This window comes from Triticum urartu, chromosome 7A (assembly GCF_056163025.1).
Source record: "Triticum urartu cultivar PI428250 chromosome 7A, HENAU_Tu73, whole genome shotgun sequence".
Taxonomy (NCBI): domain Eukaryota; kingdom Viridiplantae; phylum Streptophyta; class Magnoliopsida; order Poales; family Poaceae; genus Triticum; species Triticum urartu.
The window spans coordinates 699,575,262-699,719,440 of NC_141879.1; the positions used below are offsets into that span (position 1 = coordinate 699,575,262).

General features: G+C 43.4%; 3 protein-coding genes and 3 pseudogenes across 4 annotated transcripts; 5 read left to right on the forward strand and 1 right to left on the reverse strand.

Annotated features, from left to right (window-relative positions):
• Window positions 1-347: 347 nt before the first annotated feature.
• Window positions 348-30,174, forward strand: LOC147961751 (uncharacterized). Its single transcript, XM_087533927.1, has 12 exons — window positions 348-773; window positions 854-1,015; window positions 1,105-1,200; window positions 1,302-1,451; window positions 1,540-1,590; window positions 1,964-2,068; window positions 2,144-2,396; window positions 2,515-2,697; window positions 3,131-3,318; window positions 3,425-3,523; window positions 3,609-3,740; window positions 29,785-30,174. Exons 1-12 carry the CDS (start codon window positions 348-350, stop codon window positions 30,172-30,174), a joined length of 2,235 nt encoding a protein of 744 aa, XP_087390053.1.
• Window positions 30,175-42,403: 12,229 nt separating this feature from the next.
• LOC147961752 (protein FAR1-RELATED SEQUENCE 5-like) lies at window positions 42,404-46,307 on the reverse strand (annotated as a pseudogene).
• A 22,181-nt stretch (window positions 46,308-68,488) lies between these two features.
• LOC125524267 (uncharacterized) lies at window positions 68,489-69,000 on the forward strand. Its single transcript, XM_048689346.2, has one exon. It carries the CDS (start codon window positions 68,575-68,577, stop codon window positions 68,812-68,814), a length of 240 nt encoding a protein of 79 aa, XP_048545303.1. The 5' UTR covers window positions 68,489-68,574; the 3' UTR covers window positions 68,815-69,000.
• A 2,928-nt stretch (window positions 69,001-71,928) lies between these two features.
• LOC147961753 (NADPH HC-toxin reductase 1-like) lies at window positions 71,929-74,038 on the forward strand (annotated as a pseudogene). The gene is made up of 5 exons (XR_015609652.1): window positions 71,929-72,194; window positions 72,305-72,483; window positions 72,760-72,980; window positions 73,122-73,501; window positions 73,751-74,038. The product of XR_015609652.1 is annotated as an NADPH HC-toxin reductase 1-like (transcript).
• Window positions 74,039-77,428: 3,390 nt separating this feature from the next.
• On the forward strand, window positions 77,429-79,343 carry LOC125519372 (NADPH HC-toxin reductase 1-like). Its single transcript, XM_087531410.1, has 5 exons — window positions 77,429-77,643; window positions 77,745-77,923; window positions 78,188-78,412; window positions 78,546-78,925; window positions 79,057-79,343. Exons 1-5 carry the CDS (start codon window positions 77,505-77,507, stop codon window positions 79,214-79,216), a joined length of 1,083 nt encoding a protein of 360 aa, XP_087387536.1. The 5' UTR covers window positions 77,429-77,504; the 3' UTR covers window positions 79,217-79,343.
• Window positions 79,344-94,718: 15,375 nt separating this feature from the next.
• Window positions 94,719-96,220, forward strand: LOC147961754 (protein FAR1-RELATED SEQUENCE 5-like; annotated as a pseudogene).
• The last annotated feature ends 47,959 nt before the right edge of the window (window positions 96,221-144,179 follow it).

Consider the following 144,179-nt stretch of genomic DNA (forward strand, 5'->3'; position numbering starts at 1 on the left):
GGGCTATATGCCTTTTTCATATTCCATCTTTATTGGTTAATTCTCTAGTTTTTCCACTGTCTTATCTGCTGTTTATAATTTTTTTCGTAGCCCGAGTGTTCCCTAGGAAATTATGCAAGCCAACATACATTACCAGACTGTCTTTCAAGCGTTGGAACAAAACTGTGAAGAAGTTTAGTGATATTCAGTTAGGCCATGTGAGAAAGTACAAATTGGAACCTCTCCTTCATATGCCAGTGAAACTTAAAATACCAATGAATCTGCTTGAATGGATAGATTAGCATATGTTTAGAAGTAAAGAGCCATGTTTCAAGCACAAGAATAAAACTATCAAGATTACTAAAGATATGGTCAACAAAATCTTTGATTTTCCTGGTGGCACCGAGCCTTTTGTATTCAGTAGCGATGATCCCCAAGTGAAGGCAGAGGTTACAGAGTTAAGGAACAAGTATGTAGATTATCGGAACAAAATGCCGATCAACAAAATAGAGGAGGTGATGCTTAGTGACGAGACAGAAGATGGATTTATCAGGAGCTTTGCATTTTATTTCCTATCATCTATTCTGTGCCCTGCCTCATACTGCTTTGGTAACATGAAGTTCTTATACTCTCTAAGAGATGTTTCTGCTATACCTTCACTTGACTTTGGGCAATTGGCACTGGATTTCATGCGTGAGGAGTCAGAGCGTCATTTTGAAATGATTATGAACAGACCAAGTGTTGAGGAAATGAATAAGCCTTCATATATTGGTGGATGTCTTCCTATTTGGGGAGTAAGTTCAATCTTCACTTCCACTATTTTTTTATCTCTCTACTTTTTACTTTACTGACCTGTTTATTTTTTAAATAGCAGATCATTTATCTGGATTTTGTTGATTTTGATTTTATTGATAATCATCATTCAAGTGTGAATTATTCTCTTCCTCGGATATCTCATGTTAAGACTGAAGATTTCAAGTATCTCGCATTGGTTGATAGGAATTATGAGTCTAGGAAATTTTTGGGGGTTTTACCAGTAAGCATCATATACTATATATCGTTTCTTGAGTTATCTTTTTAGTTCTAGTACTTTGTTTTCATCATTTGTTTAACTTTAATTTGTAGCTCCGAGACATATCATGCACACCATATGCCAATGTGGTTCCAGTTAACAGTGCTCCTGATGCTCCTGGTGTGTTTAATTCAGTTCCTTCTGTGGAGGTATTTCTTATGAGTAGAATCATTCATTTCTATTTGTTTTATTATTTGTTGTCATTTTTTATCTTATATAGATAAACATTTATTCGTAATGTCAATTGTAGGTCAACAATGGTAATACTATTCCTGAAGCTCTCATTGAAAACAAGTCAATTGATTCAAAAAGTCCAGATATCATTTCAGCAGTTCCCAGTTGCACTGCAAAAGTTGAACCAGATATAAAATTTAAACCAGAGTCACATTTGAAATCAGAGGTATTTTTTTGTGTTGTGCCTTTTTGTAGTTCCTATCTAAGTGTTTGCTTGAAAGGAGTGTCATGTTAGTAATTTTTTTATAATCCAGGCCCCCTCCAATGATGTAGTTAAGAACGAGCCAATCAGACCAAAATTTGAGGTTTGTAAACGCACTTTAGAGCTTACATATTTGTCTCCTTTTCTTCATCTTGACTTCAGAGCTTAACAATAACTCTAGTGCTTTAGCATATTGTGTGCTATGGATATTCGGTCAAGTACCGCTGTTTCTAAGTCTATTGTATTCGCTCATCATCCACAGTGCGTTTTCTAAATGGCCATTTCGAATGCGGCAGGAGTAATTTGATAATACCATTCAATTTTTTTGTTATGACTTATCATGAGCAGCACTTATAATACTTGTTTTGCAAGTAAACTTAAGTGCAACATTTATATTTTTGAGACAAATATTCCATGTAGCTTACTTTCGTTTGCTTTGTTGTTTGCCTGAATTCTGTGTGCTTCCTTTTGTCCAGAACATTTATGTCCTGAATTTGGTGTACCAAACACCAATTTTTCCAGTCAATGGTACATGTCTGAACACCAACCCTGTTGAGCATCCTACCACTTCACTACCTAAGGTACTTTTTCAAAAAAAAAAAATCCAATCATAATTTTGATTAAAATTACGACATCATTTCAATTTCCTTTCTCAGCAGGAAGAAATTTTTCTATCGACTGAAGCACCTGATATCAATTTTTCTAGTGGAGTTGATGCAAAAAGAAGTTTTATATTGATTAGTTCTGCTTCTCCAAATGAAAGAGTGAAACACTTCGAAGGTACTCCAATCATTATTCAGGATGATTCTCCTATCACTCCTGCTGGTTTGACTAATGAAGACATACCAGCCTCTCACTATGATACAAGTGTAGGAATTTCAATGAACATGGACTTTGCTGTCCAACAAGGTTATAATTCTTGCCTATTATGTTGTTTTCCCTTTATGTGTTCTCCATTTTCTTGTATTATGAGTCTGGGCGCATTGCAACATTTAATGTTCAAACTTTTTACATATGTGATATGCAGACTTTTCTACAATGAATAATGCAGAAGTTGGACCGAGTACAGGAACTAACACAATGGAAAAGAAGAACAGAAAGAAAAGAGCAGCTAAAGTTCAATCCCCCGAACCACCAAAGAAACTCAAAATCTCTCACGAAGTGGATATCTTCTTTTCCAAACATCCGAGGAAGCCTATATTCCAAGAATAGTTAATTCTCTTATTCCTTTAGTTATTTTATCATTTCTTATTTCATTAAATTATGAGAACTTTTTTAGTCTACACATCTACCTAGAAAAATAATTGTAGGCATTTTCTAATCTGCAAGCAATTTTATGGACTAAATTAGTTGTAGACATTTTTCATCATATTTGTATTATAAAATCTGAACAAATTTATGGATCACCTCAAAGGTAGTTCAGATCAAAAACTTTGTAGTTCATACAATTTTAGACTAAAAAGAAATCATATGGATACCAAACTAATTTAGTTTACAACTCAATGTTCATACCCCTATAAAAGGATGTTTAACTTTTTGTTTTGACAACCATAGCGTTGTATATGTATTTTTAATTGTTAAACTATATTTTTTAAGATCCTTTTTCTCAATTTAACATTAGTTATGCTTGTTTATTCTGTCCAACACTCTTTTTGTTGACATAGAGGGTTTTCCTGTAAGCTATGAGAATTACTTAAATTCATTTAAAGCAAGGGGTGAGATTGGAGATGAAGTGATGAACTCATTTATTCAAGTTCTTAACTATGAATCAAAGATGTCATCTGAAGTAAAGCCTTACATGAAGAAGTACTGTTTCACTTCGTACTTCACTGTGAGTTTTCCTTCTAACCTGCCTATTAGGTTCTCTTTTGACCAATTTTTATTTTTAGTTACATTCAATGTGAGATATTTACTAATTTTCATTTTGTTGTTCACAGAATAAATTGTTGGTTCCCCCTGAGTTATTTGATCCAATTTCGTGCATACGAGAATTTGACAGGATTAATTCAGAAGAAAGCCTTTGGAAGCAAGACTTGGTAAATCTTTTTCAATGCATCCAGTGTTAACCAAGATCTTTTCTACTTGTTTTTTATACTCATTCTGCTTTTTCTTGTTGAACAGTTATACTTCCCTACTATAAAATCAAACCACTGGGTTGTACTTTCCATCAACTCTCTCTTTGAGAGATCTCACTTTTTTTATCCCTGTGGCACCATTCTGGGAACTACCCAGCGAGAACTTGTCTACAACTTGGTAAGTAATTATTGAGACATAATATCCTTTTGTTTTTCAATGCAAACAAAATTCTTTTCTGATCTACCATTTGTGAATCTCTTTAACTGTGTTTATATTTATAGTAAACAACTTTCCAACTACAACATGCTTTGCAAGCTGAGTAAAAAGCCATCTTGAAAACATGCTTTACATGCTTTGCAAGACTTTCAGTGCGGTACATCTTGAAAACTCTTTGCCTTATTATTATTATTATTATTATTATTATTATTATTATTATTATTATTTCTGTTTATGAAAAACTTAATCCAAAGCAAACTAGTGAGCTAGGCCATTTGATATGTTCAAAGCCGGAAACAGCTGTTGGTTCTTTTTTCTGGCAAATGAACACCATGAAGTCCGTTAAATTTCATGTGCTTTCTCTTTTTAGCTTACTAGGGAATGACCTGACTTATTGCATGCATGGTTGGAATTGATATTTATTCATTTTTTTGAAGTGTTAGTTCGTTTTCTATCGATACTTCTTTTACTGACAATATTTCAGGTCTTGTTATGTGTTGTCACGTGTCGTCCGAGCAGTAATTGTTTCACAATGCTCATATGACTTAGTCAAGATTTTTTCAGCATTTACTATCTCTGCAGCTTCCTGTAATAAATCAGTGATTTAGTACTATATAGTACTTTTTTCTAGTACTTTAAAAAGTTTTCACAAATTATGTACTTCTATGTCTCACATTTTGTCTATATTGTCTTTATACCCAGGCGAACATTCCGAAGTACAGAATGATATCTGCGTTCAAGTTCTTCAAAAGCACTTTGAACAAGCTCAAGGAAGAAGATCTGCCAATAGGAAATTGATTTTCCCGGAACATCCATCTGCAAACATTTTGAATGTGTAATTGGTCTGGAGAAAAGGATGCATTTTTCTGTCTACAACAGTTTCATCTATAATCATATGGTAGTACATAGTACTACTTGTTTAAACATATGTCAGCCTCGAGCTACTGCTATACTCTTGGATATGTACTTTTTCTTTGAATCCAGATGGCATACTATATTTTCCACGAACTATATAGTATCTATGTTGGCGTAATGAACATTTTTTTTGCTAAAAATGCAACTATTAGTTTCTTCATGACCTATAGTATCTTTGTTGCAATCTCTGTTTATAATAAGGGCCAGTTCTTTTTGGGCGGCTTAAGCTACCGCTCCCCGGCTTAAAAAATAAGCCGCGCTTTAAATTTGTTGAGACTTTTCAATTAGTTATCCCATAACTAGTTTAGAAGCCCCAATGAACAAAAGAGGAGGCTTATGGGAAAAGTTGGGGAGAAGGCGGCTTATTTTTAAGCTGCCAAAAGAACTGGCCGAGTATCTCTGCGATGATACAAGAGGAGGCTTTTAATTTTGTTGTTGTTGTTGTTTGGTTGGAACATGTGAATTCCATGCCTCGCATGATTGGCCGTAAGTTGGGCATCTATCTACCTATGTGCAATATAAGTGGAGCATAATGCCTCCTCCGATCCGGATTACTAGCTCTGTCCCATAGTATAAGTAAGTTTTTCACACTACATAGTGTACTATCAAAAATGTTGTTATATTATTGGGACGAAGGGAGTACTTGTTTTAGATTTCTTTTCTCGAATACGCACGAGTGTGCGTATCATTCATTAAAGAAGAGAGAGGGTAAGAGCCCCAAATCCACGGTTACAAGCTTATTTACATGCGGAATTAATCCGGCACCACCCTAGTTCCGACAATGGACTATTCACTTGCACCCCAGACTACTTGTTCCACCTCCAACCCTTCCGTATCACCTTTGAACAATCCCACCTTCGCCCAAAGTCTACCTTCATCCTGTATAAGTTGAATGGTGGGAGGGACCGAAGGCGTCACACCATTGAAGACCACATCATTCCTCTGCTTCCATATCATCCACATCTAATTCAGTTCATGCAAAACCAGGTCAAAATCCATATTAGGTTCTACAACATTCAAAATCCAAATCTAATTCAATTCATGATTTCTGTATTGAAAACCAGGTCAGTTGTTTTTTATTTTAGTTAACTCTTTTAAAAATCCAAATTTTAGTTCACTTCAATAATGTCTACCTCAAAGTTTAGCTCACCGAATTCAAATTCAGTTCATTAAATTTAGTTCACCTGGATTCAAGTTTTTAGTTCACGCAAATCTAATTCAGTTCACGATTTCTGTATTGAAAACTAGGTCAGTTGTTTTTTATTTTAGTTAACTTCTTTAAAAATCCAAAATTTAGTTCATGGAAAATAAATTAGTTCAATCGAAATCAAAAATAGTTCATCAACAGTCAAATTATAATGTACCAAAATCCTTATTCGGTTCTACAACATTCAAAGTCCAGTACACCAAGTTCAAATTTGGGTCATCAAATCACAAGTTTAGTTCACAAGATTCATATTCAATTCAATTGAATACTCATCATAATTTCAAAATTTATTTCACTGAATTCAAATTCAGTTCATCAAAATTAGTTCATCTAGATTCAAGTTCTTAGTTCACGCAAATCAAATTCAATTCAGGAATTCTGCAATGAAGACCAGGCCAGTTGTTTTTTATTTTAGTTAACTTTTAAAAAAACCAAATTATACATTTGATAATCCAGTTCAACAAGTTCAAATTTGGGTCATCAAATCACAAGTTTAGTTCACTAGATTCATATTCAGTTCACTACAATACTCATCATAATCTCAGAGTTGAGTTCACTAAATTTAATTTCAATTCATTAAAATTAGTTCACCTGGATTCAAGTTTTTATTTCACGCAAAACTAATTCAGTTCAGGAATTCTGCAATGAAAACCAGGTCAGTTGTTTTTTATTTTGGTTAAATTTTTTAAAAATCCAAATTATACATTGATAATCTAGTTCAACAAGTTCAAATTCGGTTCATCAAATCATAATTTTTGTTCACTAGATTCATATTCAATTCAGTACAATACTCATCATATTCTCAAAGTTTAGTTCACCGAATTCAAATTCAGTTCATTAAAATTAGTTCACCTGGATTCAAGTTTTTAGTTCACGCAAACCTAATTCAGTTCATGATTTCTGTATTGAAAACCAGGTCAGTTGTTTTTTATTTTAGTTAACTTTTTTTAAAATCCAAATTATACATTGATAATCTAGTTCACCAAGTTAAAATTCGGTTCATCAAATCATAATTTTAGTTCACTAGATTCATATTCAATTCACTACAATACTCATCATATTCTCAAAGTTTAGTTCATCGAATTCAAATTCAGTTCATTAAAATTAGTTCACCTGGATTCAAGTTTTTAGTTCATGCAAACCTAATTCAGTTCATGATTTCTGTATTGAAAACCAGGTCAGTTGTTTTTTATTTTAGTTCACTTTTTAAAAAATCCAAATTATACATTGATAATCTAGTTCACTAAGTTAAAATTCGGTTCATCAAATCATAATTTTAGTTCACTAGATTCATATTCAGTTCACTACAATAATCATCATATTCTCAAAGTTTAGTTCACCGAATTCAAATTCAGTTCATTAAAATTAGTTCACCTGGATTCAAGATTTTAGTTCACGCAAACCTAATTCAGTTCATGATTTCTATATTGAAAACCAGGTCAGTAGTTTGTTATTTTAGTTCACTTTCTTAAAAATCCAAATTATAGTTCATGGAAAATAAAATTAGTTCAATCGAAATCAAAAATAGTGCATCAACAGTCAAATTATAATGTACCAAAATCCATATTCAGTTCTACCACAATCAAAGTCTAGTTCACCAAGTTCAAATTCGGTTTATTAAATCATAATTTTAGTTCACTAGATTCACATTCAGTTCACTACAATACTCATCATAATCTCAAAGTTGTGGTTCACTAAAAAACACCATCTAATCCAGTTCATTAAAATATGTTCATCTGGATTCAAGTTTTTAGTTCACGCAAATCTAACTCAGTTCATGAAATTTGCAATGAAAACCCTGTCAGTTGTTTTTTTATTTTAGTTAATTTAAAAAAAAATCCAAATTATAGTTCATGGGAAATAAGAGTTGTTCAATTGAATTCAAAAATAGTTCATCAACAGCCAAATTATAATGAACCAAAATCCATATTCGGTTCTACAACACCGATAATCTAGTTCACCAAGTTCAAATTTAGTTCATCAAATCATAATTTTAGTTCATTAGACTCATACTTAGTTCACTTCAATACTCATCATAATCTCAAAGTTTAGTACACTGAATTCAAATTCATCTAAATTTGTTCATGGAATAAAAAAATAGTTCATCAACAGTCAAATTAAAATGAACGAAATACATATTCATTTCTCCAACATTCAAAGTCTAGTTCACCAAGTTCAAATTTGGATCATCAAATCACAAGTTTAGTTCGCTAGATTCATATTCAATCCATGAATACTCATCATAATCTCAAAGTTTAGTTCACTGAATTCAAATTCAGTTCATAAAAATTACTTCATCTAGATTCAAGTTTTTAGTTCACGCAAATCTAATTCAATTCATGAATTCTACAATGAAAACTAGGCCAGTTTTTTTTATTTTAGTGAACTTTTTTTAAAACCAAATTATACATTGATAATCCAGTTCACCAAGTTCAAATTCGGTTCATCAAATCATAATTTTAGTTCACTAGATTCACATTCGGTTCACTACAATAATCATCATGATCTCAAAGTTTAGTTCACTAAAAAACACCATCTAATTCAGTTCATTAAAATATATTCATCTGGATTCAAGTTTTTAGTTCACGCAAATCTAACTCAGTTCATGAAATTTTCAATGAAAACCCTGTCAGTTGTTTTTTATTTTAGTTAATTTTAAAAAAAATCCAAATTATAGTTCATGGGAAATAAAAGTTGTTCAATCGAATTCAAAAATAGTTCATCAACAGTCAAATTATAATGAACCAAAATCCATATTCGGTTCTACAACACCGATAATCTAGTTCACCAAGTTCAAATTTAGTTCATCAAATCATAATTTTAGTTCACTAGACTCATATTTAGTTCACTTCAATACTCATCATAATCTCAAAGTTTGGTTCACTGAATTCAATTCATTTAAATTTGTTCGTGGAAAAAAATTAGTTCAATCGAATCAAAAAATAGTTCATCAACAGTCAAATTATAATGAATGAAATACATGTCCATTTCTCCAACATTCAAAGTCTAGTTCACCAAGTTCAAATTTGGGTCATCAAACCACAAGTTTAGTTCACTAGATTCATATTCAATCCACTTGAATACTCATCATAATCTCAAAGTTTAGTTCACTGAATTAAAATTCAATTCATCAAAATTACTTCATCTAGATTCAAGTTTTTAGTTCACGCAAATCTAATTCAATTCATGAATTCTACAATGAAAACCAGGCCAGTTTTTTTATTATAGTGAACTTTTTTTAAAACCAAATTATACATTGATAATCCAGTTCACCAAGTTCAAATTTGGTTCATCAAATCATAATTTTAGTTCACTAGATTCACATTCGGTTCACTACAATAATCATCATAATCTCAAAGTTTAGTTCACTAAAAAACACCATCTAATTCAGTTCATTAAAATATATTCATCTGGATTCAAGTTTTTAGTTCACGCAAATCTAACTCAGTTCATGAAATTTGCAATGAAAACCCTGTCAGTTGTTTTTTATTTTAGTTAATTTTTTAAAAAAATCCAAATTATAGTTCATGGGAAATAAAAGTTGTTCAATCGAATTCAAAAATAGTTCATCAACAGTCAGATTATAATGAACCAAAATCCATATTCGGTTCTACAACACTTATAATCTAGTTCACCAAGTTCAAATTTAGTTCATCAAATCATAATTTTAGTTCACTAGACTCATATTTAGTTCACTTCAATACTCATCATAATCTCAAAGTTTGGTTCACTGAATTCAATTCATTTAAATTTGTTCGTGGAAAAAAATTAGTTCAATCGAATCAAAAAATAGTTCATCAACAGTCAAATTATAATGAATGAAATACATGTCCATTTCTCCAACATTCAAAGTCTAGTTCACCAAGTTCAAATTTGGGTCATCAAATCACAAGTTTAGTTCACTAGATTCATATTCAATCCACTTGAATACTCATCATAATCTCAAAGTTTAGTTCACTGAATTAAAATTCAGTTCATCAAAATTACTTCATCTAGATTCAAGTTTTTAGTTCACGCAAATCTAATTCAATTCATGAATTCTACAATGAAAACCAGGCCAGTTTTTTTTTATTTTAGTGAACTTTTTTTAAAACCAAATTATACATTGATAATCCAGTTCACCAAGTTCAAATTTGGTTCATCAAATCATAATTTAGTTCACTAGATTCACATTCGGTTCACTACAATACTCATCATAATCTCAAAGTTTAGTTCACTAAAAAACACCATCTAATTCAGTTCATTAAAATATATTCATCTGGATTCAAGTTTTTAGTTCACGCAAATCAAATTCAATTCATGAATTCTACAATGAAAACCAGGCCAGTTTTTATTTATTTTAGTGAACTTTTTTTAAAATCTAAATTATAGTTCTTGGAAAATACAATTAGTTCATTTGAATTCATAAAAAGTTCATCAACAACCAAATTACAATGAACCAAAATCCTTTTTCAGTTCTCCAACATTCAAAGTCTATTTCACCAAGTTCAAATTCGGTTCATTAATTCATAATTTTAGTTCACTTCATTCACATTCAGTTCACTTCAATACTCATTATAAACTCAAAGTTTACTTCACTAAATTCAAATTCATCTAAATTTGTTCATGGAAAATAAAAATAGTTCAATCGAATCAAAAAATAGTTCATCAACAGTCAAATTATATTGAACGAAATACATATTCATTTATCCAACATTCAAAGTCTAGTTCACCAAGTTAAAATTTGGATTATCAAATCATAATTTTAGTTCACTAGATTCACATTCAGTTCACCACAATACTCATTATAATCTCAAAGTTTAGTTCACTAAAAAACACCATCTAATTCAGTTCATTAAAATATGTTCACCTGGATTCAAGTTTTTAGTTCACGCAATTCTAATTCAGTTCATGAATTCTGTAATGAAAACGAGGTCAGCTATTTTTTATTTTAGTTAAATTTTTTAAAAATCCAAATTATAGTTCTTGGAAAATACAATTAGTTCATTTGAATTCAAAAAAAGTTCATCAACAGCCAAATTATAATGAACGAAAATCCTTTTTTAGTTCTCCAACATTCAAAGTCTAGTTCACCAAGTTCAAATTCGGTTCATTAAATCATAATTTTAGTTCACTGCATTCACTTTCAGTTCACTTCAATACTCATCATAATCTCAAAGTTTAGTTCACTGAATTCAAATTCAGTTCATTAAAATTAGTTCACCTGGATTCAAGTTTTTAGTTCACGCAAATCTAATTCAGTTCATGATTTCTATATTGAAAACAGGTCAGTTGTTTTTTAGTTTAGTTTACTTTTTGAAAAATCCAAATTATAGTTCATCGGAAATAAAAGTTGTTCAATCGAATTCAAAAATAGTTCATCAACAGTCAAATTATAATGAGCCAAAATCCATATTCGTTTCTACAACACTGATAATCTAGTTCACCAAGTTCAAATTTAGTTTATCAAATCATAATTTTAGTTCACAAGACTCGTATTTAGTTCACTTCAATACTCATCATAATCTGAAAGTTTGGTTCACTGAATTCAGATTCATCTAAATTTGTTCATGGAAAAAATTAGTTTAATCAAATCAAAAAATAGTTCATCAACAGTCAAATTATAATGAATGAAATACATGTCCATTTCTCCAACATTAAAAGTCTAGTTCACCAAGTTCAAATTTGGGTCATCAAATCACAAGTTTAGTTCACTAGATTCATATTCAATCCACTTGAATACTCATCATAATCTCAAAGTTTAGTTCACTGAATTCAAATTCAGTTCATCAAAATTAGTTCACCTAGATTCAAGTTTTTAGTTCACGCAATTCTAATTCAGTTCATGAATTCTGCAATGAAAACGAGGTCAGCTATTTTTTATTTTAGTTAACTTTTTTAAAAATCCAAATTATAGTTCTTGGAAAATACAATTAGTTCATTTGAATTCAAAAAAAGTTCATCAACAGCCAAATTATAATGAACGAAAATCCTTTTTCAGTTCTCCAACATTCAAAGTCTAGTTCACCAAGTTCAAATTCGGTTCATTAAATCATAATTTTAGTTCAGTGGATTCACTTTCAGTTCACTTCAATACTCATCATAATCTCAAAGTTTAGTTCACGAATTCAAATTCAGTACATTAAAATTAGTTCACCTCGATTCAAGTTTTTAGTTCATGCAAATCTAATTCAGTTCATGATTTCTGTATTGAAAACAGGTCAGTTGTTTTTTAGTTTAGTTTACTTTAAAAAAATCCAAATTATAGTTCATGGGAAATAAAAGTTGTGCAATCGAATTCAAAAATAGTTCATCAACAGTCAGATTATAATGAGCCAAAATCCATATTCGGTTCTACAACACTTATAATCTAGTTCACCAAGTTCAAATTTAGTTCATCAAATCATAATTTTAGTTCACTAGACTCATATTTAGTTCACTTCAATACTCATCATAATCTCAAAGTTTAGTTCAATGAATTCAAATTCATCTAAATTTGTTCATGGAAAAGAATTTAGTTCAATCGAATCAAAAAGTAGTTCATCAACAGTCAAATTATAGTGAACGAAATACATGTCCATTTCTCCAACATTCAAAGTCTAGTTCACCAAGTTCAAATTTGGGTCATCAAATCACAAGTTTAGTTCACTAGATTCATATTCAATCCACTTGACTACTCATCTAATCTCAAAGTTTAGTTCACTGAATTCAAATTCAGTTCATCAAAATTAGTTCATGTAGATTCAAGTTTTTAGTTCACGCAAATGTAATTCAATTCATGAATTCTACAATGAAAACCAGGCCAGTTTTTTTAGTTTTAGTGAACTTTTTTTAAATCTAAATTATAGTTCTTGGAAAATACAATTAGTTCATTTGAATTCAAAAAAAGTTCATCAACAACCAAATTACAATGAACCAATATCCTTTTTCAGTTCTCCAACATTCAAAGTCTATTTCACCAAGTTCAAATTCGGTTCATTAAATCATAATTTTAGTTCACTGCATTCACATCCAGTTCACTTCAATACTCATCATAATCTCAAGTTTACTTCACTAAATTCAAATTCATCTAAATTTGTTCATGGAAAATAAAAATAGTTCAATCGAATCAAAAAATAGTTCATCAACAGTCAAATTATAATGAACGAAATACATATTCATTTATCCAACATTCAAAGTCTAGTTCACCAAGTTAAAATTTGGATTATCAAATCATAATTTTAGTTCACTAGATTCACATTCAGTTCACCACAATACTCATTATAATCTCAAAGTTTAGTTCACTAAAAAACACCATCTAATTCAGTTCAGTAAAATATGTTCACCTGGATTCAAGTTTTTAGTTCACGCAAATCTAATTCAGTTCATGAATTCTACAATGAAAACCAGGTCAGCTGTTTTTTATTTTAGTTAACTTTTTAAAAAATCCAAATTATAGTTCATGGAAAATACTATTAGTTCACTTGAATTCAAAAAAAGTTCATCAACAGCCAAATTATAATGAACCAAAATCCTTTTTTAGTTCTCCAACATTCAAAGTCTAGTTCACCAAGTTCAAATTCGGTTCATTAAATCATAATTTTCGTTCACTGCATTCACATTCAGTTCACTTCAATACTCATCATAATCTCAAAGTTTAGTTCACTGAATTCAAATTCAGTTCATCAAAATTAGTTCATCTAGATTCAAGTTTTTAGTTCACGCAAATCTAATTCAATTCATGAATTCTACAATGAAAACCATGCCAGTTTTTTTTTATTTTAGTGAACTTTTTTCAAAATCCAAATTATAGCTCATGGAAAATATAATTAGTTCATTTGAATTCATAAAAAGTTCATCAACAACCAAATTACAATGAACCAAAATCCTTTTTCAGTTCTCCAACATTCAAAGTCTATTCCACCAAGTTCAAATTCGGTTCATTAATTCATAATTTTAGTTCACTGCATTCACATTCAGTTCACTTCAATACTCATTATAAACTCAAAGTTTACTTCACTAAATTCAAATTCATCTAAATTTGTTCATGGAAAATAAAAATAGTTCAATCGAATCAAAAAATAGTTCATCAACAGTCAAATTATAATGAACAAAATACATATTCATTTATCCAACATTCAAAGTCTAGTTCACCAAGTTAAAATTTGGATTATCAAATCATAGTTTTAGTTCACTAGATTCACATTCAGTTCACCACAATACTCATTATAATCTCAAAGTTTAGTTCACTAAAAAACACCATCTAATTCAGTTCATTAAAATATGTTCACCTGGATTCAAGTTTTTAGTTCACGCAAATCTAATTCAGTTCATGAATTCTGCAATGAAAACGAGGTCAGCTATTTTTTATTTTAGTTAACTTTTCTAAAAATCCAAATTATAGTTCTTGGAAAATACAATTAGTTCATTTGAATTCAAAAAAAGTTCATCAACAGCCAAATTATAATGAACCAAAATCCTTTTTCAGTTCTCCAACATTCAAAGTCTGGTTCACCAAGTCCAAATTTGGTTCATTAAATCATAATTTTAGTTCACTGCATTCACTTTCAGTTCACTTCAATACTCATCATAATCTCAAAGTTTAGTTCACTAAATTCAAATTCAGTTCATTAAAATTAGTTCACCTGGATTCAAGTTTTTAGTTCACGCAAATCTAATTCAGTTCATGATTTCTGTATTGAAAACAGGTCAGTTGTTTTTTTAGTTTAGTTTACTTTTTAAAAAATCCAAATTATAGTTCATGGGAAATAAAAGTTTTTCAATCGAATTCAAAAATAGTTCATCAACAGTCAGATTATAATGTGCCAAAATCCATATTCATTTCTACAACACTAATAATCTAGTTCACCAAGCTCAAATTTAGTTTATCAAATCATAATTTTAGTTCACTAGACTCATATTTAGTTCACTTCAATACTCATCATAATCTCAAAGTTTGGTTCACTGAATTCAAATTCATCTAAATTTGTTCATGGAAAAAAATTAGATCAATCGAATCAAAAAATCGTTCATCAACAGTCAAATTATAATGAACGAAATACATGTCCATTTCTCCAACATTCAAAGTCTAGTTCACCAAGTTCAAATTTGGGTCATCAAATCACAAGTTTAGTTCACTAGATTCATATTCAATCCACTTGAATACTCATCATAATCTCAAAGTTTAGTTCACTGAATTCAAATTCAGTTCATCAAAATTAGTTCATCTAGATTCAAGTTTTCAGTTCACGCAAATCTAATTCAATTCATGAATTCTACAATGAAGCCAGGCCAGTTTTTTTATTTTAGTGAACTTTTTTTAAAATCCAAATTATAGTTCTTGGAAAATACAATTAGTTCATTTGAATTCATAAAAAGTTCATCAACAGCCAAATTACAATGAACCAAAATTCTTTTCAGTTCTCCAACATTCAAAGTCTAGTTCACCAAGTTCAAATTTGGTTCATTAAATCTTAATTTTAGTTCACTGCATTCACATTCAGTTCACTTCAATACTCATCATAATCTCAAAGTTTACTTCACTGAATTCAAATTCATCTAAATTTTCTCATGGAAAATAAAAATAGTTCAATCGAATCAAAAAATAGTTCATCAAGAATCAAATTATAATGAACGAAATACATATTCATTTCTCCAACATTCAAAGTCTAGTTCACCAAGTTAAAATTTGGTTCGTCAAATCATAATTTTAGTTCACTAGATTCACATTTATTTCACCACAATACTCATCATAATCTCAAAGTTTAGTTCACTAAAAACACCATCTATTTCAGTTCATTAAAATATGTTCACCTGGATTCAAGTTTTTACTTCACGCAAATCTAATTCAGTTCATGAATTCTGCAATGAAAACCATGACAGCTGTTTTTTTATTTTAGTTAACTTTTTTAAAAATCCAAATTATAGTTCTTGGAAAATACAATTAGTTCATTTGAATTCAAAAAAAGTTCATCAACAGCCAAATTATAATGAACCAAAATCTTTTTTCAGTTCTCCAACATTCAAAGTCTAGTTCACCAAGTTCAAATTCGGTTCATTAAATCATAATTTTAGTTCACTGCATTCACATTCAGTTCACTTCAATAATCATCATAATCTCAAAGTTTAGTTCACTGAATTCAAATTCAGTTCATGAAAATTAGTTCACCTGGATTCAAGTTTTTACTTCACGCAAATCTAATTTAGTTCATGATTTCTGTATTGAAAATAGGCTAGTTGTTTTTTAGTTTAGTTTAATTTTTAAAAAATCCAAATTATAGTTCATGGGAAATAAAATTTGTTCAATCAAATTCAAAAATAGTTCATCAACAATCAGATTATAATGAACCAAAATCCATATTCGGTTCTACAACACAATAATCTAGTTCACCAAGTTCAAATTTAGTTCATCAAATCATAATTTTAGTTCACTAGACTCATATTTAGTTCACTTCAATACTCATCATAATCTCAAAGTTTGGATCACTGAATTCAAATTCATCTAAATTTTTCATGGAAAAAAATTTAGTTCAATCGGATCAAAAAATAGTTCATCAAAAGTCATATTATAATGAACGAAATACATATTCATTTCTCCAACATTCAAAGTCTAGTTCACCAAGTTCAAATTTGGGTCATCAAATCACAAGTTTAGTTCAAGATTCATATTCGATCCACTTGAATACTCATCATAATCTCAAAGTTTAGTTCACTGAATTCAAATTCAGTTCATCAAAATTAGTTCATCTGGATTCAAGTTTTTAGTTCACGCAAATCTAATTCAGTTCATTAATTCTGCAATGAAAACCAGGTCAGCTATTTTTTATTTTAGTTAACTTTTTTAAAAATCCAAATTATAGTTCTTCGAAAATACAATTAGTTAATTTGAATTCATAAAAAGTTCATCAACAGCCAAATTACAATGAACCAAAATCCTTTTTCAGTTCTCCAACATTCAAAGTCTAGTTCACCAAGTTCAAATTCGGTTCATTAAATCATAATTTTAGTTCACTGCATTCACATTCAGTTCACTTCAATAATCATCATAATCTCAAAGTTTAGTTCACTGAATTCAAATTCATCTAAATTTGTTCATGGAAAATAAAAATAGTTCAATCGAATCAAAAAATAGTTCATCAACAGTCATATTATAATGAACGAAATACATATTCATTTCTCCAACATTCAAAGTCTAGTTCACCAAGTTAAAATTCGGTTCATCAAATCGTAATTTTAGTTCACTACAATACTCATTATAATCTCAAAGTTTAGTTCACTAAAAAACACCATCTAATTCAGTTCATTAAAATATGTTCACCTGGATTCAATTTTTTAGTTCACGCAAATCTAATTCAGTTCATGAATTATGCAATGAAAACCAGGTCAGATGTTTTTTATTTCAGTTAACTTTTTGAAAAATCCAAATTATAGTTCTTGGAAAATACAATTAGTTCATTTGAATTCAAAAAGAGTTCATCAACAGCCAAATTATAATGAACCAAAATCCTTTTTTAGTTCTCCAACATTCAAAGTCTAGTTCACCAAGTTCAAATTCGGTTCATCAAATCATAATTTTAGTTCAATAGATTCACATTCAGTTGACTACAATACTCATCATAATCTCAAAGTTTAGTTCACTGAATTCAAATTCAGTTCATTAAAATTAGTTCACTTGGATTCAAGTTTTTAGTTCACGCAAACCTAATTCAGTTCATGATTTCTGTATTGAAAACTAGGTCAGTTGTTTTTATTTTAGTTAACTTTTTTCAAATTTTATTTGAGTTAGTAGTTCACTAATTTTATCCTGAATATTGTATATTGAACCAAATTCAATTTTTAAAGTATGGTACATGTCAAAACAAATTAATTCACCTATATTAAACTCAACAAATTTTAGTCCACAAAAATACAAATTCACCTCATCAAATTTATTTTCTAATTCACTAAATCATCAAATCTTGAATTTTATATAATTTGCATTCAAAATTTAGTTCATAAAATTAGTTTTATTAATTTCAAAACTAGTTCACCAACATTCAACTTTTAGATCATCAAAATTTCAAATTATTTCATTAAATTTGAAAATTAGTTTGATTGGATTAAAAATTTAGTTCACACAAAAATAATTCAATTCATCAAATTTTTAATCAAAGTAGTTCAGTTGTTTCAAGTTTTCTAAAGTAGTTAAGTTGTTTCTAATTTTAATTCACACTAATCAAATTGAATTCATGGAAACTCAAATTAATTCACTGCACTTCAAAATGTTTTTTCATCAAAATTTTCAAATTTGATGAAATGTATTTGTATTCTATAATTCAACTATCCAATATTCAAATTGTATTCAAAACACAATTTCTACACCCACATAAGCATAATGAAAGGTTTTATTTGTATTATAAACCAAAGTAATCCTACTTTATAATATTATAAATTTATTTAACTAAAATAAAAATTTGAAAACTACTTCACTAAAACTGAATTTTTTTATTACTTGAATCCAAACTCAACTTAATAATACTGGATTAAACTTCAAAAAATATACAAGTTCATTTTGTTTGAACACAAACTTGTCTTTTTTACTACCCTTTTTGCACTTCTTCATGTCTCACTATTTTCCTCAATTTTGTTTTTCCTAAAACAAATTTTGTTCAACCCAAAATGTATATTCATGTCTAAATTCAACTGCATCATCTTGAGTATGAAACGAAGAAACAGTACCTCATACATCACAAATGCAACAACTAATTTTTTTGTTTGTAAACACAAATAGTGAGGCGTTTACTATTTGATGTCTACTACGCAACCTTCTTCTTGTAGACGTTGTTGGGCCTGCAAGTGCACATGTTTGTAGGACAGTAGCAAATTTCCCTCAAGTGGATGACCTAAGGTTTATCAATCCGTAGGAGGCATAGGATGAAGATGGTCTCTCTCAAGCAACCCTGCAACCAAATAACAAAGAGTCTCTTATGTCCCCAACACACCCAATACAATGGTAAATTGTATAGGTGCACTAGTTCAGTGAAGAGATGGTGATACAAGTGCAAAATAGATAGTAGATATAGGTTTTTGTAAACTGAAAATATAAAAACAGCAAGGTAGCGAGTGGTAAAAGTGAGCGTAAACGGTATTGCAATGATAGGAAACAAGGCCAAGGGTTCATACTTTCACTAGTGCAAGTTCTCTCAACAATAATAACATAGATAGATCATATAACGAGCCCTCAACATGCAACAAAGAGTCACTCCGAAGCCACTAATAGCGGAGGAACAAACGTAGAGATTATGGTAGGGTACGAAACCACCTCAAAGTTATTCTTTCAAATAAATCCGTTGGGCTATTCCTATAAGTGTCACAAACAACCCTGGAGTTTTTACTAGAATAACACCTTAAGATACAAATCAACCAAAACCCTAATGTCACCTAGATACTCCATTGTCACCTCAAGTATCCGTGGGCATGATTATACGATATGCATCACACAATCTCAGATTTATCCAACCAACATAAAAGTACTTCAAATAGTGCCCCAAAGTTTCTACCGGAGAATCAAGAACGTGGGCCAAACCCTATGCATAGGTTCATGGGCGGAATCCGCAAGTTGGTCACCAAAACATACATCAAGTGGCACGTGATATCCCATTGTCACCACAGATAAGCACGGCAAGACATACATCAAGTGTTCATAAAAGACTCAATCCGATAAGATAATTTCAAAGGGGAAACTCAATTCATCACAAGAGAGTAGAGGGGGAGAAGAAACATAAGATCCAACTACAATAGCAAAGCTCGGGATACATCAAGATCGTGCCATAGAGGAACACGAGAGAGAACACGAGAGAGAGAGAGAGAGATCAAACACATAGCTACTGGTACATACCCTCAGCCCCAAGGGAAAACTACTCCCTCCTCGTCATGGAGAGCGCCGGGATGATGAAGATGGCCACTGGTGATGGATCCTCCCTTCGGCAGGGTACCGAAAATGGGTCCCGATTGGTTTTTGGTGGTTCTGGAGGCTTGCGGCGGCAGAACTCCCGATCTATCTTCTCTTTTGGAAGTTTTAGGGTACGTAGGTATATATGGGTGGAGGGAGAACGTCGGTGGAGCTACGGGGGCCCCACGAGGCAGGGGGGCGCGCCCCCCCACCCTCGTGAGCACCTCCCGTATCTTCTGACGTGGGGTCCAAGTCCATTAGGTGGGTTTCCTTCCAAAAATAAGTTCTCCAGTTGATTTCGTTCCGTTTTGACTCCGTCTGATATTCCTTTTCCTCGAAACACTGAAATAGGCATAAAACAGCAAATCTGGGCTGGGCCTCCGGTTAATAGGTTAGTCCCAAAAGTAATATAAAAGTGGATAATAAAGCCCAATATTGCCTAAAACAGTAGATAAAGTAGCATGGAGCAATCAAAAATTATAGATACGTTGGAGACGTATCAAGCATCCCCAAGCTTAATTCCTGCTCGTCCTCGAGTAGGTAAATGATAAAAAGAGAATTTTTGATGCGGAGTGATACTTTGGCATAATTTCAATGTAAATCTTCTTAATCATGGTATGAATATTCAGATCCGAAAGGTTCAAGACAAAAGTTCATATTGACATAAAAAATGATAATACTTCAAGCATACTAATCAAACAATTATGTCATCTCAAAATAACATGGCCAAAGGAAGTTCATCCCTACAAAATCATATAGTTAGGCTATGCTTCATTTTCGTCACACAAAGATGTTCCCAACTTCTATACCCCCAATGACAAGCCAAGAAATTGTTTCATACTCAAATAATCTCAAACTTTTTCAACCTTCACGCAATACATGAGCGCGAGCCATGGACATAGCACTATGGGTGGTATAGAATATGATGATGGGGATTGTGTGGAGAAGACAAAAAAGGAGAAAGTCTCACATCAACGAGGCTAATCAATGAGCTATGGAGATGCCCATCAATTGATGTTAATGCAAGGAGTAGGGATTGCCATGCAACGGATGCACTAGAGCTAAGAATGCTCAACAAGAGAAAACTAGTGGGTGTGCATCCAACTTGCTTGCTCATGAAGACCTACGGCATTTTGAGGAAGCCCATCGTTGGAATATACAAGCCAAGTTCTATAATGAAAAATTCCCACTAGTATGAACAAGACAACTTATGAGACTCACTATATGAAAATCATGGTGCTACTTTGAAGCACAATATATGAGACTCACTACATGAAAAACAAGGTGCTACTTTGAAGCACAAGTGTGGAAAAAGAGATAGTAGCATTGCCCTTTTTATTTTCTCCTTCTTTTTTGGGCCTTTTTTTTGGCCTTTCTCTCTTTTTTTTTGATTGGGCAATGCTCTAATAATGATGATCATCACACTTCTATTGATTACAACATAATGATTATAACTCGATACTAGAACAAGATATGACTCTATATGAATGCCTCCGATGGTGTACCGGGATGGTGCAATGAATCAAGAGTGACATGTATGAAAAATAATGCATGGTGGCTTTGCCACAAATACGATGTCAACTACAAGATCATGCAATGGCAATATGACAAAAGTAAAGCATGTCATGATGATGATGATGGAAGTTGCATGGCAATATATCTCGGAATGGCTATGGAAATGCCATGATAGGTAGGTATGGTGGCTGTTTTGAGGAAGATATAGGGAGGTTTATGTGTGAAAGAGCGTATCATATCACGGGGTTTGGATGCACCGGCGAAGTTTGCACCAACTCTCAATGTGAGAAAGGGCAATGCACGGTACCGAAGAGGCTAACAAATGGCGGAAAGGTAAAAGTGCGTATAATCCATGGACTCAACATTAGTCAAAAGAACTCATATACTTATTGCAAAAATTTAGAAGTCATCAAAAATCAAGTACTACGCGCATGCTCCTAGGGGGATAGATTGGTAGGAAAAGACCATCGCTCGTCCCCGACCGCCACTCATAAGGATGCACAAGCCAGGTACACTTCCTGCTTCAAATTTGTTACACAACTTTAACCATACGTGCATGCTACGGGACTTGCTAACTTCAACACAAGTATTTATCAAATTCACAACTACTCAACTAGCACGACTATGATATTATCACCTCCATATCTCAAAACAATTATCAAGCATCAAACTTATCTTAGTATTCAACCCACTAAAAAGAAAGTTTCACATATCTTGAATACCAAGTATATTAACATTAAGCAAATTATCATGCTATTAACGACTCTCAAAATAATCTAAGTGAAGCATGAGAGATCAAGTTTCTTTAAAACAAACCACCACTGTGCTCTAAAAGATCTAAGTGAAGCACTAGAGCAAAAATTATCACGCTCAAAAAGATATAAGTGAAGCACATAGAGTAAACTATCAAGCTCAAAAGATATAAGTGAAGCACATAGAGTATTCTAACAAATTTCAATTCATACATGGCTCTCTCAAAAGGTATGTACAGCAAGGATGATTGTGGTAGACTAACAAGCAGAGACACAAATAATACAAGACGCTCTAAGCAAAACACATATCATGTGGTAAATAAAAATATAGCTCCAAGTAAATTACCGATGGAAGTGGACAAAAGAGGGGATGCCTTCCAGGGCATCCCCAAGCTTTGACTTTTTGGTGTCCTTGGATTATCTTGGGGGTGCCATGGGCATCCCCAAGCTTAGGCTCTTTCCACTCCTTATTCCATAATCCATCAAAAGAATTCACCCAAAACATGAAAACTTCACAACACAAAACTTAACAGAAAACTCGTAAGCTCCGTTAGTATAAGAAAATAAACCACCACTTCAAGGTACTATAATGAACTAATTCTTTATTTATATTGGTGTTAAACCTACTGTATTCCAACTTCTCTATGGTTTATAAACTATTTTACTAGCCATAGATTCATCAAAATAACTAAACAACACATGAAAAACAGAATCTGTCAAAAATAGAACAGTCTGTAGTAATCTGAATCAAACGTATACTTATGGAGCACATAAAATTCTCAAATAAATTTATGGACCTGAGGAATTTATCTATTAATAATCTTCAAAAAGAATTAACTAAATAGCACTCTCCAAATAAAAATGGCAGCAATTCTCGTGAGCACTAAAGTTTCTGTTTTTTACAGCATGATCAACAAGACTTTCCCCAAGTCTTCCCAAAGGTTCTACTTGGCACAAACACTAATTAAAATCATAAAACCACATCTAAACAGAGGCTAGATGAATTATTTATTACTAAACAGGAACAAAAATAAAGTTGGGTTGCCTCCCAACAAGCGCTATCGTTTAACGCCTCTAGCTAGGCATGATGATTTCAATGATGCTCACATAAAGGATAAGAATTGAAACATAAATAGAGCATCAAGAAGAATATGAATAGCACATTTAAGTCTAACCCACTTCCTATGCATAGGGATTTTGTGAGCAAACAACTTGTGGGAACAAGAATCAACTTGCATAGGAAGGTAAAACAAGCATAACTTCAAAACTTTAAGCACATAGAGAGGAAACTTGATATTATTGCAATTCCGACAAGCATATGTTCCTCCCTCATAATAATTTCCAGTAGCATCATGAATGAATTCAACAATATAACCAGCACCTAAAGCATTATTTTCATGATCTATAAGCATATAAAATTTACTACTCTCCACATAAGCAAATTTCTTCTCATTCGGAATAGTGGGAGTATCATAAGAGACTTGAATACTATAAATTGTTTCCACATTAAAAGAGTAATGTTCAGAGAAGGGGTATTCATAATCATGAAAAGTTTTATAAATATAATCACTACTTTTTATAGCATAAGTATCATCATAATAATCATCATAAGTTGGAGGCATGCTATCATCATTATAAACATGCATATCAAAACTCGGGAGACTAAAAATATCACCTTCATTAATCATAGCTTCCCCAAGCTTGGGACAAACATTAATTGCAGCAAATATATTCTCAAAAACATCATCTTCATCAAACATAGCATCCCCAAGCTTGGGCCTTTTCATATCATAAGCATAATCATTCTCATAATTAATAGTATGGATAGCACCAATAGTATAGCAATTATCATATTCTTCCAAGCAAGTGCCAAAAAGATTTTCAAGATCATAAGAAATATCATTATCTTCCACAATTATAGTTTCATGAGGCACAATATTAATAGGAGCAGCACTATTTGGGGGAGATATCTTTTTACCTCTCCTCCTTTTTCTTTTCTTCTTCTTCACTACATCATGTGTGGGTTCAATCCTCTTTTTGGAGCTCCTTATTAATGAGATTGGTTGAATAGGAGGCTCCTCCTCGTTACCTGATTCATCATAAGAAATAATAGGAGGATATTGGGAAGTCTCTTCCCTTTCATTAGTATTCTCTTCATCCTCTATTTGTTTTCTTTTCTTTATGTAATTGGCAATATAAGGATTTTCAATGCAATTCACCGCACAATACATATAAATATTCTCTAGATCAAAATTAAGAACTCTATCAAGATTAAACTTTGGAATACCCTCAGTTATACGTTTCATTTCTTCATAACCCAAAAGAAGGCTAAGCTCTTTATGATGCTCAAGGGTAATCAAATTATCACAATGTTTGGACACGACTTGATCATGAAACAAATAGCATTGGAGCTTTAAATGACCATGTTCATTGCAAAGTTCACAAGGGGCACGAAAAATATTGAATCTTTCAGCACACTCATCTAGCTCTTCTTGCAACAAATTAGTTTCTAAGTACTTATGCCTCTAGGAATATCTATCTTCCCTATTTGGTGTGTACTTGCAAACCCAATGCACTCCACAAAAATTGACATGTTTATAGGAGACATTTTCATCATAACTAGTGCAATCATCATTAGTCATAGATATTCAAAGAATTCGTACTAACAGCATTGCAATCATGCTCATCATTCAAAGATTTAGTGCCAAACATTTTATAGATTTCTTCTTCTAGCACTTGAGCACAATTATCCTTTCCATCATACTCACGGAAGATATTAAAAAGGTGAAGCGTATGAGACAAACTTAATTCCATTTTTTTTAATTTTCTTTTATAGACTAAACTGGTGATAAAACAAGAAATTAAAAGACTCGATTGCAAGATCTAAAGATATAACTTCAAGCACTCACCTCCCCGGCAACGGCGCCAGAAAAGAGCTTGATGTCTACTACGCAACCTTCTTCTTGTAGACGTTGTTGGGCCTGCAAGTGCACAGGTTTGTAGGCCAGTAGCAAATTTCCCTCAAGTGGATGACCTAAGGTTTATCAATCCGTAGGAGGCGTAGGATGAAGATGGTCTCTCTCAAGCAACCCTGCAACCAAATAACAAAGAGTCTCTTGTGTCCCCAACACATCCAATACAATGGTAAATTGTATAGGTGTGACGCCCCCGATTTGACCGTACACTAATCATGCACGCAAATATGTACGACCAAGATCAGGAACTCACGGGAAGATATCACAACACAACTCTAGACACAAATTAAAATAAAACAAGCTTTATATTACAAGCCAGGGGCCTCGAAGGCTCGAATACAAATGCTCGAAGGCACAAGACTCAGCGGAAGCAACAATATCTGAGTACAGACATAAGTTAAACAAGTTTGCCTTAAGAAGGCTAGCACAAACTGGGAATACAGATCGAACAAGGCGTAGGCCTCCTGCCTGGGATCCTCCTAACTACTCCTAGTCGTCGTCAGCGGGCAGCACGTAGTAGTAGGCACCTCCGGTGTAGTAGGAGTCGTCATCGACGGTGGCGTCTGGCTCCTGGGCTCCAACATCTGGTTGCGACAACCAGGTAGAAGGGATAGAGGGAAAAGAAGGAGAAAGCAACCGTGAGTACTCATCCAAAGTACTCGCAAGCAAGGAGCTACACTACATATGCATGGGTATATGTGTAAAGGGCCATATCAGTGGACTGAACTGCAGAATGCCAGAATAAGAGGGGGATAACTAATCCTGTCGAAGTCTACGCTTCTGGCAGCCTCCATCTTGCAGCATGTAGAAGAGAGTAGACTGAAGTCCTCCAAGTAGCATCGTGTAGCATAATCCTAACCGATGATCCTCCCCTCGTCGCCCTGTGAGAGAGCGACCACCGGTTGTATCTGGCACTTGGAAGGGTGTGTTTTATTAAGTATCCGGTTCTAGTTGTCATAAGGTCAAGGTACAACTCCAAGTCGTCCTGTTACCGAAGATCACGGCTATTCGAATAGATTAACTTCCCTGCAGGGGTGCACCACATAACCCAACACGCTCGATCCCATTTGGCCGGACACACTTTCCTGGGTCATGCCCGGCCTCGGAAGATCAACACGTCGCAGCCCTACCTAGGCACAACAGAGAGGTCAGCACACCGGTCTAAATCCTATGGCGCAGGGGTCTGGGCCCATCGCCCATTGCACACCTGCACGTTGCGAGGGCGGCCGGAAGCAGGCCTAGCCTAGTAGGCGTTCCAGTCCAATCCGGCGCACGCCGCTCAGTCGCTGACGTCACAAAGGCTTCGGCTGATACCACGACGTCGAGTGCCCATAACTGTCCCCGCGTAGATGGTTAGTGCGTATAGGCCAGTAGCCAGACTCAGATCAAATACCAAGATCTCGTTAAACGTGTTAAGTATCTGCGAACGCCAACCAGGGCCAGGCCCACCTCTCTCCTAGGTGGTCTCAACCTGCCCCTGTTGCTCCGCCACAAAGTAACAGTCGGGGGCCGTCGGGAACCCAGGCCCACCTCTACCGGGATGGAGCCACCTGCCCCTTCAGCCCCCAACTCCAAATAGTGCCACAGGTAATGTAACTGTGTAAAGTATATAGTATATGCCCGTGATCACCTCCCGAAGTGATCACGGCCCAGTAGTATAGCATGGCAGACGGACAAGAGTGTAGGGCCACTGATGGAACACTAACATCCTATACTAAGCGGTAGGATAGCAGGTAATGGTAACAACAGTAGTAGCAAGGACAGGCTATGCATGAGGATAGGTATAACGAAAAGCAGTAACATGCTACACTACTCTAATGCAAGCAGTATAGAGAAGACTAGGCGATATCTGGTGATCAAAGGGGGGGCTTGCCTGGTTGCTCTAGCACGAGAGAGAGGGGTCGTCAACTCCGTAGTCGTACTGGGTAGCCGCAGCGTCAGCCTCGGTGTCTAGCGAGAGAAGAGGAGGGGAAGAAACAATAAATATTTAAGCAAACAGATGCATAGCGATGCATGCCATGACAAGTATCGGTGCTAGGGGTGCCCTAACGCGGTATGAGGTGATACCGGTGAAGGGGGAAACATTCGGGAAAGTATTCCTGAAGTTTCGCGTTTTCGGACCGGTGAACCGGAGGGGGAAAGTTGCATGTTCGCTATGCTAGGGAGGCGTGGCGGACGAACGGCCTGCGTATCCGGGTTCGTCTCGTCGTTCTGAGCAACTTTCATGTAGAAAGTATTTTCATCTGAGCTACAGTTTATTTTATATGATTTTCTAAAGTTTTAAATCATTTTTAGAATTTATTTAATTAACTTAATTCAACATTATCCACAACAGTGCTGTGACGCCCCCAATTTGACCGTACACTAATCATGCATGCAAATGGGTACGATCAAGATCAGGGACTCACGGGAAGATATCACAACACAACTCTAAAACATAAAATAAGTCATACAAGCATCATATTACAAGCCAGGGGCCTCGAGGGCTCGAATACAAGAGCTCGATCATAGACGAGTCAGCGGAAGCAACAATATCTGAGTACAGACATAAGTTAAACAAGTTTGCCTTAAGAAGGCTAGCACAAACTGGGATACAGATCGAAAGAGGCGCAGGCCTCCTGCCTGGGATCCTCCTAAACTACTCCTGGTCGTCGTCAGCGGGCTGCATGTAGTAGTAGGCACCTCCAGTGTAGTAGGAGTCGTCGTCGACGGTGGCGTCTGGATCCTGGGCTCCAACATCTGGTTGCGACAACCAGGTAGAAGGGAAAAGGGGGAAAAGGGGGAGAAAAGCAACCGTGAGTACTCATCCAAAGTACTCGCAAGCAAGGAGCTACACTACATATGCATGGGTATATGCGTAAAGGGCCATATCAGTGGACTGAACTACAGAATGCCAGAATTAGAGGGGGATAGGTAATCCTGTCGAAGACTACGCTTCTGGCAGCCTCCGTCTTGCAGCATATAGAAGAGAGTAGACTGAAGTCCTCCAATTAGCAACGCATAGCATAACCCTAACCGATGATCCTCCCCTCGTCGCCCTGTGAGAGAGCGATCACTGGTTGTATCTGGCACTTGGAAGGGTGTGTTTTATTAAGTATCCGGTTCTAGTTGTCATAAGGTCAAGGTACAACTCCAAGTCATCCTGTTACCGAAGATCACGGCTATTCGAATAGATTAACTTCCCTGCAGGGGTGCACCACATACCCCAACACGCTTGATCCCATTTGGCCGGACACACTTTCCTGGGTCATGCCCGGCCGTGGAAGATCAACACGTCGCAGCCCCACCTAGGCACAACAGAGAGGTCAGCACGCCGGTCTAAACCTAAGCGCACAGGGGTCTGGGCCCATCGCCCATAGCACACCTGCACGTTGCGAACGCGGCCGGAAGCAGAACTAGCCCCCTTAATACAAGAGCAGGCTTACGGTCCAATCCGGCGCGCGCCACTCAGTCACTGACGTCACGAAGGCTTCGGCTGATACCACGACGCCGGGATACCCATAACTACTCCCGCGTAGATGGTTAGTACGTATAGACCAAATGGCCAGACTCAGATCAAATACCCAGATCTCGTTAAGCGTGTTAAGTGTCCGCGAACGCCGACCAGGGCCAGGCCCACCTCTCTCCTAGGTGGTCTCAACCTGTCCTGTCGCTCCGCCTCAAAGTAACAGTCGGGGGCCGTCGGGAACCCAGGCCCACCACTACCTGGATGGAGCCACCTGCCCCTTCAGCCCCCATCTCCGAACAGTATCACAGGTAATGTAACTGTGTAAAGTATATCGTATATGCCCGTGATCACCTCCTGAAGTGATCACGGCCCAGTAGTATAGCATGGTAGACGGACAAGAGTGTAGGGCCACTGATGGAACACTAGCATCCTATACTAAGCAGTAGGATAGCAGGTAATGATAACAACAGTAGTAGCAAGGACAGGCTATGCATCAGGATAGGAATAACGGAAAGCAGTAACATGCTACACTACTCTAATGCAAGCAGTATAGAGAAGAATAGGCGATATCTGGTGATCAAGGGGGGGGCTTGCCTGGTAGCTCTAGCAAGAGAGAGGGGTCATTGATGTAGTCGTACTGGGTAGCAGCGGCGTCGGTCTACGTGTCTAGCGGAAGAAGAGGGGGGAGAAACAATAAATACAATGCAAACAGATGCATAACGATGCATCACAAAGCAAAGCGTGGTGCTAGGCGTGCCCTAACGCGGTATGAGGTGATACCGGTGAAGGGGGGAAACATCCGGGAGAGTATCCCTGGTGTTTCGCGTTTTTGGACAGATGAACCGGAGGGAGAAAGTTGCGTGTTCGGTATGTTAGGGAGGCGTGGCGGACGAACGGGTTGCGTATCCGGGTTCGTCTCGTCGTTCTGAGCAACTTTCATGTATAAAACTTTTTCATTCGAGCTACGGATTAACTTCTATGATTTTTCAAAGTTTTAAAATCTATTCTGAAATTATTATTAAATCTAAAATGGGGTTATTGCATCAGCAGGACGTCATCATGACGTCAGCAGTCAACAGAGTTAACTAAAGTCAACCCTGACATGTGGGGCCGTCCTGTCATAGTCTAACATCTAATTAACAGTTTTAATTAACTGATCAAGTTAATTAGGTACTAGACAGAGTTAATAAAGTTAATTAATTACCTACTTATTTAATTAATTAACTAATTACTTAATTAATTAATTTTATTTTTTAAAAATACATTTTCTTCTAAACGTTTTGGGGGCGGGCCCCACTATCATAGGCCCAGGGGGCAACCGGGCGAAGTGGGCGAGGGTTAACGGGCGAGCGCCCGAGGAGGCCGGACCTGGGCACGCACGGCACCAGGGGGCTCGGGCTCCGCGGCCGGGCGCGGCCTCCAGCTAGGCCACCGGCCACCGCAGAATGGAGGGGGGCGCGGCCAGCGGCAGGAGCCCAGACGCCGTGGAGCGACGAGGGCGGCGTCAGGGCATGTCCAGGCGGAGGCAGGGTTGGCGCGGCTGCGCGCGGACAGCAGCCGCAGCAACGACGCGGCGAGGGCAGTGACTGGGCACGGGCGGCCAACGCGGCGACGACGGCTACAGCATCTACGGCGGGGGAATCAGAGGGCGAGGCGAGGGCTACTCACATCCGTTGCAGGGGATCGGCTCTTTGAAGCGCGAGGTAGCTGTCCGGGAGAGGTGGTGGAGCACGGCGGCAACGAGGGCTGCGCGGGTGTTGGAGAGGCGGGGCGGAGCGGTCCGGCGATGGGGTCGGGGAGGCGGCGAGCGTTGGGGGTCCTTCCAGATTCAGGAACGGGACGAGGACGGCGAGGTCCGGCGGTGAAGTGGCCTCGACGGGGCGCTGGCGTGGTGGCAGGAACGGGGAGGCGTTCAGCAGGGTCCGGCGGGGTCGAACGGCGTCGGCGCCATCGGGGTAGAGATGAGGGGCGTGGGGCAGAGGTGAGGGGGATATCTCGATGCAAAACGAGAGAACGAGAGGGAGAGGTGGATCGGGGGAGTGGGGTGTAGCGGGCTAGGGTTTGCGGGTGGTGGGGGGGGTTATGCGAGGAGAGATGGGCCGGTCGGGGTGGGCTGGCCGACTGGGCCGGCCAGTTGGCTAGCTGCGCCAGTTGGCTCAGCTGGCCAGGGGGGGTTCTCTTTTTCATTTTATTTTCTATTTAAAACTTTGCTATTGTTTTCAATTAAACTGTAAATAGTTTTGTTAGATATGAGACTTGCCTCATAAAACAAGCACATTATTTCTACGAGTCACAAAATGTTCGAGGCCAAAATGAGTTGTCTAATCATTTCTAGAAATTGGAAAGGCCAATTTTAAATGTTGGCAGACCACTAAATAAATTTCCAGGGGCACTTTTGAATCACAAAAGAGGTTGGTTCCAACATGATAATTAACCAGAGATTATTTGCCACACTTTGAACATTTTAGTTTTAATATTTTAAAACTTTTACTATTTGCCTGATTTTGAATTTGAATTTGAATCGGTTTGAACTAACGTGAGATTAACAACAGTAACCGCGATGGCGTGGCATCATTAGCAGAGGTTTACTGTAGCTTAATTATCCGGGCGTCACAATTCTCCTCCACTACAAGAAATCTCGTCCCGAGATTTAAGAGGGGAGCAAGGGGGGAGGAATTTGGTTACGAATTTCTAACGGGTCTTCTTGGTGTTGGTTGCTCTTCTCGAAGAGGTTCATTCTTGTGCTTCAGTCATCACGATGAAGTCGGTGTCCTTTCTACAGGACTCCGTCGTACTTACTAAAGAATAAAGGGTGGACATGCTGGGAGAACTGACCTCTACCAGGTAGACTATCTGGTCGATAACATCGAGGAAGGTGGCGAAAGTAATTCTCGAATTGAAACTTACAAAAATATCGAGAGCAAAGTAAGAAGGTATCATGAGAAGTTTTGAGTGGGTAGGCAATCGTTCGGTGCCTGAAACAAAGTGTGAAAGGGATTCAGAGCAATGGGAATAAGTATTGCGTCTGATACCAGAATAGATCACTAGGCAGGTGGCCCGTGAACTACATACGAAGTCAAGCTCTAGGAATAACTTTGGCAACAGGGTGTATAGGAGAGTCAGGTTTCGATCCTGTGGAACTGTGGGTTATGGGCCCACTATGTGTATCAAAGTAGAAAGGGGCTGACATCTTGCACGGTCACATTAGCAAGGCATGTCAGAGGGTAGCCTGTCAGTTATGTCAACAATAACATTGATACCAAGGGCGAGGGACGAAGAGAACCATTTTCCTGCTTGTTGAACGAGGCAGACCAATAGGCAAGGTTCTCGTCCATCGGTGGTTACCGAAATGTCATCAACAATGGTAACAGGGTCTTACTAAAAGAGTGGTACAATGAGGTGCTTACCTAAGCATGGAACTATCACTGCTTAGATCGTATAGACCATAGAAAGGGTTTAAACAAACCAATGGAAAGGAAAAGGTGGTCATCAGATTAAATAGGACAATGGAAAGGAAAATGTGTTTAAACACATATTTCAAGGGTATATCCTTCCCAAGGACAGGCTGAGCATGATATCCATGACAGGATAGAAAGTAGAAAACCATTTAGGTAAGGGGGGAGGAATCTCAAGATATTACCCATACAACGGTGTTAGGATAAATGATAAAGAAAATTTAGCATTGTGCTTCAAATGCACCTTTTGAAAATCGGACTACCACAGACATGCTTCGAGATAGCATTGACATGGTCAACAATTAAGGTTCGAAGTTTGGATGCACGAAGGATCCATCAAGAACAACTTGTAGAATAAGTTTTACAATTTCCTCATGGAAGAATGGATAACCTTGCTGAAGAGGAAACTATAACACTAGGTCCTCTGGTCAGGCGTGCTAGGCATGACATCACCTTACCGGGTCATATGAGCAATGTTATAATTCTTGAAAATATGTTCCAACCATCATATCTGACCGAGATTCAGATCTGATTGGTGTCAGGATACCTCAGACTTAGGGTGCCTGAGAAGAAAAGGTGAGACACAAATTGACGATATGATTTGCAAGATTCTCGGGAAATGAACTATGGAAGCAAGTTCCGAATCATGAGTTCATCATTTAAGCCAAGGAGAGGATGAGGAGGTGGCTGATGGACTCAGTGATAATTCAACGATGGTATCCCAAAAGATGGGTCTCCACAGTTATGTGGATAAGGAGATAACATTTGTCGGATCAAATGATATAGTGAAATATGCTCGAGGAGAACATACACAATTAAACAGTGGTTTAAAGGTCCACCCGAAATATGGGTTTAGGTAGCATGATCAAAGTTAGAATGGTGATTCGACAACCAATGGTCTAAGAATGAAATATCGACCATTAACTTCAAAGCAAAAGGGTTGCTAGAACTTTTGAACTCACGGCCAAGGAATGAACGGATATGGCAAGAAGTATCACCTATATCAAGAATTCTTAAGAGGTGGTGAAATTCTCACAACATTCTTGACATAAAAGATGGTAATACTCCAAGGTAAAGGAGAACAAATGCTGGATAGCAAGGATCTCAAGGTATAACACAAAACACGAACAAGTTTGTGTTGAACGGAAGGCAATCGAGTGGTCGATGATAACACAAATCATCGAGGGCAAGGATGGTATTTCTCATTAGGAATTCAATTGATATCCTTGAGGAGCTTGAAATGTTGATGATGATCATGACAATTTCTGTCGAGAGGTTTCATGGAGATGTAATCGGTCGGCGATGACATCAAGTCAATCGAATGATGAAGCGAAAGGTTATTGGAACCATGGGTACAACACAAACCTGAAATCAAGTTTGTTGTTTGAGGTGAAACAATAAGACAAGGAAGATCGACGTAAGCTTAGCCCATCGTCGAAATTGTGCTCCAGAAAGAAGGACCAGGTAGCACAGTTAAAATTTGGCACGATAATGATATAGCCGAGTAGGCTCGGAATGACGTGATCGAGTTCAGACTCGTAAGTAATGAAGGTTACCAAGAGTTGTTGAATCGTAGTGCGGACTCAATTCAGTTGTCGGTGTCCTTGAGGGGTTCTAACAATTGAGAACCCGTTGCAAAAATGGAATCGGCAAGAATATTAGTTGATGAAGAACTCATAAGAAGTTATGTATCCCGTGGTATCCTCGAGATACCAGGGGGTAATACTCGACGACGGATCAAAGTAGAGGTTGGACTGGGGTATTGCTCTGCAGAAGACAAGTGCTTAAACTTGCACGAGAAACGGTACCTAAAAGAGAACATGGTCGAAACCACGATTGCAAAGGGCCAGATCCCAGATATAATATGAACTTATACCAAGGGAGTAATTAATTTAAGAGAAGCTTTAATGATAAGATCTACATCGTGTCCATGGGCATGAACACAAAGTTCAAGGTCGACTCCCACTTCTTCAATGCATAACCTTACATTTACCTCCCCTTTTTCGAAGTTGTAGTGTTGAAAAGTTATCTGACGAAGCGTCAGCAGGGTATAACCCGCATAAATTTTGAGGTCACACAAATTAAGGAAGGCATAGGTTCAACCCGTCAGGGTATCGTGGAAACATATACCACAAGCTTTGAGAGTAAATATTACCAGCTCGAAAGCAGAGCATGGTTGGCAAAAGGAGAGGATACAAATTACCAAAGGCATTATGTATCGGAGAAAGAACTCACAAGGTTATTGAATATGAAGGACGCTGTCGGATAAAGTCCATTAAAGGATCTGCCGGTCCATAACAGAGCTGACGTGAGCATCGGCACACATCCAGAGGAAGTAACAATGCAAAGGCATTGGATTATGGAAACAACTGACTAATCCAGAGCACAAATGCAAAGGAATTATGATTTTCAATTCAAGGGATCAGAAGCAATGTCCTGATTAGGGATGGATAAGTTGAATAGCCCTAGGGGTACAATCGACGGCAATTGGATTTGTTGAGAACCAGCTCGTGTTTAAAATGACGTCTGAGCCGGAAAGATAATTTAAAAGGATCAACTAATGATTGCGTGCATTCGCACTCATGTTGAATCAATAGGACCAAAAAGACGATGCCTAAGGATACTGATGAATATTGCCAGACATATGGAAAGCATCCATAATGCAAGCAGCCAAGTATTGCAGAGCAATAAGCTACTAAGGATTTTTGGAGGATCGAATAGTATGTCGATGACCATTGTGAAACACATGAACAACTGGGGGATGAGCGGATACTCAATAAGTGCGAGAATTATCCGTAGGGGTATTCAGGTGACAAAGAACAACAAGGCAGTAAGCTCAAGGGATTATCGAAACAACGACGAGTATTTCGGGGTATCTTGTAATAACAAGACCAACTATGGATGAATGTAAGAATAACAACTGCAAGTAGTTATCCATAAGGGTTGACGGTGGAAGGGGAATTGCAAACGCGATGAACACAAGTTCTCGGGTTAACAGCGGAGAGTATCTTCAGGGTCTTCACGTGCAGCAGACGATCATCAGTAATAAGGGGCTCTCCGGATGAAAGTGATAACGAGATCCTAATGTTAGATTTAGTAAAATTCATTTAACCCGAGTAGGAGAGAGTTCAGTGTCCCAGAGTAAGGATCGAGGAGTAAAAGAGCCTAATACCACCCAGATGGCGATGTGGGCCCGTAAGGCACACAGCCATGTTAGTAAAAGTTTTTGTAATGTCTAGACTCAACTTCGGCCAAGGAGTGTGGAAGGGAGATTCCTACAGGCAGTCGGCTCTGGTACCAACTTATGACGCCCCCAATTTGACCGTACACTAATCATGCATGCAAATGGGTACGATCAAGATCAGGGACTCACGGGAAGATATCACAACACAACTCTAAAACATAAAATAAGTCATACAAGCATCATATTACAAGCCAGGGGCCTCGAGGGCTCGAATACAAGAGCTCGATCATAGACGAGTCAGCGGAAGCAACAATATCTGAGTACAGACATAAGTTAAACAAGTTTGCCTTAAGAAGGCTAGCACAAACTAGGATACAGATCGAAAGAGGCGCAGGCCTCCTGCCTGGGATCCTCCTAAACTACTCCTGGTCGTCGTCAGCGGGCTGCATGTAGTAGTAGGCACCTCCAGTGTAGTAGGAGTCGTCGTCGACGGTGGCGTCTGGATCCTGGGCTCCAACATCTGGTTGCGACAACCAGGTAGAAGAGAAAAGGGGAAAAAGGGGGAGAAAAGCAACCGTGAGTACTCATCCAAAGTACTCACAAGCAAGGAGCTACACTACATATGCATGGGTATACGTGTAAAGGGCCATATCAGTGGACTGAACTACAGAATGCCAGAATTAGAGGGGGATAGCTAATCCTGTCGAAGACTACGCTTCTGGCAGCCTCCGTCTTGCAGCATATAGAAGAGAGTAGACTGAAGACCTCCAATTAGCAACGCATAGCATAACCCTAACCGATGATCCTCCCCTCGTCGCCCTGTGAGAGAGCGATCACTGGTTGTATCTGGCACTTGGAAGGGTGTGTTTTATTAAGTATCCGGTTCTAGTTGTCATAAGGTCAAGGTACAACTCCAAGTCGTCCTGTTACCGAAGATCACGGCTATTCGAATAGATTAACTTCCCTGCAGGGGTGCACCACATACCCCAACACGCTAGATCCCATTTGGCCGGACACACTTTCCTGGGTCATGCCCGGCCGTGGAAGATCAACACGTCGCAGCCCCACCTAGGCACAACAGAGAGGTCAGCACGCCGGTCTAAACCTAAGCGCACAGGGGTCTGGGCCCATCGCCCATAGCACACCTGCACGTTGCGAACGCGGCCGGAAGCAGAACTAGCCCCCTTAATACAAGAGCAGGCTTACGGTCCAATCCGGCGCGCGCCACTCAGTCGCTGACGTCACGAAGGCTTCGGCTGATACCACGACGCTGGGATACCCATAACTACTCCCGCATAGATGGTTAGTGCGTATAGACCAAATGGCCAGACTCAGATCAAATACCCAAATCTCGTTAAGCGTGTTAAGTGTCCGCGAACGCCGACCAGGGCCAGGCCCACCTCTCTCCTAGGTGGTCTCAACCTGCCCTGTCGCTCTGCCTCAAAGTAACAATCGGGGGCCGTCGGGAACCCAGGCCCACCACTACCTGGATGGAGCCACCTGCCCCTTCAGCCCCCATCTCCGAACAGTATCATAGGTAATGTAACTATGTAAAGTATATCGTATATGCCCGTGATCACCTCCCGAAGTGATCACGGCCCAGTAGTTTAGCATGGCAGACGGACAAGAGTGTAGGGCCACTGATGGAACACTAGCATCCTATACTATGCAGTAGGATAGCAGGTAATGATAACAACAGTAGTAGCAAGGACAGGCTATGCATCAGGATAGGAATAACGGAAAGCAGTAACATGCTACACTACTCTAATGCAAGCAGCATAGAGAAGAATAGGCGATATCTGGTGATCAAGGGGGGGGCTTGCCTGGTTGCTCTAGCAAGAGAGAGGGGTCGTCGATGTAGTCGTACTGGGTAGCAGCGGCGTCGGTCTACGTGTCTAGTGGAAGAAGAGGGGGGAGAAACAATAAATACAATGCAAACAGATGCATAACGATGCATGACAAAGCAAAGCGTGGTGCTAGGCGTGCCCTAACGCGGTATGAGGTGATACCGGTGAAGGGGGGAAACATCCGGGAGAGTATCCCCGGTGTTTCGCGTTTTTGGACAGATGAACCGGAGGGGGAAAGTTGCGTGTTTGGTATGTTAGGGAGGCGTGGCGAACGAACGGGTTGCGTATCCAGGTTCGTCTCGTCGTTCTGAGCAACTTTCATGTATAAAACTTTTTCATTCGAGCTACGGATTAACTTCTATGATTTTTCAAAGTTTTAAAATCTATTCTGAAATTATTATTAAATCTAAAATGGGGTTATTGCATCAGCAGGACATCATCATGACGTCAGCAGTCAACAGAGTTAACTAAAGTCAACCCTGACATGTGGGGCCGTCCTGTCATAGTCTAACATCTAATTAATAGTTTTAATTAACTAATCAAGTTAGTTAGGTACTAGACAGAGTTAATAAAGTTAATTAATTACCTACTTATTTAATTAATTAACTAATTACTTAATTAATTAATTTTATTTTTTTAAAATACATTTTCTTCTAAACGTTTTGGGGGCGGGCCCCACTGTCATAGGCCCAGGGGGCAACCGGGCGAAGTGGGCGAGGGTTAACGGGCGGGCGCATGAGGAGGCCGGACCTGGGCACGCACGGCACCAGGGGGCTCGGGCTCCGCGGCCAGGCGCGGCCTCCAGCGTGGCCACCGGCCACCGCAGAATGGAAGGGGGCGCGGCCAGCGGCAGGAGCCCGGACGCCGTGGAGCGACGAGGGCGGCGTCAGGGCATGTCCAGGCGGAGGCAGGGTTGGCGCGGCTGCGCGCGGACAGCAGCCGCAGCAACGACGCGGCGAGGGCAGTGACTGGGCACGGACGGCCAACGCGGCGACGACGGCTACAGCGTCTACGGCGGGGGAATCAGAGGGCGAGGCGAGGGTTGCTCACATCCGTTGCAGGGGATCGGCTCTTCGAAGCGCGAGGTAGCCGTCCGGGAGAGGTGGTGGAGCGGCGCTAGCGAGGTGGCGGAGCACGGCGGCAACGAGGGCTGCGCCGGTGTTGGAGAGGCGGGGCGGAGCGGTCCGGCGATGGGGTCGGGGAGGCGGCGAGCGTTGGGGGTCCTTCCAGATTCAGGAACGGGACGAGGACGGCGAGGTCCGGCGGTGAAGTGGCCTCGACGGGGCGCTGGCGTGGTGGCAGGAACGGGGAGGCGTTCAGCAGGGTCCGGCGGGGTCGAACGGCATCGGCGCCACCGGGGTAGAGACGAGGGGCGTGGGGCAGAGGTGAGGGGGATATCTCGATCCAAAACGAGAGAACGAGAGGGAGAGGTGGATCGGGGGGAGTGGGGTGTAGCGGGCTAGGGTTTGCGGGTGGTGGGGGGGTTATGCGAGGAGAGATGGGCCGGTCGGGGTGGGCTGGCCGACTGGGCCGGCCAGTTGGCTAGCTATGCCAGTTGGCTCAGCTGGCCAGGGGGGTTCTCTTTTTCATTTTATGTTCTATTTAAAACTTTGTTATTGTTTTCAATTAAACTGTAAACAGTTTTGTTAGATATGAGACTTGCCTCATAAAACAAGCACATTATTTCTATGAGTCACAAAATGTTCGAGGCCAAAATGAGTTGTCTAATCATTTCTAGAAATTGGAAAGGCCAATTTTAAATGTTGGCAGACCACTAAATAAATTTCCAGGGGCACTTTTGAATCATAAAAGAGGTTGGTTCCAACATGATAATTAACCAGAGATAATTTTCCACACTTTGAACATTTTAGTTTTAATATTTGAAAACTTTTACTATTTGCCTGATTTTGAATTTGAATTTGAATTGGTTTGAACTAACGTGAGATTAACAACAGTAACCGCGATGGCGTGGCATCATTAGCAGAGGTTTACTGTAGCTTAATTATCTGGGCGTCACAAGTCCATGCTGACGTCAGCGTGACATCAGCAGTCAACAGGGGTGTTGACTAGCCAAACTGACGTGTGGGTCCCGTTCGTCATTGACTGATTAGGCTAATTAGAGGTTAATTAAGTTAACTAGTAATTAGGTTAATATAATCAAGATTAATTAAGTTAATCAATTAATTAATCAATTAATATTTTAATTCTTTTAATTATTATTTATTTATTTATTTATTTATTTTAATTCTCTCTTTTTTTTAACGTTTTGGGGCCGGGCCCCACATGTCAATGGCCCATAGGCCTATCGGGTCGGGCGTGCAGGCGACGGGCGCCACCCGAATGGGCGTACGCCCATGGGCGGGCAGATCGGGCGCAGCGCCGGAGCAGGGGAAGGCTGGTGGCCATGGCCTCGGCCATGGAAAGCGCGGGTCTGGCGTGGGGAGCGGCACAGCAGCGGTAACCGGGCGGCCTGCGGCAGCGGGAGGCCGCGGCAGAGCGGGACAAGGGGAGAAGGGGGCGCTGGCACTCGGCCAGGCCGTGGTGCGGCTATGCGACGAGGCGGGCGCGTGCAGGGGAAGGTGAGGCGAGCGACGGCATGCGCCAGCGTCAACGGGCGCTCGCGGGGCAAGGGTATGGTGAGCAGGGGCGAGCGCGGCCGGACGCTAGCGGGCGACGAGGAGCCGAGGCAGAACGCGGGTGGCGACAGCGTGCGGGCGGCGTGGGTGGCAACAGTAGGCGAGGCCGGCACGTGGGCGCGCGGGCGGCGGTACTGGCCGTGGCGACCGAACAAGAAAAGAGGAGTAGGGGAGGACGGGGCTCACCGAGCCCAGTAGTTGAGAAAGCGGGCTTGAGGAGTCGGGGAGGTCCGGCGCGACAAGGCGGAGGAACTCCAGTCGTTGAGGAGGACGAAGACGGGCGGCGAGGTGGTGCGGGTCCGGCGACGGAGCTCGGCGGCGGGGCAGCGCAGGCGAGGCGGCGCCTGGCGCCGGCGATGACGACGGGCGACGTCGGGCTAGGTGCGGCATCGGCGGGGGAGGGTTCTGGCGCGGGAGTGGCGACGGGGAGGTCCAGTGGCGCCGGGCTCGAACGCCCCCGATCCCGATCTGGATCGGGGAGGGAGGCAGAGAGGGAGTGGGAGCGAGTGGGGGGTAGGGTTTGACCAGGGTGGAGGATAAGGGAGGGGAATGGGGCGCAACTGGTTGGGCCTTCACCTAGTGGGGCTGGCGAACTGGGCCACGGTTGGCCCAGTGGGGGGGGGTTGCTTTGCTTTTTATTTTGTTAGTTTCGTTTTCTTTCTACTTTTCTTTTCTATTTTCATTTCATTTTGATTCATTACAGTTTTATAAAACCTAAAAGCAAGTCCCAATTTAGCAATAATAATTATTCTACTGACCTATTAATTTCAGGCAACTAAATAAGATATTCTGATATTTTATAAATAGAAAGGCATTTATATAATTGTTTTACCTACTACTTTAATTACCTAAGTGCATTTAATCCTTTTACAATAAATGTGTTTTCTCCACCATAATTTCCTATGAATTAATTGGTTCACTCCGAACACTTTAGTTTTAAAATTTAAAAAGTTTTATTGTTTGCCTGATTTTGAATTTGAATTTGAATCGGTCTCGAACTAACTCGAGATTAGCAACTATAATCGAGGTGACGTGGCATCATTAGCAGAGGATCACGGTAGCTTAATTACCCGGACATCACAATAGGTGCACTAGTTCGGCGAAGAGATGGTGATACAAGTGCAAAATAGATAGTAGATATAGGTTTTTGTAAACTGAAAATATAAAAACAGCAAGGTAGCGAGTGGTAAAAGTGAGCGTAAACGGTATTGCAATGTTAGGAAACAAGGCCTAGGGTTCATACTTTCACTAGTGCAAGTTCTCTCAACAATAATAACATAGATAGATCATATAACGAGCCATCAACATGCAACAAAGAGTCACTCCGAAGCCACTAATAGCGGAGAACAAACGTAGAGATTATGGTAGGGTACGAAACCACCTCAAAGTTATTCTTTCAAATCAATCTGTTGGGCTATTCCTATAAGTGTCACAAACAACCCTGGAGTTTTTACTAGAATAACACCTTAAGATACAGACCAACCAAAACCCTAATGTCACCTAGATACTCCATTGTCACCTCAAGTATCCGTGGGCATGATTATACGATATGCATCACACAATCTCAGATTTATCCAACCAACATAAAAGTACTTCAAATAGTGCCCAAAAGTTTCTACCGGAGAATCAAGAACGTGTGCCAACCCCTATGCATAGGTTCATGGGCGGAACCCGCAAGTTGGTCACCAAAACATACATCAAGTGGCACGTGATATCCCATTGTCACCACAGATAAGCACGGCAAGACATACATCAAGTGTTCATAAAAGACTCAATCCGATAAGATAACTTCAAAGGGGAAACTCAATTCATCACAATAGAGTAGAGGGGGAGAATAAACATAAGATCCAACTACAATAGCAAAGCTCGGGATACATCAAGATCGTGCCATAGAGGAACATGTGAGAGAGAGATCAAGCACATAGCTACTGGTACATACCCTCAGCCCCGAGGGAAAACTACTCCCTCCTTGTCATGGAGAGCGCCGGGATGATGAAGATGGCCACTGGTGATGGATCCCCCCTCCGGCAGGGTACCGGAAAGGGTTCCCGATTGGTTTTTGGTGGTTCTAGAGGCTTGCGGCGGCGGAACTCCCGACCTATCTTTTCTTTTGGAAGTTTTAGGGTACATAGGTATATATGGGTGGAGGGAGAACGTCGGTGGAGCTACGGGGACCCCACGAGGCAGGGGGGCGCCCAGGGGGGAGGGCGCGCCCCCCACCCTCGTGAGCACCTCCCGTATCTTCTGACGTGGGGTCCAAGTCCATCAGGTGGGTTTCCTTCCAAAAATAAGTTCTCCAGTTGATTTCGTTCCGTTTTGAATCCGTCTGATATTCCTTTTCCACGAAACACTGAAATAGGCATAAAACAGCAAATCTGGGCTGGGCCTCCGGTTAATAGGTTAGTCCCAAAAGTAATATAAAAGTGGATAATAAAGCCCAATATTGCCTAAAACAGTAGATAAAGTAGCATGGAGCAATCAAAAATTATAGATACGTTGGAGACGTATCACTATTCCTCACACTAATATTTTCAATAAGCAATAAGGACACCATTTCCAATTACAGTAAGAAATAATGTTTTGTTGGATATATCCCTAAAATAAAGTAATACCACAAAGTATGCTGTAGCCTACAGAAATAGCGACTGTTCTTATATCCAGCATACCAACTTCAACCTGAGAGTATCTCAACAATAACTTTTCTTAATCGTTTTTATGCACTAGTAATCACACCTTCATATTGAATTTTTTCTCTTTCGCGCAGCACACTTTTGAGCTTCAATTTCTGAATGAGGCTTCATTCTATTCCCTTTGTTGACAGACTTGTTCTTTTTTAACAGCGGGATCTTTCAGGCCCTTGTCACTATTTCTGTTCCTTTCATTCTCATTTGCTTTTTGGTTCCCTTCTGTTTCTTCTCTCCCAGCAAGATACTTGTTATGGACAGTCTTGACTGCATCTAATAATTCTTGACAATACCCAGAATCATGACTAATGTCCGAACAGACCTCACCAACAGTATTCATTACAATTGCATATCGCACGGCATTGTGTGACTCGTCTTCGCTTTGTGCACCAAGAACATCAATCTTGTGCTTCCTTAGCTGAATCTCTCTGAATTCTCTTATCCATCTTGCCACTATATACCTTTCTGGTATCTTGAGGTAATCGAACTGAGTAAACAGTCTCAGAATGTGGCAGCATAAAATTCCATCCCTGTCAAACTTTCCACATTCACAGTCAAATTGCTCAGCAGCTCGGTCTACATGCACAGTGAATATCTCCCTGTCAAATTATGGGTTCTCATACTCAAAGTTTCTTTTAAGTTCATATTTTTTATCTTTCTCAATCTCTCTCACTCCAAAAGCGGTGGCATTCATCATCTCTGTCAGGAACTTGTTGTATATGGCTCTAGTATATATCTCAGCTGCATGCCGTTCAAACCGCTGATATCCCCACATAACAGGAACTTTCTCATTATACAAGAACCTATCTTTTTTTTCTATATGTATCACACTCTCTTGGAACAATTCATATTGACGGATAAATGTTTCAATTGTGTCTTCCTCAAAACATAATCCTTAAAGTTAGAGTTGAAACTCTCACTTCTGCTTGTTGATCTAGTGAAAGGATAGAACACTCATTGGTAGTAAGCAGGAACAAAGTACTGCCTATTCTCCCACATCCGCTTGATGTGAGCATGTTTCGCACAACTGTGCTTCTCCAGCATTTCCTGCCATTTGGTTTCAAACTCCTCTACCGTCAATGACTGCATGATACATTCATCCAGGTCCTTCTCCATGCCTTGCTTCAAATGAAAGTATACTTTCAGATTCTCCCTTGCTTTCCTCCAAACATGCCAAATACAAAATCTGTGCAATGCATCTGGGAACACCTTTGGAACTGCTTTTTTCATAGCAGCATCTTGATCAGTGAGCACAACTCCTGGCTTCTTTCCACCCATCACTTCAACAAATGTCTCAAATAGCCACTTGAAAGTATCTGTTGTCTCATCTTGCAAAAGAGACCAGCCAAAGACAATTGTTCTCGAGTGGCCATTAACTCCTATTATTGGCGCAAAAGGCATGTTATATTTGTTGGTGCTGAATGTTGTGTCAAACGAAATAATATCTCCATACAACAGGTAATCCAGCCTCGACCTTGAATATGTCCAAAACAAACTAAGGATGGAATTGGAAGAATCTCTCTGTGCTTTGTATACAAAACCAGGCTTATCAACTTGCAACTTCTCAATATAATCCAAAGTGTGTTCTATGTTTGTGTTTCTTCTCTTCTCACGGTCATCTTGCTTCAAATTGTCAAGTTTCTTCACATCAAAAGTTATATTCCCAAATTTTCCACCACACAGCTTCCTAAATATGCTCATGATTTTCCTAGGTTTTATTCTGTGTTCCCATAGCAGCCTGGACAATAACTTCTCAGCATCATTCATACTTCTATGACTAAGGAAGAACTGTGTTAGAGATGGAGAAGAAACCAAATCATGGTTATGCTTCAAATCTTGGGATTGAATGTGCCATTTTCCATCTTCCAAGCAGACTGTAACATGCATTTGGCAGTTCGTTCTTTGAAGAACATTTCTCCTCCTTTTTCTTGCCCTGTATATGTCGACACAGTCTTCCTGCTCTTGTTGCAAACAAAAGATATCTTTCTATTCTTGTGGTTTCTTCCGTTCTTTATTCCGAATCCATTGGTTAGAGCTTATACATTAACAAACCTTTTAGCAGCATCCAGAGTACTGAACACCTTCCCAACTTTAGGCACATTTGTCTTCTCTATTTCATCTGGCGTTGGAAACATATACTCTTCATATTTCGAAACACTATCATCATCATCTTCATCAGAATCCCCACTGCTACTACCAATATCTTGGGTTGTGTTTTCAAGAGCATTCTCACAAGAAAGTGCATCCTACACATTTTTTTAAAAACAACATGAGCAATGAAAAATAGAAAGTCTGTATTTTCTTTCAATAACTTTCATGAAGTTACAATAGAAAACAAAAAATTACATAGTACAAACCTTATCAGAACCAAGCACCACGCTCATTGCATTGTCATTTTGAATAGAAGATATATTATCTCCTGCTAGTTCAGCATATTGATTTCCACTTTTGACAGTAGAAGAAGGACCAGAAACTCCAACACATTTTTGTTGCTGTTGAAAATTTATCTACAATTTTTGGAGCAAAACATGCAATTAAACAACCATGTACATAAAAAGAACAGATTCTTACAAACAGACTGTTTTTAGTGTTCTTTGATATACCTCTTCAATGTCTTGACCATTTGAACCATCTTTATCTTCTTCATTATCATCTCGCTCAGTCACATCTTCTACAACACATTGTGTAGTAATAACTTCTTGCGTAATTGATTCAAATCTGTCATGTGTGCTAAATTTTTCTTGACTTAACATCAATTCCTGACTACTTAGTACTTCCTGAAATATACAAGCAAGTCTATATTATTATTTTTTAACAATGAATTCTCCCTAAGGAGGAACTTCACTAAAAAATTGTTGTGCCCACGAACTTCACTTACTAACCTCTGTTTTCTTCTTCAATTCATGATACATTACATATTGGTCAAATTCAAGCATAACATCATCACCCTGCATCAAGCAGAACATATATATTAATAATAACTTTCTTTTCACAACTGTGTATAGAAACAATCTGATTGGGTAATTCGAAATATCAGTGAACAAAACAAACATCATTTTTTTCTCCTAAACTTTTATCAACTTGATCACTCATTGTTAGCATCTTTGCTTTTTCTTTGCTCTTCACTGGTTTCTTCTTACTTGCTGCTCTAGTTCTTCCACTTGAAAGCACCTAACACAAAAACAAAATACCTTTTTAGCAAGCTCAGTGGATACCATATATTCACTGTCTAGGCAATACACAATTGAATTTAGAAGAACAAGACCTGGTCTTATTAAACTGAAGATCATCAGTGTTAATCATATTCAGTGCACAATGTTTTACACTCAACTGATTCAAAGGAGATATTTATTTAATAATGATTCAGTTATCATGTTGTTTGAGAACTAGTTTATTTTGGAGACGTAAAAGATTACACACTAGGAAATTTACTAATGGTTCGTCTGTTTTGTGGCCATAAATTAAATTTAATAAAATTACAACATAGTTTCTTCAATTCCAAATTGACCACATAATAATTAGCCCTTCTAAACCAGAGTGAATCCATAATTTTTTCCTTCATTTTGTGAATTACAGAGCACAAACGGTGCCACATAGCAGTACACTTTTTTCATAATTTGGCTAACTGATTAATTGAAACTAAAATTAACTTATGCAATCATTACAAAATATCACTGTCCTCCACAACGATCTACTACTTCTTTCAACCTTGTATGTTTACAAAACAGCGCATCTGTTTAAGGAGTTTGTTGATCTGATGATGTACTGTCTGACCCTACACTAGGCAGCTACGAATATACACATCTTTTCAGATGCATCAGAGAATTCAGCATATAAAAAGTGTATGCAGACTGCCAGTACATTAGTCTATATAATCTAGATAGTTTCTGTAATGACTTTCTAAAAGACCAACAACGTCTTATGGCTGCACTTTTTATATCTAACATAAGAACAAAGCAGATGAAGAAAAGAACCTGGGATCTGGACGATCGGCTTGAAGCACGTAGGTTTTCGATTGCCATGGCCGCCAATACTGGTGGATTTAATGTCCTCCCATCCAAGCCGAAGAATTCCCCACCGGAAATCTGTGTCGCCGCCGCCGGCGGCTCCATTGCCGCCATCTGCGCCGCCAATTCCTCCCCTTCGGGACTGGTCGAGAGAGTTGAGAGGTATCTAGAACAATTCCCCTGTTTTCTTTCGTTCAGAGTCTTTTCCTCCCAAGTCACTTACTTGCGGGCCCTGACTTATTTCCATAGGGACCTAAAAAATAATTCAAAGCTGCCGCAAGGTGTTTTTTTTGAAAAGTACTGGCAACATGCTTGAACAGAGGGTCTTATTTGTCAAAAACACACCACGGGCAGGAAAATTCTCCATTTCTCTTCCACTCTTTCTTTATCTCTTGCTCCGGCGACTGCCGACTCTCTCCTGGATCCCCTGTTGGGAAATTACTCTTCGCCAAGATCAACGCAGGTTTGCCCTTCGAAATCTCTTTTCTCTGTCGTTCTGTAGCTTCTAGATCGTACCTCTGGTGAAACTACAAACCCTAGGTTGAGCTTTTTATCCCCAAATGCCTCAGACACGGTGGATCTACTAAATCTTAGGGAGTTCTTCGATTCTACCCACTAGGTTCCTACTTTTGTTTTGGTTAGATAAATGAATTAATCAACCTAGTGTCAAAATCTTAGCCTACTGCACTGAAACTTTTATAGATCTATGCCTAGTTCACTCAATCCTGCCATGGAACTGGTTTCGGATGCTCTGCTACCTTCCCACAACACAGCCGTGCAACATGACAGCAGGTGTAGAAATTGTTATTTCGTCACTGCTCCTCTGGCACCTATAGGAATTGCTCAATCAATATTTTTTTTGTTGGTGACAGTTGCTGAAGGAATTGCATTTTTGTTTCAGGTGTTATATGTCAATTATTTTTGGAAACAACAAACGTAAGTTTTCATGTATGTAATACAAAAGAGCATGTGCATCACAGCTGACAAACGTGGCCAAACTAGAGCAGCATTTTTGACATGTGAAATTCCGAATTTTACTTTCAGTACTATCAGTCCTAACAATCAAATGTGATTCAGGCACAGCATAGTATTTTTACTTCCAGTACAACTTTTTCACATGTAGCGATAATCAAAATGCTAGTCTCTATTCGTTATCCCCCCCTATTGTTGTGGTGATGCCCTATGGCCTTGCAGCTCCATTGCCATGTAAAAACTTTTTAATTATTTGTTCAACATTAAAACAGAGTTAAAATTTCAAAATCGAATCGCAATGGACAAGTCTTGTTGATATAGCCTTTGGTCAATATATTCACTATGTTTTTTCTGTCTGGTGATGACAATGCTTCTTTTTTCTTCTTCTTACCAACGTTGACTTTTGTATAATTTCATCCTAATATGCTTTATTTTTAAAACTGTACATAGTAAAGTGGTTTTTAGGATGATTGTTTCTTGATAGACTGGTAGTCATGGCATTACTCTTGCTATAACTTTTGTGCTGTTATGTGCAGATGGGTTCTGTAGATCAAAGTTTCATCAACAAGAGGAGCAACCAGCGGCATCTTGACACTCAATTAAATGAGCAAAATGCATCAAAGAGATTAAAAGTAAGCACAACAATCATATCCCTCAAAACTAAATTTATTCAAAGTGCTCTTTTCTCCCCTAAATTTAATTAAACTGCTATGTGACATGTTCTTGTTTTTCCCAATTCTAATTCATTCATTGTGTCCACCAGGTCACCAAAATTAATCATATCAGTCTGCTAATCAAGTTTATATCTGAACTAAATGAGGAGCAGAAGCTGATAGTTCATAAGCTTGGGTTCGGTTCTTTGCTTCATATATCATGCAACTGCATATTGGATGATATATTTGAATGGTTAGGAATGCAGTTCAACACCACTACTTGCAGAATTAAACTAAGAAATGGTTTCAAGTTCCATTTGACAGAATCAGCTGTACACAAAATCCTAGGCATTCCATGTGGCGGTTTTCCAATACAAACAAAGCCTTCAAAACAAACTGTTGATTTCATGAACACATTTCTTGGAACAACAAAACCAACCCCAGAACACTTGTTATCGATGCTATCTGAAAATATCAGAAGAAGCTTTCTCTAGGATTTTCATGCTTCTTGTACTTTCCATTCTAATTGCACCGAATTCAAAGGGACTTCTAAGCAAAAAATACTACAATGCGTTGGTCAATATTGAGTCAGTTCCAAAATACAATTGGTGCCTCTTTACGCTGTCTTTCTTGGTTCATGAGATTGCAAAAATGCAGTCAAGTGTTGGGAAGAAGAGGTCAAACCTAGCAGGGGGTTGCAAAGTACTGTTAGTGGTAAGGAATTATTAGAATTTTAACTTCTTTTTCACTTTAGATCATGTCAAAGACAATTTTTAACTAACTTTTTATTTCCTTCCATATTTTTTGGCAAACTTTGGCAGATTGCACATTTTGAATTCTTGATCACTTCTGACTACAAGATTTCAACTAGTATGTTCCCAAGACTTCCTTTGTGGTCAGCAACAATGCTCAGATCATTCATCGCTCTAGACACAAAGCCTGGAGTCAATATTGAGTTTGGGAGGCTTGAAGTAAGTACAAAAGAGACAAATATCAAGATTAGCTTTGATTTTATAGTACTTTTTTGCTCATGAGATTTACTCAGCTGAAAATCCACTTTCATTTTTTCCTCCAAACAAAAACAGATGAAGCACATAACAGCAACTCCATTCGCTAATGCAATTACCTGAATCAATTTTGCACTACATCAATAGCAAACTGCCATCGATTCACAACATATAGGTTTGCAAATCTAATTCAGAAGCAAGAATACTTATCTTTTACTCACAAAGTAGTAGGTTCATCTATTTTTTTATGGTTGCTTCGAGCTCACTTTATTCTTTTTCAATTCTCGTTTTCTTCAAATCAGGAAAGGATTAAGCTTCAGAGTTCTAGTCAGAGATTTTGGCAGACAGTTTTAACAAACTCTATTCCAACACTGCAATCTTATGTTGACGATGTTCTCCGTTTATTACCCTCAAGTTCTCCTTCTAAAGACGAACCTCAATATCAACCTTCTACAGTTACAGCTCTTTCAGGAGTGCAATTGGGTAATGTTGTATCTAATGTTGATTCAACTCGTTCCCTGATACCCATTAGTGTAATGCAGAAACATCCGCACTTGGACTCATTCATGTATTCAACTAATTTCTTGGATTTTCCTGGCCCTCATTCATATCCTCCAAGCTTTGATTCAGAAAATACTCAAGAACTAATTGATTCAATGATTCTAAATTTCTCTGAACGCGTGCTTATTGATGAGCAAATAAATTTCGCTCCTCCAATATCTATTGGATCTCCAAGTTCCACAGATTTAGCGCTTCTAGAAGTTTTCAGCAGAGATGAAATTAATGAAAACTTTACCTATACAGTCATTTCTCCTAAAGAAGGTAATACAAACTTTTTATACAATAAAGCTTTTGTTCTGTCCACTTTTTCTTTATTTTGCAGTCCATAAATATTTTTCTTCATATTTAAACTACTTACAATATCTCCAGTTCTTTCTTATTATTAGTCAACAACTTTTCATTTTTCTGTGTTTATTCGTTGTATAAATACCAGTTATCCTGGATTCGCTTAGAAACAAACCAACATGGGAAGACTTGAATTCAACAGTAAATCGTAATTGGAGACAAGAGAAATTTAGCTCTACTCACTGGAAATTTATCTCATCTGATTCATCTGCCACAGGTACTTTCAATTTATTTTTCTTCTTCCATAATTTTTATTTTCTCTTCCTTTCTATATTTTAATGTTCATACTAGCATAATTTTTTTTTCATCTTGTCTTAATGCCAGGAGACTCTTTTTACTGTGCACCACATCAAGTCAAACTAGAAGCATTAGAAGACAAGTCAATTATCATTAATTCACATCCCTGCCATGAAACACTTACAGAAAAATGTGAAACCAATCTCCCATCTACTCAAGTGTCTCAACCAGCATCTCCACCTAATTCTTTCCCAGCAAACTACGCTGAAGACAACATACCAAGTTTCAATGCAATAACCGATGCACTACAAGATACAGTCCCACCCTGTATGACTTCTTATCAAACAAGCATCTACTCTCATCTGGGTTCTTCGTCCAAACTTGACAAACCTGAGACTCATACATATCCTAGGATTTTCAATGCTAATACTCCATTCCTGTATAGCAATAGTCCACTAAGGCCTTTCAAGATTAATTCTCCGCATCAAGAAATTTCCTTTGGAACTCCACTTAACGATCCAGCATTGCTCAAACTGATGGAAGAATTTGAAGCTAAATCTAAAAGGAATTAGATAGAGGCAGGAAAGAAGCAGTTTCAAAACTTCTCTTCTGCAAAAATTATTCAGCGGCCCAACTATTTGCAGTTCCAACAAGTTATGTTCTCAACACCAGTGCAAGTAGAATTCTACAAGACAATGACTGCAGCTCTTCCAATTCTGGACTCAAGGTAATTTCTTTTCCTAAGTCCATTCCTTTTAGTTGTACAAAACAGTCACAGTTTTCATAAAACTACCATACAGACCATTTCTTCGTTCACACTTTTTTTACAAACTTATAGTTGAAAATTTCTAACATTAATTCCAAAACAACAGCCAAAGAATATTCCAAGTGAATGAAGTATGGGTTGACCAGAAAACCTTAACTATTTCCTTAAGACCCGGTTGCTGGATGAATCCGCACTCTCTGGACTGTTACTCAAAGATGCTCAATACTGACTAACTAATCCGCCGTAGGCAAGGCCTAATACCAAATACTGATGTTATTAGGCACATTGTGCAAAGAGAAGATATGGTATGATACATTTAATTCTTTTTCTTTCTCTGTCTTCGAATGTTCTTCTGTGGTAATATCTGCTAGGTTCACCAACCAAAAATTTCCCTTTGTCTGTATTTATCAGGCAATACTCATGAGGCCTATGCTTGATCATTCAGACCCAATATGCAGAGACATTTTAAGTGAAGCAAGAGTTGGCTTCAGATTGGACATAGCAAATTTTGTTAGTACCTTTTCTTTTAAACAAATTTTCTCTTACTGAGTTCTTCAAATGGAAAGTTGTGACAAGAACTAACCTACTATGAATTTTCACAGGTCCACTTGCCTTGCTTCAATGATAAGCAATGGATTCTAATAACAGCAAACCTACATAGTGGAAGATTTTTTGACATTATGAATCCCGATGGGTCTGGACAAGACAGATTCACAACTATAATAAGCACTGTCTGTTACAATTTCAAGTCACTGTTCGCACTCACCTACCCTAACTGCAATGCATTCAGCATCAAAGACTTTGACTATAGATTCATTGCAGTTCCTAGGACTCATTTTAGGTTAAGCAGTTTGACTTCTTACATCATTAACAGTTTTTCCTCCATTTCATCCACATCATGGCAACATAAATTTTGAAGTTATGGATTATTTTGTTTTCTTATCTGGATTTTGATTCTAACATGCTAGTTAACCTGATTTCATTAATGCAGGTACGACACAGATGTTTTCCTTCTTCAAATACTAAAAACATATCGTGGCATGGGAGTTCTTGGATTCTCTACTGTAACAGTTTCTTATCTTCTAAACAACATATTCTAATTGCAATTCTTTCATCTCATAGAAGAAAAAATATTCAGATGATAATCACAACTGTGCAAAACAGGTTGATCTCCAAGCTATGCGCGAAATATTTTTGTATGAGATTGCAACCTACCAAAACAGCGAGGTCCAACTACCAGTCGTGAGGTCATTTCTTCAAAACCATGTAAGTTATAAACACCTCCTTGAATTTTCATATTTCTCTTAAAGCTACTTTGTTATTAAGGGAAGTATATACCCAAAAATTCAATCAATCTTTTTCTGCTTTTATTCTTCAGGGTTTCTGGTCTTTCAAATAAAAGGACTTCGCACAATCAAGAGAATGTACAGTTGAAAGGTACACTCTAAAAGAAGTGTGTCATTCAAAAGTAGTACACTTTTTTCACATGATCCAATCCATATTCAGAAGTGTATTTTATATTAAGAAACTAAATGTATTCTGTTTTTGAATTTTTCAGGACCACTTGAGGGTGTAAAATGGATGAGATCATATTTTCGGCGAGCTTCACATTTCAATATCGAAACAAGGGTCAAGACCAGCCATTCTTAAGTTGTTTCTGGCTTCCACTAGTGTAGTTGTTCTAAGTAATACACCCCCTACCAGTATGAATTTACTTATGGAGAACTAACTGTATTTTTTTTAAAATTCAGTTGTACTACCTAGAATAAAATTTCCTTTCAAACAACTAAACTAGTGGAAGCCACTATCAAATTCTGAAAGAATTCATTCAGCAGCTTTTCTGTGATTTTATGGAGATTTTATATTGTTATGAAAATTCATACCATTTTTTGGTTCACGCATTTTCTCCTATCGAACATAATCTGAGAGAAATTTTCAGTTCAAACTATATTGACGAAACAGTAGAAGGAAACAGTGAACTAGCGCTGAAACAGTCCAAACAGAACAAATAGTGAACTAGCGCTGAAACAGTCCAAACACGCTAGAATTTGGGCCGAACAAAGAATCAGCCCAACATTCGACTTCTGCAGGCGCCAGTTATGCTAATCGGCACAGAAGGTGCCGACTAGGAGCTCCCTGGGTTCCCATCTTCTTTTTCCTTTTTGTTTTCCTTCTTGGGGGAACCTAATTAAGTGGCGGTGATGGCTGTATCGATGACACGTCAATCCGGTACTTCAGGCCCCATAAATCCGCGAGAAAATTCCTTATTTAACACTGTCTTAAAATCTGGCTCCTTATTTGACACTGGAAAAGTTTTTCTTCCACTGGTAGAAAAAGGGCCTGTTGTCCCGGTTCGTAAGGGCCTGTTGTCCCGGTTCTGGAACCGGGACTAAAGGGTCGGTACTAATGCCCTGTCCCTTTAGTCCCGGTTCAATCCAGAACCGGGACAGATGGGCCTCCACGTGGCCTGTGCGCGGAGCCCAGGCAGGAGACCCTTTGGTCCCGGTTGGTGGCACCAACCGGGACCAATAGGCATCCACGCGTCAGCATTTCTGTGGTTGGGGTTTTTGTTTTTTTGAAAGGGGGGGGGGGTTGGGGGTTTTGGGGGGTTAATTTAGGTGTTTCATATATTGTGTTAGCTAGCTATAATTAATAGAGAGAAGTGTCCTCTCTTATGTTCGTGCTTGGTCGACACTACATACTATACATACGTATAGAGAGGACTAGACACGCTAGCTAGCTAGTAAGCAAACGAAGGAAACAGAAGATCGTCATGAACATATATGCATACAGAGAGAAGTGATATCGACCACCTCTCCTTCTCCAAGAGATTGGTCGAACAACAAGTTCTCGTATATCTATCCGACACTACCGGCTACATATATACAATAATTATCTCATACAAATATAATCATACGGACTCAGGGTCCACATAGTATTCTCCATCTTCAGGGATCACGTGGTCAAGAAAGAATGCCGCCAATTCCTCTTGAATTGCTCGCATGAGAGCTGGTGCTAGGAGTTCATCCCGCTTCCGAAACATCTAATTTAAAGAAGGGGGTCAATACATATATATATATATATGAATGAATAAAACTCAACACAAATGATGGTAATAAAATAAAATTGTGAATGTTGTTATTTACGTACTTCATATTGTTCGTCAGTGTAGCCCCGCTCACAGGTCGTGTGGCGGATGGACTCGCAAACGTAGTATCCACATAAATCATTCCCTTGTTCCTGCCACAACCAGTTTACAAGAAATAGAGGTCAATCAAATTGATAAGCAAGAATGTCAAATGGTATTGATGAAACTAGCGCTTGAATGACTAGTAGATGCGCGGAACATGCTACTATAGTACTTACTTTCGGGTGTCTAAATTGCAGCTCCTTCGGCAGTCCCGGAGCTTTTCTGGTGAATTTTCTCCAAACCCTGCCGGACAAAGAAAACAATTACTTGATATATCAGGAAATGAACAAAGTTGCTGATATGGTGGATAATGATCGATTTAACTTACTTCTCGAGTATTTGAGTCATGTCTGCATAGTCCTGGGGATCTTTTCATCTTGAGTCTAAGACGGTTACTAGTCCCTGCTCAAGCTTAATCTCTAGGAGAATATAGTGGAAACTGCACACGCATGCATAACTCATCAATTACATTACTATAACCTTGACTAATATATAAGGGAAACCGAATACGCACAAGACAGTAACACTCACTTGAAGTTGTAAGGAAAGAGTATTATATCTTTGTTTTCATTTATTACCAACGATCGTAGCAAGTTGGCCTCGGTAGCTGTGGCATGAAATTTAACCTGTGTTGCATCTAAGAGATATGTGTTAATGAACCCAATATCACCGACTTGTCTTTTCTTCAATTCGGCGATCTTCAATCTGCATAATATAGTGAGGATGATTATAAATACATGCAATGAAAGAGCTGAGCTATATAGAGAGACTTAATGATAGAAGTAGTACTACTTACAGACAGTAGCAGGTGACCGTTGTTTTATCGAGGGCCAATTGATTGAAAAACTGATAGAACTCCTCAAATGGAACAGGCAACAGTTCAATTCCAACTGATAGAACTCCTTTTTAACTTTCACATACAAAGTACTCCTCCCCCCAGAGTCTCTGCAGATTTTCAAGTACCAATCATGCAATCTTCGCATCATCGTTGATAGAGATCTTTCATCTTTGATGAGAGGCTTCTCGTACTCGTATCTTTGTATCTGCACCTCCATGGGTTCATAATGTACATCGTCGGGCAGGTAATCTGCAAGATTGCTATAACCGGGCACCATCCTCGGATCATTAGCAACGTTGTGGCTAGGCACCTTGAGCAGGGGGCACGATTGCTTCACTTGTTCGCCGAGCTGGGCAATTTGTTTCCCAGCTCGTCATTCTTTCAGCCTTTGATCATTGACAGTACTTCCCGACCGCTCCGCTGTGGCAAATTCCTTTCCAATAATGCGATCATAGTTTCCTTTCGGCGGAGACTTGGGTGGTTTTGTCAGGGCAGCCAGAGTGCGCTTCGCTTTCACCGGATCTACCTTCTCCTCCAGAAGTGGATGTCTCTTTGCTTTCAACCCTTGAAACCAGCCATCCACTTCGGTTCGTGCGATCTCGGCGTTCTCCTCCGGGGTCCTCTTGTATGGTAACTTCTCTGGAGTCTTCAGAGAAGGACCGAATCTGTATGTCCTCCCGCCTCTGGCTGTACTGCTAGACGCCGGCCGAGCAGACAGAGCGGTTGTCTTCTTTACTTGCTTATGAGGCAGAGGAGAAGGACTACGACGCGCCGGAGCAGCCGGAGCGGCGGCAGGTCTCTTCCGCCCTTGCTGACGAGGCAGAGAAGGAGGAGGCTGGTTGCTCGGGCGCGTCGGCGCAGGCGAAGAAGGAGGCGGAGTGCCACCGTGCGCTGGAGAAGGAGCCGGTCGAGTGCCCTGATCGTCACTCACCGGAGGAGGAGGCGGTGGAGGAGGCGGAGTGCCCTGACTCGCCGGAGGAGGAGGCGGTGGAGGAGGCGGAGTGCCCTGACTTGCCGGAGGAGGAGGAGGAGGCGGACGCGTCCAGTTCGGAAGGTTGATGAGCTCCTTCCGCCATAGCCATGGAGTCTTCAGAGCAGACCCCAGCCTAGTCTCCCCTTCACCGGTAGGGTGGTCAAGCTGGAGGTCCTCAAATCCCTCCGTTATTTCATCCACCATCACCCTAGCATATCCTTCTGGAATCGGCCGGCAGTGAAAAGTTGCACCGGGTTCAGTAGGATAAACAGAGCCAACAGCCGCCTTGACCTTCAAATTCATCCATTGCGTCATAAGGTGGCAATTTTGAGACTCCGTGATAGCATCCACGGGATAGCTGGCAGGAGCCGTCAAGGCATGCTCCGGCTGAAGCAGCTCGGTGGAAGCCACGCTGCTTCTCCGCTGAGATGGCGGGGTAGCTTCGGGGGAAGCTTCGACAGTATGTTTGCTGCGATTTGCTTCTCGTTCCTCTATCGCTTGTACCCTTGCTTGCAGCGCCTGCATTTGGGTCTGCTGCACTTTTTTCCTCCTCTCATGGGATTTGTAACCGCCTGCGTCCGGAAACCCAACCTTCCACAGAATGGAGCCTGGTGTGCCTCGTGTCCGTCCAGGGTGCTCAGGATTCCCGAGGGCCATTGTGAGCTCGTCGTTCTCTCTGTCTGGAAAGAACGTCCCTTGCTGCGGTGCTTCGATATATTGCTGAAGCTTCCTGACTGGTATGTCCATTTGATCGTTCGTCCAAATGCACTTCCCTGTTACAGGGTCCAAGGTTCCGCCAGCCCCGAAGAACCAAGTCCGGCAACGGTCTGGCCAGTTAATTGTCTCTGGTTCGATCCCTTTATCAACCAGATCATTATCAGTCTTGGCCCACTTAGGCCGAGCTACGAGGTAGCCACCTGACCCCGTGCGATGGTGATGCTTCTTCTTCGAAGCATTTTGCTTGTTTGTCGCCGACATCTTCTTACTCTTTTCCGATGTCTTGTGGGCCACAAATGCGGGCCAGTGATCTCTGATCTTCTCACATCTGCCCTTGAATTCTAGTGTCTCATTATTTTCGACAAACTTATTCAGCTCTTTCTTCCACCTCCTGAATAGTTCCGCCATCCTCTTAAGAGCAAAAGACTTGATTAATTGCTCTTTAACTGGCTTATCTGGATTATCCTCTGGCGGTAGGGTGAAACTTGACTTCAGCTCAGTCCAAAGATCATTTTTCTGCATATCATTGACATAAGACACCTCAGGGTCTTCTGTAGCCGGCTTAAACCATTGCTGGATGCTGATCGGGATCTTGTCCCTAACCAAAACCCCGCACTGAGCAACAAATGTGCTCTTTGTCCAGAGGGGTTCAATCGGTTGGCCGTCGGGCGCGATTGCTATGATCTCAAACTTTTCATCCGAGCTCAACTTTTTCTTCGGGCCTCGTCTCTTTACCGAAGTTGTGCTTGATCCGGAGGGCTAGAAAAAAGAACAAAGACTTAATTAATATGTGTACATACCAAAACAATGAATGCATCAATTAGCTAGTTAGCAGAAGCTTAACTAATATATATACCTGGCCGGACTCGGTTCGGTCACCGGAGACGTCATCACGGTCTCCTTCTTGCACCGGCATTGGGTCACCGGAGCCGTCCTCACGGTCTCCTTCTTGCACCGGCATTAGGTCACCGGAGCCATCATAATCAGCTGCTTCCAGACCATCGGTCTCGTTGAGAAACAACGAGCAGATGGCATCACTTCCTCGTGCGATTATGTCCCCCAACAACTCTTCTTGTACTTCGTCTCGGGCGGTGTCCATAGTTTCTACAAATATTGACAACATGGCAATTATTATTCAAACATGACAGATGGATATATTAGTGGCAAAAACTTAGAACTAATATTAATTAGTGGCCTCGACGCTGCTTCTCTAGGGTTTGGGGTGGCCTCGACAACGCTTCAAGGATAAAAAAAGAAGAGGAAGAAGAAAAAAAAAGAGGAGAAGAAAGAATAGAGGAGTAAGAACTCCTCTATTCTTTCTTCTCCTCTTTTTTTCTTCTTCTTCCTCTTTTTTTATCAGGAACGAGGGTCGTCGAGGGTCACCTAGCGATAGAGGAAACCCTAAATAGCAAGTATCATGGGTGTGAGATACATGTGGCCGTCAGTGTCGGACACTACATCCACGTCCCACAAGTGACGTGGGCGTCGAAGCCCGCGCCACTTGTGGGACGTGGATGTAGTGTCCGACACCGACGGTACATGTATCTCACACCGACGATACTTTCTATTTAGGGTTTCTCCTCTACCGCTCGGCGACCCTCGTTCCCGATAAAATAAAGAGGAAGAAGAAGAAAAAAAAAGAGGAGAAGAAAGAATAGAGGAGAAGAACTCCTCTATTCTTTCTTCTCCTCTTTTTTTTCTTCTTCCTCTTCTTTTTTATCCTCTTCTTCCTCTCATGTTCGATAGGATCGCCGAGGGGTCGAGAGGTTGCCTAGTGTCAAAGAATTCAACAAAACCATGTCTTCATCATTAGGCGAAAGTAACATGTGCATGATGGTACGAAGCTCTCCAAAGTTATTTTGGAACGGAGTCCCAGATAAGATAATTCGCTTTTTGGTACAAAGTTCAGCAAGAACCTTCCAAATATCGTTATTTGGAAGGCCTTTGCTGAAATTCATACAAAAAGGCAAATTATCCTATCCGAGACACCATTCCAAAATAACTTTGGAGGACTTCGTCATGCCCTGGTTACTTCCGGCTAATGATGAAGCCATGGATTTCTTCAATACTTTGACACTAGGAAACCTCTCTCGACCCCTCGGTGATCCTCGACCCCTCGAACCCTCGACGACCCTGGAACCCTCGACCCCTCGAACCCTCGACGACCCTAGACCCCCTCTCGACCCCCTCATGTCGAAGTTATCGGATAGGGGGTATATCGACAATGACATACCCAATACATGCATACATACATACATATCACATGCATCCATACATATATGAACAAAATTAATATCTACTAATTAACAACCTAAATAAAAAAACTAATACATATAGGAAGAAGAAGAAAAAAGAAGAGAAGAAAGAATAGAGGAGAAGACTTCCTCTTCTTCCTCTCCTCTTCTTCTCCCTCTTCTTCTCCCTCTTCTTCCCCTTCTTCCCTCGACCCCCTAAACTAGTTCTCAACCCTCATGTCGAAGTTATCGGGGAGGGTTATATCGACCCCCCCCCTCCTGTCGAAGTTAACGGGGAGGGGGTATATCGACAATGACATGCATACATGGAAAAAAATGCTATCCATCTATACATACATAGCCACATACATATATACATGGAAATAATGCTATGAAAAAAATTATGAACAAAAAAAATAATACACATAAACAAAAAAATACATATATGAACAAAAAATGCTCTGAACAAAAAAAATAATACACATATATGAACATCTATACATACATATAGCCACATACATATATACATTATATATACATACAAAAAATGAAAAAAATGATAAACAAGTGGCGGCGGCTCACAGCAGCGAGGTTGACTGGCGAGGGCGACGGCGGGGGCGGCGAGGGCGTCGGTGAGGGCGGCGGCGAGGGCGTCGGCGAGGGCGGTGGATGGCTCGGGGAGGAGGGCGGCGAGGGCGGCACGGGCTCTGGGAGGAGGGCTCGGGGACGACGGCGAGATCGGGGACGGCGCGGGCTTGGGGACGATGGCGAGCTCGAGGGGCGGCGTGAGCTCGGGGAGGAGGGCTCGGGGACGACGGCGAGCTCCGGGGCGGCGCGGGCTCGAGGGCGGCGCGGGCTCGGGGGCGGCGCGGGCTCGAGGAGCGGGCGGCGGCGACGACGAGGAGCGGGCGGTGACGGCGACGGCGACCTCGGGGCGGCGACGGCGAGCACGGACAGCCTGGCAGCGTCGTCGGGGCGGGATCGAAGAAACTGAACCAAAATTTTCACAAGTGTGGCTTATATAGACGGAGCATTGGTCACGGTTCGTGGCACAAACCGTGACCAATGCCCCCCTTTAGTCCCGATTGGTGCCACCAACCGACACCAAAGGCCTCTTTTCAGCGGCGGCCTTTGGTCTTGGTTGGTGGCACCAACTGGGACTAAAGGGGGGCATTGGTCACGGTTTGTGCCACGAACGGTGACCAATGCCCCCCTTTAGTCCCGGTTGGTGCCACCAACCGGGACCAAAGGCCTTGTGCGGCTGCTGCGTCGAAAGTTTAGTCCCACCTCGCTAGTTGAGAGGGGCGCGCAGTAGTTTATAAGCCCCACTGCCGCACCCCTCTCGAGCTCCTCTCCATTGCAGGCTTACGGGCCTAATTGTCACTGCTATGCCTGTGGGCCTACTGGGCCTTCTGCGGGCCTGAATCCTGGCCCTTGGATGGGTTTCTAGTCGTATTCAGGCCGTGGGGGCCCAGTAGGTGGCATTTTTTTTGTTTTTTTGTTGCTTTATTTATTTTCTTTTGTTTTTTGCTTTATTTTTTAATTCTTTATGCTTTTAGTTTTAGAAAAATTATAAACTTTTTGTTAATGCCATTAGTTTTCAAATTTGAAAACACTTTTTTTGTTTTTTTGTCTTCTTTGTTGCTTTATTTATTTTATTTTGTTTCTACTTACAACAAAATACTTATTGTTGCTATTTTTTTCCAGTTTTTTGTTTTGTTTTCTGCATTATTTATTTTCTTTTGTTTTTTGCTTTATTTTTTTATTCTTTTTGCTTTTAGTTTTAGAAAAATTATAAACTTTCTGTTAGTGCCATTAGTTTTCAAATTTGAAAACACTTTTTTAGTTTTTTTGTTTTCTTTGTTGCTTTATTTATTTTATTTAGTGATTAACTTTACTATAAAAATAGTTTTTTCCTGTTTTTTTGATTTGTTTTTTGCATTGTTTATTTTCTTTTGTTTTTTGCTTTAATTTTTAATTCTATTTGCTTTTAGGTTAGCAAAATTATAAACTTTCTGTTAGTGCCATTAGTTTTAGAAAAATTATAAACTTTCTGTTAGTGCCATTAGTTTTCAAATTTGAATAGTTAAAATTTGAATTATTTGAAAACTGTTTGAATCACAAGTTTGTGAGTAACTTACTAAAAAATGAGAATAGATGCGCTTATAGAGAAAATTCAACCTAAATTCCTAGTAAATTTCTATGAATTTCAGAGAAATTCACTATGAATTTAGGTTAAATATTTCTCTATTAGGGCATCTATTTTCACTTTGAGAGGAGCTCAACAAGGCAGAGAGCGAAGGGCTTATAAACCGGTGTGAGCCCCCTTCGGTTGGCGAGGTGGGACTAAACTCTGCCTGCAACGAGGACCAACCCTTTAGTCCCGGTTTGTGGCACAAACCGGGACTAATGGTCATGGGCCAGGGGCGAGGAGCAAAATTATAAACTTTCTGTTAGTGCCATTAGTTTTAGAAAGTTGAAAGTTGAAAGTTGGCATGGGCCAGGGACTAATGGTCATGGTATTACGAGGGCCGAACCATAAGACATGAAAGCATTTCAAATGAACTCTGAAAAAGTTGAAAGTTGACATGGTATCATAATTTCACCCACATAGCATGTGCATGTACAAAACGGACAATGGTAGCATGTTCGTGTGTTACAAAGTTGGCATGGTATCATCATAATAGTTGCGGGAGAAAGTCTTCACTTTTTCTTCGCTTGTGTCATTTGCTTATTGCGCCGTCACCATGGATAATCTTCATTGTTTATCAGGATGCTTGGGTCAGCCTTGACTTTGAAGGGAGGAATTTCATGAAACTTCTCATAATCTTCAGACATGTCTGTCTTGCCGTCCACTCCCAGGATGTCCATTTTTCCTTAAAGAACTATGTGGCGCTTTGGCTCATCGTATGATGTATTCGCTTCCTTATTTTTTCTTTTTCTCGGTTTGGTAGACATGTCCTTCACATAGATAACCTGTGCCACATCATTGGCTAGGATGAACGGTTCGTCAGTGTACCCAAGATTTTTCAGATCCACTGTTGTCATTCCGTACTGTGGGTCTACCTGTACCCCGCCGCCTAACAGATTGACCCATTTGCACTTAAACAAAGGGACCTTAAAATCAGGTCCGTAGTCAAGTTCCCATATGTCCACTATGTAACCATAATATGTGTCCTTTCCGCTCTTGGTTGCTGCATCAAAGTGGACACCGCTGTTTTGGTTGGTGCTCTTTTGATCTTGGGTGATCGTGTAAAATGTATTCCCATTTATCTCGTATCCTTTGTAAGTCAATACAGTCAAAGATGGTCCCCTGGACAACAAGTACAACTCATCACAAATAGTGTTGTCACCTCTGAGACGTGTTTCCAACCAACTGCTGAAAGTCCTGATGTGTTCACATGTAATCCAGTCGTCGCACTGCTCCGGGTGTTTGGAGCACAGACTGTTCTTGTGTTCATCGACATACGGGGTCACCAAGGTAGAGTTCTGTAGAACTGTGTAGTTTGCTTGAGACCAAGAATATCCGTCCCTGCATATTATTGAGTCTCTTCCAAGAGTGCCTTTTCCAGTCAGTCTCCCCTCATACCACGATTTAGGGAGACCTATCTTCTTAAGGCCAGGAATGAAGTCAACACAAAACCCGATAACATCCTCTGTTTGATGGCCCATGGAGATGCTTCCTTCTGGCCTAGCGCGGTTACGGACATATTTCTTTAGGACTCCCATGAACCTCTCAAAGGGGAACATATTGTGTAGAAATACGGGCCCCATGATGACGATCTCGTCGACTAGATGAACTAGGACGTGCGTCATGATATTGAAGAGGGATGGTGGGAACACCAGCTCGAAACTGACAAGACATTGCGCCACATCACTCCTTAGCCTTGGTACGATTTCTGGATCGATCACCTTCTGAGGGATTGCATTGAGGAATGCACATAGCTTCACAATGGCTAATCGGACGTTTTCCGGTAGAAGCCCCCTCAATGCAACCGGAAGCAGTTGCGTCATAATCACGTGGCAGTCATGAGACTTTAGGTTCTGAAACTTTTTCTCTGGCATATTTATTATTCCCTTTATATTCGACGAGAAGCCAGTCGTGACCTTCATACTGAGCAGGCATTCAAAGAAGATTTCTTTCTCTTCTTTCATAAGAGCGTAGCTGGCAGGACCTTTATACTGCTTCGGAGGCATGCCTTCTTTTTCGTGCAAACGTTGCAGGTCCTCCCGTGCCTCAGGTGTATCTTTTGTCTTCCCATACACGCCCAAGAAGCCTAGCAGGTTCACACAAAGGTTCTTCGTCACGTGCATCACGTCGATTGAGGAGCGAACCTCTAGGTCTTTCCAGTAGGGTAGGTCCCAAAATATAGATTTCTTCTCCCACATGGGTGCGTGTCCCTCAGCGTCATTCGGAACAGCTAGTCCACCAGGACCCTTTCCAAAGATTACGTAGTGTAAATCATTGACCATAGCAAGCACGTGATCACCAGTGCGCATGGCGGGCTTCTTCCGGTGATCTGCCTCGCCTTTGAAATGCTTGCCTTTCTTTCGACATTGATGGTTGGTCGGAAGAAATCGACGATGGCCCAGGTACACATTCTTCCTGCATTTGTCCAGGTATATACTTTCAGTGTCATCTAAACAGTGCGTGCATGCATGGTATCCTTTGTTTGTCTGTCCTGAAAGGTTACTGAGAGCGGGCCAATCGTTGATGGTCACGAACAGCAACGTCTTAAGGTTAAATTCCTCCTGTCTGTGCTCATCTCACGTACGTACACCGTTTCCATTCCACAGCTGTAAAAGTTCTTCAACTAATGTCCTTAGGTACACATCAATTTCGTTGCCGGGTTGCTTAGGGCCTTGGATGAGAACTGGCATCATAATGAACTTCCGCTTCATGCACATCCAAGGAGGAAGGTTATACATACATAGAGTCACGGGCCAGGTGCTGTGATTGCTGCTCTGCTCCCCGAAAGGATTAATGCCATCCGCGCTTAAAGCAAACCATACATTCCTTGGGTCCTTTGCAAACTCATCCCAGTACTTTCTCTCGATTTTTCTCCACTGCGACCCGTCAGCGGGTGCTCTCAACTTCCCATCTTTCTTTCGGTTCTCACTGTGCCATCGCATCAACTTGGCATGCTCTTCGTTTCTGAACAGACGTTTCAACCGTGGTATTATAGGAGCATACCACATCACCTTCGCAGGAACCCTCTTCCTGGGGGGCTCGCCGTCAACATCACCAGGGTCATCTCATCTGATCTTATACCGCAATGCACCGCATACCGGGCATGCATTCAGATCCTTGTATGCACCGCGGTAGAGGATGCAGTCATTAGGGCATGCATGTATCTTCTCCACCACCAATCCTAGAGGGCATACGACCTTCTTTGCTGCGTATGTACTATCGGGCAATTCGTTATCCTTTGGAAGCTTCTTCTTCAATATTTTTAGTAGCTTCTCAAATCCTTTGTCAGCCACAACATTCTCTGCCTTCCACTGCAGCAATTCCAGTATGGTACCGAGCTTTGTGTTGCCATCTTCGCAATTGGGGTATAACCCTTTTTGTGATCCTCTAACATGCGATCGAACTTCAGCTTCTCCTTTTGACTTTCGCATTCCGTCCTTGCATCGACAATGACCCGGCAGAGATCATCATCATCGGGCACATCGTCTGGTTCCTCTTGATCTTCAGCAGCTTCACCCGTTGCAGCATCATTGGGTACATCGTCTGGTTCCTCTTGATCTTCACCAGCTCCCCCCGTTGCAGCATCACCGTATTCAGGGGGCACATAGTTGTCATCGTACTCTTCTTCTTTGCCGTCTTCCATCATAACCCCTATTTCTCTGTGCCTTGTCCAAACATTATAGTGTGGCATGAAACCCTTGTAAAGCAGGTGGGAGTGAAGGATTTTCCGGTTAGAGTAAGACCTCGTATTCCCACATTCAGTGCATGGACAACACATAAAACCATTCTGCTTGTTTGCCTCAGCCGCATCGAGAAACTCATGCACGCCCTTAATGTACTCGCGGGTGTGTCTGTCATCGTACATCCATTGCCGGTTCATCTGCGTGCATTATATATAATTAAGTGTCCAAATTAATAGAAGTTCATCATCACATTAAAACCAAAGTGCATACATAGTTCTCATCTAACAACATATAACTCTCCAGAGCATCTAATTAATTAAACCATACATTGAAACTATGTAAAACATTTCAATGCGAAAACAAATGCAATCATAATCGCAACCAAGGTAACAATTGATCCAACGGCATAATGATACCAAGCCTCGGTATGAATGGCATATTTTCTAATCTTTCTAATCTTCAAGCGCATTGCATCCATCTTGATCTTGTGATCATCGACGACATCCGCAACATGCAACTCCAATATCATCTTATCCTCCTCAATTTTTTTTATTTTTTCCTTCAACAAATTGTTTTCTTTTTCAACTAAATTTAACCTCTCGACAATAGGGTCGGTTGGCATTTCCGATTCACATACATCCTATATAAATAAAATCTATGTCACGTTGGTCGGCATAATTTTCATAAACAATAAATGAACCAATAGCTATAAAGATAATATATATACCACATCCGAATCATAGACAGGACGAGGGCCGACGGGGGCGGATACCAAAACCATCGCACTATATAAGATGCAATAATAAAAGTAAGAAAATAATACAAGTATCTATGTAAACATACAAGTAAGAATATTTTTCCTTTCAGAAAGAAGATAAAACAAGAGGCTCACCACGGTGGTGCCGACGATGAGCTCGGCGCGGGTGATCGACGGCGGTGAAGACGGGGACGGGGCGTGACGGACCGCTAAACCTAGACAAATATTATGGAAAATGGAGCTTGGAGGTCGAGCTTGGAGAGGAGAAAGCTTAAGTAGTGTGGCTCGGGCATTCCATCGAACACCTTGTGTGCATAGGAGGTGAGCTAGAGCACCACCAAGCCCTCTCCCCCTCGGCCAGAGAAAAACAGAGCACTGGGGTGCTCTGCTCGCGAGCGAGGGGTATATATAGGCACCTCATTGGTCCCGGTTGGTGACATGAGCCGGGACTAAAGGGGAGCCTTTGGTCCCGGTTCAAGCCACCAACCGGGACCAATGGTGGTGGGCCAGGAGCGAGGCCCATTGGTCCCGGTTCGTCCCACCAACCGGGACCAAAAGGTCCATATGAACCGGGACCAATGGCCCACGTGGCCCGGCCGGCCCCCTGGGCTCACGAACCGGGACCAATGCCCACATTGGTCCCGGTTCTGGACTGAACCGGGACTAATGGGCTGACCCGGCCTGGCCCAAAGCCCTGTTTTCTACTAGTGTTCCCTATTTGACACTAGTCCTAAATTTTATTCCCTATACGGCACTTCCGTCCATTTTGAGCCTAAATGACACCTGAAAAGACGATTTTGCCCCTCATGCGGTATGTGTGTGCATGCGCGTGTGTGCTGTTGCGTGTGTGGGTGCACGCGCACATGTGTGCTGCTGCTGCATGTGTGTGTGCATGTGTGCTGCTGTGTGTGTGTTTGCTACTGTGTATGTACGTGCGCGCGTGTGTGTGCTGTTGCGTGTGTGGGTGCACGCGCACATGTGTGCTGCTGCTGCATGTCTGTGTGCATGTGTGCTGCTGCGTGTGTGTTTGCTACTGCGTATGTACGTGCGCGCGTGTGTGTGCTGTTGCGTGTGTGGGTGCACGCGCACATGTGTGCTGCTGCTGCATGTCTGTGTGCATGTGTGCTGCTGCGTGTGTGTTTGCTACTGCGTATGTACGTGCGCGCGTGTGTGTGCTATTGCGTGTGTGGGTGCACGTGCACATGTGTGCTGCTGCTGCATGTGTGCTGCTGCGTGTGTGTTTGCTACTGTGTATGTACGTGCGCGCGTGTGTGTGCTGTTGCGTGCCTATGTGCTGCCTGCGTATGTGCTGCTGCTGCGTCTGTGTGTATGTGTGTGTTGCTGCGTGTGTGTGCGCGTGCATGTGTGTTGCTGCGTGTGTGAGTGTGTGTGTGTGTGCACGTGCGCGTGCGTGTTGTTGCGTGTGTGCGCGCGTGTGTGTGTTGTGCATGTGTATGTGCTGCTGCGTGTGTGCTCCTGCCCTCGCACTGATGCTGCGTGTGTATGCTATTGCCCCCCACACACATATCACATGAGGGGCAAAAGAGTCTTTTCAGGTGTCATTTAGGCTCAAAATGGACGGAAATGTCATATAGGGAGTAAAATTTAGTACTTATGTCAAATAGGAAAGGAAAACTTTTTCAGTGCCAAATAAGGAAGCAGATTTTAAGATAGTGTCAAATAAGAAATTTTCTCTATATCCGTCGCATAATCCTCCATCACCCAGACACCCATATATGTCAAGCGGCAATCATGACTACTGAGGCTGGTCATAATGGGGAGGAACTTAGGAGTAACATCACACACTCCAATACAACTTTGCTTATGTGGCACATATTTAATGAAGAGAGAGGTGCTTGTGGTAACTAGCTAAGTTACCGGAACATCACACACTCCAAGAAACAATGAGTCTATAACCTAATAAATACATCGTTGCATGACACTATATAAATGTTTCTATCCACTATGGAGATAGTAACATAGTCTAGGAAAGTATGTAAGTTACTAGCTTATGTTCTTGCTCATTGTGACCAGCCTGAGAACAAGCTTTCCCTCCGAGTCAAACAACGTATCCAAATTGTGCATCCAAATTGTGCGCATTCGTCAGATACCGCATCAACCGGAACGACTCGGTGGCTGTGTCGAAACCAACAATCTTGACACGACACGTGGGCAGAGCCAGGGCTTCCAGTGGAGGTTGCCACGGTGGTGGACCGGTGCATTATATCCATCGGGCGCGTCGAGTACCGCCTGTTGTAGCGAAGGCGATGACGCATTCCTGGAATCATTGCCTCCAACTGTGAGGACATAGAGCATGGTATCATTCCTGCCGCAGCCGGCTGAGGACCAGAGCACCCGGTATTCCCTAGTTGCATCGTGCCGGTAGAGGCCGAGTATGGTGTTGCTTGGCCGGTACTCAGGCTGTCGCATGGGAGCAATCCGGCGGGTGGCCGGGTTGCATATGTGGTACCTCGACCCTAGATGGCACTGGTAGACCACGACGAAGCCATGGCCGGCGGCGTGGAGATTGACCAACGGGAGCTTGGGCCAGAGCCGTTGGCAGGCCATGCTGTCCACGGCGCCACGGAAGACGCCGAGGCGGCGCCCTTCTCCCGACGATGGGCAGCGACGGCTGAGGCGGTGGTGGTCGAGCATGAACTCGGGCGTGAAGGTGGCGCTGCGCCATGACGAGCGGACGGCGCGGCAGCGGCCGACGTCCTTGGGCGGCAGCAGCACGAGTATCTTGTCCACGAGCATCTCCTCGGGCAGGTCGTCCAGCTCGGTCTCTCTCCCCTCCTGCGTCATCGCCGGCGCTCCGGCCGGCGGGTCAGCGGAAACAAACGAATCCTCATTCCCATCATCGAATGCTCGCCGCTCGTTCCAGATCGCGCGGCCTAGCGCAGCGCACGGTCCTGCGTGCGCCGCTGCCATCTTTGCTTCGCCGCTAAGCACGCGTGGGTCAGCCGGCCACGTGGAGACCCCAGAGAGCGCCAGCAGAGCATATTCCCGAGCCCACGTGGCGCGTCCAGATGCTGCTACCGGGACAGCGCATCATAGGTACCGGCGACTATGTAGTGTAGTGTACACGCACGCTTCTTCCTTTGTCATAGTAACAGCACAGGCAGAAGAAGCTAGCTAGCGATACGCCGGCTGTAAGGATGGAGGGGGACAGAAGGAAGGAGGGCGAGACGCCGCCGCCGGCGGTGAGAGGCGCGGCGTCGTTGGGCGTGTCCGTGCAGGAGTGGGTGCAGCACATGAAGGCCAGCGTGGTGGGCGTGTGGCGGAAGGCGACGGCGAGGAGCGAGCAGGAGGCGGCGGAGGCGGACCTGCGCGCGGCCAAGGAGCAGGTGGAGGCCACCGACGAGGCCGAGGCCAAGAAGAAGCACCTCGCCGGCTGATGGAGGTCGCCACGGCGCAGACTGCAGAGTGCAGAGTAACCCACTTTGTAGTAGAGTGGAAGTGTAGTTTGTTTACCTCTGATAGACTAGTTTTACATGTGTGTATCTGAAACTGCAGCATGTATGTACTGATGATCTAGACCAATCTCGACAGGCGTTCTACTGTATGTTATGCACCTTCAAAAATTCTGCTGTCTAGCCGAGTACATTCTGACGAAACACAAGCCAGTAGGGCAGATATCAGGGCAGATTATTTCATAAAGTACCTTGGCTGATAGCATCATCCTTTCGATCTTCGCGAATCCCTCATCCATGCTTCCGCTACCTTGGTTTCTCTTTGGTGAGATAATGACGGAAACTGAAGATAATTGCTACAGGATCATCTGGCATTTTCTTAACCAATCACCAGACCGAGTATCTGTTCTTGATGAAAGCAGTTTGGGAATCACAGACAACTTAACCAATCACCAGACTGGGTATGTTTGCTAATACTTTTGTAATAATCTTGTAGCACACATTTAGCAGACAAAATGGTCTGAATTTCTGAATGACATTTGTATCTGGAACCTTAGGAATCAGGGCAATAATGCCATGATTCAATCTCTCAAGGCCCAAGTTGTCAGAATGGAAAGCATTGATAAGATTCAGCAGGTTGAACTTGATCTTTCAAAATTCTTGAAAAAAATCAATTGGAAGAACATCAGGGAAAACTGCATTATTATGCTTCATTCCAAAGATAGCCACAAAAATGTCCATAGACAATTTCTTAGTCAGCATCTTCCTGCCACCCTCATTGAACTGAGAACACTGAATACATCAAGTTTAATGGAGTTGATCTCAGCGGGGCCAAACAATTTTTTGTAAAGTTATGTTTCAATAAGATCAGTCTCTTACTTTAACTCAACCTCGTCAGCAAAAGGAGAGGAAATGTAGTTCTTCGTCTTACTTCCACTGGCTTTCAGATGAAAAATGACTTGTATTACCATCACCATCTTTAAAATCTTTTTCTGTAGATATACATGTTATGGCGTCAGTGATGGGTTTGTCTTTGGATGCCGGGACGGCGGCCCCGGTCGGTGGGCTACCTGCTTGGCTCTGGAGCGAGCTCCATTGTGACGGTGGTTCCTTCAGCACTTGACCATGAGGGTGGCGAGTGGAGTAGCGGCAGGAGCTCTAACCTTCTCTCTTCCAGTAGAAATGGCGATGCCCTGGTTTGAACGAGCCGGTCTTTGTCGCAGTGGTGACCTAGGTGTCTCATGGTGGAGCTGGTGAGTTCCCGAGCGAAAGCTTCACGCTTTGACACTAGCGTCGGCGATGCCCCGCGGGTGCCACTATCGTTATGAGGATGTTGTCATAGATCTCTTCCCCGTGCCAGGTCTCCGGGAGAAACTCCATGTCTATGGACTCGGCAGTGGGACGCTTGACGCCGTCACCCTCATGGAGGCGTTGTCATGGAGCTCAAGGGTCGTCCATCGGGACACGACAATGTATTTATAATCACAATGTATTTATAATCGATCTATATATTTCATATTATAATTTGACATTTGCTTTGTTTTTATTGAAAAGGATAATATATATTAACATCAAGGAGATACCAATTACACCCAGTTTCTGCACCAATAAGAAGTCACCAAAACATCCAGAATAAACACAAACCAAAAAGAAAACAAAAAAGAAAGAAAAAAATGGCCTCGGCAAAGTGATCAACTCTTCTCAGCAGCATCAGCACACAACCACCACCAAAGACATCACCCAAAAAATATAAAAGGCCTCGAAAAGCGACACCTTAAGAAGGAAACAGTGCACAAGCGCCGTCGTCATCTGATCCAAGATCATAGGTCTTCACCCTAGAGAAAGACCGAGCTCTCAAAACAATACTTTCAACAAGGCAATTGCGAGGCACAACAAATTAAGGCCAGAACTTAGGTTCTCACCCTGAAAGTCATGACTCGGCACCCAAGGAGCACCATCAAAAATGAAATCCTCCTGTGTTGCTGCCCCCACTTAACACTGCTGCTACTGAAAGTTATCAAACATCTGGCTGACTCCATCGCCTTCAAGGCCCACTCCGCCTTATTGATCCTCCGATCTTAGCCATCAAGAGTTTCTCCGCCACTGCTTGTGCCATGGAAATCAAGATGCAGACATGTCCCATGGTGTCAACAAACAACAGAGCTTCGCATCGCACCCTCCTAGAGCCATGTAGGCTGGTATAGACGCGCACGACTGGATACTATCCGATCCAGATATCCTTGGGCAAGATCTTCGGCAGTAGTTCCGGAACACGTCGATGGCCAGATCGAGGAGGACCAATCATGCAGATCGTTGACGTGATGCGATGAGAGCACAAGGACCGCCACCACACCGCTGCCTAAACCACGGCGATGCCATCGCCGCCACGACGGAGGACCGACCCTCGCTATCCACAGCCCGCGACTCCAAGCGCCAGATCTGACGGAACCGGCACCAGCCGCCCCTCCATCACGCTGCGCAGGTCCGCCCCACCATCTTCGCCACGCAGCCACCGCCGTGTCCATCCAACGCCACGCCCAAGGCCCGGTTGTTCGAGATGTCGCCGCAACGCCCTGCGGGAGCATCACGCTCCCTGCCCGCTCACCACGTCCCGCACCCGTAGCCTCCCCGTCCACTCGCCACGTTCTCCCGCTGACTCCAGCTAGGCTTCGCCCGGTGATGCCCTTTGTCGACGACGAGGGGAGGGGGGGGGGGGGGGCAGGAAGGAGGTACGGGCGGCGGCGGCTAGGGTTTCGCCCAGCCGCCCGTGGGAGCGACTTGGGAAATCTGTTTCCAGTACATACGTCTCTCACGGCGAGTTGGGCGAATTCGATGCGTTGTCTGTTACGAATAGGAAAGGAGGGTCTTCTCACAATCTTATGTCTTTTGATCGTGTACTTTGGTTTATTGTGTTTTATCTACATAAAACGGGACGAGCACCTGTTAAAAAGAGAGCAACTCTACCACAAAACAAGTCAACCCATTCGTGAAGATAGGAAGAAATATATTTTTATTGCTTATGGCTTGGTCTTTTTTTCGTGGCCTTTGTCCTTGTTTTCCAAAAGAAAAGCAAACAACAAGTTATTCTTCTCTCTCTTGGTCAAGAGTCAAACCCCTCTTCCCTCATGGTCTTCTCCGTCGCGGCATAAAAAATGGCCAAGAAGTGCCGGAAGCGCCGGCCCAGCTCCTCTTCCTCACTTCATCTCGACCCCGTCAGGCGGCTGCAATGGCGGAAGAGGGGAACAGCGCGGGAGGGTGCGGCGTCCGGGTGTGCGTCACCGGTGGAGCCGGGTTCATCGGCTCCTGGCTCGTCAGGAAGCTGCTCCAGGCAGGGTACACCGTCCACGCCACCCTGCGGAGCGTCGGTACGCGCGCTCCATTAATTAGCTCTGCCATAGCGTTGGTGATGTGATTTCTAGCTGCGATTCGTCGACTCTGGCGCCGCCGGGCTGATCCGATCTGGTTGTTGTGGCAGGGGACGAGGGGAAAGCGGGGCTGCTGCGGCGGCTCGTCCCCGGCGCCGCGCCGCCGGAGCGGCTGGTGCTGTTCGAGGCCGACCTCTACGACGCCGCCAGCTTCGCGCCGGCCATCGCCGGCTGCCAGTTCGTCTTCCTCGTCGCCACGCCCTTCGCGCACGAGGCCGCCGCCTCCAAGGTCAGTCAGTCAAACTGAAACTGAAACTGAAACTCAAACTCACATCCCGCGATTCGATCTGCTATTTGTGGCCGTAGGCTTGTAGCGCGGATAGATTCGATTGATCTGCAGTATCCATTCATTATCCGGTGACTGATCACCAGCTGAATCATCCGGGATTTGAGGTTAATTCTTGAATTGTTGTGCCTGTTTCGTGAGCACATGGCTGTGGACAAATACAGTTTCAGAATTCAGAATCCAACTAGTCGATGTTGATCGGGTCACTTTGGCTGGCAGTACAAGACTTCAGGGGAAGCCGCCACAGAAGCGGTGCGCGTCATCCTCCGGCTATGCGCGGAATCTAAGACGGTGAAGCGCGTCATCCAGCATCGGTGTCGGCCGCTTCGCCGCTCACAAAGTCCTCCACCGCCGCCTCTGCGGTGTACAGGGATTTCATCTCTGAATCTTGTTGGACTGATCTGGACGTCGATTACCCTCTTCGTAACGCGCACTTCGATGTAAGTAGTAGTGATCTTGTCCTTCAAACTAGCATGGATTCATGATCTGTACATCAGATGCAAAATGCCAATCTTAGCACCTACAGAAGAACAAATTCATACCAACATCTGATGGTGACAGTGTTGGGTGCTCATCTGTAGAAGTACATAGAGTCAAAGATCCTGTCAGAGAAGGAGCTCCTCAGCTACAGCGATGGCGAGAGCCCGGCGTTCGAGGTGGTCACACTTCCCTTGGGCCTTGTCGCGGGGGACACAATCCTCGGCCACCTCCCGGAAACAATTGAGAGTGCTGTGGCACCGGTGACCAAGCAAGAGCCCTACTTCATGCTACCGAGGATTGCACAGAGGCTGTTGGGCTCAGTGTCACTAGTGCACGTCGACGATGCCTGCGCCGCGCTTGTCTTCTGCATGGAGCAGCCATCCATGGCTGGCCGGTTCCTCTGCTCCGCCGCCTACCCGACAATCCATGACATCCTGGACCACTACGGCAGCAAGTACCCCCATCTGGACCTCCTTAGAGAGTAAGCCCTGAATTCTTCCCCTGCAAACTATCAAGAATTATGAATTCGTTCGTATTGTACATGCCCTTCTATGATTTAATATGACGTTTTTTTACACTGCCAAGCACCTTATACAAAGTTACAGAGGGAGTACATTTTTTGTCGATCTCTCGATCCATTGATTCATCGTGAACTTCTCCTGAAATTCGATGACATCAGTGATGATGTGTTGTGTTGCTGCAATCGACTGACTAGCTGAATTGGTGCCAGGGCTGATGAGGTAGCGAGGGTGCAACCTGAGAGCAACAAGCTTGGGGAGCTGGGCTTCAGGTACAAGTATGGGGTGGACGAGATTCTAGACGAAAGCATCGAGTGTGCTGTGAGGCTGGGCTCCCTGGATGCATCCAAGCTTATCGTGCAGCAGGAGTGATGAACTCAATGGTGTGCAGGGCAAGTGACCATAGTATCCTCCTTAATTGTTCAGCATTTTACAGTAACACATGTACCAAAAGAAGAAAAACGATACATAAATAACAGAGAGGCTTTTTTTTACTGGCAGCTTAAGGTTAGTTTGCTCTTTGATTTTTGCTCTGGAAATAGGTGCACATTCATATCATCGCTGAAATCTTTGCATTTTTCATGTAATCTAATGCACGAGTTAAACACATAAAGGAAATTTCTTTATCATGCCAAAGAACTATGAACCAGCACATTTACAATACTTATCTTCAAATTGTTTCTACCCGAAAAATGGAAAGCCCTGGGTATAAAAAATCCCTGTTTAAATAATCGTTCGATTAACCAGTTAACTTGTCGATTAATCCATACTCGTAGCGTCATTGAGTAGCCAATAAACTGATAAATCGTCCGATTAACTGATTAATTGGCCGATTAATTTGATGACTAGCCTAAAAATAACAGGAAACAGAGGCCCATGCAATACTCCCAAGACGATACCAAAGTACCAAGGTCCTTTCTTCAGTCATAGGGAGTAGTACTGAAGTAACAAGCATACACAAAACTATGTTAATTAATAACAGGTATTACTTTAGGAGTTACGACCTTTGGAGGAGGAGATCTAAAATAACATTTCTACAACTAAAAATGCAATGGGTAACTTTTTAAGGAAATGATGGACTGCATTCCTGTCAGACAAAAGAATTCCTTCACTCGAAGAACATGACCAAGACTTAACAGCGCCATCCGTAGTAGTAATAGTAGCATAATAGACACATAGTCCATAGATCAGAACATTGTCACTCGAAGGAACACTACAGAAGTCATTATAATAGCATGCTAGATAGATACTCCATATAGTTTAGAACATTAGCATGATATGATTCCAGACATCTGATGGGCGGCAGAGGTTGAGGCACGTTGCGGGCAGCTTGGGCTACGGCCGGTCGCCTCTGAAGTGGCCAGTGGTGGTGGCGACGTGGTAGTAGTGGTGTTCTTATGAAGTTATGATGGTGGCTGGGCCGGTTGCCTCTCGGTGGGCTCAGGCGTGGGGTGCTCTCCTCCCATGGGTATGTTATGATGCGAGTAAACCTGAGAATAGTTTGACATCCAAACTAAACCCAGCCCAAATCATATGACTACACCTCCAGCAACCAAACCAAACTAAACCAAAATAATTAATCTAGCATCCAAACCAAACCAAACTACATGCGTTTTCCACCCAGACCAATCCAAACCATATGCCATTTATGGATTTAACCCATAGTTTCAATCCATGGACAAGGAATAAGAGTAGCAACCCAGTTTTACTAGGAAAAGGATAGCTTGCCCTTTCAGGACGAGCTGAAAGCACGTGTAAAACTTACATTTTATCTGAATCTCTATTTGGTTTAATCTCTCACAAGAAGATCAGTTGCCGATTGTAAAAAATACGATGGAGAACAATAACGGAGGCAGTATTTGATTTGGCCTCTGAACAAGAAGAAAAATTGACTACGGCAATTTCCTTCCTGCCATCTTACTCAAGCCTTTCGTCTTGACTTTATCGATCGTTGGTGCTGCTATTTCTCACCGTTCCTTCAAATGAAGAATCATCGATCATGTAGTTGGAGCTTCAGACCCAACACACAATTAAAGATTAGAGATTCAACGAGATAGTGATATGACAAATTATGGAGCTTTCTTGCTAACAACAAGAGAACAACTGGTACGGACATGAATCGATTAGAGATCCTCTGAGGGATGGGAAGGTTGCGACCAAGCTCCAGTCGGGCGGCTGGCGGCGGCGAAAGATCCCGCTTGGCGGCGGCGGGTGGCGGGCGGTGGAGGCACTCCTGGCTAGGTCAGGCTGCGTTGTCGATTTGGTCCTCGATCCGGTTTCAGACTATGGATCGAAACGGTCTGAGACTAGTTTGGTTCCTGTCCAGACTGGGCCAACCCAGTCCAACAATAGTTAAAGCCCAGGCCAAATTAAATTGATTTAGGGACTTGTATAGCCCATTTCGTCCAATCCAAAAGCCGCCCAATACAAAAACTGACTGAAACTCTGGTTTCAGTCCAAACCGTTCCCAGCCTTAGATGCGAGTATATTGGTTTAAGCGGCGACCCTCGGCGATGGGTCGGCGGTGGCAGACCGCGTCGTTAGGAGCGGAAGGAGGTGACTGCGATTGAGAGACTCGGAGGCGACGGCTGCCACGGGGACATCTGAGGTGCCGGATGTCACAGCCCTCCCCCGCCCCCACGGTCTGGATCTAGACGACCAAATCTGATGGTGCCATGCATGTCCCTCCCAGTAGAGTTGGCCTGGCCGCTGGTGGATGGGTTAACACAGCCCCCCTGGTCGGGGCTTGTGTCTCCTCGTGCATGCTCTAGGTCACCACCAACCATGTCGACGTGGACATTCTTGGGTTGGTTGGGGTGACGTTTGCATGTTATGGCGGTGGTGATGAGTTCGTCTTTGCTGGGAAGGTGGCTCCGTTTGGTGGCCTACCCAGTTGGCTCTCTAGTGGACTCTATCGTGGCGGTGGTGGCTTCAACTCTTAGTCGTGAGGGCGGCAAATGGAGTACTGGCTTCAACTCTTGCCTGCTCTCTTCTAGCGGAAGTGGCGGCGCCCATATCTGGTTTGGACGGGCCAGTCTTCGTCGCGGTGGTGACCTAGGTGTCTAATGGTGGTGCTGGCGAGTTCCCGAGCAAAAGCTTCGCGCTTTGACACAGGCAACGACGCCGGCCGCTGGCGCCGCTGTCCTCTTGAGAACTTTGTTGCGAATATCTTCCATGCTAGGGCTCCGACTGAAAATCCATGTCACCCTCTTGGAGGAATTGTGTGGAGCTGAAGCGCCGTCCATCGGGCTGCGGCAATGTATTAGTCATTCTATGCTTCATACTGTATCTTTACTCTCCAGATTTGCTTTGTAACAGTGTCTCCTCACTACCTTGTATTAACGGGAGGAAAGCCTCTTTCAAAAGAGAACAACTCAACGTCTCAACCGTACCTAGCCATAAGTCGGGGGGCCAGGCCTAATAAAGCCCGTAGAAAAAAAACCTAGGCCCGTGCCGGCCAGGCCGTCGGGCCTAGATTTCACGCTTAAACCTCGCCAATCGGATGAAAAGCTCGTCAGGCCTTGGGCCTCTTCCCTAAAATGCAAATATGCCAAGCCCAAGCCTGGCCTTCAGGCTCAAAACTTAGGCCTAGCCCAGCCCGGGGCAAGACCGGGCCAAGATCGGGTCGGGTCGGCCAGGCCGGGTTTTCCATGGCCAGGTATAGTCTGAATCACAAAACCAGTCAACTCCTTCATGTGAGGAAAGAGGAAAATATACTTTTTTTATTCCTTATATATTACGGCTTGGCCCTATTTTTCCAGGCCTTTCACCATTTTCTCCTTGTTTTTCCAAAAGAAAAGCGAACACCAAGTTCTTCTCTCTCGCGGTCAACAGTCAACCGCCTTGCCCCTCACGGTCTTCTCTCTCGCGGTATAAAAATGGCCAAGAACCGCCTGAAGCGGCAGCCCAGCTCCTCCTCCTCACTTCACAGCAGCTTATCCCCACCCGGTCAGCCAGGCGGCAGCAATGGCGGAAGAAGGGAAGAGCACGGGCGGGCGCGGCGTCTGTGTGTGCGTCACCGGCGGCTCCGGGTTCATCGGCTCCTGGCTCGTCAGGAAGCTGCTCCAGGCAGGCTACACCGTCCACGCCACCCTGCGGAGCATCGGTACGCGCGTTCCATTAATTAACTCGCCGTAGGTGATGAAGTTTGTAGCCGCGTGTCTGATTCGCCGGCTGATCCGATCTGGTTGGTGTGGTTGGTTGCAGGGGATGAGGGGAAAGTGGGGCTGCTGCGGCGGCTCGTCCCCGGCGGCGCGCCGGCCGAGCGGCTGGTGCTGTTCGAGGCCGACCTCTACGACGCCGACAGCTTTGCGCCGGCCATCGCCGGCTGCCAGTTCGTCTTCCTCGTCGCCAACCCCTCCTCGCACGAGGCCGCCGCCTCCAAGGTCAGTCAAACTGAAACTGAAACTGAAAATTCCGGCACTTCGATCTGTCATCCGTGTTTGTAGCGTAGAAAGATTCGATTGATGTCCGGTATCAGTTCTTGATCCGGTCGCTGATCGCAAACTGAATCGCATGGAATTTGTGAGATCAATTTGGGGGAAAAGCATAGGGCTGTGCACAAATACAGTTTCAGAGTTCATACTGTTAACTTCTTCAGAGTCCACCAGTCGATGCTGATGAGTCATTTCGCTACTTTCTGCTGGCAGTACAAGACTTCGGCGGAAGCCGCGGCGGATGGGGTGTGCGTCATCCTCCGGCTATGCGCGCAATCTAAGACGGTGAAGCGCGTCATCCACACCGCATCGGTGACGGCTGCTTCGCCGCTGACAAAGTCCTCCAGCGCCGCGACCGCGGTGTACAGCGATTTCATCTCTGAATCTTGTTGGACTCTGCTGGATGTCGATTACCCTCTCCGGAGCGTGCATTTCGATGTAAGTGGTAGTGTTCTTCTTGCCCTTCAAACTGAAGCATGGATTCATGATCTGTAGTTCTGTACATTAGGTGCAAAATGATAATCTTAGTGGCAACATCATCATAGTGACAGTGTTGGGTGCTCATCTGCAGAAGTACATAGAGTCCAAGGTCCTGTCAGAGAAGGAGCTCCTCAGCTACAACGACGGCGAGAGCCCGGCGTTCGAGGTGGTCACCCTGTCGCTGGGCCTCGTCGGGGGCGACACGGTGCTCAGCCACCTCCCAGAGACGGTGGAGAGCATGGTGGCCCCGGTAACCAAGCAAGATCCCTACTTCATGCTGCCGAGGATCCTGCAGAGGCTGCTGGGCTCGGTGCCGCTGGTGCACGTTGACGACGTCTGCGCTGCGCTCATCTTCTGCATGGAGCAGCCCTCCATCTCCGGCCGGTTCCTCTGTGCCGCCGCCTACCCGACGACCCTCGACATCCTAGACCACTACAGCAGCAAGTACCCCCACCTTGAACTCCTGAGAGAGTAAGCACTGAATTCTTCCTCTGCAACAGAGAATCATTATGCATTCCATTGGTTCATCGTTGAATTTCTCATGAAATTTGGTGATATCGCGCTGCTGCAATCGGCTGACTGGCTGAATTGGTGCATGGCAGGACTGATGAAGTAGCCAGGGTGCACCCCGAGAGGAGCAAGCTTGGGGAGCTGGGCTTCAGGTACAAGTACGGGGTGGAGGAGATACTAGACGAAAGCATCGACTGTGCTGTGAGGCTGGGCTCCCTGGATGCATCCAAGCTCATCGTCCAGCAGGAGTGATGAACTCAATGGTGTGCAGGGCAAGTGATCATAGCATGCTCTTTACTTGTTCATTATTTTACAGTACCACATGTACTACTAAAAGAAGAAAAACAATATATAAATAACAGAGATGCTTTTCTATTTACTGGCAACTTAAGGTTAGCTTGTTCTTTGATTTTTGCTCTGGAAATCTGTACACATTCATATCATCGCTGAGATCTTTGGATTTTCCATGTAATTTAATACATGAGTTAAACAGATAAAGGCACACATCTTTATCATGGCAAAGAACTATGAAACTACACAATTACCAATGCTCATCTTCAACTTGTCTCTACTCGAAAAACGGGAGGTCTGGACACGAAAAACAACAGGAAACAGAGGACCAAAGTAGCAAGGTTCTTTCTTCAGGCACAGGGAGCAGTGAAGTAACAAACATACACAAAACTGTGTTAATTAATAACAGGTATACTATTGTAGGAGTTATGGCCGAATTGCACACTGAGCAACTCGGGACTGTCGGCTGTACGACGATGGGCACTTGAGAAGATTGAAATGATGGCCTGGGAATCATGGATCTGCAGCGTTTCGGTAGGGCACTCCGCCTCGGATGGGCCTGGTCTGAGACTTCGAGTGGATGGACAGAAGTAGACCTTGGGTTGGCTGTGGCACGCCGTGTGACAGCACTGAACTGACCTATCTCTCTTCAATGCCTCCGCTGTGATCAGCACCGGATATGGAGCGACTTAGAGGTCTTGGCACTCCAGATGGCTTAATGAAAATGCTCCGCCCGATATAGCTCCTGATCTTTTCCCGCTTGCTCGCAAGAAGAATATCTCTGCCGCATCTGCCATCGTCCAGGGGACTTGGATGGATGTCTGTGCCATCTGTGCCATCGTCCAGACTCCGGTGCTCTGCAGCTTCATCAGTTCATTGGCTTGTGGCTCCTTCTCCGTGATGTCCAACTTACTGTCGAGCCCAACAAGGTCTCTTGGCGTTGGACTCCCAGCCTGCAATGCAGCGCTAGTTCTGCCTACCTCCAGCAACACACAGGATGCTATGCAACTACAAAGTTTCAGAAACTGTGGAAAGGTAGAGTCGAGCCTAAATGCCGTTTCTTCATGTGTCTATTATGCTTTGGGATAGAATCCTCGCCAACGACAACCTACAAAAAAGTGGTTGGCCAAACAATGGGGAGGTTAACTTTTGCGATCGAGAGGAAGAAACCCTAGGTCACCTGATCCTGCAATGCACCTTTGCCTGTCAGGTATGGCTCCTGATCACGGACTGCCTGGCTCTGCCGGCGCCCCTCCTGCAGAATGACTGCAGAATGCAGATGCTCCCTGGCATCTTGGTGGAATGATGTCGCCTCCCTGCTCCCCAAATACCACACTTCAGTGGCAATCTATGGTTGTTGGCACATCTGGAAAGAGCGGAATAGGCGTGTTTTCGACGACTCCTGCTGCACTGCCGAGCAGGTTCTCGGCATGATCAAGGCTGTTATGGTAGCGGCTCATTCCTGCATCACATGCGATACCTTTGGCGAAAATGAGCCGGAGCCAGAACCGGATTAGATTTGGCAGTCTCAGTTTTTCCCTTTGGCATTTGGGAGCCACAATCCCATCTCTGTAACTGAACTTCATTGCTTCTCTTTCTGAAATGCATCGGCAGTACACCTGAGCACCAGATATGAAACTAATAGCCTATGGAGGAAGATCCAGAATAACATTTCGACAACAAAAAATGCAATGTGTATCTTTACGGAAGTGCATTCCTGTCAGACCACGATTGAACAACAGCGATCCGTAGTACTAATACTAGCATAACAGGCAGATACTCACTGTTCAGAACATTAGCAAATTGAAAGTAAATTTGGGCAACAGGAGGGAACATTACAGAAGTTATGATAGTAGCATACTAGTACATAGATACTCCATAGTTCAGAATATTAGCATGATATGATGTTCCAGATAATGGCAGTGCTGAACTGCTGATGCAACCATCCAAAATGTTCAGTTCAACCGCTAGTAGTAACAAGTACCGAGATTCTTTCTTTGGTCATAGGGATTACTGAAGTAACAAATATACACAAAACTGTGTTAATTAATAAAGTGCTAGATACATCAATTTCAATTTGAGCGACAAGTAATTCTGGACGGATGGAGTATTACTTTAGGAGTTACGGTCGAATTGCACATTGAGCAGTAGAGATCAAACTAATAGCCTATGAATCGAGGAATAGATCCAGATCTACAACTAAAAATGCAATGGGTAAGTTTTAAGGAAATGATGGAGTGCACTCCTCTCAGACAAAAGAATTCCTTCATCCAAAGAGCATGACCAAGACTGAACAACACCGTCCGTAGTAATAATACTAGCATAATAGACATGTACTCTATATATCATAGAATTGGCAATCTGGAAGCAAATTTGGGCAAGAACACTACAAAAGTCGTTATAATAGTAGCATACTAGATAGATACTCCATAGTTTAGAACATTAGCATGATATGATGTTCCAGACATGATAACAAGCACCAAAAGATGACGGTGTGGTGCTACTGCGACCATCCAAAATGTCCGGTTCTACCACTAGTAGTAACAAGTAAGCGGAGGAAGATATACTCCAACGGGACAACAAACCAAGGTTGAAGAGCATTCACGCATGCCCTGTGGAGAATGGAGGCTCCCCATCTTCTCGCTTCCCACGAAACGGAATTGGAGTAATGCTCTCTTGAAGACGATGCGGAGTAAGCTCCATATGGTACAGTATCTTTCTGAAGTTTGCCATTCCTACAAGTTTGCCATGGACGTCGTAGTGTGACACATATTCATTGCAAAACTAGACCAGCAGTTCATGGTCGTTGAGCACGTTCATTCCACGGAATATTGCTGTAGTTGACTCCAGTGGGTGTGTTGTTCCCTTTTTCTTCTCCTTCATGATTCAGTTTAACCACAAATGGCCGTGATGCCGCCATCGCTGCCACGTCAATCGGGTACTTGAGGTCCCAGATTTCGGCCTCGTAGTCCTCCATTGCCCTGACATCCAAGGCGGTGAATTGGCAATCGTAGCTGCACAAAGCAAGCTTCTCCTCCATGTCGAACAACTTCTAACAACTTCTCGAGATGCCTGGGACTGCGCATACACCGGAACGACTCGGCTGCTGTGTCAAACACAATGATGTCTGTGCCACCTCTCGTCACGTCACAGACACCGTCAGGATTCGAGTGCATGTTGCCATGGTGGTAGACCGGTGGACGGTAGAAGCACAACTTTGCCTCTCGAATTTTTTTTTTCTTCCACAGAAGTATATTTGCTTCTCGTGGAGGCACATATACTTCCGCGAGAAGCACAATTGTGCCTTTTGGAAAAAGAAATGTCTAACAGCTTCCGGGTGCCTCTACACCCTCATGAACAGTAATTTCATATAAAATTAAAAAAATGAAAAAAATCTGAAACTTTCAGGGATCAAAGAGTATCAAAGGTTTGATGTTCCTGCAAAGTTTCAGCTACAAATAACCTTCGTGGAGCCCTCATAAAAAATCACTGCTAAAAAATGTACATAAATTTTGACAATGATTTTGTTTTTTTATTTGAGTGCTCTTAGAATGTTATTTTTAGCTAAAACTTTGCAAGATCGTATAAAGTTTCATGACGTTCGATGTCCCAAAGTTTCAGTTCTTTTTGAATTTGTTTTAAATTTACTGTTCATAGAGGGTGTAGGGGCACCCGGGTGCTGAAAATCCTATCTCACAAAAGAAAAAAAAACACATGTTTTTTCTTTCTTTCACAAAAAGCACAAATTTGCTTCCGCGGGAAGCACAGTCATGCCTCTCGAAAAGAAAGAGAAAAAAAAATTATTTTTGCTTTCATGAGAAGCACATATTTCCTTGTTGCGGAGGCACAAATTTACATCCGCGAGAAGCACTGAAATTTTCTCAGCGGAGGGAAAAACAGTTAGGCCTGGGGAGCAGCCATGATAGGTGTTAAATATATCCATTGATGGTGGAGCTAAATCAGCAGGTTTTATATATGGATCCCAATGTATATACTTATACCAGACAGTACAAAATAATCCTGCGTATTCTAGAAAAGCAAAATAACCATACACATACGACTTAGAATTCTCATCAGAAAATGGTATTACTATTTCAACCAACTTGTTTATGATTTCACGTTTCAAAAGGGATTTCAAACCAAGACCGGTATGTCCTATGTGAGAATCGCTGAATCCTCATAGCGAAGTGAGCTTTGTGACTTTTAGTAGGGTTGTATCGTCCGTCTTCAACATTCATCCATAAGACTTATTTATTCGATTCATTGTATCTCGAACAGAGGTAAGTCCAGCTTCCTCCTCTTTTCTTTCTTTTTGTTAGTGGCTTTCTCTTTTTAGAAGTCAAACTCTAGACCTGGCAAAAGTCCTACCCTTTCTTGTAGCAGAGCTACGTCCTGATCGATTGTATCATGCTCTTTCGGGTGGAGGCACCTCTAATGTAATCTTCGTCCATAGGAAGGAGGACTTCCACAGAAAAACAAAAGTTGTATGCCAAAAAGAGACAGTATGAATTTAGGTCCAAAAGGATCACGCCCATGATACTCAATTGTGTCAGCCAAACCAAGCTGGTACACCATCCAGTCAGAATAAAACAAATGAGAAGAAATAGGACGTACCTCTTTCTCTATATAAACATCTCACCTATCAAACTCAAGCAAGAATCGAACCGCTAGTTTTCTGTGGCCATGGGAACCGGCTGAGATAGTTGAATGGGCTAAGCTCCTATGAATGAAACACCCATCCTGCTAATCCCAAACTCTAATGTGCTTGACTTGGAAGTAGGCCACTCTTTCACTGTGACTGTGAGGGTCCACATAATTGTAGGATTATATGGATATCAGTGCTTTTATTCAATTCCCGCTGGTTAGATGTGTGGGGCAGAGGGCTCGTAGTACCCCTCTTTTCTTGATACAACATTTTCTTCGCTTCGGTAACCCGTCGGTCGGTACGTGCCAATCCCAGAAAATTGGGATACGACAAAGGTTCCCGTAGAGTGCTTCGAAAGGTGCCATTTCAATGCTAGACTGATGGCAGTTGTTGTAAGCAAACTCGGCTAATGTATCTCTATGCCTATTTAGTAGGCCTGCTCATTGATGCTCTTTGGGCCGATTGTATCGGAGCGAGCCCCGACCCGGGTCGGGGGGGGGGGGGGGGGGGGGGGTTATGTTGTGTTGGCTGGGTTGCGGGCGGATAAAAGCGGACATGGGGACTCAGGTCGGGGCACACAGTGTAACTAAGAGAGCCATTCCATTGAAAAGAAGGATCTGCAAAGTACAGCTCACAAAAGGAGAAAAATAAAAAATAAGCAACTCAAAGCCACAACCGGCTGGACGAAAGGACATTAAGGACCTATCCTATTATGTGACCGCCATCCAAACCGGTTGAAAATAACCCATGCTACCATCTCCCACCGGTTGCACCTAGTAGCCAGCTGTTCCCTGGAGCCCGTAGGAGTGAGGAACGACCACGTATGGATCCATGTCGTAGCCCTGAAGATAACCTGCAAGAAGTTAATCATAGAAAGTCTGTTAAAAACTATATCATTCCTGCAGTTTCATATAGCCCAAAGAAGTGCACATATTCCAATCCAAATACTTAACGCAATATGAGTAGTCACTCCATTTAGCCACTTGCCAAGCAACGCGTCAATGCTAACTGGAGGGGTAATATTAAAGGCTATATGAACAGACCGCCAAAGTAACTTCGCGAGAGGGCAATCAAGAAATAAGTGTTGGATTGTTTCATCGTGAACACAAAAACAACATCGTGAACTGCCTACCCATCGCCGCTTTAATAAGTTATCTTTGGTAAGAATCACTTGCTTGTGTACAAACCACATAAAATTTTTAATTCGCAAGGGAACCTTAAGTTTCCAAATGTGTATCGATCTTGGGATTGAGCCAGAATTAATGAGTTCTAAGTACATCGATTTGACCGTAAACACTCCATTACCCGTTAGCTTCCAGTTCAATGTATCTCCTTGATCTGAGAGTTGAACGTCCATCAACCTCCTTACTAAGTGTAACCAGGAATCCCATTGTTCCCCTACTAGAGACCTCCTGAACTGGATATTCAAAGGTACCGTCTGCAAAACCGCTGCTACGTAATTCTCCTTACGTTGAGCAATATGATACAGGGAAGGATATTGGAGAGCTAGCGGTGTGTTGCCTAACCATGTATCCTCCCAAAACCTTGTTGTTGTTCCGTCCCCAACAATGAATTTCACCCTATGGAATAACACGTCTTTCACTCTCATGAGTCTCTTCCAAAAGGGTGAATCATTAAGTCTTACGGTAACATGAGCTATAGTTTTAGAGTGCAAGTATTTATTTTTTAGGATTTGTGTCCACATACCCTCGGATTCCTGTGATAGCCTATATAACCATTTGCTCAACAGGCATTTATTTTTAATCTCGAGGTTCTCGATCCCAAGACCCCCCCCCCCTGGTCTTTTGGTCGACAAATAATATCCCATCTTGCTAGGCGATACTTTGTCTTAACCTCATCTGACTGCCAGAAAAAACGAGATCGATAGAAGTCTAGTCTCTTGCGTACTCCTTTAGACACCCAAAGAAAGAAAGAAGGAACATTGGCATACTCGTGAGTACTGAATTTATCAATACTAGCCGTCCTTCATATGACATAAGCTTATCCTTCCAGCAGCTTAGTTTCTTCTCGAATCGATCCTCGATACATTTCCATTCCTTATTAGTTAATTTCCTATGGTGTATTTGAATGCCTAGATAGCTGAACGGTAATGACCCCAGTTCACAACCGAAAAGTTGCTTGTAGCTGTCTTGGTCATCTTTGGCTCTACCAAATAAGCAGAACAATTCACTCTTGTGAAAGTTGATCTTTAGACCAGATAGTTGTTCAAATAGGCATAACACTAGTTTCATTTCCTTGCCTTTGCGAGGTCATGTTCCATGAAGACAATGGTGTCCATTTAGCTATTCTTCCTACAGAGGGCACTACTGGCAAATAATAACCTTTCCACCGGCGAGAAAAAGAGACAGAGGCCCCTAGCTCGGCTCTTTTAGAACCAATTTCCATCTTTCCACTGACAGCAGCGAAGAGCTCCCCTTCACTAGGTATGTTTTTTTTGGGTTCATAATGGTGGTCTAGCTAGGAATTGAAGGGAACTACTATAGAGTGTGGAATAAGCTACAAGGATTAAAACTACGAAGTTTTCTTTAGATAACCTTAATCACACCCGCTATTCCTCATGACCAGCTAGCGGCCAGAGAAAACGAACAACCTCAAAAAAAGATTTGAGCTACCATGTATAATTGTAATTTTATTTTCAAAGTAGAGAGTCGAATAGAGAGGCTCATAGTCTAGTCAAGTTTGCATATTCTTTAGGTCAAGGGTGCCATTTGTGGGTTGGTCAACACCTGATCCGAGATGTATTCCACTATCTGTGGTTTTTGATCAATACATTTCATTCTACCCCTAAAAAAGATTTTTCTCAAGAAAGAAAACCTAAAAAAAGATCAGAGAAAACGAACCGGCTGCCCCTTTCCTTGGAAGAACCCTATGAAGAGGAACCCTATCGGCCGACACCGTCGTGCCCCACTGGCCCCTTGCCGTGGTGACCCGACGACCCCGTTCGCCCTGGCCAGCTCGTCCCCTGCGAGCCCCTTCTGCTGCTGGCAGCCCAAGCCTTCCCGACTGCCCAGCCATGTCCGACGAGGGCGCATGTCAGCGACCCCAGTGAGGCTGCAGGAGTGCAGGCTGCACCGCGGCGGGCGAGGAGGTGACCCTGGCAACGCGACCTTACACGTAGAGAAAGAGCGGCAGAGGCAGTTTATGGCAGAAGCAGTTTCTGTCAAAGGTATCCTTCATCCAAATCCTAAAATTTCTTTCTAGATGCCACTGTATGTTTGATGATAATCTTTGATTCTTATTGCTTTCTGCTTTTCAGCATATACATGGAAATCAATTTAGACATTTAATAATTTTTGTTGCTATATAATTTTACAGGAAGGCAAGATGAATAAAATATTTATTGCTTTCCACGTATATTATGTTGCCGCTGTGACGTCGAGACCTTCTTCCCTCCGCCTGCTTCTCCCCACTGGTAGTCCGCTCGGCTGATCCATGGGCGACCCTCGTGTCACTTCCTCCTTGTGTCACTTCCTGTCCTTGGTGGCTACTTGTGGGAGTTGTGGAGGGAGTACTTTGTAAATAACATTACAAAGATTGACAGGCCTAAAATCAGAAAGTTTAGACAGACTATCCACCTTTGGAATTAATACAATCGAATTAGTGTTTGCCCCAACTGGTATTATAATTGTTTGGAAAAACACCTTAACGGCGGCATTTATTTGACCTTTCAATATACCCCAATGCCTTTGGAAGAATCTTGCCGGAAATCCATTCGGGTCTGGTGGTTTTAGTGGACCAATTTGAAACAAAGCATATGAAATCTTCTTCTCCAAAATTCATATGCATAAGCTCTTCCAATTGATTACGCGATCTCTGCAATTCCTTATTTATGCTACCAAACTTTTTCCGGCTCCAATCAACAACTCATAGTGCTGCCAAAAGCGTCCTCCACATCGCCCAAATCATGCATATGACCAGCCGCTTCCCAAGCTGTTGGACCATCGCATACAGTGCCGGATCCCTCTCCCACATGATTTCAGACAGCCGAATTTCTTCTTACCTAGCTGCACCTCGTCGCCCTCCTCGTGCGCAATAAAGAACAACACGATCAGAACAAGGGGAAACAACATGTGATGCCGAATTGAAGGGAAATAAGTCACACCATGATGCAATGTCCCAGTTCAAACGAATCTCGACTCTGTAGCACCGACCCGTTTGTTATCGTATGTGTGAAGCACACCTGCAAAGCCAAGGTCAGTCAAAGCATAGAGCTCAAGAATGCCCCTAAAGGCCTCCATTTGTGGTTCTACTCTCGGCGTCACTGAAAAATGCTCAAAACTCCACATGGCCTCATTAAAATCGCCGACAACTAACCATGACCGTGACGCGAGTGTAAGCCACTCAGTTTGGACCACATAAGGTGCCGATCCTCCACTCTTGGCTCCCCAGAAACACAAGTTAAACGCCATAAGGAATCAGAATCAGCCAACGAACCTAAGCATCAATAAACCGGTTAGATTTATCCAACACATCCACATGCAAGGACTCATACCAGTACAAGTCTAAACCCCCACTCAATCCATCACTGTCAACACTAGTGAAACCACAGAGACCCAAGCGTCCCATCCCCATGCTCGGTGTGAAGATGACCGATCATCCACAAAAAGCACAATAGTTAGGCAGACGTTCATATTTCACCAAAAATATCTGCTGCTTGCTGTCCATCACTTGGTGGCCTTGTACCGAAGCGGGACTCTATCTTGATGGCTGCAGTGTGCGTGAGCATGCTGTTGTGCAGGAATAGGGGACGAATTGCCCACCAACAGAATTAAACTGGTTTGGCAACAGTTATTTTGTGAATGAAATAAAGCATGCTTTGCTATTTTCATGTATAAATCGAGAACAACTGAATGCACGGTCTTTTTAAGGATAGAAGTAACTTGAGTAGGCTGTACCTGAGGCTCATTATTGGTAGAGGGTTCTTTACCTGCGGAAAGATGTTTACATTTTTTTATTGCATATCAGGGTTCCTTGCTGTGACGGAAGCTCGGAATAGAAAACACAATATTTGCCAGGCGCTCAATTTAAATGGCTTATTTTCTCGCATGCTTATACTGAAATCTGAACAGAGCACAAATCCAGCATGTGGTAGTACGAGGAAATTCCAGTAGTGAGTATATATCTAAAAGTATCAAGAAAGCAGCTTTATTTACCTACAGATGCTCAAGTGCTGTTCTTTAGAAAGTATGCTAGACCACTATTTTGTCAGCTCAAGTGATCTAACCATACAACATCCTTCATATATAAAACAAATTCCAAAAATATCGAAACTTTTCAATAAAAAAATGTGAACAATTTGAAAATGCCGAATACGTTTGGAAAAGGCAAATAATTTATGAAATTCTAAACTTTTTTAAAAAGAATAATTTTTCGAAATTCGAAAACAATTTTCTAAAATGTGACAAACTTTTGGGATTCTGGACATTTTTCGACAAATGCTACAAGTTTATAAAAATGAAAATTCCTAACATTTTAGAAAAAACAAGAAAAAATAATAAAAAAAAGATTTCTTTTCAAAAACATGAACATTTTTTTAAAAAAATTTACAAACTCCGACCATTTGGATTTGTGTTTTTTTAAAAGCGGGAACAATTTTGAAATCCTGTTTTTTAGTTTGTGAACAAAAATTGAAAATAAGAATATTTTTTAGCTTCTGTTTTTTTAAAGTGCAGACAATTTTTTATTTTGCTGTACATATTTTGAAATTAGAATTTTTTTGGAAATAGGAACATTTATTTAAATTCGAACAAAAAATATAATGTGAACAAATTTTGAAATTTTCAAACATTTTGAAGACATAAAGAATTTTTAAAAAATGCAAACAGTTTTAAGAATTCCCAACAAGGGCCTCACAGGTGCGACACAGTCGTCTAGTTAGGCCGAGGCCTAAGCTTTATTTTTGTATTTTTTGGTTATTAGTCCCTTTTTTGTTAATTCATTTTTCTCATTTTTGAACTATATTATTCTTTTTGAAACTAGTTCTAAATTTTAAAATATTGTGTGGAATACCAAAATAACACTTTCACGGAAATGTTCTAAATTATGATTTTAAATTCTTTTCCCGTCAAACATTTATTCAATGCTTTTTTTACGAAAAAGTTTACTGTTTTCAATTTTGTTACTTTGTATTTATTAATTATGTTAAAATTTTAAAATAATAGTTTTAAGTACCTGTTTAAATTATTAGTCTAAATATTTTTTTCTTTTAAACCTAGCGTGAATGCCTACTATGGGCATGCCTCACCTTCTCGCAAGTTGTGATCATTTCAAGTATGTTCCAAAAAACACCATGTTCATCGTATGGTGTCCCGGTATGGCAGAAGAATCCGTTTGGGAGCACGTTGTTTCTCGACATACGTCAAATGACCCCAATTTTTTCGTTGTTTGTATGAAAAATTCAAGGCAGGATGCCAAGTTTGGTTTTCGACATTTTTTGCATTTTCTAGAGTTTTCTCGGTCAAAAGAGACCGATAAATGATCGGATGTGTCGCAACTTGCCTACGGCGTCAGAAATTGTTTAAAAGGCACGAATGCACATCATGGCTATGAAGGAAGATGGGAGACCTTTTTAACAGACGACACTAAGTTGTAAATGCAGATAAAAGTTTTAGGCCTCAATATGCACATCACTTCTTAAATCATCATGTCCACACAATTGATCCGCAAAAATCAAGTAGAGTAGTTCTTATAAATTCCAAGGAAACTTTGGTGAAATTTCTGAAATTTCGCATATTTCAGTGGGGTTCAAAATATTTTTAACCCTGAAATTTTGAGGCAGATTCAAGTTGATTTCAAAATAAATTTAAATTATGTTATAATTCATTAAAATTAAGTGAAATTTGAAAGCTCTAAATCAGAAATAATTTTTGAAATATGCAAAATTTCCGAAATTTCAAATATTATCAGTCACATCCGAAATTATTTTGTTTCCGATATTAAATCTTTGTTATCAATACACATAAATTAAAGAACTATTGATCAATCTCCAAATCTGCATCTCTACCTTTGCATCTGTGATTCTGTATCGACCACCAAACAACAATCTAAATAGAAAGTAATATGGAGAAACATGCCCCTGGGGACCTCAATTGAAAGGTTCTATTTAGTCTTGCAATTTCAGTTCATTTTCTAATCTTACAAGCTCTCTTTGTAGATACTTCAGTAGTGCTTTGTCAGACATCATTACATTGACCTGTGCATTTGTAACAACCTCCTTTGCGCAAGTCGCAAACAGAAGTGTGTTCCTGGATTGGTCAATATGAGTGTGTGCAGGGTTCATGGTGCAGACAATGGCCTTTCTTGCATTGCCTCCCAAAGAGGACTGTAATATACGTGTCAGCTTTGAGCCTATGTAATCTATGTAAGGGATACGACCATTTCTTCCCTTGCTGCAAGAGGAACATAATAGTTCAGACTAAGGTGTAATTGGTATCATCTTGATGTTATCTATTACCCTTTGTCTTCTTTTTTTACCCCTTTGTCGAGAAAGGTTGTCATTGTTCAAAGAGCGGACAAAATGAGCAGAAAGGGGAAACGTCAAACTGTATCACCAAATCAAATACAAAATCACTTTATCTAGTGAATACGAAAGAAAGAGAAAAATATGTGCGAACTCTGATAATTTTCAGGACCGGAATATCTTTATATAAAATTTAAGCCACTGCGATTACAACTTCTTGCAAGAAGAAAATAAACCAAACAAACCTGAGTTGGCGAAGAACCTTTCCCAGTGTTAGCAGACTTTGATTAACCTGATACCAGCTGAAGCAGGAGATCCCCTTCCTAGCATGCTCATGTCCTAGCATACCTCTCAATGGGAGAGCACCTTTCATCACCTTTCTTTCCACTACATTGACATCCTAGCCTTATTACATAGTCTACTATGTACCATCTGAATTCGTCTGCAGTATGAAGTCCAAATATCTAGAAAAAATTATTTTCCATCTTTTAGCTGACATAGTATCTTAGTTGACAGATTGAACTAAACTGAAAAGAACTTTGATCACGGTTGTGACAATTCAATCAGAAAAACTACAAATAGCCTAGCAACATAGATCAGGTCATCTGGCTTGTCACGCAGAGTACACCGTAGTAATTCAGATGCAATTAACAACAAGGAGATCTAATGAGTATAGACAACAGGATGTACCAATCTTTCGACAGATTAACAACGGTCACAAGTTTTTTACCGATACATTCATGCAATATTTTGTCTAAACAAAGGGATTGCACAGATCCCAGCAAGTCATGCAGTAGACCTTTTTATGAAGTAGAATCTACATGATTTGATTTTTCAAGAGACAACTCTTAGAGAGATAAAATAAAATAAGACGTTGTAAGGTCAAGCAAGCAATGAGATATTAGTGACTATCCGGTAGCAAAAATAGCAGCAAGGACAAGTGCGAGTTGGCACCCATCTGATGATCTGATGAAGCTCCTAGGGCTCTATTTGTTTAGAAAAGTAGCTGAGGGTGAAGAGCCATCAATGGATGATAATGGAGAATGTATCCTGATTTTGTCTAATATCCCTTAGAGAAGTCAATTGTTACATCTATTTTAATAGTGGTAAAATTTGATGCCTGGAATGCACAATAATGTCAAGAGGCTTGCTTCGGTAGACCCCCCCCCCCCCCCCCCCACAAAAAAACATAGAAGGGCAGAATAGTCATACGAAAGAAGGGTATGCCCACCTTGTATTATACGGTTGTAGCTGGCGTACGTAGACCGCGCGCATGCAAAAAAAAAAAACTGCCTGCACGATCTACCCGCCCACCCCATCTACTAGCCTGCGACCCCGTCTACTCGGCCGCCCCATCCGATCGCCGCCGCCGCGGATCTCCGCCCTCCGACCCCGTTCGCCGCCGCCGTCCGAGCTCGTCCGAAGCCGCCGTCACCGTCCCAACGGCGTGCGTCGCAACATCTCATCATCATCGTCCACCGCCCGGACGTGAAGGCACCCCGTCTACTCCACCGCCCACCTCGTGTACTCACCCGCCCCATCCGATCGCCGGCGCCGCGGATCGCCGCCGTCCGACCCCGTCAGATGCCACCGTCGCCATCCCAACGGCGTGCGTCGCCGCATCTCACCGTCATCATCCACCCCCCGGACGTGAAGGGCCCGACGTGCCACGCCGCATCCGGACCAGTCTCCCCACCTCCCATCGCAGATCCTACCAAACATTCGGCCGGTGGCTCGTCGTGCACGTGGCCGGCTGGTAGATTCAAGGCGGGGACAGCTGCCGTCGTCGAACGCCGGCGACGCCTACACCGCGGGGCAAGGTTTGTCATCTAAACCTAGCGGGCATGATGGATAGAAGTTAGGGCTAGTTAAGTGGCGAATCTAGGATAGAAGTTAGGGCTAGTTAATTTAAAGAACGCTTATTTTTGTCATGACGACATCACACAATATGCACACACCGCTGGGCAACCTCAACTAGTTGTTTCACAAAACACAAAAAAGTGTTGTTTGAACCATTGCATTAAGAAAAAATTCATGGTAGCTGCTGGGTTCATGGATTACACGTCTTTCTCTTTTTTTGCAAACCAACATGAGTTTTTGTCATTGTTGTAATCAACAATTCAAATGTTTTGCAGTTTTGTGAGTTAGCTAGGCGTGTTGACATGGACGAAGAATCCGCATTCGGGAGGGACGAGAATGATACTGATAAGGTGACTAAGACTGATAACGATAATTTGAACGAAGATGATGACAGCAGCGACAATGATTCCGTCTCGTCATATGATATCTTACCTTCGGATGATTTTCATAGTAATGAACATGGCGCAAATAGTGAAAACGTAAGTGGCGTATATTTTGATTTTATTTTTGAATTTGCAAAGTATGGCATGGCTAACTATGTGTACAAATTTGCAGGAAGATGTGGATGTTGACAATGTGCAACATAGTTGGCAGGAATCATTTGCAGATAATTTGAGCCAGGTTAGTTGATAGATGTTGTACATCGATCAATACTATGATTTAAATGAGGGTTTAAATGATAGTAATTGACATATATATATATATATATATATATATATATATATATATATATATATATATTTTCAAATGAATGTTGTAGGATGAGTCAGATGGTCCTAGCGTTGATCACGATGAGAGAGTGATCGATATTGAGGAGGCTCAAAGGCAGCAGAAGATGCTTGAGACACATTGGAAGGTCATGGCTATGACCTTTCGGTCACAAGGGGATGCATACATATTCTACAACAATCACGCCAGTGAGCACGGGTTTAGTATCAGGAAACAGAAGGTGAAACGAGGTGCTTCGGGAATGATACGGTACCGGCGGTTTCTTTGCTCCAGGGCAGGGAGAAGGCAGAACAAGTTCATAACCATGGAGGGCCGCAAGCGCAGGCTTAGACCGGAGACTCGTTGCGACTGCGGTGCACATATGGTGGTGAAGCTGGACAGAGAACGTGGCATTTGGTTCGTCGCATCATTCGTGGATGATCACAACCACGCGATGGCTCGGCCCGACGAGGTTTGTTTTTTGTGGTCACACAGACAGATTGGAGATGGCCAGAGGGCCGAGATATTGGCGATGGAAGCACCCGGGATAAGAAAGCATATTATAATGGACAACTTCATCAGCAGATACGGTTCGTACGATAAGTGCGGGCTTATCAGGAGGGACATTTACAATCTTTGCTGCAGAGAAAAAATGGAACTCATTGCAAAGGGTGATGCAGAGACGGCAGTTGGCATTATGAGGAGCAAGAAGGAGAAGGACCCTGAGTTTTTTTGAGTATGTGCAAGACAAGGAAGGGAGGCTGAAGAGTATGTTCTGGTGCGATGCACAGTCGCGGAGGGACTATCAGGACTACTGAGATGTGGTCGTGTTTGATAGCATGTATAAGATGAACAGATACGGTATGCCGTTCGTCCCCTTTGTCGGGGTTAACAACCACCGTTGCACCACAGTGTTTGGTTGTGCCATCATTGCTGACGAGACGGAAGGGACATACATGTGGCTGCTGCAGACATTTATGAAGGCAAATTGTCAGGTGAAGCCAAAGTCAATCATCACAGACGGTGACGCTGCAATGATCCGGGCTATTCGGACTGTCCTTTCAGATATTTTCCATCGTCTTTGCTCCTGGCATATCGAGAAAAATATGCAGAGGCACCTGCATTACAAGTCACTGGATGAGTTCAGATCGCTCTTGTACTATGCCACCTCTCAAGCGAACTTTGAGCGGAGATGGAAAGCTTTCTATGATAAATGGAAGACGGATAGAACTGAAGAGTGGCTTGACAGGATGTACAGGAAGAGGAGACTGTGGGCAGCTTCATATCTTTCCGATGGTTTTTTCCTTGGTATGCGAAGTAACCAGAGGAGTGAAAGCCTCAACTCCTGCCTTCACCTTCACCTGGACTACGGTATGACTATTGTAGATTTGGTGGTGCATTATGAGAAATGTATAGTTCGCCTGCGTGAGAACGAGGCGTACGATGACTGCGAGGCATTCCAGAAGGAACCACCATCGGTTACTGAATATAAGGCCCTTGAGGAGCATGCCGCCAAAGTATTCACACCTGCTAATTTCTACATCCTGCAAGATGATTTGCATAAGATGGGTCAGTTGGAGATATTTGAGACGCTCGTGGGAATTGGCCGTCAGACATTCATGGTGACATGGAAGGATAACCACAAGTTTAGGTACAATGTTGTTTATGAACCAGGTAACTCAGAAGAAACTATTACATGCAGTTGTCTTAGGATGGTTCGGAAAGGGCTGCCATGCAAACACATTCTGTTTGTTCTCCATCATCTGAACTTAACTGAAATACCAAAGTGTTGTGTCCTGCATCGGTTGTCCAAACATGCGAGAGATGGGTTGCCTGTGCAGCGGAAGAGTGATATGTTTGGATGGGGTTGGTCAGGGCCATTGGAGAGAGAACGGTATAGTGCAATAACCATTAAAACCGCAGAAGCTGCTCATGTTGCAGCAAATGATCCCTTCTTGTACGACGAGTTGATGAAGTGTCTGGACAACATAATAGCGCAGAAAAAGATTTCAGAGGAGGAACTTATAGGAAGTAGAAGGTATGCTATGCTGAAGAAGGAGGCAAGTCAGGCGCAACAAGTTGAGCCTGGTATTGGTGATCCTCAGAAAGTTTCGACGAAGGGTGCACCTAAGAAGGGGCGATCGAAGGGGGCCCCGACGTTACAAAGAATGGTAGGCCAAAAGATTTTACAGAGAATAAAAGTGGTCCTTTGTGCAGTCTGTGTGGTCTCCCAGGTCATAATAAGGCTACATGCAGTAAGAACGAGAAGTGAGTTGCAACCTTTTTATTTTTGTTATGTTGCTACTTTGATTTTACCAACTATATTTGCTCACCCATTTCTTTATGTTTTGTTCAGGAACTGGGCGTAGAGACGCAGCTTGGTTTGTAGGAAGAATAAAAGTGATCGCACGAGTCATGTCTGAATAACCTATGCTATTTTTATTCGCACATGTGTGCCAGAAAACTTGATATGTACTGCAATTTTTACTCGCACATGTGTGCCAGAAAACTTGATTTGTACCGTTACGTGATGATTTGTACTGTTTCTATATGCAGTTTCGAAATTCTGTTTATTTTTTATGATGATTACTAGACCTGATTTGTATTCATTGTACTGTAATAAAATGCGGCCGGACGCTGCTATTTTGTACTGTGATTCCCTTTGTACTGTTTTGAAATGCGGCCGGCCGCTGCTTCTGTCCAAAGTAGCAAGTTCGGAAAAAAATTGCCCAAATACCTCTGCCGAGCCCATAGTAGCAGGCAGAACCTACCCAAATCTAGCCCAAAGGCGACTCGGGCGGCCGATGCAGCCCACTAATGGGCCCAGACACGGGGTCCAACGGGGCTGCGGTTACTAAGTAGAGAGGAGCTCGGCGGAGGGGGCGGAGGCAGGTATTTAAGCCGGTCCTCGCCCACCCCCGCTACCGAGGTGGGACTAAACCCTGAGTTCAGCGACGCGCGGGGGAGGGGAGTGGGCGTGGGCCGGGGGAGGGGGCGACTGGCCGCGTGCCTTCATTGGGCCGAATTGGGCCGGCCCGAGACAACGCACATTAGGCCTCCTGAGCCTTGCGGCGACCAAGTGCAGCGTGGGGCGCCATGGGGGCGCCATATTTAGTACCACCTCGGAAGCCGGGGGGCGCGAGGAGCGACTTAAATAGCTGCCTCCGCCCCCTCCACCGAGCTCCTCTCTTATTACCGCCCGCAGCCCCGTTGGACCCCGTTGTCGGGCCCATTAGTGGGCTCTATCAGCCGCTCGAGTCGCCCCCTTCGGGCTTGATTTGGGTATGATATGTTCGCTACTATGAACCTGGCTGAGGTGGTTGGGCATTTTTTTTTCTAACCTTTTTTTTTGACAAAAAGCAACCGGCGTCCACATTACATCACACTACAATATACAAAACAATATAAAATAGCAACACCAGGCCGGCCACAGCGGCGTAATCATCACACTATATAACAAGTTGAAAAATCATCACCCACAATGATGCAAATAAGAGTGTCACTGACAACGATGCAAATAAGAGTGACATTGAAAAATAGATATTGTAGCAAATACCGACCACGACACATTTATTTAGTTGCGGAACATGCTAAACCATGCCGCATTACAATATAGAGATGTCTTATTATGAAAATTGTATCAAGTACCGACAACGGCACGTTTATTTAGTGGAGATAATAGCCAACACCCCATCCTCCGACTCATTTCTTCTCCATGATCTTGAAGATCTTCTCTTTCACTACTTCCTTCATGTTGCACTCTGAAAAAAGTATTTCAGCTAGAATGCGTCCCCTTGAAGCATTAACCTCATCTTGATCAAACTCAAATGTCCAATCATCTCCGTCCCAGTTTTGAACGCATTTCACTACGAAAAGACCACAAGAGACTCTGCAAGAAACCACAAGTCAATTATTGATGGATCAGACAAGTACATACTAATTCAACATTTGCAACATACCCGTCTGTTTGTGACGGCATATCGTACTCCCTTATTGGGCAGGAAGATACGTCAGGACGTTCCGTTCCAATAAGAGCATTCACCTCATTTGTATCATTAGCTATTTCTGCCCTCTGAAATAAAAATGACAAATCCATATGAAGTATGATTCGAATAACTATATATTGTTTTATGTAACGTTGTAAGCTTACCAGCTTAGCAATCTTTGCAAGAACTCTTTTGCTGCATTTACCAGTAGAGTTTAAAACTTGAAACTCTTTTTTCTTGTTGTGCATAAGAACTGTTATCCAATGATTTTCTTCCACATGAAACGGAAAGTATGCCTACAACAAAGTTTATTCATGTTGGTGTACACACAGATAGTTATTAGTATGAATGATCATACTAAACTGAAGTACCTTATCTTTGATGAAATACTCTTCAGTAACTCTAGACACCATTTTAGTTTGATTTGTGAAATGATCCATAAAATGCCTCTTAGAGTTGTTAACCTTTCCATCAGCACGAAGAATAAGCCAGTGGGATACCCAAGATGATAATATGTGACGGTCAACACGAGGATTATGGGTCTGAATATGGTTGCGATAACTATTGATGACCTACAAAATAACATAACAACAATACGCCTATTAGATAATTTATGTAAATGACATGTACAACTTAATAACTTAGTGCTAATACTTACACCGCCATGCAACCACTTTTTTGAAATGATGGCTTGAAGCATATCAGGTGTACATGTTTCCCCACCAATTCCCGTCATGTGCACAATAGTTTTTCTGCAAAGCTTCTCCAACTCTGCCAGTGTCCGGATATGAACCTTTACGGCCTCTATGTGATCCTCATTAATGTAATCAGTACTAATCATAGCAGCTCTTATACCAAATAGACCTAAAATAGTAAGAAACAATGAGTTAATAAAGTGTGCATGCAAGGACAGAAGTATGTTGCAAGAATAAATTACCTAGCACTTACTTTTCTTTGCACGTTTACGTCCACCGTTCTGCTGGTAAGGTGAAAGACAGTATTTTGACTGTTTCCTTTTGCGTTTCCCATCATTGTCCTTCCCATCATTTTCCTTCCCATCATTCTCCTGAGTGCCATTTTCTTTCGCATCTTTAATACGGGTGTTCAGACTATCCATACTAATCTCCTCAGATTTATCGGCGCTAGACCCGTCTGACACTTCACTAATATTCTTGGGGGTTGAATTAATAGTTGGAAAGTCCTTCGTGTCTACCGTCGCAAGAGATGGGTTGGGTGAATTACCATTGTCCTCAATAACGAAGGGGTCGCCTTCATCTCTCCTGTACCAGGTGTGTTGTGATGCACACCTTTCTCACGCGCCAATTTGTTCCCGTTCCCAGTGGTGAAGGATGCGTCCACCCTGTTGTCCATATTTTCTTTTCCAGGAGTTGATTCTACATCTGGCCAATATTTTGATGGACCATACTTCCCCACCCAGTCTTCACTATGCTCCACAAACTCAATGTCATCATCAGACCCCTTGTTTGGCTTGAAGATAAGACCTTTCTTCTCCAGCTTCTCCACTACTATTTGCAATGACACATCGAAAGCATTAACTACATGCATAAATTATGAATAATCCCATGTAAACTGAAGTACACATCACTCATATTACCTCAGCACATTTTCCAGGGAGAAGTTTAATTTCTTTTTGCATATCTTTGATGCATTTCATCACTTGATGTAATGTAGTATCCCTGCTCGATGATGCCTCATCTCTATTATCTTTCTTTTTTGGGGCACGATCTTCTTGCTCTAATTCTTCCTCCGCCTTTCTTCCTTGTTGAGCAATTAATGTCTGCCTGTACTTCTCACTTATCACGTCATCACTCTGTGACAGGTTAAATCAATTTAAATTTCTCAAATGTAAATAGTAACAGAAGTGCATGCAGTACGAACCAATTAAACTTACCGTCCCATTACCACGGCCGTATGACGTGTCGTACGTGTCACGCTTCTTAGCCTCATCTTCTGACCAATTAAGCATCAACGGATATTCATGAGCCAGTGGATCAAATGCGTCATCATCCAGTGGCTGCACTTTCTCCCAAAACAAGTACTGCATGAACATGAAGTATATTAGCAATTTTTTTCACAAACTATAGTTTGAAAGAAACAAATATACCATAAGATTTACCTGTAGGAGGGCAAGGTTTCCGACCGGCCAAGTAAATTTTGTATGATCTGATAAGGTCTTTGTGATTCCTTCAATGCAAACGCGTAAAGTAAACACGTTCCAATTATATGCTTTGATGGCCTCCACATCGTGCACTAACTTGTAATAAGCATTAGGAACTTCTTTCGTGGACTGCGGTGCAAGAACCGTGCCTAGAAGAACCAGAACAATTCTACGAAGAAAATCATCATCGTACGTGCCACTGGCAATGATGTTCTCAATCAGCTCGTCTATCATCATTTCCCCCGTATTGGAATCTAGAAAGCGACTAGGCACCTTCACCTTCGCCTTTAACCCCCCTTTTCCTAGCGCTTTGATGGCATCTTTGCCCTTATTCTGTAGCCCGAAAATGTCAAACACATCTTCGGTGCGCAATGATATCGCACCGTTTTTTGATGGCATGATGAACCTTTTTCTGTCCAACGCATACGATTTAATAATGAACTTGAGCAAACATTTTCGCATGAGCACACTAGGAATCATCAGCATTTTTTCAAGACTAGTGCTTGCAAAACGCTTTTTCTGCCTAGAGTTTAGTTTGCTGACCAAGAGACACCACTTCTCAACCGAACAAAAAATCTCTCCGTACTCCACCGTCGCTAGGAATAGGAGCAAAAATAATGTTAGCTACTTTATATGGGTACATGATAAACATGATGAATGCATAGTACCTCGTGCCATGGGATCAGGGCCAGCCCTGGGGGACGACGGCGCGGTGGCGTTGGTGGCAGATGGCGTCGGTCGCAACCTGTAAATAAAATTGCAAGAGGTCGTAAATAATACTTTGAGGTGTTTCGACTAGAACAGGAAGGTGGTTTAAGATGCCATAGTATCTTTTATACCGTGGTTTTTCTGCTGTATATACGTACAAAAACTGAATTAGGATCAGTTGTCATGCATGCATAATTATTACCAAAACTATAGCAAAACTACAATAAAGCCAAACACTTTGGTGGTTTATAAACCATGATTTTTCTCAGTTTTACCAAAACTACCTAGGCCTTTGGCTTGTGTTCTTATACTACCACTACTAGGAAAAGAGTTATAGATAGGATTGATACTAATGACGCACAAGGGAAGTAGTGCGCCACTACTATATACTAATGGCGCACCTGTTGGTGATGCGCCATTAGTGTGGAAGACACTAATGGCGCACCAGAAACAGGGTGCGCCACTAGTATTAATTTTTTTCCATTTTTCCATAGATACTAATGGCGCATCAGGTCGACAATGCGCCATTACTAGTTCTAACTAGTAATGGCGCACCAGGCAAAGAGTGCGCCATTACTGTAAATTTTTTCTTATTCTTTTTTTTGCAAAACTACTAATGGCGCACCGTTTCACAGTGCGCCATTAGTATATATATATATATTTATATTTTTTACTTTTTTGCAAAACTTCTAATGGCGCACCACCTGCAGGTGCGCCATTAGTAACCAGGGTTACTAATGGCGCATTTCCTTGTGGTGCGCCATTAGTAACCTGGGACCCTAACAAGATATTTTGGACAGCCCCACACCTACCCACTCACTTTCCCCATTTCATTCCCTCCACCTCCTTCTCCAAGCTTTCGGCTGCCTCCTCCTCCTCACCTCATTTCCACCATAGATTCATCAAAATTAAGTGGTGAAATTACCTTTTTTTGATAGGTAAGTAAGGGGAAAGCTATCTTCATGATGTAGATCTACTTTTTTTCTTCCTAGCTCGCTCCAACAACGTGCACATGCACTTTTTGTGGCCTAGCTAGATCTATGTATGTTTGTGGTGTTGCATGTGTTTGTGGTGTTGCATATATGTTTGTGTTTGAAGGTACCGGTATTTGAAATGCGATAGTTGCCAATATTTTGCCGGAATGTTTTGATTCATTTCCGTTTCGGCGAGAATTTTGGCACTATGCATTCTTTTTGGTCCTATTTTTAGGGAAGGTCATGCCAAATTTTTTCTTGGTTCTAAAATATCGTTTTGCTCTACCCCACAGGCGACCATGGTCCGCACGATGACTGAAGGCATCGTGAATAGGTTTTTGAGCTCCGCGAAGGCCGAGATGCTTCAAAAGAACGAGACGGAGATAAGATGTCCGTGTCGAAGATGCAAGCTGAAGAGCCTTATTGCGGACCCGGATTCCGGGCAGGTGCGGGACCACCTGCTCTTGCGTGGTTTCATGGATGGCTATCGGTGGCAAGGTGATGAAGATGACTATGAAGTCGTCCATGGCCGGGGCCGGGCAAGAAATGAGGAAGGGCAACAAGACAAGTACCACCGCGGCGAGGGCGGGCGAGAAGACGAAGAATCTCCAGGACATGATCACGACGGTGATGCTGTACACAGTCATCATGTAGAAGATGTCGTACATGATGATGAGGAAGATCAAGACGAAGGGCATGATCATGAAGATGAAGATGCCGGAGCAGACGACGATGGAGGCTGGGTGCAGGACCCTCATATTCAAGAGCTGCTTCTCAAGCAGACGGATAACGCAAGAGCTGCCGCCCGAGAGAATGCCAAGCTGGATCAACTGGAGATAGATGCGGTTACTCCATTGTATGAAGGATGCAGGCCCGAGGATACCCGCCTGAAAGTAACGCTCATGGCTCTGGAGATGAAGGTAAAACACAAAATGACCGACGCATGCTTCGACGAGAACATGTCATTCTGGCACGAACGTCTTCCCAAGGGGAACAAGTGCCCGACCAGTTTCGAGGAGGCGAAGAAAATCGTGTGTCCTCTGGATTTACCGCACGTGAAATACCATGTGTGCATGAACAATTGTATCATTTACCGGGACGAGCACGCGGAGTCTACCATATGTCCGGTGTGCGGCGTCACTCGATACAAGAAGAGGAATAAATCTCCTCAAAAATCGGTGTGGTACTTTCCGATCACTCCTCGTTTGCAGCGGTATTTCGTGGACCCTAAGGTAGCAAAGCTCCTGCGTTGGCACGCGGATAGGGAGGAGAAGAAGCGGGAAGATGACGGAAATGATCCGAAGATAAATAAAAAAGACAAGATGCTGAGTCACCCTAAGGATGCGAGCCAGTGGCAAGTGTTGAACTTCGAATACCCAGAATTTGGGAAGGATCCAAGAAACATCGTGCTGGGCGCGAGCACCGATGGAGTCAATCCTTTTGGCAGCCAGAGAAGCACACATAGCACCTGGCCTGTGTTTGTGTGGATGTACAACCTTCCCCCCTGGTTGTGCATGAAGAGGAAGTACATTCACATGAGTATGCTAATTGAAGGGCTGAAACAACCGGGGAACGACATCAATCTATATCTGGGGCTGCTGAAGGAGGAGCTAGACACGCTGTGGAAAACGCCAGCCAATACGTGGGACGCCGCAGAGAAAGAATATTTCCCTATGAGAGCCGCACTGCTCACGACGGTGCACGACTATCTCGGTTACGGATATCTTGCGGGGCAGGTAGTCCACGGATTTTCTGGATGCGTAAGGTGCATGGATGACACAACGTATCGCCAGCTAGATAGAGATCCCGGGTCTTTGAAAACTGTGTTCATGGGACATCGAAGGTGGCTTCGCGATGATGACCCGTGGAGGAAACGCAAGGATCTGTTCGATGGTGAAACCGAACCCCGAAAACGCCCGTGTATGAGGAGCGGCGAGGAAATAGACGAGCTGTTGAAAAATTGGAAAGACTGCCCACTGCCGGGAAAGAAGCAAAAGGCGCCAGAGCCGGGAAAGAAGCGAAAGGCGCCAGAGCCGCTGCTGAAGGTATGGAAAACGAGGTCTGTTTTCTGGGACTTGCCGTACTGGAAGATCCACCGTGTGCCTCACAGCCTTGATGTCATGCATATCACGAAGAACGTGTGTGAGAGTCTGCTTGGTACCCTGCTCAACATGCCAGAGAGGACCAAAGATGGGCTGAAAGCAAGGGCAGACTTGAAATCAATGGGCATCAGGCAGGAGCTTCACGCTAATGATGATGATGATGATGATGAGGCGAAGCAGGACACAGAAAGTCGTTGCAAAGGCAAAAAGGCCAAGAAGACCGGAAATGACTACCCTCCCACGTGCTTCACTCTAAGTCAGGAGGAGATCGAGCAGTTTTTCACCTGCCTCCTAGGAGTAAAACTTCCTTATGGTTACGCGGGGAAGATAAGCAGATACCTAGACCCAGCGAAGCAGAAGTTCAGCGGGATGAAGTCTCACGACTGTCACATGCTGATGACGCAGATACTTCCAGTTGCAATCCGTGGGATCATGGACGCGCATGTCCGTGAAACGCTATTTGGCCTATGCAACTTTTTCGATGTCATATCTCGGAAGTCGATTGGCGTGAGGCAACTCAGAAGGCTACAGGAAGAGATCGTGGTGATACTATGCGAGCTTGAGATGTACTTCCCGCCCGCATTCTTCGACGTTATGGTGCATCTGCTGGTCCATATCGTGGAGGATATCATCCAACTCGGGCCGACGTTCCTGCACAGCATGATGCCGTTCGAAAGGATGAATGGTGTCATCAAAGGATACGTTCGCAACATGTCACGTCCAGAGGGAATTATAGCCAGGGGCTTTCTGACCGAAGAGTGCATCTCCTACTGCACGAATTATCTAGGCATCGAGAACCCCGTTGGTCTGCCCGTCAACAGGCACCTCGGCAGGCTCGCTGGATGGGGTCACCGTGAGGGTCGCCGCGAAATGCATGTCGACTTCGAGGGTCGACTCGTCGACTTTGAAAGAGCAAACCTAGTCGTGCTACAACACATAGACGTGGTCGATCCTTGGGTGGTAGAGCACAAAACCTTTATTGAGAAGACATACAATGACCGAGGCCAACAGAGGACGGACGGAGATATACTCAAAGAGCACAACTCATGTTTCACGCGTTGGTTCAAGCAGAAGCTTCTGTCGTACCCTTTACATGAAGATTCTTCCGCGGAAGAACAACTCATATTCGCCTTGTTACAGGGCGCCGAGCACAACCTGATGACCTATGAGGCGTACGATATCAACGGCTACACATTCTACACTGTGGACAAGGACATGAAGAGCGATGGTTATCAAAACTCTGGGGTAACGATGGAATCCTACACTGGTAACGACAAGGACAGATACTACGGAAGGATCGAGGAGATCTGGGAGCTGAGCTACGCTGGAGACAAGGTCCCGATGTTCCGTGTCAGATGGGCCAAGAGCGTCCTAAAAGAAGACCGGTATTTCACCACCATGGTTATACCCGAAGCCAAATCCAAGACCGCGGGCGCAAACGTCACCGTGAAAAATGAGCCATGGGTACTGGCTTCCCAAGTGGACCAATGCTTCTTCATTACCGACCCGTCAAAGCCCAGTCGTGTTGTTTTGAGGAGAGGCAAAAGGAAGATCATCGGAATGGATGGAGTAGCCAATGAGAAAGACTTCGACAAGTACGGCGACCCGAAGATCGAACATGACGACGACGATGAAGTAGAAGCACACACCACAAGAAGAAGCAGGACCACCCTACCTAAAGGACGTCCGTTCCACAGAAGAACTCCATTTGCGAAAAAGAAGGGCAAGAAGATTGTGAACAGATAGCTTGCTAAGATCGATTGTATTTAAATCGTACTCTTCATTTCTCGATTGTATTTCATGGGCACTTTTTGATATCATGAATATTTTTAAATTTCATGGGCACTTTTTGAATTCATGAGGACACTTGATCTCGATCCCCCTCCATCTCGATTTCGATTCCCCCTCCATCTCGATCTCGATCCCCCTCCATCTCGATCCCACCCGCACCCTCCCCCGCTAGCTCCACCGCCGCCGACGACCCACCGCAACCCTCCCCCGCTCCACCGCCGCCGACGAGCATCCGGCCCCCCGCACCCTCCCCCGCTCCACCGCCGCCAATGGGCACCCCCCGCACCCTTCCCCGCTCCACCGCTCCACCGCTCCACCACCGCCGCCGATGATATTTTCAAGTAACAAATTTGAACATATTTTTTAAAAAATTATTACTGTTTTTATAAAAAAAATATTACTGTTATGATTAAAACAAAATTCTAATGGCGCACCGAGGGGTGGTGCGCCATTAGAATAGTCGTACTTATGGCGCACGAGGGGGTGGTGCGCCATTAGAAAGCTTCCCCCACACTAAATTCTAATGGCGCACCACCCCTCAGTGCGCCATTAGAATAGTCGTACTTATGGCGCACGAGGGGGTGGTGCGCCATTAGAAATCTTCCCCCCACACTAAATCCCCAATCTCTCTAATCTCTCCCCTGCCTCATCGATCTCACCCGCTGCCCCCCGGCCGTGTTCGCCGTCCCCGAGCAGCGTGGCCAGTCCGGACCAGGGAGGAGTGCCCCATGCACCCACCCGACCGCGCCGCCGCCTCGTCTCCTCCCACCTCTCACCCCTCCGACCGGATCGGCGGAACCCCCTCCCCCGCCTCCCGCCGCCTTCCCGCGCCGCCCACTCCGACCTCGCCGTCCCCGAGCAACAGCAGCAGCAGCAGCGCTCCGCCCCCTCGCGCTAGCCTAGGGCTTCCGCTCAGGTCTCGCCCCCTGTGACCTTGGCCACTTCGTTGCCTCCTGGTAGAGCAGAGATTCTACTGCTTGTCTTGTGTTTTTCTGGGTTGCTGCATGCGCGCGAGAGAGGAACTTACTCCCAGTGAACTTACTAGCATTTTATGTTACTGCTTGATTACTAGCATTGGGTAGCACCAGTAAACCTTATTTCGTGTATATTCACCTAGCTTACATCACCACAGCTCTATTTAAATCTCATTGCCGAAATTATATCTAGCAAATATCATCTCTGGCACTGCTTGTGCTTGTATGTGTTTGTAAATTGAAAACCTGGAGTAGAACAAGTCCATGCATCACAATCTATCATAATCTATTCCCCAAGCTATCACAATCTATCATAATTTATGTGTCCAGCTATCATAATTTGATTAGTTCCATAAATTTGTATGACCACAGATTTAGAAAATTTTCAGAGATTTGTATGACCAAAGATACAGTTCAGATTTGATTAGTTCCATAAATTTGTATGACCAAATATATATTTCAGATTTGTATAGTTTCAGAGATTTGTATGACCAAAGATACAGTTCAGATTTGAATTGTTTCAGAAATTGGTATGACCAAAGATGCTATTGTATATAAATGGGCTGCTGTTGAACTGTTCTTCATCTTTACAGTGCTGTTGTATAGAAATATGCTGAATTTTCTGCTCTGATTGTTGCTCAAAGAAATTTAGCACAAAAATGGGGTCCTGGGAGACGCCGCTGCTGCTTGAGGCCCTTGAGAGGCCCTTCGTATCGTGATGATTTTGCAGGTACCCCGAGAGGCCCTTGAGTTTGCCGAAATGTCGATTAACTTCCGTTCCGGCAAATTCGGGTACTCCATATGTCCTATTTTCAGCAAAGGTCATGCTGAAATTTTCCGTGAATTTTAGCATGACTTTGCTAAAAATCGGACATATGAGGTACTTGCTACTAATGCATGGGCTGGAGTATCTTAGTACTTAATTAAGTAGGATCAACTGCCCCTTTATTCTTGCTGTATTAAATCATAGGTGGCAATAGAGCCAAGTGATTAGTGCCAAGTGATTAGGCCCAACCTAGGGTGCCTCGGCATCGATAAACCCTAAATGATGTAAACTTAACTTGGCTGCCCCGGATGCCTCGATGTCGATGAGAACCTAAATGCTGTACGCTTAGGCTTTTAGGGTGCCTCGGCGTCGACAAACCCTAAATGATGAAAGCTTAGGCTTTTAGGGTGCCTCGGTGTCGACAAACCCTAAATGATGAGACCATGATCTTGTTCCTTGACAATAACCGACTTTTTGACCAAACTTTTTTCCTATTTAGAGCGAAACATGGCCCACAACGATGAGGCCGGTGGTTCAGGCGGCAAGCAATTCTGGGAGCTGTCCCAGGATATGTCATCATCATCATCGGACGACGAAAGTCTCCTGGCGGAGTGCGACTGGTGCCACGACGATCGAGGTCTGTGCGACATGCCTCATCTGGACGATAATCGGCGCTTCAGCATTAAGCTCAAGGAGACCTTCGAAGTTGAAACGGTACACAACGACGACAAGAGTTATTTTCATAATTAAGCATGACTTCAACTATTTCAACGTGTAATTTTCATCGTTTACAATTCGAGTATAGCTTATCCCATGCCATGCAAGACGCTATGTCTTGGAGAGGATGGATTTTGAAGACCATGAAATTTCTGAAACAAAAAAAATTCACCTAAGGACTCATCACGATGTGGACTTTGAAGTAAATCTATATAATTCTGAGAGCGTAACCCATTTTGGTTGCAAAAATTGGGAAGCATTTTGCAAGATGTATGGTTTTGATGAGGGTATGCTTATCACCATGGATCTTGGTAATCCTGACATCAACCAAGACAATATGGACATTTGGGTCCTTGTTGACACGCCTCCAGTTCTACCGCTATGTGAGTTTCTCAAACATAGTTATTAGCTAATTTATATTGTTTATTTCAAAATAGTTGACAGCTTATTTCCATTGACAGCTTATTTTTATTGTTCAAAGAATGTGCGGGAGATGGTAGACAAAACCCACTACACCGATGGCTTCGAATTAACAACTTACAAGGAGAAAAATCATTTGGTCGGATTTTGTACTGACATTGAGAATTACAATATCTACAATCAAACTCCTCAATATTATGGTAAATACGTGCCACTAGTGCATGTGTTCAACTACGGTAACTACCATGGAGATACCCTGGTAAGATTTTTACTATTACGACATCCGTGCATCTTTTGCATACTTCTAAAACTAGTACATCATTGCTAACTATGAAGTTATTACTATGTTTTTCAACAGATAATCCCAGAGAATTGTGTTCCTCATATGATGTACCTGAAAGGTAGTGTTAATGTTTTGAACATACAGCCAGGCCGTCCTACGAATCTCAACTGTCCATACGAGATTTCTAAAAAAAGTGGAGACATGAAAATCAAAGGATGGAAGAAATGTATGGACAGTCGTAAGGAGCTTCTTGGAAGCAAAAGGAAGCGAAGCGCAAGAATTGGAGACAGGATGTTCTCCATTCTCCATAATGGAGAGTCAGAGTCTATATTTTTTAATGCTATTTTAGCTTAAATAGGGTATTTAGGTCCTGCCTAATACTGATGATCATGTGCTAAGAACAATTAAGTAGGGTTGGTTCGAAGACTATCAAGATGATGATCGTATGACTTGTTATGAATAACGAGTAGAAGTTGTATGATGATGATTAGTAGGACTTGTTAGGATTAGTATTACTTCCGGCAAACTCGATACTCGCAGTCTTGAGACTTGTAATGTTTTATCTTTGTTCGGTCTTTTGAATTCGGAGACTAATATGATGAATTGTATTCGGAGACTAATTTTCTATTGTATTCGATGAATCTGATGTTGCTGTGTGCTGCTGTCTATATTCTGTCTAATAATATATTTTATATTCTGTCTAATAATATATTTTGTAACCTGCGCAAAAATCAGAAAAGAAAAAAAACCAAATATTCATACTAATGGCGCATCACCACCAGGTGCGCCATTAGTATGCCAAAGGATACTAATGGCGCATCAACAAAGAATGCGCCATTAGTATGACAAAGCCATGCTTACGTATGGCCCCCCGGGAGGCACACTAATGACGCATGCTGTTACATACTAATGGCGCACTAGTTGGTGCGCCATTAGTATACCAGATACTAATGGCGCACCTATGATGCGCCATTAGTAAGATATACTAGTGGCGTGCTACTAATGACGCACTGGTAATGCGCCATTAGTAGGCATTTTCCTAGTAGTGTACAATTTTGATCGGTTGTAAGGCGATGACAAATGAAACTAACTCAACTACACTGAAGGAGCTACATGACCGGGCTAATTAGCGTCTGCTAACAGCTGCCGGATGCATGCCTATACGCTCCATGTGCTTGACAAAATAGTTTTTGAGTGTACTGTATGCTCTCTGGTTGATTGGCTAGCTAGCTTTGCCTGGTGCGTATGTTCGCAATCCAGCCGGGACAAAACTCCTTATGCGTCTATGTTCACTTACTTGGGGGCGTCAGCGTTACGTGGCGACGGGGCCGTCGCGGGCGTCGGGGGCGTCGGCGGCATCGGCGTGAGGTGGCGTCGGGGGCGTCGCGGGCGTAGATGGTGTTGAGGGAGGCGTTCGCAGATGGCGTCGGGGCCGTCGGTGGCGTCGGCGTGAGGTGGCGTCGGGGGCGTCGCGGGCGTAGATGGCGTCGGGGGAGGCGTACGCAGATGGCTAGGGTTTGGCGGCGTGTACTGGCGATCGTGGAGGCGGTGTGGACTGCCGATCGTGGAGGCATGGAGGCGGCGTCCACTTGGGCTTTAACCCCCGATGGATATGCATATATACGCGGGGCCTATCCACTAATTTTTCTTCTACGAACACATTCATTAGTTTTTTTCTCAATCATTAGTTATATTGATTGATAAGTACTTTTTTTTACTCCGCCAAATGGCACGAGACTTTTTCCACACGTTGGCATCACCGTCGACAGCACCCACGCCGATTTGCATATTTTTCCGACGCTCGATGCATTTCCTAGGATTTTCCTGGTGAAAATGCCCTAAAACACTGCCCGGACGTGACGCAACGTTCGTTTGGTCTCCATTTTCGTTCCAACCTGGCATGGGCCCCTACGTAGGCCGTGCCCACATGTACGCACACTTTGGTGCAATTGCATGCGTGCGATCACGTGGACCTTGTGCAACGAGCCCAGTTTCGGTCTACTGGAGGGGCGGTTCCCAACTACGATTTTTATTTTACTCCGCCGAATGGCACGATACTTTTTCCACATGTTGGCATCATCGTCGAAAGCACCCATGCCGATTTGCATATTTTTCCGACGCTCGATGTATTTCCTAGGATTTTCCCGGTGAAAATGCCCTAAAACACTGCCCGGACGTGACGCGTCGTTCGTTTGGTGTCCGTTTTCGTTCAAACCTTGCGTGGGCCCCTATGTAGGCTGTGCCCACATGTACGCACACTTTGGTGCAATTTCATGCATGCGATCATGTGGACCTTGTGCAACGAGCCCGGTTTCGGTCTACCGGAGAGGCGGTTCCCAACTACGATTTTTATTTTACTCCGCCGAATGGCACGAGACTTTTTCCACATGTTGGCATCACCGTCGACAGCATCCACGCCGATTTGCATATTTTTCCGACGCTTGATGCATTTCCTAGGATTTTCCTGGTGAAAATGCCCTAAAACACTGCCCGGACGTGACGCAACGTTCGTTTTGTGTCCGTTTTTGTTCCAACCTTGCGGGGGGCCCGTACGTAGGCCGTGCCCACATGTACGCACACTTTGGTTGTCAGGACCCCGATTCCAAGCCACATCGATCTAGCCGGTAACACCTCATATCACTTTGCGGCCTCACGCACGGTATCCCACAGGTGTCGCCTTACCATGGCTCGGGACCGTTTGTGCCTTTTGGCTCACGTATATGATAGTGTCGCTAGCATCCATATGACAGAGAACCCGGGCCGACATGGCTAGTCGTGAACCCAAAGCGACACAGACCTATGGAGACAGGCATACATGAATCACATCGAGCATGTCGGTCATCAGCGAGTGATTCCGGGCTGTAGCACTGGGCTAACAGGACTCCGAGGAACCCGGGCTGTAGCAGGCTAGGCAGGACTCCGGAAGTCACCGCGTGACATTTCCCCGAAGGGACAGACATAGGAACGAAGTGAAACACATGCCGGCCAGTCAAGTGTCCTGAACAGTAGTGCTGGGCTAGCAGGACTCCGGTGTACCGGGCTGTAGCGGACTACTATGGCTCGAGGAACACTAGACTACATTTCCCCATAAGAAAGGCTGCCGAGGATAAACAACTAGATTGTCGGATCCCACTCATACCAAGCATTTCAATCATACACACAATATGCCCGATATGAGTACATACAACATGGCATCACAATAAAACTCTACAACTCAAGTACTTTATTTAAAGGCTCCAGGGAGCCATACATAACATGTTCATACAGATAGGGGTCACATGACCCGACACTCAAGTCATACAAACATACAAGCACATGCGGAAGCAACTAGTCTGAGTACAGACTCTAGAAGAAAGAAGGCTTCTCGAAGCCTGTCTATCTACATAGGGCCCTCCATGGCCAGGATCACCACCTGGGTGGCTAGTCACTCATAGACGTCAAGGTCTACGTAGAACCCATCGGAGGGGGCGGTGTTGTCGTCTGAAAACAGTAATTAAGCAAACATGAGTACAAAGGTACTCAGCAAGTCTTACACCAGAACCTACTATACATGCTTATTCCCAAGAAGGTGGTGGGGTTAATGCAGCAAGCCAGCTTTGACTCTTGGCTAAGCTATCCTACGGAAATCCACCAGTAAAATAGTTTTCGCACACGAGTCCACTACTCACCAACACAATACTCCACCGGGGATCCTCCCTCGTCATCCTACGAGAGGGCCATCCTCGGTACTCACACTTATCTTGAGTCTTTTAGTAGTATCCATTAACTTGTCTATGAACTGTATAGGCAACCTAGTAGTCCTTTACCGCAGACGCGGCTATTCGAATAGTTTTATACCCTGCAGGGGTGTACTTCTTCATACACGCTTTCACCACTTACCGCCGTTTACACGACATGTACTCGGCAACCTTCAAGCGGAAGCCCAGCGAGGGTGTCGGCCACGGCCTACCTAAACACTTAAGTCTCTAGTCCAGGTTTATCGCCTATCCAGGTTCCATCCGCAGGGAGTCCGGCCGAGGTTTCCACATACGGCCCCGAACGATGTGTACAGGGTTCCCGAGACACCAAACGGGTGACTCGGTACACCGTGCCACGGTGTATCTACCGCAACATAGCCCACCCCTAGGGTCAGCGCTACGCACGACCGCCAACACATAACCTACAAACATCAGAAACTATTTGCAACTCCTGGACAAAGTACTAGGGTGATTAAGAAGCCGAGAGGGTCCATTTGTTTCGGGCCCAATGTACGGTAGTAACTGCATCTTAAATCACACATACAGATCTCAGTTCTTATGGACGGCCTCAATGAAACAACCCACCATGTACTCCTACATGGCCTCTCATCGATACCTTTACTAAAACATGTTCAACACATCCCTCATATTACCGACAGAAGCATTTCACTCTAGCCCATCACCCAGATGAACCAGACCTGACACAACTCTAAGCATAGCAGGCATAGCAAGGTAGGAATCACATACATGGCTCAATCAACTCCTACACATGCTAGTGGGTTTCATCTAGTTACTGTGGCAATGACAGGTCATGCAGAGGATAAGGCTTCAACTACCGTAACACACAGCAGTTTGAATCACGTTGTCTTAATGCAGTAAACCAGAGCAGAAGCGAGAACATGGGTTTGTATCGAAATGATCAATGGGTTGCTTGCCTGATGGAGTGGTAGTGGGATACTGCCCTTCAGTTGGATACTCGTGAATATCCTCGGAGGCAGAACCTACCACGAAGAACACATCGGAACACAATCAACACAGGACGATATGCAATAATATGATGCATGCTATGACATGGTGATATGAATGTGTCTTGGCCTAATGCAAGTTATAACAGAAAGGAATGAACTCATTTGAATCAAAGATTCATATATTAGCTCATTAAACATGGCCTTAATAGTGCATTTCCTTATTCTGCTTAAACAGCAAGATAATCTTGTTTTGTCATGCATGAAACCATTACAGATGGATAGATTGAATTTTTCTGATCATTTTTCATATATAAATCTTTGCATTTGGAGCTATGGTTGATTTTCTATGATTTTTAGAAGTTTTGACTATTTTCTGGAATTTCCTATTAAAGAATAAATCCAGTAATTTAATTACTGCGTCAGCATTACGTTAGGGTGACGTCAGTGGTCAACGGGGACGTCCAGGTCAAACCTGACTGGTGGGTCCCGCGTGTCAGTAGTTAATTAAGCTAATTATTTTTAATTAAAACTAATCTGATTTAGTTAACAGAGGGGGCCCACTTGTCATTGACTCAGGGGAGTCAAACTGGGGTTAAACCCCTGGTCAGCGGGGCTAATCCCGCCGGCGACTCGACACCGGCAAGGCCCGAGACGGTGGCGCGGCTCGGAAAACGCCCACAGGGCACGGGCGAGGCCGTTCTTGGGCTCGTTAGAGAGCTCTTGCAGGCGCGCATCTAGTGGTGGTGGAGGCCAGGCCTATGGTGGCCGGAGACAACGACGGCGAGCTCCAAGGCGGTGGCCGGAGTTCGGCCATGTGCGGGGTTTGGGCTGCGGCGTGCAAACACGGAAACTGAGGCGCTAGCGAGGCACTACGTGATGCGGCAAGCACGTTGCATAGCACGGGATGACCAAATGGTCGCCGGAGCGACGCTGGCGACAAGCTCGAGCGGAGACGAGCTTCGGCCATGGTGGAACTATGGCCTAGAGGGTGCAAACGCGTGGGAAAGAAGAGGGGAAAAGCGGCGGAGCTCACAGGGAGGTCGATGAGCAGATCAGTGGGCTCGGGGGCGACCGGAGCGAGGCTAATCGATGAATGGCGTCCGGCGGGTACCGAGGTCGAAGACGGCGCGATAGCGGCGATGCAGGGCCTCCGGCGAAGCGTGGCTCGGTGGGGAGGGCGTGGGCGTCGTGGCGGAGTGGTTTGGCTAGTCGGAGGGGCGAGGGGGTGGCTCTGGCGTCGTCTACGGCGAACGGCAGCGAGGAACACGCTCGGGCATCGCGGGAGAGAGTGAGGGAGATGAGGGGGAGAGTGAGCGAGGATGAGAGGGGGACGTGGGGGTCGCTTGGCATCCCTGGACGTCTCCAGGACGTTGGCAGAAGCAGGAGGTGGCCGGCGTGTGGCCGCGGGCGCCGGCCACGCGCTCCGCGTCCTTCTGGCGGGAGGAGGATGACGACTGGCAGCCAGTCGGCTGGGCCGAGCCAGGTGGGCTGGGCCAGCATAGGTGAGGCCCAGGTAGCTTCCCTCTCTCTCTTTTATTTTTATTTGTTTCTGTTTTTCTATTTAACTGCAATGTTGGGCTTTAATTAAAATACTAAAATGTTTCCAAAAATCCTGAAAATAATTTTGGGCTCTGTTTAGAATATTTCCAACAACAAACATTTATTTCCAGAATTATTTGAGCATTTAAATTATTTTATAGCATTTAAATGCCCAAATTCAAATATTTATGATTTAATTCAATGACCTTCTATTGACCTAGAAAATTGTGCACCAATTTTTCCAGAGGTTTTAACCCAAGACAAAGAGGATGAACTTTTTAGAAGGGCATTTCAGGTTCATTGAAAATAATTTTAGTAAACCCTAGTTGTTTCCAGGGGGGTGATGGGGGTTTTTGCTTTCCCCATTTCAAATTTAAGAGAAATTTAAACATGATGCACACTCTAATGCTTGAACTAGCTAGGGTGTGACAACTCACCCCCACTCAAAAGAATCTCGTCTCGAGATTTAGGATCCTCCAGGAAGAAGGTGGGGTACTCGAGTCGAAGACGATCCTCCCTTTCCCAAGTGGCTTCTTTCTCGGAATGGTGTGACCATTGAACCTTGAGAAACTTGATATTCTGACGTCGAGTGGTACGCTCAGCTTGATCAAGGATACGAACGGGATATTCCCGATAGGAGAGGTTATCTTGTAGATCAAGCGTTTCGTGGTCCACTCCACGGATAGGATCCGCGAAGCAACGCCTGAGTTGTGAAACATGGAAGACATCGTGAACTCTGGAAAGATGCGGAGGTAGTTCCAATTGGCAGGCAACTTCTCCTCGTTTGGCAAGAATGCTGAAAGTGCAACTATCCCTAGGTGGTTTTGGTAATTCATAACAACATATAGCTCATTAAGCTAATGCTATTCCAAGATGATTATTTCAGGAAAGCTCAATGATTGGCATGGCATGGATATGAAAGTGGAACCCTCAAAATGCTAAGGACAATGGATTGGCTCAAGCTCAAAAGCTCAAGACTCTTCATTTTATATTTTAGTGATCCAAGATCACATTGAGTCCATAGGAAAAGCCAATACTATTAAGGAGGGATGAGGTGTTGCTTAATGAGCCTCTTGCTTCATGTGCTTAGTGATATGCTCCAAAACCCTCAACTACTTTCCCATATCCACATATGACCTAAACTCTAAGCCAAACTCGGTCCTACCGATTTTTCCTATCCGGCGCCACCGAGTTTCACTTGTCATTAGCCACTGCCAAACCCTAGCAATTCGGTTCTACCGATAAGGATCTCGGTCCCACCGAGATGGGGTTGCAAACTCTCTGTTTCCCTTTCGTAACTTTTCGGTCCCACCGAAAGAGCGAATCGGTCCCACCGAGATTGCAATGTAAACTCAGTGTTTCCCCTTTGTAACTTTTCGGTCTCATCGAGTTCCACTCGGTCTCACCGAAAGAGCAAATCGGTCCCACCGAGTTTGCCTGACCAACTCTCTGGTTAGCTAATTACCAAATTCGGTCTCACCGAGTTCGTGTAATCGGTCTCACCGAGATTACGTTATGCCCAAACCCTAACCGAATCGGTCCCACCGAGTTGCATGTCGGTCCCACCGAAATTCCTAACGGTCACTAGGTTTACATTTTCGGTCCGACCGAGTTCATTTATTCGGTCCCACCGAGATTGGAAAACTGTGTAACGGTTGGATTTTGTGTGGAGGCTATATATACCCCTCCACCTCTTTCTCATTGAGTGAGAGAGCCATCAGAACACACACATCATTCCAACTCATTTGTTCTGAGAGAGAACCACCTACTCATGTGTTGAGATCAAGACATTCCATTCCTACCATATGAATCTTGATCTCTAGCCTTCCCAAGTTGCTTTCCACTCAAATCTTCTTTCCACCAAATCCAAATCCTATGAGAGAGAGTTGAGTGTTGGGGAGACTATCATTTGAAGCACAAGAGCAAGGAGTTCATTACCTACACACCATTTGTTACTTGTTGGAGAGTGGTGTCTCCTAGATTGGCTAGGTGTTACTTGGGAGCCTCCGACAAGATTGTGGAGTTGAACCAAGGAGTTTGTAAGGGCAAGGAGATCGCCTACTTCATGAAGATCTACCGCTAGTGAGGCAAGTCCTTCGTGGGCGATGGCCATGGTGGGATAGACAAGGTTGCTTCTTCGTGGACCCTTTGTGGGTGGTTGCTTCTTCGTGGACCCTTCGTGGGTGGAGCCCTCCGTGGACTCGCGCAACCGTTGCCCTTGGGTGGAGCCCTGTGTGGACTCGCGCAACCGTTACCCTTCGTGGGTTGAAGTCTCCATCAACGTGGATGTAGGATAGCACCACCTATCCGAACCACGGGAAAAACATCCGTGTCTCCAATAGCGTTTGAATTCTCCAAACCCTTCCCTTTATATTCTTGCAAGTTGCATGCTTTACTTTCCGCTGCCAATATACTCTTTGCATGCTTGCTTGAATTGTGTGATGATTACTTGACTTGTACTAAAATAGCTAAAATCTGCCAAGAACTAAAATTGGGAAAATGTTAAGTTTTTATTTGGTCAAGTAGTCTAATCACCCCCTCTAGACATACTTTCGATCCTACAAGTGGTATCAGAGCCAGGTTTCCATTTGCTTGATCTCCATAGCTTTTGGTGGTCATAGCCTTGGTTTCACAACCTAGGAGAGTATGGCGTCTAGCGAGGGAAATTATCATCGTAGAGGTCCTTACTTTGATGGTACTAATTTTGCTAGTTGGAAGCATAAAATGAAAATGCATATTCTTGGACATAACCCCGCTGTTTGGGCTATTGTGTGTGTTGGTCTGCAAGGTGACTTCTTTGATGGGAGAGAACCAAACCGTGAAGCTACCGCGGAAGAGTTGAAGATGTTGCAATACAATGCTCAAGCTTGTGATATTCTCTTCAACGGATTGTGCCCCGAAGAATTCAACAAAATCAGCCGCCTTGAGAATGCAAAGGAAATTTGGGACACTTTGATTGATATGCACGAAGGTACCGACTCCGTCAAGGAATCCAAGTTGGATGTGCTTCAAAGCCAACTTGACAATTCAAGATGAAGGATGGTGAAGGTGTCGCTGAAATGTACTCTAGGCTTGCTCTCATCACAAATGAGATTGCCGGCTTAGGAAGTGAAGAGATGACCGATAAATTCATCATCAAGAAGATCCTAAGAGCCTTGGATGGAAAATATGATACCGTGTGCACATTGATCCAAATGATGCCCAATTACAAAGATCTCAAGCCAACGGAGGTGATTGGAAGAATTGTTGCTCATGAGATGTCACTTAAGGATAAAGAGGAACTTCACAACAAATCAAGTGGTGCCTATAAAGCCTCATGTGAAGCCCCTACATCATCAAGTGAGAAACAAGACTTCAATGAAGAATTGAGCTTAATGGTGAAGAACTTCAACAAGTTCTACAAGAGTAGAAGCAAAGATAGAAGCTCCAAATCAAGGTCCTACAATGACAAAAGATCTTCTAGTCGAGAGCCAAACTGTTACAATTGTGGAAGACCCGGACACTATTCCAATGAGTGTACGGCTCCCTACAAGAGAATAGAAGATTCTCCAAAAAGAAGAAGCAAAGGATCACCACCAAGAGAGAGAAGGAGTAGAGATGATCGTTATGAACGAAGATACTCACGGAGAAGCAAGGATTTGAAAAGGAAGGAAAAATCATCAAGGAGCTACACAAGACGAAGACATCAGGCTCATGTTGGTGAATGGGTATCCGGCTCCGACTCCGACAGCCACTCAGAGAGAAGTTATCACTCCGACTCCAAGATACTCAAGATGAAGGTGTTGCCGGTCTAGCACTTGTGTCGACCAACTCCTACGACATATTTGACTCACCAAATGAAGGAATTGGAAGATGCTTCATGGCCAAAGGTCCTAAGGTAACACATCCCGAGTATGTTGATTTCAATAGTGATGAAGATGACTTGTTAGGTGATGATTTGATTGGTGACAACTCTAGTGATGAATACTATGATGATAGACCAATTAATCATGCTAATCAAGATAAAACGAATGACAATGATAAGGAGAAGATTGAGGCTCTAACTAAAGAACTAAAAACTCTTAAGTTGGCTCATGACACTATCTTCGAAGATCATCGAGAACTTTTAAGAGCTCATGAGAAACTACGCTTTGAAAAGCTCAATCTTGAGCAAGAGCATGAGTTCTTAAAGGCAATCAATGATGATCTCCACAAGAAAAGTTCTTCTTACATTGCCAAGTGTTTACTCTTATCCACTTACATGCCTCAAGTCAAGTCTAACAAGAAAGATTCTTCCTCTAGTTGTAACAATGATCATGCTAAATCCAATATTGTTGCTTCTAGTAGTTCTCTTGATTCCACTAATGATTCTCTTAGCCAAGTTACACTTGAGCAAGAAAATAGCTTATTGAAGGGAATTATAGAGAAAGGAGTGTACAAAAGCCTTGCCGGGAGTAAGCAATTCAAGGAAATTGTGCGCAAGCAAGGAATGCACCGGAAGAATCAAGGTGTTGGTTTTGAACGAAAGTTCAATGCCAATGGAGTTGAATGGGAAGAAGATCAATATCCCAAGACAAAGTTTGTCCCTCAACAAGAGAAGTATACTTCTTTCAAGGGGACACAAGCTCAAGTTGATCTTCCACCACAAGACTACGAGCAAAAAGGCAAGGACAAGCTTCAAGAGGAAATTGATGCATTTGAAGAAGCTCCTAAGACCTTAGTCAAGTGGATTCCCAAGACTTCTTCAAGTTCCACTTCATCAAGTACGACTACAACTCCAAGGATTCCCATCAAGATGATGTGGATCCAAAAGAAGAAGAACTAGAGAGTTCTTGAGGGTGACTCCGCCAACATACTTCACTCTTATCATTTTGGCAAGAACAAGTGCAATCAACTTCAACATCTTGCACTAGTTCAAGGGGTCACAAACCCTCTTGTTGGTAAGACAAGGGACAAGGTAACCCAAAAGTTTTCATGGACATCATCTTTTGTGTGCATCACTCTATGTCTATGGATATCCTTGTTTGTTCCTTGTGGGACTAACACATGTAGGTATTGAAAGTGCAATTCACTCAAATGGATAGCTCCAAGAGATCTACATCAACATTGAGCATCCACATCTTCAATATCTACATGAAGTCATCATCGACAAAACCCAAGGTTAGTTCATCCCTCTTAGGGGGGGATATCACATCTAGGGGGAGCTTTACTCTAAGACTTGAGCTAAAGCAACTCTAAAGATGTGAACAAAACAATGCTTTATGTAAAAGTGGTAACCCCACTTGAGCTTAAACGATGAGTATGACCTACGATCAAGTGTTCTCACTTGACTCCTAAGTCAATATACTCATATATAGATGACCTAGTCATCGCAAATTGCTTGATAGATGCTAGAATTGGTTGTGCATGCTTTGCCACATATTTCATTTGCCATCTTATTGTGTGAGCATGCTGATTGCATATTTTACTCATTCGAGGACATCCACTTGTTGTTTTGATTGTTGGCTTTATCTTCTTTTGCCAAGTGGATGGACAAGAATGCCTAAGAACCTCCTCTAGCTATCTATGCTTTTCTCGTCTCAAACTCTATTCATGCTGCATCACAAAATTTGATCAAGTCAGATTCGAACCACTCTGTGTGAGGAGCGCTCGGAGTCCCCGATTCGTCATAGACTTAAACTTCCAAAACCTCTTTATGAATCTCGGTCTGACCGATACTCCATTTTCGGTCCTACCGAGTTCATTAAGTTGATCTAGGTTTTCGATCTCGGTGCAACCGATTTGAACTTTTCGGTCACACCGAGTTGCAATAACTGCACACAGTTTTGCATCTCGGTGCCACCAAGTTGTTCCACTCGGTCACACCGACAGGGTCGGGCTATATATAATGACGGGCAGAATTTTGGAAATTTCTCCGAAACCTCCTCGCCCGCGCGATAGCCTGCTCTGCCTTCGTGGTCTCCGGATCGTCTTCTCGCCGCCAGCAGCCTCCTGTCGCCGGTCTCCGCCGCCGTCAACGGATTTCTGCCCCGCTGTTGCCGCCGTAGCAAGTCCACGTCGAACTAGGGTATGGACTTGATCTTTGTGCTATTCCTCAATCTGATTCCTAGCACATTGTGATCATATTGATTCTTGCCACGATTGAAACACTCCTATCCAGTCAATGAACTCGTAGATTAGGTTTAATTCGAAAATTTTAGGGTTAGGTTTCCGCCGAAACCATCTCGGACCCACCGAGTTGAAAAACTCGGTCCCACCGATCTGGCTTTTGCCATTGCACAAGTGAAACTCGGCCTGACCGAGAATAACTTATCGGTGCGACCGATTTTGGAATTCTGTGAAACCCTAGCAATCTCGGTGCCACCGAACTGTGACTCGGTCTGATCGAGTTCACCAGTTCTGGTGCCAAAACTGCTTCGGTGTCACCGAGTTTGAAAATCGGTAGATCCGAGATGCTTTCTGTGGAAAACTAAAACTAAGTTTTTGGATTATTCTTTTGCAAAAATCTCTGCTTTTTGTGATGCTCATCCACTCTATCTCCTCTATAATCTATTCACAGGGTCAGCAGTCAGTTTGCATCATGTCAGACCAGAGTGACAGCCAGAATGTGTCTGAGCAGCACGTTGTGATGAGTGAGGGCACTAGCCCCTCAAGTTCTTCTGATGATGGCAGCAGGAGCACACCCAGCAATCTGCCTAAGGCTGCCACACGTCAAAGGAAGAAGAGAACGTCTGATTCTGAAGATGAGGACTATGTGGCAGAGGAAGAGGCCACTTCCAAAAGAGTTGAGCCAGCTCAAGGCTCAAAGCCAGGACTGAAAGTCAAGAGGCCAGCAGGCAGGCAGCCCATGTCAAAGGCTAGAGCCTCCACTGAGAAGCCTGCTCCCATTGAGCCCATTGCTGCCGAGGGCAAAAAGAGGAAAGAGAGAGTGAAGAAGACTGTAGCCAAAGTGCTTGGGAGAGCCTCCATCATGGTAGAAGAGGAGGAGGAAGAAGAGGCAGCTGCACCAGCGCCCAAGGCACCCAAGCTAATGGGAGATGCCATAAAATCAGGGGGAGCTGCTTCCAAGGCCAAGCCAGCTCCAAAGCCAAAGCCCAAGAGGAACACACGGAGCATTCCTACAGCTGAGAAGAACAAGGCCCCAGTGCCTGAGACTGTTGCAGAAGAAGAAGAAGAGAGTGTCCTTAGAAAGCTTAAGCCCAAGATCCCAGACCACAACGATGCCCATCCTGTGGCTGAGGACATGAAGCTCAGGAGAGACTCAGGGCTCAGGAAATGGAGAGAAGCAGATCCGTATGCTTCTAGGAGAAGGACTGCCGTGGACTACAGATTTCACACCAAGGAGCAGCAAGATTTCTATGAGACTGTTTTGCTTGACAAGAAGCCAATCGTTTGTGACATGAGATGGGTCGACTGGACCTACATCAAGGAGAATGAAGAGTACTACCCAGGAGTTCAGGATAGCTTCAGAGCGTGTGGAGTAGAGGACTTTGTTGGGCAGAAGCTCACAAAGTGGAATGAGGAACTCATCATGCAGTTCTACTCCACAGCTCACTTTTATCCAGATGGGAGGATTACATGGATGTCTGAGGGTACAAGGTACCAATCTACAGTGGCTAAGTGGGTGAAGTTGATCAATGCCCCAGAGGAACAAGCAGATGACTTGGACATTTACGCCAAGAAGAAGATGGATCATAACTCAATGTCCAATATGTACAAGGAGATTCCCAATGAAGCTCTTGACACATTCAAGTTTGGCTCAGTGCACTATCTGCTCTCAGGATTGACTACTATCAATTGGATAGTAAGGCACACTCTGTTGCCTAAGTCTGGAGATCACAAGATGATCAGAGGTCACGCGATCAACTTGCTTCATGTCTTTGACGTGACTCAGAAATTCAAGGTCATGAGTCTCATTGTGGAAACCGTTAAGAGGACAGCTGTAGATCAGAAGAGGAGCTGTGGATATGCCCCTCAGATTCAGGAGCTCATCAACTCCAAGATGGGCACGGGCGTATATTTGTTGGATAAGGAACACCTGCCCATCCGTCCAGATTTCGAGGACAATGAAGTTGTGATGACAGAGAATGAGCCATCGTCTGCACAAGCATATGCAAAGAAGGAGAAGGCGAAGAAGGAAAAAGCTGCCAGGATGCCTACTCAAGCGGAGGCATCTGACTATTTCTTGAAGACAAAACAAGAGCAGCTCAGTTACTTGATTGCGTCCACCCTGTGGATTGAGCAGAGTTTAGCCACCCTGACTCAGAACCAGGCAAGCTTAGAGAGGATCATGGAACAGAGGTTCTATGACTTGGACATCAAGGTAACAGAAGTTCAGTCTGCAGTGGAGCAGCTCCAGGTGGACATGAATGAGAGGAGAGGCAGGACCATGACTCATGCTTTTGCGAGGGTGCCACGAGGTCCGAGGTCGTCTGCACTGCCAGTTGCTGACACCAGAGCTACAACGTCTGCACCAGCCACAGCCTCAGCTCCAGCATCTACTTCAGCTCCAACTCCAGCGACTACTTCAACATCTACAAAAGCCTTCATCCTTGGAGTGATCCGGACTCCACCACCACCTGAAGATCAAGCCTGAGCGTCGATCTAGTGCTATGCATTTTCTAGGAACTTTTTGGTAACTTGTTGCCAAAGGGGGAGAAGATGTATAGATCATAGGCTTCGAGAGAGAGAGAGTGTTGCTTTTCTCTCTTGTTTTATTTGGTGGTTTTTTGAACCTTTTCTGCTTTTGAGTGCTTGATACTACGTCCTTATGCCTGTGAGACATCGATGATCATGTGTTTGATCATAAGCTACACTTAATGTTTGCTTAATGCTTGCTTAAATATTATCATTCTATCTATCGTTTGTGATCATTCACTATTCTTGGTGATGAGTGCATGTATTTCAATCTTATCATTTTGAGTGCTCCACCAAGATGTATGTGACATGGAAGAGTAACCCATGATTCTAACTCTTTGTGCATTTGCAGTCCAAAGGAAATTTTAAATATGCACAAATTTAGGGGGAGCTCTTACTTATTACATACTTCTCAAAGCGACGATATATTTCATGCTTATGATCATTTGTCGAAGCTTTGATCTATATGTTGTCATCAATTACCAAAAAGGGGGAGATTGAAAGTGCAACTATCCCTAGGTGGTTTTGGTAATTCATAACAACATATAGCTCATTGAGCTAATGCTATTCCAAGATGATTATTTCAGGAAAGCTCAATGATTGGCATGGCATGGATATGAAAGTGGAACCCTCAAAATGCTAAGGACAATGGATTGGCTCAAGCTCAAAAGCTCAAGACTCTTCATTTTATATTTTAGTGATCCAAGATCACATTGAGTCCATAGGAAAAGCCAATACTATTAAGGAGGGATGAGGTGTTGCTTAATGAGCCTCTTGCTTCATGTGCTTAGTGATATGCTCCAAAACCCTCAACTACTTTCCCATATCCACATATGACCTAAACTCTAAGCCAAACTCGGTCCTACCGATTTTTCCTATCCGGCGCCACCGAGTTTCACTTGTCATTAGCCACTGCCAAACCCTAGCAATTCGGTTCTACCGATAAGGATCTCGGTCCCACCGAGATGGGGTTGCAAACTCTCTGTTTCCCTTTCGTAACTTTTCGGTCCCACCGAAAGAGCAAATCGGTCCCACCGAGATTGCAATGTAAACTCAGTGCTTCCCCTTTGTAACTTTTCTGTCTCACCGAGTTCCACTCGGTCTCACCGAAAGGGCAAATCGGTCCCACCGAGTTTGCCTGACCAACTCTCTGGTTAGCTAATTACCAAATTCGGTCTCACCGAGTTTGTGTAATCGGTCTCACCGAGATTACGTTATGCCCAAACCCTAACCGAATCGGTCCCACCGAGTTGCATGTCGGTCCCACCGAAATTCCTAACGGTCACTAGGTTTACATTTTCGGTCCGACCGAGTTCATTTATTCGGTCCCACTGAGATTGGAAAACTATGTAACGGTTGGATTTTGTGTGGAGGCTATATATACCCCTCCACCTCTTTCTCATTGAGTGAGAGAGCCATCAGAACACACACATCATTCCAACTCATTTGTTCTGAGAGAGAACCACCTACTCATGTGTTGAGATCAAGACATTCCATTCCTACCATATGAATCTTGATCTCTAGCCTTCCCAAGTTGCTTTCCACTCAAATCTTCTTTCCACCAAATCCAAATCCTATGAGAGAGAGTTGAGTGTTGGGGAGACTATCATTTGAAGCACAAGAGCAAGGAGTTCATTACCTACACACCATTTGTTACTTGTTGGAGAGTGGTGTCTCCTAGATTGGCTAGGTGTTACTTGGGAGCCTCCGACAAGATTGTGGAGTTGAACCAAGGAGTTTGTAAGGGCAAGGAGATCGCCTACTTCGTGAAGATCTACCGCTAGTGAGGCAAGTCCTTCGTGGGCGTTGGCCATGGTGGGATAGACAAGGTTGCTTCTTCATGGACCCTTTGTGGGTGGTTGCTTCTTCGTGGACCCTTCGTGGGTGGAGCCCTCCGTGGACTCGCGCAACTGTTGCCCTTGGGTGGAGCCCTGTGTGGACTCGCGCAACCGTTACCCTTCGTGGGTTGAAGTCTCCATCAACGTGGATGTAGGATAGCACCACCTATCCGAACCACGGGAAAAACAACCGTGTCTCCAATAGCGTTTGAATTCTCCAAACCCTTCCCTTTATATTCTTGCAAGTTGCATGCTTTACTTTCCGCTGCCAATATACTCTTTGCATGCTTGCTTGAATTGTGTGATGATTACTTGACTTGTCCTAAAATAGCTAAAATCTGCCAAGAACTAAAATTGGGAAAAGGTTAAGTTTTTATTTGGTCAAGTAGTCTAATCACCCCCCCTCTAGACATACTTTCGATCCTACAAATGCAAAAGGGTCCAATGTAACGAGGAGCCAATTTGCCTTTGATACCGAAACGATGGGTTCCCTTTAACGGAGTAACCCGAAGGTAAGCCTTCTCGTCGACTTCATAAATCATAGGCTTATGTTTACGATCATATTGACTCGTTTGACGAGATTGGGCTGTTTTCAATTTCTCACGAATAACGCGAACCTGCTCTTCTGCTTCCTGAATCATATACGGGCCAAAGAGTTGTCTTTCCCCGGTTTCTGACCAGTTAAGAGGCGTTCGACATTTTCGTCCATAAAGAACTTCGAAAGGAGCCTTGCCTAAGCTAGCTTGATAACTATTGTTATAAGCAAACTCCGCGAAGGGAAGGCATTTCTCCCAAATCATTTCGAACGAGATGACAGAAGCTCGGAGCATATCTTCTAGAATTTGATTGACTCGCTCTACTTGACCACTTGATTGAGGATGGAAGGCGGTACTAAAAGAGAGACGAGTTCCCATAGAATTTTGGAAACTTTCCCAAAATCGAGAGGCGAAGAGACTCCCACGGTCTGAGTTAATTTCCAATGGAACACCATGAAGGGACACTATTCGGGAGATGTATAAATCGGCTAGCTGGCTAGCGGTGATACTCTCACGAACAGGTAGGAAATGGGCTACTTTGGAAAGTCGGTCGATCACGACGAAGATGGCATTATTCCCTCTCTTGGTCCTGGGAAACCCAGTGATGAAATCCATATTGATTTTATCCCATTTCCATTCAGGAATAGCCAAAGGTTGAAGGGTGCCAGCAGGCCGTTGATGCTCTGCTTTAACACAACGACAAACTTCGCAATTAGCAATGTATTGAGCGATTTCCCTCTTCATCCTAGTCCACCAAAACCTCTGGCGTAGGTCTTGATACATTTTGTTACTACCGAGATGAATGGTGAGAGGGGATTCATGAGCTTCCTTAAGGATCAACCGCCTCAGGTTTCGTGCCTTTGGAACCACTAGGCGATTCCCAAAGTATACAAAACCTTGATCATCAATGGAGAAACAATTCGCGACTCCTTTCTTAATGTTTCTCTTAATACGGGAGATTCCCGGATCTACCTTCTGTGCCTTGATGATCTGATCCGTAAGGGTAGGTTTCGCCACCAGGGTGGATAGGAATCCTCGAGGAACAATGTGAAGATTTAGCTTACGAAATTCCTCATGGAGAAATGGTTGACTTTGTTGTAACATCAGGTTGTTACAATTGGACTTACGGCTTAGCGCATCAGCCATGACATTGGCTTTGCCCGGGGTGTAAGTTATTCCTAAGTCGTAATCCGAGATCAACTCAACCCAACGTCTTTGCCTGAGATTCAAATCTGGTTGGGTGAAGATATATTTCAAACTTTGGTGATCGGTGAAGATCTCGCAATGATTACCGAGAAGGTAATGTCGCCAAGTTTTAAGTGCAAGGACTACAACTGCAAGCTCTAGATCATGTGTGGGATAATTTTCCTCATGTGGGTGTAATTGCCGTGAAGCATAGGCAATTACCTGATGATCTTGCAACCTAGTCCTTGTCGCGAGGTGTCGCAATAGATAATAAAGTCCTTGGAGAAATCTGGTGGTACCAGTACGGGAGCAGATGTCAGGCGTCTTTTCAGTTCCTGAAAGCTGAACTCGCACTGTGGAGTCCACTCGAACTTTTTATCTTTCTTGAGGAGTTCAGTTAGAGGTTTAGCAACCTTGGAGAAATTCTCGACGAAGCGGCGGCAATAGCTCGCTAAGCCAAGGAAGCTCCGAACTTGCCCGACCGTCTCAGGTGGAGTCCAATCAAGGACGGCTTGAAATCGCTCGGGATTGACAGCAATACCCTTACCAGAAATTACATGGCCTAGATAGGTCACTTCTAGCAACCAAAATTCACACTTGGAGAATTTGGCATAAAGGCGATGCTCTCGAAGTTTCATCAATACCAGCCTTAGATGTTCGGCATGTTCCTCTTCATTCTTGGAGTAGATGAGTATGTCATCGAGGTATACTACGATGAATTTATCCAAGTACTCCATGAAAACCGAGTTCATTAACCGGGAGAAGGTGGCTGGGGCATTGGTTAAACCGAAGGACATAATGGTGTACTCGTATTGGCCATAACGAGTAACAAAGGCCGTTTTGGGAATGTCCCCATTTCTGATTTTGATTTGATGGTAGCCCAAGCTCAGATCCATCTTGGAAAAGACTGAGGATCCAGTGAGCTGATGATACAGATCGTTGATCCTGGGAAGCGGATATTTGTTCTTGATGGTGACCAAATTGACAGGTCGGTAATCCACAACCATTCGATCCGTTCCATCCTTCTTCTTAACGAAGAGGATGGGGCAAGCCCAAGGAGAGGAACTAGGACGGATGAAACCCTTTTTCAAGGACTCATCGAGTTGGTTCTTAAGCTCGGCTAGTTCTAAGGGTGCCATCTTGTAGGGTCTTCTAGAAATTGGAACGGTTCCTGGAACAAGGTCTATCACAAACTCAACATCCCTGTCAGGTGGAACACCTGGCAGTTCTTCTGGAAAGACATCCGGAAAGTCTCGGACTACCGGAACATCCTCAAGGTCTGGAAGAGGGTTGGCATTTAGGGAGTAAAGCTGGCGCTTGGCCACTCGAGTTAAGACATTGACTGTCTCGCCCGATGGGTGAGTAAGTTGAACGGTTCTAGTGGCACAATCGATCTTAGCATAATGAGCTGACATCCAGTCCATACCCAAGATGATGTTTATGTCCGTGGACTTGAGAGCTATTAATGATGCAAGGAAGAAAAGTCTATCGACAAGAATTTCGTTCCCATGGCTTACTCTAGAAGTTTGCCATTTGGAACCCGGAGTTTGAATTACCATGGAAGTGGGCATGTCACAGAATGTCGTGTTGTGCAATCGAGCATAGTTCTCGGATATAAATAAATGAGATGCTCTAGTATCGAAAAGAACAGATGCCGGATGGCAGTTAACAAGGAGCGTACCAAGGACGACGTTGGGATCCTCATGAGCCTCCTCGGCTGAAACATAGTTGACATGGCCACGGGCAGTAGTGACCGGCTTGGCGTAGAATGTCTTTCCTGCGGGCTTACCACGGCCAACAGACTTTCCAGTTTGAATGGGGTTGTTGTTCTGGGGACACTCTCGACTATAGTGACCCGGCTCTCCACACTTAAAGCATGTCACCACAGTGGGGCGTGGAGCAGCATTAGCAGCGGGGCCACCATAAGGCTTGGGTGGTGCAAATTGCTGGTTGGGACGAGGCGCCTCAAAGGATGGCCTCGGGATGAACCTGGGTGGCAGTGCCGTGCTTGGAATCCACACCCGGCGCTTCTGAGTTCCAGAGCCGGATGAAGAGCCAAAATCACGGGAGTGCTTGCGTGAAGCGTCATAATCAGTCTGGCCTGTCTCAGCACTGATGGCTTTATTGACCAACTTCTAAAAGGATGTGCACTCGTGTAGACGGAGATCGCGGCGAAGCTCAGGGCTAAGGGCCAGTTCTTTTGATAGCTTTTTTGGGCTTCCAGAATAAGCTGCCCCCTACCCAGCTTATTCTAGAAGCCCAACCAAAATTTTCTTTTTAAAAGCCTACTAGTCAAGTCTTAACTACTAGGCTTCTAAAAAAATAAGTTTGGTTGAGCTTCTAGAATAAGCTAGGTAGGGGGCAGCTTATTGCAGCTTATTCTGGAAGCCACCAAAAGAACTGGCCCTAAGTCCCTTGCGGAACCTTGCCTGCTTCTTAGCGTCAGTAGATACCTCTTCAGGGGCATAGCGTGCCAGATTCCTAAATTCACGACTATATGCATCCACAGTCAGTCTTCCTTGGGTGAAGTTGCAGAACTCCTCCCTCTTGCGATCCATGAGACCTTCCGAGATGTGATGCTCACGGAAAGCCTCACTGAATTCAGCCCAAGTAGTGATTTGGCCGACCGGGCGCATAGCTTCGAAGTTTTCCCACCAAAGGCTAGCAGGGCCTTCGAGGTGATAGGCAGCATAAGTAACCTTGTTGGCTTCGGCTACCTTGGCAGAACATAGCTTGTGAGTGATGCTGCGAAGCCAGTCATCCGCGTCGAGGGGTTCGACGGAATGGTTAAACTTTCGTGGGTACAGCTTGATGAAGTCATTGATTGACACCAAGTCATTTTGCAGATGGCGTGCAGTGTTCTGTTCAATCCGCTCTAGCAGGCGTTAGTCTCACGCTTGTTTCTTTCCGCCTCCAGCATCACTTTGGCCAGAGAAGGCGGGTGAGGCAGATTTTCACCCCTAGCTGCACTGTCTTCCCCCTACTCCGAGGCAGCAGGGTTGCTGCGGGTGTTGACCATCCTAGGAGAAAACAAAACAATGGTTTAGACAATGATGGCTCAAACTTAGCAAGGAAGTGCAGAACGTAATGGATAACACAGAATGCAGAGATGTTCATCCGTATGTCATGGTAATATAAAACTGCCATATATATACCATCGGTCATTCACATCATACATAGTTTAGTACAAGCCCAAGCTACAGTACAACTATGATGAAAGATGTTACATCTCATCGGAGGCATTCCAAGCTCCTATACATTTTTTGTCTACACCTCCGGAATTGATTACACACTAAGTCGTAGTCCACCAGTCACGCAGGACAGTGAAGATACAACTATTACAATACTAGTGATACTACTACTAACTCAGACAGCTCCGTAGTAGTCCTCATAGAAGTCACCTCCATAGCCTGGAAGTTCAACGTGACCATCCGGGAACAGACGGTCCTGAGGAGCCTGTGGACCATAGGGACTAGGGTGAGGTCTTGTACCAACAAACGGTGGCCTGCGGGGACCACGGGGTGGGGTGATGCCTCCCACATCACGCCAATCCACCATGTCTGGCAGAGCTGATCTCACAGGATACAGATCCCTTGTATCCATACATCCAGCTTGCACCGCAGGTGCAAACCGAGTCAATGTGGCCCAATGATCAGCACGGGTATTGAAAAGCTCCAGCCTCAAGGCCCGATTCTCTCGGTCCTTATCTTCGAGCATCTCAGTAGTGGTACGAGTTAATGAGTCCTCCTGAGTGGAGTCAGCATAGATAGCCTGAAGATACACTTGCGCTCCTGGAAGTGAAGCTGGCATGTAACGGAAGTCGGTGTTCCGAAGCAGGCCAGTCCGGACTCGCATAATGGTCATCATGGAATAGGCAACATCCTGCACAGCCATCTCAACAGTAACCCCGAGTCCATAGGAACAGTGAAGGGGCTCGATAGATCCAGGATAAGAAGGAAATATCCTGACGGTGCAGAAATATTGGCTTTGATTAAAGTCGCGGAATTGCTCTTCAACGGTGTATTCGGGATACCAACGGTAACCCGTCTCGATCATTACCCGGACTAACATAGCAGTATGACCGGGCACGTCGAGGCACCGGGTCAGGCGAACCACTTGGTTTTGAACACGGTTGGCCATCTGAAAGCACAACCACAATGCAAAGACATCAGAATATCTAGGGAAAATTGGACAACATAACAACTGTAAATGCTCAGAAAAAGATTTGAGACATCCACAACAGTTCGCAATACCACTCAACAACATCATATCAAGGTTCTGATCCAATTAGCAACATACTAAGAATAGTAGAAACTGAACTGGGATTTGTAACAACAATCCTATAAGCTACTACGGATTAGTAACACGTGAACCTGATAGAAGAAGAGAGCCTAGTCCTTAACCCACGTTGAATGAGAAGAGAATGACTCAGATCAGAGGCATAGGGTAAAGGAGTAAAAGAGCCTTAGGTTCCCTCCCACAATCAATTCCCCTACATATAACTAAAGCATTTCTAGACTCGACATCGACCAGCTTGGCTCAACGAACCTACAGGCAGTTCGGCTCTGATGCCAACGCTGTCAGGACCCCGATTCCAAGCCACATCGATCTAGCCGGTAACACCTCATATCACTTTGGGGCCTCACGCACGGTATCCCACGGGTGTCGCCTTACCATGGCCCGAGACCGTTTGCGCCTTTTGGCTCACGTATATGGTAGTGTCGCTAGCATCCATATGACAGAGAACCCGGGCCGACATGGCTAGTCGTGAACCCAAAGCGACACAGACCTATGGAGATAGGCATACATGAATCACATCGAGCATGTCGGTCATCAGCGAGTGATTCCGGGCTGTAGCACTGGGCTAATAGGACTACGGGGAACCCGGGCTGTAGCAGGCTAGGCAGGACTCCGGAAGTCACCGCCTGACATTTCCCCGAAGGGACAGACGTAGGAACAAAGTGAAACACATGCCGGCCAGTCAAATGTCCTGAACAGTAGTGCTGGGCTAGCAGGACTCCGGTGTACCGGGCTGTAGCGGACTACTATGGCTCGAGGAACACTAGACTACATTTCCCCATAAGAAAGGCTGCCGAGGATAAACAACTAGATTGTCGGATCCCACTCATACCAAGCATTTCAATCATACACACAATATGCCCGATATTAGTACATACAACATGGCATCACAACAAAACTCTACAACTCAAGTACTTTATTTAAAGGCTCCAGGGAGCCATACATAACATGTTCATACAGATAGGGGTCACATGACCCGACACTCAAGTCATACAAACATACAAGCACATGCGGAAGCAACTAGTCTGAGTACAGACTCTAGAAGAAAGAAGGCTTCTCGAAGCCTGTCTATCTACATAGGGCCCTCCATGGCCAGGATCACCACCTGGGTGGCTAGTCACTCGTCGACGTCAAGGTCTACATAGAACCCATCGGAGGGGGCGGTGTTGTCGTCTGAAAACAGTAATTAAGCAAACATGAGTACAAAGGTACTCAGCAAGTCTTACATCAGAACCTACTATACATGCTTATTCCCAAGAAGGTGGTGGGGTTAATGCATCAAGCCAGCTTTGACTCTTGGCTAAGCTATCCTATGGAAATCCACCAGTAAAATAGTTTTCGCACACGAGTCCACTACTCACCAACACAATACTCCACCGGGGATCCTCCCTCGTCATCCTACGAGAGGGCCATCCTCGGTACTCACACTTATCTTGAGTCTTTTAGTAGTATCCATTAACTTGTCTATGAACTGTATAGGCAACCAAGTAGTCCTTTACCGTGGATGCGGCTATTCGAATAGTTTTATACCCTGCAGGGGTGTACTTCTTCATACACGCTTTCACCACTTACCGCCGTTTACATGACATGTACTAGGCAACCTTCAAGCGGAAGCCCAGCGAGGGTGTCGGCCACGGCCTACCTAAACACTTAAGTCTCTAGTCCAGGTTTATCGCCTATCCAGGTTCCATCCGCAGGGAGTCTGACCGAGGTTTCCACATACGGCCCCGAACGATGTGTACAGGGTTCCCGAGACACCAAACGGGTGACTCGGTACACCTTGCCACGGTGTATCTACCGGAACATAGCCCACCCCTAGGGTCAGCGCTACGCACGGCCGCCAACACATAACCTACAAACATCAGAAACTATTTGCATCTCCTGGACAGAGTACTAGGGTGATTAAGAAGCTGAGAGGGTCCATTGGTTTCGGGCCCAATGTACGGTAGTAACTGCATCTTAAATCACACATACAGATCTCAGTTCTTATGGACGGCCTCAATGAAACAACCCACCATGTACTCCTACATGGCCTCTCATCGATACCTTTACCAAAACATGTTCAACACATCCCTCATATTACCGACACAAGCATTTCACTCTAGCCCATCACCCAGATGAACCAGACCTGACACAACTCTAATCATAGCAGGCATAGCAAGGTAGGAATCACATACATGGCTGAATCAACTCCTACACATGCTAGTGGGTTTCATCTAGTTACTGTGGCAATGACAGGTCATGCAGAGGATAAGGCTTCAACTACCGTAACACACAGCAGTTTGAATCACGTTGTCTTAATGAAGTAAACCAGAGCAGAAGCGAGAACATGGGTTTGTATCGAAATGATCAATGGGTTGCTTGCCTGATGGAGTGGTAGTGGGATACTGCCCTTCAGTTGGATACTCGTGAATATCCTCGGAGGCAGAACCTACCACGAAGAACACATCGGAACACAATCAACACAGGACGATATGCAATAATATGATGCATGCTATGACATGGTGATATGAATGTGTCTTGGCCTAATGCAAGTTATAACAGAAAGGAATGAACTCATTTGAATCAAAGATTCATATATTAGCTCATTAAACAAGGCCTTAATAGTGCATTTCCTTATTCTGCTTAAACAGCAAGATAATCTTGTTTTGTCATGCATGAAACCATTACAGATGGATAGATTGAATTTTTCTGATCATTTTTCATATATAAATCTTTGCATTTGGAGCTATGGTTGATTTTCTATGATTTTTAGAAGTTTTGACTATTTTCTGGAATTTCCTATTAAAGAATAAATCCAGTAATTTAATTACTGCGTCAGCATTACGTCAGGGTGACGTCAGTGGTCAACGGGGACGTCCAGGTCAAACCTGACTGGTGGGTCCCGCGTGTCAGTAGTTAATTAAGCTAATTATTTTTAATTAAAACTAATCTGATTTAGTTAACAGAGGGGGCCCACTTGTCATTGACTCAGGGGAGTCAAACTGGGGTTAAACCCCTGGTCAGCGGGGCTAATCCCGCCGGCGACTCGACACCGGCAAGGCCCGAGACGGTGGCGCGGCTCGGAAAACGCCCACAGGGCACGGGCGAGGCTGTTCATGGGCTCGTTAGAGAGCTCTTGCAGGCGCGCATCTAGTGGTGGTGGAGGCCAGGCCTATGGTGGCCGGAGACAACGACGGCGAGCTCCAAGGCGGCGGCCGGAGTTCGGCCATGTGCGGGGTTTGGGCTGCGGCGTGCAAACACGAAACTGAGGCGCTAGCGAGGCACTACACGATGCGGCAAGCACGTTGCATAGCACGGGATGACCAAATGGTGGAACTATGGCCTAGAGGGTGCAAACGCGTGGGAAAGAAGAGGGGAAAAGCGGTGGAGCTCACAGGGAGGTCGATGAGCAGATCAGTGGGCTCGGGGGCGACCGGAGCGAGGCGAATCGATGAACGGCGTCCGGCGGGTACCGAGGTTGAAGACGGTGCGATAGCGGCGATGCAGGGCCTTCGGTGAAGCGTGGCTCAGTGGGGAGGGCGAGGGCGTCGTGGCGGAGCGGTTTGGCTTGTCGGAGGGGCGAGGGGGTGGCTCTGGCGTCGTCTACGGCGAACGGCGGCGAGGAACGCGCTCGGGCATCACGGGAGAGAGTGAGGGCGACGAGGGGGAGAGTGAGCGAGGATGAGAGGGGGACGTGGGGGTCGCGTGGCATCCCTGGACGTCTCCAGGACGTCGGCAGAAGCATGAGGTGGCCGGCGTGTGGCCGCGGGCGCCGGCCATGCGCTCCGCGTCCTTCTAGCGGGAGGAGGACGACGACTGGTAGCCAGTCGGCTGGGCCGAGCCAGGTGGGCTGGGCCAGCACAGGTGAGGCCCAGGTAGCTTCCCTCCCTCTTTTATTTTTATTTGTTTATGTTTTTCTATTTAACTGCAATGTTGGGCTTTAATTAAAATACTAAAACGTTTCCAAAAATCCTGAAAATAATTTTGGGCTCTGTTTAGAATATTTCCAACAGCAAACATTTATTTCCAGAATTATTTGAGCATTTAAATTATTTTATAGCATTTAAATGCCCAAATTCAAATATTTATGATTTAATTCAATGACCTTCTATTGACCTAGAAAATTGTGCACCAATTTTTCCAGAGGTTTTAACCCAAGACAAAGAGGATGAACTTTTTAGAAGGGCATTTCAGGTTCATTGAAAATAATTTTAGTAAACCCTAGTTGTTTCCAGGGGGGTGTTGGGGGTTTCTGCTTTCCCCATTTCAAATTTAAGAGAAATTTAAACATGATGCACACTCTAATGCTTGAACTAGCTAGGGTGTGACAACTCACCCCCACTCAAAAGAATCTCGTCTCGAGATTTAGGATCCTCCAGGAAGAAGGTGGGGTACTCGAGTCGAAGACGATCCTCCCTTTCCCAAGTGGCTTCTTTCTCGGAATGGTGTGACCATTGAACCTTGAGAAACTTGATATTCTGACGTCGAGTGGTACGCTCGGCTTGATCAAGGATACGAACGGGATATTCCCGATAGGAGAGGTTATCTTGTAGATCAAGCGTTTCGTGGTCCACTCCACGGATAGGATCCGCGAAGCAACGCCTGAGTTGTGAAACATGGAAGACATCGTGAACTCTGGAAAGATGCGGAGGTAGTTCCAATTGGCAGGCAACTTCTCCTCGTTTGGCAAGAATGCTGAAAGTGCAACTATCCCTAGGTGGTTTTGGTAATTCATAACAACATATAGCTCATTGAGCTAATGCTATTCCAAGATGATTATTTCAGGAAAGCTCAATGATTGGCATGGCATGGATATGAAAGTGGAACCCTCAAAATGCTAAGGACAATGGATTGGCTCAAGCTCAAAAGCTCAAGACTCTTCATTTTATATTTTAGTGATCCAAGATCACATTGAGTCCATAGGAAAAGCCAATACTATTAAGGAGGGATGAGGTGTTGCTTAATGAGCCTCTTGCTTCATGTGCTTAGTGCTATGCTCCAAAACCCTCAACTACTTTCCCATATCCACATATGACCTAAACTCTAAGCCAAACTCGGTCCTACCGATTTTTCCTATCCGGCGCCACCGAGTTTCACTTGTCATTAGCCACTGCCAAACCCTAGCAATTCGGTTCTACCGATAAGGATCTCGGTCCCACCGAGATGGGGTTGCAAACTCTCTGTTTCCCTTTCGTAACTTTTCGGTCCCACCGAAAGAGCGAATCGGTCCCACCGAGATTGCAATGTAAACTCAGTGTTTCCCCTTTGTAACTTTTCGGTCTCACCGAGTTCCACTCGGTCTCACCGAAAGAGCAAATCGGTCCCACCGAGTTTGCCTGACCAACTCTCTGGCTAGCTAATTACCAAATTCGGTCTCACCGAGTTTGTGTAATTGGTCTCACCGAGATTACGTTATGCCCAAACCCTAACCGAATCAGTCCCACCGAGTTGCATGTCGGTCCCACCGAAATTCCTAACGGTCACTAGGTTTACATTTTCGGTCCGACCGAGTTCATTTATTCGGTCCCACTGAGATTGGAAAACTATGTAACGGTTGGATTTTGTGTGGAGGCTATATATACCCCTCCACCTCTTTCTCATTGAGTGAGAGAGCCATCAGAACACACACATCATTCCAACTCATTTGTTCTGAGAGAGAACCACCTACTCATGTGTTGAGATCAAGACATTCCATTCCTACCATATGAATCTTGATCTCTAGCCTTCCCAAGTTGCTTTCCACTCAAATCTTCTTTCCACCAAATCCAAATCCTATGAGAGAGAGTTGAGTGTTGGGGAGACTATCATTTGAAGCACAAGAGCAAGGAGTTCATTACCTACACACCATTTGTTACTTGTTGGAGAGTGGTGTCTCCTAGATTGGCTAGGTGTTACTTGGGAGCCTCCGACAAGATTGTGGAGTTGAACCAAGGAGTTTGTAAGGGCAAGGAGATCGCCTACTTCATGAAGATCTACCGCTAGTGAGGCAAGTCCTTCGTGGGCGATGGCCATGGTGGGATAGACAAGGTTGCTTCTTCGTGGACCCTTTGTGGGTGGTTGCTTCTTCGTGGACCCTTCGTGGGTGGAGCCCTCCGTGGACTCGCGCAACCGTTGCCCTTGGGTGGAGCCCTGTGTGGACTCGCGCAACCGTTACCCTTCGTGGGTTGAAGTCTCCATCAACGTGGATGTAGGATAGCACCACCTATCCGAACCACGGGAAAAACATCCGTGTCTCCAATAGCGTTTGAATTCTCCAAACCCTTCCCTTTATATTCTTGCAAGTTGCATGCTTTACTTTCCGCTGCCAATATACTCTTTGCATGCTTGCTTGAATTGTGTGATGATTACTTGACTTGTCCTAAAATAGCTAAAATCTGCCAAGAACTAAAATTGGGAAAAGGTTAAGTTTTTATTTGGTCAAGTAGTCTAATCACCCCCTCTAGACATACTTTCGATCCTACAAGTGGTATCAGAGCCAGGTTTCCATTTGCTTGATCTCCATAGCTTTTGGTGGTCATAGCCTTGGTTTCACAACCTAGGAGAGTATGGCGTCTAGCGAGGGAAATTATCACCATAGAGGTCCTTACTTTGATGGTACTAATTTTGCTAGTTGGAAGCATAAAATGAAAATGCATATTCTTGGACATAACCCCGCTGTTTGGGCTATTGTGTGTGTTGGTTTGCAAGGTGACTTCTTTGATGGGAGAGAACCAAACCGTGAAGCTACCGCGGAAGAGTTGAAGATGTTGCAATACAATGCTCAAGCTTGTGATATTCTCTTCAACGGATTGTGCCCCGAAGAATTCAACAAAATCAGCCGCCTTGAGAATGCAAAGGAAATTTGGGACACTTTGATTGATATGCACGAAGGTACCGACTCCGTCAAGGAATCCAAGTTGGATGTGCTTCAAAGCCAACTTGACAAGTTCAATATGAAGGATGGTGAAGGTGTCGCTGAAATGTACTCTAGGCTTGCTCTCATCACAAATGAGATTGCCGGCTTAGGAAGTGAAGAGATGACCGATAAATTCATCATCAAGAAGATCCTAAGAGCCTTGGATGGAAAATATGATACCGTGTGCACATTGATCCAAATGATGCCCAATTACAAAGATCTCAAGCCAACGGAGGTGATTGGAAGAATTGTTGCTCATGAGATGTCACTTAAGGATAAAGAGGAACTTCACAACAAATCAAGTGGTGCCTATAAAGCCTCATGTGAAGCCCCTACATCATCAAGTGAGAAACAAGACTTCAATGAAGAATTGAGCTTAATGGTGAAGAACTTCAACAAGTTCTACAAGAGTAGAAGCAAAGATAGAAGCTCCAAATCAAGGTCCTACAATGACAAAAGATCTTCTAGTCGAGAGCGAAACTGTTACAATTGTGGAAGACCCGGACACTATTCCAATGAGTGTACGGCTCCCTACAAGAGAAGAGAAGATTCTCCAAAAAGAAGAAGCAAAGGATCACCACCAAGAGAGAGAAGGAGTAGAGATGATCGTTATGAACGAAGATACTCACGGAGAAGCAAGGATTCGGAAAGGAAGGAAAAATCATCAAGGAGCTACACAAGACGAAGACATCAGGCTCATGTTGGTGAATGGGTATCCGGCTCTGACTCCGACAGCCACTCCAAGAGAAGTTATCACTCCGACTCCAAGATACTCAATATGAAGGTGTTGCCGGTCTATCACTTGTGTTGACCAACTCCTACAACATATTTGACTCACCAAATGAAGGAATTGGAAGATGCTTCATGGCCAAAGGTCCTAAGGTAACACATCCCGAGTATGTTGATTTCAATAGTGATGAAGATGACTTGTTAGGTGATGATTTGATTGGTGACAACTCTAGTGATGAATACTATGATGATAGACCAATTAATCATGCTAATCAAGATAAAACGAATGACAATGATAAGGAGAAGATTGAGGCTCTAACTAAAGAACTAAAAACTCTTAAGTTGGCTCATGACACTATCTTCGAAGATCATCGAGAACTTTTAAGAGCTCATGAGAAACTACGCTTTGAAAAGCTCAATCTTGAGCAAGAGCATGAGTTCTTAAAGGCAATCAATGATGATCTCCGCAAGAAAAGTTCTTCTTACATTGCCAAGCATTTACTCTTATCCACTTACATGCCTCAAGTCAAGTCTAACAAGAAAGATTCTTCCTCTAGTTGTAACAATGATCATGCTAAATTCAATATTGTTGCTTCTAGTAGTTCTCTTGATTCCACTAATGATTCTCTTAGCCAAGTTACACTTGAGCAAGAAAATAGCTTATTGAAGGGAATTATAGAGAAAGGAGTGTACAAAAGCCTTGCCGGGAGTAAGCAATTCGAGGAAATTGTGCGCAAGCAAGGAATGCACCGGAAGAATCAAGGTGTTGGTTTTGAACGAAAGTTCAATGCCAATGGAGTTGAATGGGAAGAAGATCAATATCCCAAGACAAAGTTTGTCCCTCAACAAGAGAAGTATACTTCTTTCAAGGGGACACAAGCTCAAGTTGATCTTCCACCACAAGACTACGAGCAAAAAGGCAAGGACAAGCTTCAAGAGGAAATTGATGCATTTGAAGAAGCTCCTAAGACCTTAGTCAAGTGAATTCCCAAGACTTCTTCAAGTTCCACTTCATCAAGTACGACTACAACTCCAAGGATTCCCATCAAGATGATGTGGATCCAAAAGAAGAAGAACTAGAGAGTTCTTGAGGGTGACTCCGCCAACATACTTCACTCTTATCATTTTGGCAAGAACAAGTGCAATCAACTTCAACATCTTGCACTAGTTCAAGGGGTCACAAACCCTCTTGTTGGTAAGACAAGGGACAAGGTAACCCAAAAGTTTTCATGGACATCATCTTTTGTGTGCATCACTCTATGTCTATGGATATCCTTGTTTGTTCCTTGTGGGACTAACGCATGTAGGTATTGAAAGTGCAATTCACTCAAATGGATAGCTCCAAGAGATCTACATCAACATTGAGCATCCACATCTTCAATATCTACATGAAGTCATCATCGACAAAACCCAAGGTTAGTTCATCCCTCTTAGGGGGGGATATCACATCTAGGGGGAGCTTTACTCTAAGACTTGAGCTAAAGCAACTCTAAAGATGTGAACAAAACAATGCTTTATGTAAAAGTGGTAACCCCACTTGAGCTTAAACGATGAGTATGACCTACGATCAAGTGTTCTCACTTGACTCCTAAGTCAATATACTCATATATAGATGACCTAGTCATCGCAAATTGCTTGATAGATGCTAGAATTGGTTGTGCATGCTTTGCCACATATTTCATTTGCCATCTTATTGTGTGAGCATGCTGATTGCATATTTTACTCATTCGAGGACATCCACTTGTTGTTTTGATTGTTGGCTTTATCTTCTTTTGCCAAGTGGATGGACAAGAATGCCTAAGAACCTCCTCTAGCTATCTATGCTTTTCTCGTCTCAAACTCTATTCATGCTGCATCACAAAATTTGATCAAGTCAGATTCGAACCACTCTGTGTGAGGAGCGCTCGGAGTCCCCGATTCGTCATAGACTTAAACTTCCAAAACCTCTTTATGAATCTCGGTCTGACCGATACTCCATTTTCGGTCCTACCGAGTTCATTAAGTTGATCTAGGTTTTCGATCTCGGTGCAACCGATTTGAACTTTTCGGTCACACCGAGTTGCAATAACTGCACACAGTTTTGCATCTCGGTGCCACCAAGTTGTTCCACTCGGTCACACCGACAGGGTCGGGCTATATATAATGACGGGCAGAATTTTGGAAATTTCTCCGAAACCTCCTCGCCCGCGCGATAGCCTGCTCTGCCTTCGTGGTCTCCGGATCGTCTTCTCGCCGCCAGCAGCCTCCTGTCGCCGGTCTCCGCCGCCGTCAACGGATTTCTGCCCCGCCGTTGCCGCCGTAGCAAGTCCACGCCGAACTAGGGTATGGACTTGATCTTTGTGCTATTCCTCAATCTGATTCCTAGCACATTGTGATCATATTGATTCTTGCCACGATTGAAACACTCCTATCCAGTCAATGAACTCGTAGATTAGGTTTAATTCGAAAATTTTAGGGTTAGGTTTCCGCCGAAACCATCTCGGACCCACCGAGTTGAAAAACTCGGTCCCACCGATCTGGCTTTTGCCATTGCACAAGTGAAACTCGGCCTGACCGAGAATAACTTATCGGTGCGACCGATTTTGGAATTCTGTGAAACCCTAGCAATCTCGGTGCCACCGAACTGTGACTCGGTCTGATCGAGTTCACCAGTTCTGGTGCCAAAACTGCTTCGGTGTCACCGAGTTTGAAAATCGGTAGATCCGAGATGCTTTCTGTGGAAAACTAAAACTAAGTTTTTGGATTATTCTTTTGCAAAAATCTCTGCTTTTTGTGATGCTCATCCACTCTATCTCCTCTATAATCTATTCACAGGGTCAGCAGTCAGTTTTCATCATGTCAGACCAGAGTGACAGCCAGAATGTGTCTGAGCAGCACGTTGTGATGAGTGAGGGCACTAGCCCCTCAAGTTCTTCTGATGATGGCAGCAGGAGCACACCCAGCAATCTGCCTAAGGCTGCCACACGTCAAAGGAAGAAGAGAACGTCTGATTCTGAAGATGAGGACTATGTGGCAGAGGAAGAGGCCACTTCCAAAAGAGTTGAGCCAGCTCAAGGCTCAAAGCCAGGACTGAAAGTCAAGAGGCCAGCAGGCAGGCAGCCCATGTCAAAGGCTAGAGCCTCCACTGAGAAGCCTGCTCCCATTGAGCCCATTGCTGCCGAGGGCAAAAAGAGGAAAGAGAGAGTGAAGAAGACTGTAGCCAAAGTGCTTGGGAGAGCCTCCATCATGGTAGAAGAGGAGGAGGAAGAAGAGGCAGCTGCACCAGCGCCCAAGGCACCCAAGCTAATGGGAGATGCCATAAAATCAGGGGGAGCTGCTTCCAAGGCCAAGCCAGCTCCAAAGCCAAAGCCCAAGAGGAACACACGGAGCATTCCTACAGCTGAGAAGAACAAGGCCCCAGTGCCTGAGACTGTTGCAGAAGAAGAAGAAGAGAGTGTCCTTAGAAAGCTTAAGCCCAAGATCCCAGACCACAACGATGCCCATCCTGTGGCTGAGGACATGAAGCTCAGGAGAGACTCAGGGCTCAGGAAATGGAGAGAAGCAGATCCGTATGCTTCTAGGAGAAGGACTGCCGTGGACTACAGATTTCACACCAAGGAGCAGCAAGGTTTCTATGAGACTGTTTTGCTTGACAAGAAGCCAATCGTTTGTGACATGAGATAGGTCGACTGGACCTACATCAAGGAGAATGAAGAGTACTACCCAGGAGTTCAGGACAGCTTCAGAGCGTGTGGAGTAGAGGACTTTGTTGGGCAGAAGCTCACAAAGTGGAACGAGGAACTCATCATGCAGTTCTACTCCACAGCTCACTTTTATCCAGATGGGAGGATTACATGGATGTCTGAGGGTACAAGGTACCAATCTACAGTGGCTGAGTGGGCGAAGTTGATCAATGCCCCAGAGGAACAAGCAGATGACTTGGACATTTACGCCAAGAAGAAGATGGATCATAACTCAATGTCCAATATGTACAAGGAGATTCCCAATGAAGCTCTTGACACATTCAAGTTTGGCTCAGTGCACTATCTGCTCTCAGGATTGACTACTATCAATTGGATACTAAGGCACACTTTGTTGCCTAAGTCTGGAGATCACAAGATGATCAGAGGTCACGCGATCAACTTGCTTCATGTCTTTGACGTGACTCAGAAATTCAAGGTCATGAGTCTCATTGTGGAAACCGTTAAGAGGACAGCTGCAGATCAGAAGAGGAGCTGTGGATATGCCCCTCAGATTCAGGAGCTCATCAACTCCAAGATGGGCACGGGCGTATATTTGTTGGATAAGGAACACCTGCCCATCCGTCCAGATTTCGAGGACAATGAAGTTGTGATGACAGAGAATGAGCCATCGTCTGCACAAGCATATGCAAAGAAGGAGAAGGCGAAGAAGGAAAAAGCTGCCAGGATGCCTACTCAAGCGGAGGCATCTGACTATTTCTTGAAGACCAAACAAGAGCAGCTCAGTTACTTGATTGCGTCCACCCTGTGGATTGAGCAGAGTTTAGCCACCCTGACTCAGAACCAGGCAAGCTTAGAGAGGATCATGGAACAGAGGTTCTATGACTTGGACATCAAGGTAACAGAAGTTCAGTCTGCAGTGGAGCAGCTCCAGGAGGACATGAATGAGAGGAGAGGCAGGACCACGACTCATGCTTTTGCGAGGGTGCCACGAGGTCCGAGGTCGTCTGCACTGCCAGTTGCTGACACCAGAGCTACAACGTCTGCACCAGCCACAGCCTCAGCTCCAGCATCTACTTCAGCTCCAACTCCAGCGACTACTTCAACATCTACAAAAGCCTTCATCCTTGGAGTGATCCGGACTCCACCACCACCTGAAGATCAAGCCTGAGCGTCGATCTAGTGCTATGCATTTTCTAGGAACTTTTTGGTAACTTGTTGCCAAAGGGGGAGAAGATGTATAGATCATAGGCTTCGAGAGAGAGAGAGTGTTGCTTTTCTCTCTTGTTTTATTTGGTGGTTTTTTGAACCTTTTCTGCTTTTGAGT

Coding starts and splice junctions, on each gene's coding strand:
- LOC125519372 (XM_087531410.1), top strand. CDS start 77,505: ATGGCGGAAGAAGGGAAGAGCACGGGCGGGCGCGGCGTCTGTGTGTGC. Junction 77,644..77,744: donor CGCCACCCTGCGGAGCATCG/GTACGCGCGTTC, acceptor GGTTGGTTGCAG/GGGATGAGGGGAAAGTGGGG. Junction 78,926..79,056: donor CACCTTGAACTCCTGAGAGA/GTAAGCACTGAA, acceptor GGTGCATGGCAG/GACTGATGAAGTAGCCAGGG.
- LOC147961751 (XM_087533927.1), top strand. CDS start 348: ATGGTCAACAAAATCTTTGATTTTCCTGGTGGCACCGAGCCTTTTGTA. Junction 3,319..3,424: donor GTTTCACTTCGTACTTCACT/GTGAGTTTTCCT, acceptor TGTTGTTCACAG/AATAAATTGTTGGTTCCCCC. Junction 3,524..3,608: donor GCCTTTGGAAGCAAGACTTG/GTAAATCTTTTT, acceptor CTTGTTGAACAG/TTATACTTCCCTACTATAAA.
- LOC125524267 (XM_048689346.2), top strand. CDS start 68,575: ATGGAGGGGGACAGAAGGAAGGAGGGCGAGACGCCGCCGCCGGCGGTG.